Here is a 144,179-nt window from a genome sequence, read left to right on the forward strand (position 1 = left end):
GGTACAAGGTATAGTTGAACCTTCAGATCCAGTCAGTTTGTGGTATCTAGTCAGCAGGTGATGAGTCCTTTTTGATTCAAGGGGTCAGATTAGTTATGCAGAGTTTATAGTGTTGTATCTTCTTCATTCAGTTGTATTGAGTTAGGGTAGTCGGGAGTCATGACCCGCCTACCTACAGTCAGTACTAGTAGAGGCTTCATAGACAGTCAATAGAGGTTGATTTATTTTGTTTCAGTTTTGGTTGTAAAGGTAGAATTATAATCTTGTAACTTCTGTTTTGTATTGATCAAATTCACAAAAGAGTTATTTTTTTCGTTGATTCGTATAGATTTATACATTTTGTTCAGTTGCTTATGAGTTATGTCAGTAGAAGGGTTAGCTTGGGGTCACTTGTGATCCTAAGCACCGTATGACGTCTCGAGACCCGATTTCGGGGCGTTACATGAACAATCCTAAGACAGAGATATTGTAATACCATGAATTTTCATTTTATATATCTCTCATCATTTTCTCATGAGATCAAATCCAGCATAGAGCAATGGTTACTCATAAGTAGACACTTTTGTTTCGATTTTAGCCACATAGTCATTTTCATGAGAACTTATGCACTTGCAGATCAGTTCAGTGGCCCACTATGTTTGAGATTCAGTGAATCAGTTTATATCAGTTTTACATAATAGCCTAAAGACTAATATTCCTCCGTGATTCAACTCAATTATCCACATTTAAGAACGAATGTTCCTAAGGGGGAGATAATGTAATACCTCATATTTTTGTGCTGGAATTCTAACCGTCGTTTCTATACGTCTAAGCTCTAATCCAAGTGATTCTCACGTGAATACAAGTTGCATGATCATTATCCTAGTCTATGGAGTAGTTTAGAGGTGAAAAATGTTTATAGCAATGGCTTAGAACAAAGTTGAGCTAAGACCAATTGATTCGTCCAAAGTTTGACGTTTGATTCTACAAGGGTCTACTTCAAACGTGTATATCTCTTAATATACATGGAATTTTTCACTCCAAGACATATCAAATTGAAGATAATTGAATTAGCTTTCGAATGACACCAATTTCGTAAAAATTCGATACCGAAGCAAAAAGTTACAGCCATTCTCATGACCTGTAGCAAAAGGCTATGAGCAGGGCGCCCTGGCTTGAGCGGGGGTCTAAGCAGGGCGACGACCAGTCTAGAGAGGGGGTCTAAGCAAGGCGCCACCCTGGGTAAATTTTCAGCTTTCTTCCTCGACTATTTAAGGGTAAATTGGGTAGTTTTCAACTCTTTATCCTCTTTAACACTGGATTAAACTCCCATAACACCAAAATAAGCTCTCATTCACCAAAATTCACCAAGAACAACCTTTAGGGTTTCAATCTAAAAACTCAAATATCTCAAGATTAAACCGTAAGTTTTTAATAATTTTTACATATTTGGAATCCCCGTTACGAAGGCTACGAGGGACACCCAAAAGTTCGTGAATAGCATTACATCATTAGGAAAGTCATTCAACATCTCCAATCTTAAGGTATGTGGGGTTTTTCAACAAGAACACCCTTTCGTTCTTGTGCCCAAAAGTATTTTCTTTTGCGAAGTTATGGATTTATATATATTTTATTATGAATTTGAAGCATGAATTTATATTCTATATTGATCCTCATGTGATTATAATATTATTGATATTTTAGAAGTTGAATTATATGAGAATGATGATATTTTATGCCTTATAGCTGAATTTTACAGATTTTGAAGGAAATTATATATGTTTATGATGTAAAGCTTGAACCTTGATAAATTTTCATGTGATGTTGAGACGTAGGTTTTGAACTCTAATTGAGATTGTTGTTTTTGAGAAATCATATGCAATAAACACCTTGATTTTGAATAATTTGAGATGATAAAGAAACTTTGACCTTTTGGTCGTAAAAAGGGGTTTTTTTTAACTCGAGATGAGAAAAGAAATTCACTTTTATTTATTTATTATGAAAGGGGTAGCATGATGGCTCCCGCTGTGAATTGTTGAATTATTTTATAGTGGATTTTTTTTTTTTGAAAAGATCTTAGCTAAGTTCGCGAGTAGTCTTTAGCACCGAGCGGGAGGTATAGCAGGATTGGTACTTCCCTAGAATTACGTGCCCTCGTAGGATGTGAGCCTGAGGCTGATATAGTGATCACTAGTTTTAGATTGATGATTAAGGCCTACTCCGATGGCAAGGATAGGACAGCTCTCCCCAATGTGGGTAAGACGTTGGACTCCATATAGCTCACATGGTTTATGTCAGTTATGATAGACTCCCAATGTGTACGTGTGTACTCTTCTATCTAAGATGAAAATATATTCGCTTGAAAGATTGATTTTGAGAAAGTTGTTGTTTTTGAAAGATTGAAAGGATATATTCTAAAGAGAATTGTTATGAGATTTGATTGCTTTGATGATTTGAAATTGAGATGAAAGTGAATTGAGAACTTATTATGATGACTTACATGTTTTACCTGATATATCTTACTCCCTTATGATTATGATGATTTAATTCGAGCTAAGTGAGTTATTTATATCTGTATGCATAAATTTTATAAACTGTGATGATATTAAGATATTATTTTATATATGCATTACACCCCCATATGCTCGGTACGTTTCCATGGTACTGACCCACTTATTCGTATGTGGGCTACATTTTCTCAGAATGTAGGTACAAGGTATAGTATGCACCTTCAGATCCAGTAAGTTCGTGGTATCCAGTTAGCAGGTGAAGAGTCCTTCTGATTCAAGGGCCTGGGTCAGTTATGCAGAGCTAGTTGTGTTGTATTTTCTTTATTTAGTCGTATTGAGTTGGGATGGTCAAGAGTCATGACCCGGCTACCTACAGTCAGTACTAGTAGAGGATTCATAGACAGTCAGTAGAAGTTCATGTATTTTATTTCAGTTTTGGTTGTAAAAGCAGAATTGTAATCTTGTAATTCAATTTTGTATCGAACAGATTCAGAAAAGAGTTATTTTCCACAGATTTGTATAGATTTGTACTTCTTACTCAGTTGCTTATGAGTTATGCCAATATAAAGGTTAGCTTGGGGTCACTTGTGACCCTAAGCACCGTGTGATGTCTCGGGACCTGAATTCGGGGCGTTACAGACTCCTTAAACCTTAGGCTCTAATACCAAGTTTGTAACGTCCCGAAAATGGGTCTTGAGGCGTCCACGGTGCTTAAGGCTACAAGTAGCCCCAAGCTAACCCTTTGAGCCATTTTCTACCATTCAATACTTATTTCAAGATCATTATGAAAACCAACAGCGTAATATCAACCAAGTCTTATAGTAATATGAATAAATATGAAAATAAGAAAATACGAAAAGTCTAACAACTCCAACCCACTAGTCTAACAAATCCGGTCTGACAAGCCTCTACTAATCAATAACTAGAGATCTATTGGGACAGGCCCCAACACTCGAACTCAAGAATAAAATAACAAATCAAGGTGAACTGAATGTCTGAAATAACACGTCCTCGGATCATGAGGACTCACCACAGTGAAGGATGTAGATCAACGTGCTCGGGAATCACCGTTAAGTCTGGAACTGAGCACCTGAACCTACATTATAGGGAAAAATGTAGCACACAGTGATTTGAGACTACATTTTTCAGTGGGCTACATTTTTCCCTATAATGTAGGTTCAGGTTCTCAGTTCCAGACTTGACTGTGATTCCCGAGCACGTTGATCTACATCCTTAACTGTGGTGAGTCCTCATGATCCGAGGATGTGTTATTTCAGACATTCAGTTCACCTTGATTTGTTATTTTATTCTTGTGTTCAAGTCAGTTGGGGCCTGTCCCAATGGCTCTCTGGTTATTGATTAGTAGAGGCTTGTCAGGCCGAATTTGTCAGACTAGTGGGTTAGAGTTGTTAGAATTTTTGTATTTTGTTATTTTCATATTTATTCATATTACTGCGATACTTGGTTGATATTACGTTGTTGGTTGTCATAATGATCTTGAAATAAGTGTGGAATGGTAGAAAATGGCTCAAAGGGTTAGGTTGGGGCTACTTGTAGCCTTAAGCACCGTGTGACGCCTCGGGACCCGATTTTGAGGTGTTACAGTAATAATTTGGAAATCCTTTAAATATAAATTTGTGGTAGATAGGCGTATTATTGCTAACTTGGAAAACCGGCTTTACTAATTTTGGATACGACAAATCAAAGTTTATTTTTTAATTGCAAATAAAAATGACATTTCGCAAGCCCCTTTTAAGTACTTCTAATAACAAGAAAAAATATTTTATCGTAATAAATAATAAATTCTCAAGCTATTATATATTTTATCTATTCACTTAGTATAGGATAATTAAATAAAAAAAATGCAAAAGAGTCATTTTTCTTAGAATAAAAAATGAGGAGTTTCTTAATAAAATTAACTTTTTAATTATTAATGAAAAGATTTTGTAAAGAATTAATTTCAAATAACTTTCTCTTAACCACAATAAGTTTGAATTATTTTTAGGAGTCATCTTTGATAATATTCGATAAGTAGGTAAGTTTTTCTAAAGTTTTTCTAATCTTTCTTTATAAATAATTAGCAATGCCTTAATAGGATATATATACTTCTTAATACCTTATTTATTCTTCTTAAGCTAGTATTTGATTCCTTTATCTAATCTAAGTTTGGCTGGTTAACCGTAGTTAGCGGATCCTTTAGGGTGCCTAATCCCTTCCCTTTAGGATAATTACATCCTTACCTAGAATTCTAGGTTGCTTAGACCTTGAAATGAAATCTTTAATTGCTTTAATCACATAGTTTATAATAGGTGTCCTAATTCACTGTAGAACTAATTAGGTGGCGACTTCCTTATTTTTATTAGAAGTTTTTCCAATATGTCGTACACTATTTTGACCTCGCGTTAAAATGGGGTAAGACAGGAGCCATTCTATAGGGGGGATAGAAATAGGACAAGTGTCCGAAAGAAGATCAATCCTAAAATCAATTTCCCTATCGGGAGGAACACTAGGAAGATCATCAGGGAACACCTTAAGAAACTCACAGACCACAGGGACAAAATGTAAAGAAAGACCTTTGAATCTAGAATTCTTAACATGCACTAAGTGATATAGACACCCTTTAGAAATTAACTTCCAGGCACTAATATACGAAACGAATGTTTTCTTTAGCACTAGGGAACTACCTTCTCATTCAATCACCGGCTGCTTGGTTAGTGGAAACTGACCCTTCGGGTCCGAAAATCAAGCGACGCATAACACGAATGCAACCAACCCATCCCCAATATCATATCAAAGTCTAATATGTCCAACTCTATCAAATCCACCAAAGTCCCCCTACTACTGACAGACATTACATAACCCCTATAGACCCTTCTAGCAACAATGGAGCCGCCCATCAGGGTGGACACATAAAAGGGATGTGGAATACAGTCAAGATCAAAACCAAAATGAATAGCCCCAAAAGGAGTCACATAAGAGGAGGTAGACCCGAGATCAAGTAGACAATGTACAATACAAGAGAAAAGTTTAAGCATACCAGTAACAACATCGGGGGATGCCTTAGACTCCTAATGAGCGGCAAGAACATATAGAAGGTTTAGACCAGTGCCGGAGGATGTACATATGCACCATGGGGGATTCGAACCTCCCGGTATACCAAGGTAACTAAAGCACCCAATCATAAAATGTAATATGGGGAACTTCAACCTCCCAATCATGTGATAATAACAAAGGGGGACTCAAACTACCCAGTTATGTAGACCCCGCGTCGGCAGTATTGGTCCCTTAGGACCTCCACTTTTATGACTCATCTATACAACCCTCATTAAAGCCCAACTAATTCATTTATCACACATCTTATTCATTGAACCATGATACACATTTAGGCATACTTTGTTGGTATCGTCATACCAACTATACTTGCAAGGTAACATCAATATCCCAAAATAATTCTATTATTTTGGGAAATTCATAGCCCTTTTGGTTCAATTATGCATTAGCTTTGGGAATTACACAGCCCTATAAGGTTCGATGAAAATCATTGTGCTTCATTGACTTTTCACATTATGCAATAGTTCAAGAGTAGTTCAATATACATACTTTTTATATTCAAAACCAATTTCGTGATATGAGGTTGAGGTCATTACCATTTCAAAAGTCACAAGTTGGGGGAAATAATAATTCCCTTCATTTTTTCACCATACCCATGCATCCCACAAGTTCTAAACCATAATTAAAGTATGAATAGTCAAAGGTAAACTATGGAAAACATTGTTAAACAACAAACATTCAAAATACTCAACCCGTGTTTCAAAACCATCATTAATATCATATGAACAACAATTTAAAACATATAGTTTAAATAAATTAGCAATTAGGGAAAAGTAATATGCTCGAAATATCTAAGATTATGGAGAGAATCCAACCCTTGAGCCCTTGGATGACCTACTTCTTGGAAACCTTATTTATTAGTTTATGGACTGTTGGTCATGTACTCAAGAATATTAAGCCATATCAGTTTCTTTTCGTCGAGTCCTGGGGGTACTTGTACCCAAAAGATATAGCTGTGTGCCTAGAGCCATGTCATGTTTTCACAATATCCTAAATCAAGCCATGATCAGTAAATTTCAATCGATCTCAGGACTCAAGAAAACTCTCAATAATCTCACTGATTTAGCAATCTCATGAACTTATTTAGTGATCAGATATTAGTAGTATTTCATCAGTCAACGAAATACAGTAACCTCAGTTTATTTTCGTTAATCATTTTCAGTGTCTATATAGATGGGTGTAGGAAATAGCACCAAGAGAACCCAAGGATGGGAACTCACCCGTCACATAAAGGTGTGATCCTTAGAAGAAATCCTTGCATTCCAGAACTACGTAGCCAGCGTAGGTTGTGACATGGTAGCCTGTTATAAAAGGGTAGATGAGGTGGCTTAACTTATTATATTAGGGTTCCCACCATTCTCATTTTAAGTACCTATTATATGATGGATTACTCACAGTTATCCTTACTAGTGGCGCGGTATTGACACCCTTCTAATCAGGGTACAGACTGGACCCCAGCTTAACTAATGTATCTTACATAGGGCATGTCAATTAGATAACTACTTCCCACAGTTACAGAATCATTCTTCATCTAAGTAAAAGAACTCAGATAGTTCTTCAGAATATCAGGACTGTCAGATACAGCCAACTCAAATACAGTACGATACTCAGATAGTTCCATCAGATTTAGGACTGTTAGATACATTCATTCATATTATTATGTATATCAGTTATATCATTTATAGCAGTTATATCAGTATTCAGACTCAGTAGTCTGTATTACTATGTTATTCAGTTACAGTTTCGTATGCATGTATGCATTCTTATGCTCATGTTAGTCAGTCAGTTATCATTGTTCATGCATATGAACCCCATGCATTTAGCCTACCTCACATGTATACTCAATATATTTAGTAGTACTGACGCATTTGCACTATGGTGTTTTATTTTACGTCATAGGTTTAGAGGCAAGAGTTCCAGCTCCAGAGCAGCAGTAGCATTACTGTTCCAGTTCCCAGATTCAGTGGTGATTCCTCATCATGCGAGGACATTATTATCTCTTTTATTTAGTTCAGTATCATTAGATGGGGTTATTTGGGGACATGTCCAATTCAACTCCTATTCCAGAATATTCAGACAATAGAGGCTTTCAAACTGTAGTATGATTAGACAGTATTTTAGATTTATTTTGGTATTAAGATACCACTTTATTTAGACTTTTTCTTATGAGACTTTATGATTAGTTTTGAACCTTATGGCCTTACAGCCTTTATTTCCGCATCTACATGTTATATTATGCAGTGTTCCGGTACAGATATCAGTCATGAGTTGGCTTGTGGTCCTTCAAGGTCATGAGCACCGTGTAGCATTTCGGTTCAGCAAATCGAGGCGTTATAATTCACTTGGGTAAATCTTTGTACCCCATAAGGTTTTCAAGAAAATCATTCACTTGGGGGAATCCTTATACCTCACAAGGTTTTGAAGATCATTCTTATTTGTTAGCCATTTATGCAATGCATTAGTTTTAAGAAAAATAGCCCAGGACAAATGATTATTCATATTCCAAAACTAATTATGCTAGTGGTTTGAGGATCTCATCAATTTCAATACAAAAATCCAATTATTTTGGGGAATTCCCTTATTATGAACTTTTGGGGTTAGTAACGGGCAACGCCGACTCTAAATAAGGTCAAATATCCTAATTAGCTCCTTGTAGACCTAGTTAGCCTTCTTTCGTCACCTTATAATATATATATATATGTTCTCGAGTCTTCGTATGATTTAGACATCATTCCAATAATTGACTAAACTTGTACCTTATACTTACTTTAAAGATCGGTTTGAGTACGAACTTACTATACTTATGATACTAAATTTTTTTATTCGAGTCCAGAATATATGATATTAGAGTCCTGTTCAAGTCAGACATTTAATATTTATTTAGGATTTTATGAATCTCGTTCGAGTCTGATGATTATGGTTCGAAAGGGATTCATAGATATGGTTTTAGTTGTTGGTTACTTTATAGTTATTATTGTTGTCAATATTCTCTCTTGATTGTATCCATTGGACTTATGGGGGCTCAAATGGGTTTTTTTCTCTTATTTGTGCCTTTTGGGCTTATGGGGACCCAGTTAAACTATAGTTATCTTGTACTTCTTCGTCTTTATTTACCTCATTATTTATTATCTTTCAGATGGAGCATTATTTCAAGTTTGTCCTTTTATCCAAACTTAGTTTACTTTCTGGTATCTTATTATGATTTAGGTCAGTCGGTTGATGATGCCTACTGAGTATCCATTGTTTTGTTACTCATACTATATTTCTACATCTTTTTTTATGCAAATTTGAGTACTAATTGTCATTGATGACATTCTATCCAGCTTATTTTCAAGGTTTGGAGATAGGGTGAGCTTTTAGAGCCGAAACTGATTCTCTCTCCTTTTATTATTTTTGGTCAGTCTTTAATTATTGAGACTACCTGCATATTATATATTATTAGTACTCTTATTCTTTTGAATTTAGTGGATCTTGTACGAATCTTACTAGGTCGTGGGATATTTATTTGCTCTCTTTCTCTCCCTTCTTTATATTTATATATATCATGTGCTTATATTTTATCGCTTACAATTTTATTGTATGCTTAATCTTGGTATTCATTATACCTTTCACCAATTATCCCATTACTTACCATTTTGAATTATGATTTGGCTTACCTATTGATGTGTTAAAATAGGTGTCATCATGACTCGCGAAATAAAATCGTGACATCATTTTATGATGTAGATTCATGTACTCAAGCATGTGATCATGTACTTCACTAGGATTAATCTCCTCAGCATTGGGTGAGCCATTTTAACTTCCACAGGGCTAAGTCTGTAGATTAGTTTCAACAATATATGTTGTTTAAATAAAGGTAGATCGAAAATCTTGTCACAATAGTCATTGTTCATACTTAGTTTAAAGGCTTCATAGATAAATAGACATTTATTTGATCAATCAGTTCAGATACATGTTAAGATTTCAGTTTGACTATAAGTCATATTTATAAAAGTACTTTACTTTGTTCTATATATTAAATCTTCTCATATGCTTTCATTGCTCTTGTTTATCTCTTGGTATATGTTCAAGTAGTATGCTATATCAAGGTTACAGTTGGGCTAGTAATGACATCGAGTGTCGACTACGCTCAGGATTTAGGTTCAAAGAGTGACATAAAGAAGTTTAAAAAATAATCAACCTGCAAAGGAAAAAATTGGGTGTTAATAATTCGTGTGTCTCATCACCCCGACAAGGTCATGAGATGACTTAAGCCAAAATAATAAAAAGCGATAATACTCTAATTCCACCTTGAACTATACGCAAAAAGGTTGAGACACACCCGATATTAGGAGGGTCCTATTACCCCCTGGACTAATTAAAACCGTATTTTGACAACCTTAATGTCTATGTGGAACACATGTGTGACCCTTCAGTGTGTTGTTCCACGCAGGCACTAAGGTTGTTAAAAGTACGGTTTTAATTAGTCCAGGGGGTAATAGGACCCTCTTGAAGTTCAGGTGTGTCTCAGCCTTTTCGTGTACAGCTCAAGGAGGAAATAAAGCATTATCTCTAATAAAAATATGCCAAAAATTATGATTTAAAATTGCTAACTTGTGAGTTTTTGAATTATAAGCAATAATTTATAAGCCTATCCAAACAAAGTCTAAGTTGTGTTGAATTTAATGGAGTTGAAGTAGTATTTCGATTATCTATATCTATACTGCCTTAAAAGCATGAACTCAAAAAACTTTAAGTGAAATTAAAAAATGACCTTCTAATTAATTTAAATATCTATTTACTAAAATAAATAAATAAAACCACCAAATTTATTTGAAGAGGTGTAATTGTTGGGATTAATTCTTTCTTCCAATTGTTTCTACTATTGACATGAATATATCCATGGCTATGTCGAACAACACACCAACGAATTTTCCTCAAAACACCTTTTATCTACACACCTCCTTGCTCTCTACTTCTCTTATCATCATAGTGAGTATCAGTAAAGACCATACAAATAAATATTTCCAAAAGAAAAAAGAAACTAACAAAAAATAATGTAAAAGTGCCCCTTTAAGAAAAGCCACAATCATTAAAAGAGGGATCACAACCATTCAACACATGACCCCTTTTAAATCCAATTTATATTTATAAGTATCATCACACATTTCTATTCATGTTTGTAAATGGTGTGATATGGGTCAAAGAGAAATCTTAGCACTCGAGGACATCAAGATGCGAGTGAAGAACTAAGCTTGCGGGGCTGCCCATCCAAGGAACAAGCTTTGAAGGGTAGAGAACAAGTCCCAACACTCCAAAGCCATCCAAGAAGCCAAGTCCAAGGCCGCCCCTTTGTAAAGGCTCATTAAAGGTCTTTTGGTCATTTTGTAATGTGTTACCCTGGCTTATAAATAGAACGTTTAGGTTATTTTGTCCATTAGACTTAGATGATATATTTTATAAACTTTTTTAGAGTGTCTTGCAAGGAGGAATCCTTGTGGCAAGCGTGGACATTACTTGTGTTGATTACAACCTTAGAAACGATGGTTGCTTGGGAATCCAATTCCCTTGAGGTCCCATAAGAGTGTAGGTGTTTAATATTACTTCTTGTTTGTGTTTTGGTGCTTAATATACACCTTAGTGCTTAAACTTAGAGTATTTCATGTCTCACTATCTATCCTTTTAGTTATTGTAATCTTATGTCCGTTTTGTTCTTATATTATTGAAGTCGTGTGTTGTTGTTCTCTTCTTGTTGTTGTAATCTTTTTAATCTTATTATTAGTTTGGTTTCTGGCTGTTTGGTGTCAATAACACCTAGATATCATCTCTTTCTTGTTCTTGTAATTCGAATCCGAGTGTGGTCATCAAAGGGTCCTCAATTCTCTTGAACTAGTGGACTGTTTTGGTGTGAGAATTGTTATGCTCTTGGGGTGTTTGGTATCATTTGGTATCAAAGCTAAGGCTGGTTTTGTTCTTACAATACCAATCTTGGGCTCCTTTGATCGAAAAATCAAAAAAAAAGTTGTTCTTGGCCGAAAGCATGTAATCGTGTTGTTGTTGATGTTTGGCCTAGTCGGTGTCTAGATTTAGGAGTGTTTTTACTTGTTTTTGTTGTTTCTTGTGTTGGTTCTCCTCATCTCTAACACTCTTGAGTCTTGATCCAAGTTCTTGAGCTAGGTTTCAAGTTGTTGTTGAAGATTGTGGGATGGTTTTTTTGTTGTTATTGTTGGTGTTCATCTTGTGTTCTTGAAGTGTGTTGAAAAAGTTGTTGTTGATCTTCAAAACCATATAAAGAAGAGAAGACTTTTGTTTGTCTTGAAACAATTTTCAAGGCCACACCAAAGTAGTAAGGAGACCAAAAGACTTCCAAAAGTATAGTTACCAAAAGGGAGAAAGACCACTTTTCAAAAATAGTCGAAAGAGGAAAAGAGACAAGACTACCAAAAAGGTTGTCTTGCCAAATTGGTGCAAGTAGTTAAAGGACCTTTGAATATTGAAAGTGGAGTCTAAGACCTTGTTTGTCTCTACTTCGACTGAAATCTTGTCTTCCAAATACAAAATTGAACAACTAATTTCTTGAAAAAAAAAATTTCAAACTTCAACGACATTTCAACAACCAATAACGTACCACTTCATCAAAAGCTCAAGAACATTGGAATTCCTAGTTTCACTTTCTTGTTTCTAGTGGTTTCAATTTTGTTCATATTAATTATAAAACTAGTAAATATCTACTAGATTGTGGATTAGTTTTGGAGTACATTTTCTTTCATGTTAGCGTTATATTGTATGCTTTTCTCATTTTTACGTCGTAGTTTTTTCCTTGGTTTAAGTCCGTACATTACTTTATGAGTCATTTCAAACAAAAATCTAATCTGTCCTCTAGCCACTATTGGGACCAAGTAACCTCATTGGAGTATAAGTGAGTTATCAACACTTGTGAGTCCAATAGAGTGAAAACTTCAAAGTGTGAGCATAAGGGAGTTTGTGGACTGTTTTGAGACATCTTGTGGACTAATTTTTGCTAACCTTTAATGTTTTCTGTTTTTGTGATGTTTATTTGGTAGTTCTTGATAGGTATAATGGTGGATGAAGGGGAAATGCCTACTTGGGCTAGTTCTTTCATGGAAAATCTTGTCATTTCCATGGATAGCCGATTGGGCTCTTTTGAGAAGAGGTTGGAGAAAATGGAAGGGAGAATGGAAAGAATAGAAGGAACAATGGAAAGAATGGAAAGCTATCTTTGCAAGAAGTTGGATAACTTGTAAAGCATCCATGCTTTCCTAATTAAATTCTCGTGAGTATCCGTGCTCCAAATGTGCTACAAGGTAATCAAACTAACCCTTGCACTCTAGTGAAGGAGGCTAATAGCCAACTAAGTGTGAGTGATAGTTTGTCTTTAGGTGAGCCGAATCTGCCTTCATTTTGTGGAGATAATGTACAACTTAAAATTGTGGATACACTAGTTGATCCACCTAGTTTTAAAGCCATTGTGTCAAGTGAAAGTAAATTGCCTTATGGAAGTCATGAAGACCAACTTGTATGTGAAAATGGTGATGTTGAACATGTTGTTCGATTGACTAAGGATGAACCTCTAGTTGTTTTTGTTGTAGATCATGCTAGTATAGAGGAGACATTTGATCGTAATTGTAGTATTATTAGGGTAAGGAAGTTTGTTCTCAACCCGTTCCTATGGACACTCAACCCATTTGACCCTGGTGATCATTTGAAATAGATGATGATGTCTTTTGGAATAACTTGAATGTGCATGGAACGTATGGCCTTCCAATCTTGTCTTTCAAGTCTATTTGTTATTCCAAGAAGAGTCTATGTTTTCCACTTGATAAGCAACTCTTGTTCCTTGTTTCTTGTTATACTTGCGTGGATAAACTAGTTGATTCTTTCTTGGAAGGGTATTCGGGTAAGAGGGACATTTGGTTGTATGTGAAGTTTGAACCACCTTGGCAAGATGCTAAGATTGATTACACTAATCCTAACCCTCATACCTTGAGGAACTTGTTTGATTGTTCTTCCTATTGTTTTGCAAGGTTCGTATTCGAGGATGAATCCTTTCTAAGGAGGGGAGGATGATACGGGTTAGCACTCGAGGACATGAAGACGCGAGTGAAGACCCGATATTCTGGGGCTATCCATCCAAGGAACCAGCTTTGAAGTGTAGAGAACAAGTCCCAACACTCCAAAGTCATACAAGAAGCCAAGTCCATGGTCATTCCTTGGTAAGGGCTCATTAAGGGCCTTTTGGTCATTTTATAATAAGTGTTGCCCTAACTTATAAATAGAACCTTTAGGTAATTTTGTCCATTAGACTTAGATGATATATTTTGTAAACTCTTTGAGAGTGTCTTGCAAGGTAGAATCCTTATGGCAAGTGTGGACATCACTTGTGTTGATAACAACCTTAAAAACGGTGGTTACTTGGGAATCCAATTCTCTTGAGGTCCCGTAAGAGTGTAGGCGTTTAATATTACTTGTTGCTTATGTTTTGGTGCTTAATATACACCTTAGTGCTTAAACTTGTAGTATTTTATGTCTCACTATCTATCCTTTTAGTTATTGTAATCCTGTGTCTGTTTTGTTCATATATTGTTGAAGCCGTGTGTTGTTGTTCTCTTCTTGTTGTTTTCATCTTGTTAACCTTATTGTTAGTTTGGTTGTTGGCTATTTGGTATCAATAACACCTTGATATCATCTTTTTCTTGTTCTTGTAATTCTAATCCTAGTGTGGTCAGGAAAGGGTCCTCGGTTCTCTTGAACCAGTGGACTGTTTTGGTGTGTGAATTGTTGTGTTCTTGGGGTGTTTGGCATCATGGTGTACTCTACATTTGTGTATATAAAGATGAGAAAGTGAGGCAAACCTACAAATAACTTGAAGAGTAGCCACTGTTTTGATTTGTTGCGAGGAAATGTGCACTTGATAGATATATCCAGAAAGCTAGCTTTAAGTTTTCGCTGAAATGGTCTTCTTCAAAAGGCTAGGACCTGAAAACTCTTTTTTATGTGGGGAGGACGAGGGACAGGAACTTATAAATCATTTTGAAGAAAAGTTATTACTGGGTGTTTACTGTTTAATGATGAAGAAGAAGCGAACGGGCAAAGTAAGAATAAGTCACGGTAGTTTAAACAATCGTTTTTCTTTCAGCAAGACTGAAGATGCAATGTTTAAACTATAGGCCACACTTAACACACTCATGTGCATTATTATGTCTATGGACATTGCATAGGTTTCACTTATTTTATTTGGTCTATGAATAATGATTTTGATATATGATATTGTGTCATTGTTCACTATTAGTTTATTTGAATGTTTGCTATTGTTTCCCAACGTAAGGAATTGCATTGCATTATTTTGCTGACTACAACATTTGGATAGATTTTAACTTTTTTTGTCGTTATATAGTGCCGCACATCACCAATTGAAGAATGATAACCTACTATATTATAAAAACAATTACAATATGGGTAGAGTTATTTTTAAAAGATGGGATAAAGGATAAAATAGGATTATTGGGTAATAGAAATTAAAAATCAAAATGTGAAAAAGATAACTCAACAATCCAACTACACCAAATTGATCGTTACATAAAATAGGACTGAGTTTTCCTTGTTACAAAATGATAGATTTAATGATATGATTCAATGTAATCTAAGTAACAACCAAAACAAATATTGTTTATAAGTTATAATTCTGTTTAGTTAATCTATAGCTTGAAGCATGACATAATTAGGGCTGACTCTTCAAAAAACAAAATGAGGGTGGAGGATTTGAACATGTTATTACCACTGCAGCACCAATCTAGATCCTAATGACAAAACTTATGTATTTAGGCGTGTGATAAAGAGAGAATTTCGTGTGTGCTGGTTTGATTTATCCCTTTTCACGTCAATTTTTAGCATAAAGGAGGATGAAATTAAGAAAATTGATATTTCTTTGTCTTTAATCCCTAAAAAATTTGCTAATATTATCATACAAGACAAATGGATTTTGCTTCGTCTAAGTCTTCTACTTTGTCAAGTATGTGAGATAAGGAATTTTGGATTTATATTTTACATCATTTTGTCCAAAAAGCCTAGCATATTTTTTCTTTTCTTTATATACTATACTTTAAGGTGCTTATTTGTAATGAGACAAACTGAAGAAGAAATAGGAACAAAGAGAGAACAATGAATGAAGTAAGTAAAAAATATCAAAAATACACAAAGTAAAGATACGGAAGAGGAAGTAAAGAAGAAAACAAGTTTTGGTATATAAAAACAAGAAGAAGAAAATGGGATTCGGCTCCTCTCCAATTTCCTCAAGTTCTTGTTTCGATTGAAGACACGTGTCATAATTTAAAATTAATGATTGAGATTTAATTAGTTAGATCAAAATTTTAACCAGAGTTATATACTTCATATATTTAATTATATTTGTTCCTTAAATACCCATTATATCTCTTACTCAATATTTAAAAAAAAAAAAAAAAATTACTGCTACAGATATATATTAAAAGCTTTTTCTAAATATTTTTGTTTTTTATTTAAATTTATAATATATTTAAAATTTTATTTTTTCTAGTTTGAGAATTCAAAAGAGCTACGTAAAGAAAATATAATGGATTTATTTGGCACAGTCTTTTTATTTAATTTGGCACACATGTAATGAATTTATTTGACACAGAAAGAAAATAAAATTAGAAAAACTTCAAGCCACAAGTTTTATCTTTTTTATTTGAAAAATATTACTTAAGAAAAATGGCTAACATTAGCAAAAAATGAAAAATAAAAATCTTATAAAAAATAATTCAAGGATAGAAACAAAATAGTTTAATATATTTAAACAACAAATATATGAAAGTAGATAACTATGGTTAAAACTTTGATTTAATTAATTAAATCTCAACCATCAATTTTAAATTATGACATGTATCTTCAATCTAAGCAACAACTTGGAGAAATTGAAGAGAAGGGAAATAGAGAAGAGCTCGATCCAACAAAATGTATTTAAAGATTGTGTTCCGTTTGGTTCTATTGGTGATTTTTGTCAATTGAGGAAATCTTGTTGAAGGTGAGATGCCCCATTCATTGTTCAATGTGATCAAGAATCTTTCATAAAATAATGCGTACAAACTTATTATGGGCTCAAGTTGAAGAAGGCTTATTGTAAGAAAATCATGTTTGAAAATATTTTGTAATTGTAAACACGATCCATAAAAGATTAAAAAAGAGCTCGCTTCTGTTATATATGAAAAAATAGGTGAATTTTATGTGAAAAAAAAAAGAAAAGAAAAGACATAATAGAGCATAGATTAGAAGAAATTACTTGAAAAATCAAAAGTTTTACTAGCTACTGAATTTGTAAAAAATTAGATACATATACACGTACATAGCTTGTCACTAAATTAATTTAATCATGTAATAAAATAACATATAATTAAACATGAAAATCATGTAATTAAGCTAAGATCTTCAATTTGCACAGAGAAATTCAATAGCCAAGCGATCTTTCATGCTATCATGTTTATGATTTGGGATCATTAAACAATGAAAAAGATTGTATTAAAACATGTTAAAGAAAATAATAGATATATAAATACATATCTGAATGTTCAATTTGTCTCTTACATCATACTCCTCCACAATCGAGGTGTTCAAATGAATCCGACCTCAAAAGTCTTAAATACTAAATCTAGGGGCACGCTGTCAAGTGACCCAATAGCGAATCTTATGATTATAGATTCACATATTATGGTAGCGACTTATTACTGTGGCACTACTATGAGGTATAAACGGAACATACACGAAGAAATTTTGTCTAAAAGAAAGTACTAAGAGGATATAGACACTCAATTATATGTTTGAATCTAATAAAACGAGGAAAATAAATCACATACACCTAATAAATAAGGAAAATAAACCACACACACCTAATTAGACTTTTGATTTCTTATCTTCGTAGGCTCATAGGATGATCACATTGATCATTCACTGAAAATTCTATGTTTTATTTCATGTATATTTTTTTACTAAAAGATATACGTTAATAACATTGATCTTACACAAACGTGTACTATATAACTTGACGTACACGTGCAACGACACGCGTCGAGGATCTTGTTACTTTAAAAACATTAAGGTCCTTAGAAATATCGATTGACCTTTTTGCCTTTTATTAAAAGACAATAATAAACAAATTTTTATTTACTATCTCCTCAAATAATTGCTATTATTATCCTAATATTTAGGATTTTAAAATTAATTAAATATATAGCCATTAAATCTTTACTTATTTGTAATACATAAGAATTCCTAATATTTATGGTTTATACTGTAAAACTAACTAAAATTTGCTTTTTAAATTTTTCCTTATTTAGACTATAGTAAAAGTACTAACATTAAAACTTTAAAATCAATATTTTTACCTTGTATAAGCCTTACTTAAATTATGGTAAATAAAATAAATAAATAACTATTAGATTAAAAATACTAAAGAGAAAGGTTCATATTTTTCTTTTAAAATAACTTTTTAACCTTTATATATGAAAATTCTTATCATTTAGATTGATATAACATTTATTTCAATGTTAATTGTTATTTTAAAAATAATTTTGTTCTCCTTACATAATTTTACTGATTGATATGAGTCACATGTACACTAAACTAGTTACTAAGAAAAAAAGAGAAGTACATCTTTCCTTAATCCCAACATTAAAAATTAAAGGAAAAATGGTTAAAAGTAGCCTTCTACATATATTTATTGGTTAACTTTATCCTTTGTTATACTATGACGCTAATTTTACCCCTAGATGGCAGTGAAGTTAACAAATATGTCCCTCAATTTGATAGATTCCTCCAAATAGATTAAAACTATTCAATTTCTCTAAGATAATCCGAACCATTCTTTAACCCGACCCAACCCACTAAAATAAAATCTAAATCAGGCTATGATGGACTTTTTGCTTCAATCAATGACTGAAATTTTACTCCAAACTCAATTAATCCTTTACTAAATTATCCCAAATTTAATACATGATTTCGCAAGATCACTACTAGAAAAATGGGCTATGGTAACGATAGTTTAGGAGACGGTTATAGAACCGTCGCTATAGATACTCTACGGCGATGGTTATAACCATCGCATAATATGATCATGTCTAATGGGACAATTAATTAACATAACCGTCGATTATTTGATTTAACCGTCCTAATAAATCAATCAGTTGTAAAGGTTATTAGAATCGTCACTATAGAAAGCTATAGCGACAGTTACAACCGTCTCAATAAATATTAGGACAACAATTTAAGTGGACCATCACATAAGCCTTTAATTCAAATACAAAAATCACCATTGATTGCTTGTTTTCTTTCCTTGGCTGGACTTTTGTGGGATTTATCTTTCTTTATTTTTTTGGGATACATGAGGAACTATTAGTGTTCCCAAAAGGTGTGTCCTGGGACCAATTTGGCTACCCCTTAGATTTGGCATTCTATAAGATGTCTTTTCTCCAAAGGGTAAAGGTACAAATATATCCTCGAACCTTGATAAATGGTATAAATATATCCTCCGTCATATTTTGGGTATAAATATATCCTTATCGTTAATGAAAAGGTACAAATATACCCTTATCACTAACGGTGGGACACGTGTCACGATCGTGTTCCTCCATTAGTGATAAGGGTATATCTGTACCATTTATCAAAGTTCGAGGATATATTTGTACCTTTTCCTTTTTTATAATTTACTTTCTGCGTTCCATATTAATTGATCATTTTATTAAAAATAATTATTTTATATTAATTGGCCATTATACTAAATCAAAACGGCATTGATGAAATTTAATTATATTATCCTTGTAGTTAATTCATTCTGAAAGTCTTCACATTTATTTATAAAGTTTTCAAGAAATTTTGTATGGTGTGAATTCGTAAAAGAAAAACTTACCAAAATATACTATATTTAAAAACTTTTACCATTTATAGCTGTATAATTTTAATATATGCATAATCTTACTATCTAATAAGAGGGAAAGGCCACGGAAGCAGGTAACTCTCCGTCAGCAAGTCTGCTACTCCTGCCTGCTTCATCAACTACTTGCTCCATGATTTTACTATATCATCTCTAATTAATTATTATAAGTGATTTACGTATTAAAAATTAATAATATTTAATTAAAAATAAATTATATATTTTTATTTTTTAATAAATAAATAAATAAATATATATATATATATATATATATATATATATATATATACATGTAACACCCCAACTTAGGAAGGAGTTCCACATCGGCAAAACACAGGAAGGATGCTGGGTATATAAATGAGAAAGTCTTACTCCCTAGTGATGCGTTTTAAAGCCGTGCGGGCCTGGGCCCAGAGTGGACAATATCACTAGTGGGTTGGGGACTTCAGGGATATCTCAGGCCTGTGTGGTTCGGGATGCCCGTTGCGGCCAGGGCCTCGGGTCGGGTCGTGACAATATATATATAATTTTGCAAAGATTAATTAATTCGATAAATTAATAATAGTAATAACTAACTATTATTTGATGACAATATTTTCACTTCAAACATGAGTCTGTTTTTGTAAAATGGGACGAATAGAGTACTCTTTTGTAAAATTATATATATATATATTAAAAATAAAAATATATAATTTATTTTTAATTAAATATTATTATTTTTTAATACATAAATGACTTATAATAATTAATTAGAGATGATATAGTAAAATCATGGAGCAAGTAGCTAATGAAGCAGGCAGGAGTAGCAGGCTTGCCGACGGAGAGTTGCTTGCTTCCGTGGCCTTTCCTTTTAGATAGTAAGATTATGCAGATATTAAAATTATATAGCTGTAAATGGTAAAAGTTTTTAAATATAGGATATTTTGGTAAATTTTTCTTATACGAATTCACACCATGAAAAATTTATTGAAAACTTTATAAACAAATGTGAAGACTTTTAGAATGAATTAACTACAAGGATAATATAATTTAAATTTAATCAATGCTTTTTTGATTTAGTATAATGGATAATTAATATAAAATAATTATTTTTAACAAAATGATCAACTAATATGGAACGGAGAAATTAAATTATAAAAATGGAAAAGGTACAAATATACCCTCGAATTTTGATAAATGGTACAAATATATCTTTGTCACTAATGGAGGAACACGATCGTGACACGTGTCCCGCCGTTAATGATAAGGGTATATTTGTACCTTTTCATTAATGGTAAAGATATATTTATATCCAAAATATGACGGAAGGTATATTTACACCATTTATCAAAGTTCGAGAGTATATTTGTACTTTTGCCCTTGAATTAATTAAGATACCTAAGCAAACCCATGTGAGAGACAATCATCACCCTATTAAAAATAAGCAACTTGATTAAAGTAACTTTTTGTACAGTTGACTGGTGACAAATTGATCATTCTAGTTGGAGTATTTTATTAACAATGTGCTGACCATAACAAAACAGTACACAACTTTATGGCTTCATTTTATTAATAGTAATGCAATTACATCTTGATAGAAAGTGTAAACTTACCACTAGAGGACAAAGTTCCAAATGATAGAATGATAACCAGCATTTGGTCCTGTAATCTTTTGAAAGGTGATTAATTCATTCTTTATATCCTATCAGCAAAAAGAATACCTTTAGGTAGGATTTGCTTACTTTTTCTGGATCTCCATGAGCTCTTTCAGGCGGCCAGAGGTAGGTGGAGCCTATATTTAATGAGTCCAACTGAATCCAATATTTTCCTAAATAATAATATACCCAGTGTATTCTTTGGGGTCTGGGAGGGTAGAGTGTACGTGGACCTTACCTCTACCTCGGAACAAATACAAATAAATGTACCTATACATTTTAAGAAAACCACTAAAATCTCAACAAATATAAACCCTGAAGCCATAATTTCAAAAGTACAATGAGTCCGGTGCTAAGAACCTTTCAACTTTGAATCCTGGATAACCATGAGAATATGGTTTGACCATCTCTCTTCAGGGACAATTATTTAGATTTCAGAAAAAAACAAGGAAATTAACTGACCATTTATTCTGCTTCTAGAACATGCCCTTTTCAAATGTAGATGATTAAGAAACCAAACATGTCTAGTGGGCAAACATAGAATTTAGCCAGAAGTATGAGTTGGAAGTTGGACTTCCAACTTCCAACTATACGTGCTTTCAGTTATTAGCTATGTCAAGTCAAAGCCTTTCTGGATACATGTTATCATTCACTGAATGCACTTACAAGTAACTTGCATACAATATCATCCAATAACAAGACATAACATTATATATAAACAAAAACAAACACAAACAGAACTCCTAGATACCTACCTATGTTGCAATGATGGAACATGAGGAGATGTACAAGCTTATCAACTAACTACTCAAAGAATGATAGCCATGCTTCTACTTTAACTTGGATCCAATCCCAACAAAGTCTTTAACTGTAAAACCAACTTTCTCAAATTTACCTTTCTCATTATTCATTCTAAACTTTAAATAGTCAGAGCAAACAAATGGCTTGTAGATTCTTGAATTTTCTTCACCAACTACTTCATCAGGTGCCAAGATCACCTTCTCATCCTCAAAGCACCAAAAGAAAACTAAAGAAAAGCGATTCACCGGTTTCTTCAGAACAACACGGTGCTCAGAGGATCTTAGCTTATCATTGCTCCAAGCTTGCAGCATGTCACCAATATTTACCACAAGAGTTCCTTCACATGGCAAAATATCCACCCACTGTCCATCCTTTGATCTTACTTGGAGGCCACCTAATTCATCTTGATAGACAATTGTTATGCAGCTCATGTCCGTGTGCATACCAAGACCTTCAACTTCCTGCTCTAAACTATCCGGGGGCGAGTAGTTATTTATCCTCAAGTATCCATGGCAATTACCAAATTCTGAGACATAATACTTCACCCCAAGTTCTTCTCCCAAGCTCATCAAGACAGTTTTCTGGATGACTTTTGCTAACTCTGTCATTCTGCCTCCATATTCTTGCAGTATCTCACTAAGAAAGAATACCACTTATCAGAGAAATATGTCAACCATAGAGATATTAGAGAAAGGAGAATCCAAATGTTATTACCTGAATTCTATATTCCCTTCGCCAGCAAGGGCGTCTGCAGAACCCTTAGCAGAGTCAGAGAAGTCTGGTCCAGATACTTTAAGGCTTTCAAAGAATGGAGATGCAATGAACTGAGGAGTATAAGTTTTCAAAGATGAGTAAGGACCTGCTTTTAGTTTGGTCTCAGAAGGGAGGTTGAAGAGGTGTTTGGAGAGGCGATTAATTTTCCTGTAAAGATCATTGGAGATTCCGTGATTGGTAACATGAAAGAAGCCCCATTCTTTGCAGGCAGCAGCAAGAGAGGATAGAGCAGATGAGTTTGATGGTTGAGAAATGTCCAAAACAGGAAGTTGCAATGGTGATTGGGATTCAGGAATCATTTTTTTAGAAGATGACAAATATGTTGCTTGGTTAATCAAACCTTTAAATGGACATGATTTCAGAAAAGTGTTTTTTTTTTTTTTTTCTAGTAGTTAAATTATTTATCTCATACATATATACATGCATGCAGCACACATATTTCAACTTTTTTTAACTTCCATTTGGTGGAATATATTATGCGAGGGGACGTGACAACTGTGGCAGTCTTTTTCAGCCTCAATTAAAAAGTATGTTCACAACTGATTGGCAATGATACTTGGGCAATATAATAGATGTTCCTGTGCTTGATGGATGACTTTGCATATTTTTGAAAGTCAATTCAAGTGTTGATAGCTTTTAAAGTTTAATTTAAGGTTCTGGTGCTTGTTGCCGCAACAAGCAAGTCGTGTTTGAATTCATGGTAAATCCACAGTTCAACTTATCAACAAAAAAAAATTAAAAATGATTAGTTGTTGGTTCAATAGTTCAAGGATACAGAGTCTCAGACACCTAGTTTTCTTACATTAGCGAATAGCGATTGACGCAGATGCATAGGAACAAACCTCACCTATACACTAAGCTTCACCATTAAATATGTTTCCTCTTATTTAATTCCCTTTGTTAGGTAGCTCTAGTTACAAAAGTTAGATGAGCAATAGTACTTTCTGATTATTTTAGAGATGGTAGTTCTAAAGAAGCAAGTTCTTGGTTTTTTTAATCCCCTTTTCTCCTTTCCTTTCATGCTCTTAGTAGTCAAACTTGAATACAAAGTGAAATCTTCTATATGCTTAAGCAACTATTCCATATAAACAAACAATCATCACATTCATGGTATCTGGTTCAATTACAGAAGAACCTCTGTAATCCACTTAATTGACTCATAGAAAATGTAGAATTTAAGCAGAAGAAAACCAAATTGGTTCTTGAAAGTATACATCCTTTCTTGTAGGGACCAAATAAATATTCAATTCTTGGCCAACTCTTTTTCTTTCTCAGATAAGCAATGTTAGGTATTGTGGCAGACATATTTGGTCCCTCAAAAGGCACCCAATAAAGTTTCCAGTATCTTGACTAAAATCCATGAAACTCATAATTAGAGAGAGTCCCAGGTTAATCAGAAATCAAAGGATATACTTCAAGGTTGATATAGGATTTAAACATAAAATATTCTAATACAGCCAATATCCGCCTTAAATAAGGTGGATATCATATGATTAGGTTTAATATTAAATTTATTTGGTGACAATATGTTTGATTGGTTGTATAAATTTATTCGGCACTAATATATTATATCAATTAAATATAATATAAATTTAATATCAAACTTAATTTTGAAATATTCTACGTTATTTCATCCAAAATAGAATTATTTTTATATCACCTGCCATATGAAATAAATTAATCCAAATGGTCAGAATTATAATTTAGTCTGTGTATCAAATAATCCCTCAGTACTAATTAAGGGATAAATTGCCACTCAGGGTTTGTTGGTAGAAAATAATTTCAAAATAAAATTTGAGATTAATTTTATTCATATTTGGGCATGAGGTATTAATTAGAATGGAATTATTTTTTCCCACTATTTATACTAATCCGTTACGTATGTGAATGGTAAATGAATTCAATTGCTGAAAATGCATATAAAGTGTTTGGTAAAATGTCAAAGAGACGTTACTCGTCAAGAATCTCATCAACTTTACGGGAAAGCTGTTTTTTCGTGGACCCAACTAAGTTTGCTGAGAAGCAAAATGTGAGATCATGGATATCCAGTTTGGTGAGGGAAAACCAATCCATAGAAGCCATCAACTTGTTCAAAACAATGCTAAAAAATGAGCAAAAGCCGAATTACGTTACAGTTTTAAGCGTTATAAGAGCTGCCGAAAAATGGCAGTCTATGGTGAGAGGAATTCACGGGTTTACTATCAAAATGGGATTTGAACTTGAACTGCCCGTTGTAACGGCTCTTGTTGGTGTTTACTCTGTTTGGGATATGGATAGTGCATGGCAATTGTTTAATGACACAAAGGACAAAGATGTAATTTTGTGGAGCGCGATGGCGTCCACTTGTGTCAAGAGTGGAGAGTACGTCGAGGCTATTGAGCTTTTCAGGAGAATGCTATTTTGTGGTGTGGAACCAAATTATGTTAGCTTTGTGGGGATTGTCCCTGCTTGTGCTAATCTTGGTGCTCTAAGAGTTGGAAAAGAAATTCATGCGTATACGATAAAAATTTTGTTTATATCTCATGTTAATATTCAAAATTCTCTTGTGGATATGTATGCTAAATGTGGGAGTTTGAAAACTTCCGTTACTGTTTTTCGTGGAATAGAGAAGAAGGATCTTGTTTCATGGAGGACTATGATTCATGGATGTGTAGAAAATGATCATTTTAGTGAAGCTCTGAGGTTGTTCTCTGAGATGAGGTATTGTTGCTTTGAACCGGATGAGGGTGTTATTCGTGAAGTGATTGGGGCATTGTCGCAACTGAATGAGATTAAAATTGGAGAGTTTTTTCTCAGCTTTGTGCTCAAGCAGGGATATCTGGGCTCTGTTTCGGTAGTGACTGCTCTTGTTCACATGTTTGGTGGTTTTGGTGATATTGAGTCGGCTAGGAGTCTGTTTGATTGCCTGAAACCAAAAGATCTTATTGCCTGGAGTACCATGATTGCAGCATATGCCCAAAATGAGTGTCCTAGTAATGCGCTTGATATATATCGACTGATGCAATCAGCAAATGAGAAGCCTAATGAGATCATCTATGTTAGTTTAATACAGGCTTGTTCTTCGATGGCTGCTGAAGATATTGGAGAAGGGATACACGGGCAAGTGATAAAATCAGGAAACACATCCAATGCGTTTTTGATATCCTCACTTATTGACATGTATTGCAGATTTGGACGCATAAGCCAAGGAGAGGCAATTTTCAGTGAATGTCCTAATAGAGATCTTATCTGTTGGAGCTCAATGATCAATGGTTATGGCATTAATGGGCATGGAAATGAGGCTCTTCAGTGTTTCTTAAACATGTTAAACTCCGGTATTAAACCAAATGATGTTGTGTTCGTTTCTGTTTTATCTACATGCAGTCATTGCGGTCTTGAATATGAGGGGTGGAACTGGTTTCATGCTATGAAAGAGAGATATGGCGTTACTCCAAAACTTGCACATTATGCATGCATGGTTGATATGCTTAGTCGTCAAGGCAATATAGAAGAAGCTTTTGAATTCGTCAATAACATGCCTATTGAGGCTGATAAGAGAATATGGGGAACTCTGCTTGCTGGTTGCAGAAAGACTCGTGTATCAGTTGAAATCTCTGACATTGTTTCCAAACAGCTTATTGCTTTAGAACTAGAAAAAAACAGCTAGTTTGAGATTCTATCTAACTTCTATGCAGAGCATGGCAGATAGAAAGACGTCGAGCAGTTGAGGCAACTTATGGATGAGAAGAATTTGAAGAAAGAGATTGGTTATAGCTTAATTGAAACCAATGTATTGGTTATAGCTTAATTGAAACCAATGTTTAGAAAGGTACTAGAAATAGACGGATGCTGTCATAAATATGTGGAGCTGGATTTGTTCTTCAAAGCATCCTCTTGTTTGCCAATTTGTTTCTTGACCCTTGTTTCAACCAAAAAATTTGAGGAGCTGTACAACAACAATCTAAACAATTCATCCTTTTGTGCTGAAGTGAGTTAATACTTTTAGAGACTTGAAATTCCTTGCTCTTCACTGAGTATGTGACGAGATAATAATGTCCAAATAGAAAGAAAGACGTGTGAAATTGATAGTATCCTACTTAAGTGTTACTATATAATATAAGCCAATATGTTACGTGGCTGAATGCGTCATTAACTCTGAACGGCAGCTATAGCCTACAGCGTAGGAGGAATTTAATTGATGGGAAAGTGGATGATGTTTGAACCTTTTACTCTTTGTTATTTTCCACAATATATTCGGGTATGCAGAATCTTTATAGCAGAACAACAACTTCATGTAGTTCAAGTTTATAAACAAGAACACAATGAAGTATATCAATACCTTCAACACAAGATCAAAATGATCTTTCCAAGAGGTGTATTTTTCAGAAATAATAGATGAAGTAGAAATGAATAAGGTCAAGTCGTCCGAATTCACGGACTTTCCTTAAGGAATAATTCCCCTCACTGTACCCGAGGTTATGGAATCTTCCCCCTCACTGTACCCGAGGTTATGGAATCTTCCTCCCAGGATAAAATGGCCAACAATCCGACGGTACCTCAAATAGGCAGATTCTTCGAACACACTCACGGTTTGAATTATCACACTTAGAGTATTTTTAAGACAAGAAGAATGATTTTGTAATCTGAAAATTTCATGTTAAACCTGTGGAAGAAAGCAGGTTATTTATAGCCATAGCATGCCTCTTCTAAAAAGAGGCAATGGTTCACTTCAAAGGTTGTGACCTTTCTGAAGATTCATGATCAACTTTCTGAAGCGACAATCCAAAACAATGCAACCTACTGTAGCATCCGTTCGAAACTGATACATCAGTTCAGGAAGCGTTCAGCTGAAACAGTGCAATAGTTCGTGAAGCAGTGCAGCAGCAGTTCACTTGAACCAGTGCAACTGTTCCTGCGTTTCTGCACATAAGATGGCGTATTAAAACTCAAAAAGATAGATCTCATCAATCAATCATTTTCCAAATCCAAATCAAAACTGACCGAGCGACGACGACGACGGCGCAAGGATCTCTTATTCCTTGCCTCACTTATTCATGTGAAAGTGTGTTTCACAATATAAACACTTTAAAGCTCTCTTCTTCCACCACTGTGGGAGAAAGAGTAAACTTATCAATTTTGAGTACACTTTCCATTTTTGGTGTAAACTCAATTTTCCTCTTCCACTTGATTTCTCTATTTTCCATTCAACACACATATAGAACCCAACACTCTTGATATTAACAAGGCAGATTACCAGTCTTGGGCAGCAGAAAATATGGGTGTTTTCCAGTCAAGAAGAGCTATACTTATTTACAAAAGAAAGCACGTCCATTGGGACTTAACTTGGCCTTGGAAGATGTTATGGAAGACCAAAGCTCCAACAAAGGTGGCTTGCTTTGGATGGATGGCAGCTATGAATGCTTGTTTACGCGCAAGAAACCACTGACCACCTGTTTCTACATTGCAGATCTACAAAACAAGTCTGCGATCTTTTTATTGAATATTTGTGGGGTGCATTGGCTGATGCCAGAATGTGAGTTGCTGTTACGTTCAACATGTGGAAACATAACGTAAACAGATGTGGAGAACTTTTATCAGTTTGTATTATTACAGACTATCTGGTTACAGAGAAACCGGAATTGCTTTGAAAAATATGTCAATTGATCCGGTTCTGCAATTCAAGCAGCTGAACGACCTTATGTTGAACAAAGGGTGAGTATGTTATCATGCATGCTTTCAGCGTAGTCTGTGACACATCTGCAACACGAAACAGTTAGGATGAAAAGAGAAGACGTTTTTCCTCTTCTGCTTTGAAGTCTATCCATGACAAACTTTGTTTGATAGAAAAGCCCATGCTCGTTCCAGAAACTACAATTTATATACACTTTAATGTCTCATGTTATCATTGATAGGAATAATTTTAGCAAAAACACACCTAAACACTAGTCAATAACTTTTAACTATTAAGTGGAGCTTCTAATCAATTGTGCAAATTCATTTTTCTAAAATGTCCTTGTCTTATTTGCAAAGACTAAAATGACTATCTTGTCCCATAATTTCCCGCTTCTAGCTCCAACTTCCAAATAATAATATTTGTTCACCCCTAGTAGAATCAAATAATAATATTTGTTCAGATCAGATATTACAAAATTTTATTAAATTTATATAAATCTATTTGTTATATCATTTTTTGGAATTAAATTGGTTCATATGAAAAATTACGATACACTTCTTATTCGGAAAAATTTGGATGAAAATATTCTAATATTTATGAATTTCAGGTAAAACTTAACTTCTCCATAGATTTTTTTGAACCTTTTCTTCATGATACATGATTAGCTATTAATTTTTGATATGTAGTTGTAACATATTTACAAATCATATATCCTTACGTTCTTAACAGTACTATCATAAGTATTTGTTTAAGACCTGGGAAAATTCTTCATGTGATAAATGACTCGAAAATGCAGGATCTTTAAATTCAAAATCACAACAAACTGAATTTTTTTTGTTATGGAGGTGAATTAATTGAGTTACGACAAACTCTTTTGAAAATATTACTCTCAAGTTTTAATTGATTGCGATATTTTGACATGAATGTATTTTTTTTAAATATTTTTATATAGACTATGAATGTAATCGTACCAACAAAAATGAATACGCATACTAAAGTAGATATCACTTTAAAAGCACATTAGCACAAAATACCTATTTGCCAAAAAGGCGAAAGACCAGTGAAGTACTGATTGCACCAACGTTCAACCAAAACTCACACGTCGCGTACAACTATTGTTCCATTTCTATATTTAAGTTTTACTTCTAGGAAAATAAAAGTAATCATGAATACTTTTACTAATATAAAACTTTTTTATATTTGGCAAACCTCTTTTTTTGGAGGAAAGGTTTTGGAGACCCCTCTTCTCGTATCATAACACAATAGCATCTACAATGTAGTCTTTAAAAAGTCTTTGTTTAGGGGGATTTCTCCCAATAGGTTTAATATTTTTTATATTAGATTTTATAATATGTAGGCCGATTGGCCAAAATATATAATAACGTAATGTTTTTAGTATTGTTTTCCTTGTCATCTTATTTATCGTTTCATAATTTGCAACTAATAGCTTTCGCATGACGCCCTCTCGATTTCGAAGCCGGAAGTGATACTACTGCTGAGCTTTGTACACCCATCTTCATTGACGGTGTTAACATTTTCCTTTATACTTAATATTTTGCTGGTCACTGCCCACTGAAAATGTTAAATGTTAGCATCCAATTCCAGAACTAAAATACGAAATTTTTTCAAAGATTCCACAGTTCTTCCATTTCACTATTTTGATCATTAGCTTCCCCAACAACCATATTCAAATTTTGTCCATTTTTTGATTCCATTGAATCCATATTCTTTTCATTCTCAGATTTCATTAATTATTCCAGTAGATTTCTTATTTCTTGAAATTCACACATTAACTTCTTCAGTCGATTCTTGGACTAATTAACAATTGTCAATGTCAAGCACATTGAAAATGAACACTAATTAACAATTCTTGAAATTCTGATTTTTTTCCAACTCACACGAAGTTTTTTTAGAAGCAAGAGAAATGTTTTTCAAGTGGAGAAATTTTGTACCAAACTTGCGGGAAAATGAAGGTTTATAAGCCATGAAGTGCCTCTTTGGAAAGGAGTCAATGGTTCATTCGGAAAGGTATATCTTTTGGAACAATCATGTCTGTCCATTTAAAAGATTGTGTCTTTTTTTGAACAGTCATAACCATCCGAACAGTTATTCTTTTTTTCGAAACAATGTGTGTTTTACTCGAAGAGTTGTCTCTCTTCGGAGCAACTTTCAGCATGCAGAAGCATGCACGCGTTAATGGAGAAACAAAAGCTATTGCGTTTTTTATTATGCACAAAATCTGTATTTTGACAACAACAACTTCAACACAAGTTCAAGTATGAAACAAGAACAATTATGAAGTTATGCAACACCTTTAACACAAGATCAAAATGACCAATTTCAAAAATTTCGATAAAACAGAAAAGACCAAGTCCTCCGGATTCACAGAGTGTCCTTAAGGAAATAATTTCCCTCAAGTACTCGAGGTTGTGGAATTTTTCTCCCAGGATACAATGGCCTAACAATCTGACTGTAGTGGTACCTCAAACAATCGGATTCTCTTCAAACTCACTCAACGATTAGACGATCACACGGAGTATTTTGAAGATAAGAAGTATATGTAAACGCAGAAAATTTTCGGGTCTAAATCTGTGGGAAAATAAATGAAGGTTTATATAGTCATTAGGTGCCCCTTCCGAAAGATGGCAATGGTTCACCAGAAAGGTGTATCCTTCTGCATGCAAAAGCATGTACGTTAATTAATGGAGGATCAAAAACTCCAACATTGCGTTTTTCTTTGTTTTTTCGGATGGATTTTCTCCATATGTTTCAAATAAATTTTGTCTAAAAAATTAATCTCATCAATCGATCATTTTCAAAATCCAAATTCGAAGCCGAGCAAGCGACAACGACAGCACAGGGTATCTTTTGATTCTTGCCTCACTTACTATGTGGAGTCACAATACCTTTCTTTTAGGCGTGTTTTCAATTTCCCTCCACTAACACCCTCCATTTACCATTCACACTTTTAACTTTAACCCAACAAATTCTAACTCCGTAACTATACTAGATACGCCCTATACGCCACATGAAATCAAGAAAATATTAAGAGTTGCAAGCACGTCTTCCACTAACTTATAACTTCTTTATTATAGAATGATTCATCCCCCTGCTACTGCTAATAATTTTATACTCTCTTCTTCAATTCCTCCATAATTTTATACTATATGGTTTTATTAAATTATATTCACATGCCTCATTGCTTAACTCCCCGACAATATTAACTACCCTATTATATGAAACTGACAATTTGTCTTGGGGGATTCATACTTGTTTAATCTTCTTTTTTCTATTGTCATTATTATTATTTTTTTTGTTTTTTTTTCCTGTCCTTTTGAATTAAATTTGTACATAATCCGACCTTTCATTGAATAAAATCACAACTTCAATATAAAATTAGTGGAAAAAGATCTAGTTACCCTAAATGCGTCATAATAATTCTTTTAACTCATATCGTGAAGAGTTTAGAAATACAAATTTCATATGAAATTAATGGTAAAAAATGAAGAAAAAAAATTATATTGGAAAAAAAATCGAGGTTATGTTGTGTTATCTTTGATTATTCTAATTGGCTAAAACACTATTATATCTAATCAATCTACTTATTGATCAACTAATGCCAGAATATCTCTTATTTTAAAGCTAATTCAAACTTTGTAAAATTTATTTAAAAACTAATAACAATATTGCATTTAATTAAATAAATAATAATCAACTAAATGCCAGTATATCACTAATTTCAAAGCTAATCCAAACTTAATAAAATTAATTTAAAACTACTACTAAGAATATTACATCTAATAAACTAAATAATAATCAACTAAATGCCAGTATATCTCTTATATTAAAGCTAATCTAACCTTTATAAAATTAATTTGACAAACTAATAACAATATTACATCTAATTAACTAAATAATAATCAACTAAATGACAGCATATCTCTAATTTTTAAGCTAATCCAAACTTTTGGAAAATTTATTAAAAACCGCCCCACTTATTCAAATTTCTTCAATTCAATAAAAATACCATTTTTCTTTTTTCTGATTAAGAATTTGATTATCAAATTGTAATACAACTTGAAGTAAAGACAAATCTTTAGTTTCTTTTTTATTTATTCTATTTTAATTCCCACCAAATCTAATTTTAATTTCTTATTGACCTTATAGCAAATACAGCCTTTGAGTTCCAGGAAGCATCCAATTGACCAGCTCATTCGTGTGTACAGCATTAATATATTTATCATGCAATTATAAATTAATATAGCCATATAAACTCTTAATTAAATGGTATAAATTAACTATACATTGGTGATATTTATTATTTCGGGAAGATCGATTATAATATTATTTTGTGGTAAGTCTTCTTTCTGTTAGTATATATTATTTTTTTATTATCTATTATTTCTTATTCTTATGTTATGTCTTTTCATAAACCCAATTATGATACTTTGTGAAAATATACGGGGAATATTGCTATTGTCGTTGGTATAAACTATGTATTAATATAATCTCACTACCATGTAATGCATGCCTCATTGTACATTTTCAAGAAAACCCCACAACTTTATTAGCCAGTTTAAGCAAAAGGGTGTTCTTTGTTTGATTTACATTTTGATCAAACGGTCAAGATTTGGTTTTTGTTGTTGAAATAAATCAAGATTTCTTTTTGGAAGAAAAGGGGTTGGAGAAAAAAGAAAAAAAAATTAAGGAGGGAACAGTTTCAAACTTTCTTTAAGTATTACTATTAGCTTTGCATTTCTACTGTTCAAATTCAAAAAATCTGTGAGGTAACATAAAAAAAAAATGAATAGTTTACCTTTGGTTTTAAATGTTCAAAATTTCAGTTTATTTGTTTACTAATAATCTTCATGTTCAAGATTGCTTTTTTGTGTATAAACTTTGCCTGCATATTCAGAGAATTGTATAAAGTTGCTGTTAACAATGACACATGCTGTTTTTCTTTTGCTTTTGTCTCAAAAGAGTATAAAATATTTTACTTTTACTTTTAGCTGTAGTTTTTATTTCAGTTTAGTTCCCGGGTAGTTAAAAAGTTCTTGTATTTGAAAGAGAAGAAGACATCAGTTTTCTTGAACTTTTGCTTACAAATCTTGAAACACCTTTGTGACTATTTTCTTGAACTTTGTGGCAGTTTTGTTGATTGTTATGCAGATTTGATCGCGGAATTTACTGATTGGGAGGGTGAAGATGGAAAATGTTTCAAGTCCTGATGAAAGTTATGATGTGGGCTATGGATATCAGGCATCACCTTCTTCTGTTGATGATCAATCGCCTACGTTGAGTGGCAATTCATTCGCCTATTGCAGAACGAGCTCAGAGACCTCAGCCTTTTCTGAGCATACAGATGAAACCAGTTGGTCTGAGACAGGTTCTCCTATGAGTTCGCGGGGAATGAAGTCTCCGACTCGTGCAGTGCTTTCGAGACTAGGAATGAGGCAGCACAAGACAATTGCAGATGATCCTGAGACTGTAGATTTAGGTTAGTTTAAAACCATTTGGCAGTAAAATGGATTACAAGTTTCATTTTTTTTTGGTAAGTTTCTTATGAATTTGCTGACTTTGGTGTGGGAAAAATGGTAGAGCTTGAATTGATGAAGGAGAGATTTTCAAAGCTGTTATTGGGAGAGGACATGTCAGGAGGGGGCAAAGGGGTGGCAACAGCAGTGACAATCTCAAACTCTATAACAAATCTTTATGGTAAGTTTTTCAAATGCATCAAGTGAATTTTTTGTTTTACGGATTGGTGTTTTTTCTTCAGCATCTGTGTTTGGTCAACACCAAAGATTGGAGCCTTTACATCCTGACAAGAAATTAATGTGGAAGAGAGAGATGAATTGTCTGTTATCTGTATGTGATTACATTGTAGAATTTGTTAGTACATCACAGACACTACAAGATGGAACCACTGTTGAGGTGAAAAATCTTTTTAGCAGAAGAATTCTCTCTATTCGGTTTTGCTTATCGAAGAGTGCTAACACATGTCAATACTTTCAGGCGTTGACAAGCAGGCCGCGGTCAGATATTCATATCAACCTTCCTGCGCTGAGAAAACTCGATGCCATGCTCCTAGTAAGACCACAACTATTATATCCCACAACCAAAATTTTCCATTCAAATGCAGATACTGCTTTAGCCAGGGTGAAGCTAAAATTGAGATTTTTACAGGAAATCTTGGATAGTTTTGAGACCACTGAGTTCTGGTATGCTGAGCAAGGAAGCATGTCAAACAACTCAACACGTGCTGGATCGTTCAGGAAGATTGTTCCGGTTCAGCCTCAGCCTCAGCGCAAGGAAGAGAAGTGGTGGTTACCAGTTGTTTGTGTTCCTTCTGGTGGCATCTCGGAGAAGGAAAGGAAGCACTTGAGACATAAGCGCGATTGTGCCAACCAAATTCACAAAGCAGCAATGGCCATCAATAGCAGCATCCTTGCTGAAATGGAAATCCCAGAATCATACATGGCATCACTCCCTAAGGTACCTTCCATGCTTTGTGTCGTATACTTTTTGATTAGATGAAAACAACAAGCTAAACATACTCAAATTATAATACACAAACATGGAAATTGCAGTACTAATGAGGAGGTAATTTTGATACAGAGTGGAAAGGCGAGTGTTGGAGACTCTATCTATCGTCACATGTATTCAGCTGAGAAATTTTCCCCTGAACATCTCCTAGACAGTCTAAACATAAGCTCTGAACATGAAGCACTAGAGCTCGCTGACAAAGTTGAAGCTTCAATGTATACATGGAGACGTAAATCATGCATGCCTCAAGCGAAATCATCATGGGTCATGGTAAAAGATCTTGTCTCTGATGATCGGACTGATAAGAATAATGTTTTAGCAGAACGAGCAGAGAGTTTGTTGTTTTGTCTGAAGCAAAGGTACCCCGAACTCTCACAAACAACATTGGACACAAGCAAGATTCATTGCAATAGGGTAAAGTTTCACATGAATCTTCTTTAATTCCATGACTTACATACTACCTGATCCAACAACAGATAACTGAACAATGAAATAATGATTCTTGCAGGATGTTGGTAAGGCAATTCTGGAGAGCTATTCAAGAGTACTGGAAAGTTTGGCATTCAACGTTGTTGCTTGGATCGAAGATGTTCTTTTTGTAGATAAGACCATGAAAAAACAAGAAGAATAAGAACTGCAGTAAGCAAAGACTTTTTTGATTTCTGCAAATGAGATTCTAATTTTAGCTTCTCTAGATTACAGTTAAACTTCCAGTAACAAAGGATCATTACTGAATAGGATAGAACCAAGTTGAGAACTCGAACTATCGATTGTGTAATTTGAGAAAAGTACTCAAACTTGGAAAATTTGTTCTTTTTCATGGTTTTGTATATTTTATAACTTATATCCAAGAACCAAATACTGTAGTTTTCTATTCTTTGTTCTGTTAGATCCTTCACAATGAGGACATGTTGGGTCCATTCCATCTGCATTTGCCAGAATATTATGCCCCTAGCCTATGTTGTTCGGACTCTTCAAAATGTCAGTAAGTGTGTCGGATTCTACAAAAGTAGTGTATTTTTGGAGAATCCGATATCGGGAACCACTTAGCCCCTCGTACAAATGCTGACAGGATACCTACTGGATAGATACAATGGAAAAAAAAAAAAAAAAAAAAGGAGCCATCCCCTTTTCAGAGAAATTGGAACACTGTTTGGTAAATGAGAAAAAAGTGAAAAAACATACATATTAATTGATGATTTAGCCTAGTGAGAACTTTCATTCACTAAACTACTGTCATAAGAAGAGATTCTGGACAAATTTCAATTTAAAGAAAGAACAGATTCTTGATTCCCCACTCAGGATTTAACAAAAGAGGACACCCAATCAAGAATTCAAGATCAAATTTCCAGTGACAAACCCAAAAGGCTAGTTTTCATCATCATGATCATCCCAACTAAGCAACTAATAAAAGGCAGAATTTAAGTAAGCATAAAAATCTATCCAAAACATATCAAAGAAAAGAACCCCACCCCATTTTGTTCAAAGATTGAATTTTGTATATACTCCATCATCAACATTAATATGACTTATTCAGACATCAGTCCAAGAACCAGGTCTGATCCTCAATGGTCCCCTATTCCTAAATCTTTGTTCAGACTTGAAAGCTTCAAGAAGTGACTTGCATTTAGCATTGTCCCCTTTGTTTTTCTCCAAACATTTCTTCAAAGCTTCAACATCAGAAACCTTCTTCTCTTCAACACCACTCTCCTTTTTCTCCTCATCATGATCCATATCTCCACAATTCAACCAAGAACTGATGATATGGGGCCTCAAAAAGAGAGGATTTTTAATCACTTGCACCAAGATTTTCAAGAATTTGGAACTCTATAAATGGAAGTGAAAATTGGACAGGATTACTTGTGTTAGTAAACTATGCAAGAGCAGCAGCATATATAGGAGAATCTTTGTGGGAGCTTCTGTTTTGGTGTGTGTGTGTATATAGATGGGGGTAGGCGGTAGGGGGGAGGGGGTTAGTTTTGGATTCTTGTAATAAGTGGGACCTTCAAACAAGTGATTGACATGGATCTCATCACAATTCCATACCAAGTGAAATTTTTTTCTACTTTCTCAAACTTATATACTATAAATTTCACACTCTATATTTTAAGTTAAAACAATTATGTAATCCTACATTTAATAAAGTATGGAAAAAGATTATTTATGTTATAGATAAATTCCATAGAGACCGCCCCTTAGATTTCGTTAACATAACGCTAACCTTTTTTAATTGGTATATATGACATTACATCTACTTCTTTTTCTTTTTGGTAACAATTCAGTTATTTATTTATTTATTTATTGTCAATACTGACATATTACAGTATGACAACCTTACCTTTATTAATATAAAACTATTTAGTTGATAAAGAATATGAAATTCTGTTAATTAGATATGATAATATTATTGTAGTGTCGATGGAGGGAAAGATATTTTCAATCTAATAAATGAAAAAAAAACACAAATTTAACCATTTTCTATATTTTTATTTATAATTTACATGTAACATATTCTCTCAGTTCTATATAAGAAAAATAGAAATTTATAATTAATTTTATTTAATTATTTGATATTGGAATTTCACTAAAACACAAATAAGAAAAGGGAGAAAGTGTGGCGTCATGCTTTAGTTCAACAGGATGTGAGGTGGCACAAGAATCCATATACATCCATTTTTGGCCTTGGTTTCAGTTTCACTATTCAAGTTACAGTTTTTCATCATTGCCATTTTTTTTTCTCCTTTTGTGACATTTGCACATCCAGCTTTTTATTTTTCTCAGAATTCTTTTAATCCATCCGTTTCATTTTATTTATTTAATTCTAACACAATTTTTTAAAAAAATAATCTATACTTTGAGAATTTAAATTGACAACTAATATTTTAAATAGTTATTTAATAATAAGGATAATATTAGAAGAAATGTTTAGCAATATATTTGTGAAGTACTACTTTGTTCCATTTTACTTGGCTCCTATGTTAAAAGAAATATTTTATCTTACCTGTTCATTTTTAGCAGATTAATTGAATTTTATTAGATTTTTTTTTTCTGTACTACCATTAGTATTAAATAACTACATAAATAGTCATTCATTCATTAATATGTTGATTTGCTAGTAAAATACGCCTTTAATTAAAATTTCTTGATGAATATGTCAGGTCATCAAATAGACGCAAGTAATATGAAATGGAAGGAGTATAATAAACTTGATCATCCAGCTCGGAACTAAAAAAGCCAAGACAGACGGCAAAATCTAAAAGAAGGACAATAACAAAAATGTTAAAGAAACAATAGGAAGAATAAATAAATTTTCTTGAAGACTTGATAGATTAATTTTCTTGAACTCCCATTTGTGAAATACAGTAGTAATATGCCAGTCATTTTCTGGTTCTTATACCATGTTGGATACCTACTCTCAAACAATTGTGCAAATCAATTTTATCTGACTTAGAACAGATAGAAGTGTGCTGACAAAGATCAGTATAACTAGGAAACCATCCCATCTAGTATATGAAAAATATTTTTCAAAAAATGTTTTCAACAAAGTTTTAAGCAGTAAAGAAGGACACGTATCATGCATTTACTAGAAAAGAATCATGGGAACCCCAAACAACAATTCTTAGAAAAATCAAAAGAAAGAAAAACATTAGGAACTTAACAATATAAAGTAACTTCATTCAACGTCCTGCATAATCTGAGAGTGTCATTATTATATTATTATTATTAGTCGAACACTAAACTAGTAGTAAAGAGCAAAAGCAGAAAACTCAAAACCCAAAGCAATATCGACGCTTCAGATAACCCTGGCATACAAAACACCACCACAATGAACCATACACAAGCACTTGGATTAAATATGTTCAACAGAACCTAGAATTGTTAAATGCAAATTGCTAATCATTAATCAACAGCATCAAACCATCTTTCATTTCATGTGTGCGCTCACTTTTACTATTTCCATTCTTTTTGGAGGGGGGTCGGGGTGGATGTGTTGTTCTGGCAGGAACAACAAGATCAGCTAATGCAAGCATATACTCTGATTTTGAGGATACAAATGACTTTGCATATCATGAAACGGCTACATATCGTTCCTTTGAATATTCTAATCAGCTCAACATAACAGGAAACAATAGTTTCAATATGTACAACAACCACCAAACAGCACCAAGATTTGGGCAATCTAGCAAGGGGCTTAACGAACAAGTTAGTAGTCGAGCTGGGTTCTAGAGCAGTTGGATGGGCAGGCTAGAGAAAAGCTGCTCCTGGCTTGTCTACGACCAATGCCCCAGAAAAGAATGGGCCTCCTAGCAGCTTCATATGCCGCCAAAGGCAAACAGAGCAACGCTCAGACATGGTGATTCCAGACCCCAAACAAGTGCATAGGGTTAGTTAATGAAAGACCTGTCTCGGCTCTGCTCCTCACCCAATTCAAAAAGAAAATATGCAACTCATATCAGCTGTCGTCATCTACTGCACCTATATATGTGAGATCTGTCCTCCTAACCCTTACAGTGCCTTTTAGCCAGTTGGGTGCCTTCAGATTGGCATGATCACCTCCACCAACCAAGGGAGAGTTACTTGATGAGTGGCTTGACCCTGCCCCGTCCTCTAAAAGAATCCATGGATCCACCTCAAGATCATTCTCTTGTTGTGATGATACCTGCTTGGCCTTCCCAGCCACACTTGTGGCAGTTCGTAATAATGAAACTGGATTCCTCTGAGTTTGGTTTGAACCATTAGAAGAGTGCAATATAGATATTGGGTTGCTGGGTAGAAGAGAACTGAGAGCAAAAGGTGTTACGGACGGGGGCTGACAAGATATCGAACACCGAGCAGTAGGGGAAAGAATTGGCATGGCACACTGGATGCGCCATCTGACTGTTTCAGGCAGCTGCATCCGATCCAACTCATTCTGCACCAATCAAGAATATAATGGAGCACCGTCATGTAACTTGTTGACAAATATACATCAGAGCCAGACAAAGAATGGATAGCTGATAGAATAAATACATTCTAAAACAGGAGTTATTTTCCACTCAAAAATATCCAGGAAAAGGTTGGTAAGTGAATTCATCCACTTAAAAGAATCATTTATCAAGTCAATATAAGCAAATAAACATTGAAACCCAGCCAAGAATCTACAGAAAGGAACATGGGATAGTGGGATACAAGCTATTCGAGACGAGGTGGATTGCATAAGAAAAGTTACTAGATGTACTAGCATCATGACGACATTGTCAAATATTCTACTGCTTGCAATTGATAAAACTGTCAAACAAGAACTTCAAGAAGATAGGTTAGTGACAAGAGGTTCATAAATAAAATTTTCCAGACAATGATCTCTCAGAGACACATCTCTGTTATTTGTGTCTTCAGTTACTCTTGAAACAAATGCAACTAATTCAACTCAAAGAAATACACTGAGACTCTAATACAAACAACCTTCACACGGAGATGGCTTTATGCCGCTTAAAAGCCATTCTTGTCATGCATTTAATATCATCTGGCTACTAAAGTCACAAATAAACCAGGAAAACACTTCATTCTAGGAAAACAAACTCCAAGTCTGGACTAAAATCTGCTCCAAGATACCAACATACCAAGGGTAGGGACAAAAATATGGTGAATACAAAAAGACCACAAACACATTATTACGAGAAAAACCCCATTTAACTCGGGAAATAATAAGCTTCTCAATTTTCTCCAACCCAACTCTCATTCTTCCAATTAACATGGTACCAGAGCAAGTATAGTCATGAGCTCAAGCCTCACCGCCACTGGTCAACAAAAAAGTTTCAGGTGCTTGGCCCAAGGAAAAGAATCAAGATCTAAAGAGGGGTGCCGAAAACCTAAAATAGATTTCAATAAAAAAAAAAAAGAAGCACCCCTCTACCAATTTAAACTTTTAGATAAGGCAGCCTCACATTTCAGCAATGAGAAAAAAGGCAGCCATACATTCAACAATGAGAAATCCATAAAAATGAAATTTGTTCCCATGACATTGGAAACTTCTAAATTACAAGCACATTATACAGCACTAAAAGACACTTCCATGAAGAGGGGATTGTATTGCAATGACACACCTAAACCAAAGAAGCAAAATTGTATCCTGCTCAACTCACAGGATTCTATGATACATAACTTTCTGCCAAAAACAACAGATTTCATACCCAGTCTTTTCTTTTATTCTTTTGACACCTTTATCCAAATTATTTCACCTACACAGATTTTAGAATCTCATTCCCTTGCTATAGCAACCTTAAAGTCATTTGAGTGATTAAAGTTTCTTTCCATCTCTCTTGCTCTCATTATCTCCTGTCCACTCACCCTCCCATCCATCTTCCAAACACTAACCGGTTTCATCATTTCCATTTTTTTTTTCTGTTGGTAGTTATCTCATTTCTAATTCCACCCTGTACCATAGGTTGTCATTTCTAATTCAATCCCCCCCTAAAGCAGAAAGAGACAAGTACCTTACTTTCTAATTTATATAAGGTTTAGCTTATAACCACTAACATTGTAAATGAATTTTTACACCAGCAGTGCAATTTGACCTGCTACAGAAAGCTACTTGCCTTGTCCTTTTATGCTTCTAATTTCACTTATTATGGGTAGATATCGTTTAATACCTTCTACATCAGTTGACAGTACATATGTATATCAGTTAAAACCCGTTATATAATAGTCTACTTTTTGAGTAGTTCCTACTCTTAAGTATACGCTGGTGGTGGCTGCATCCAAGGTTCTTTACTAAGTGTGCCAATGAGTAAACCCCATAGATAAAAGGAGCCATCATTTACACATGAAGTACCATTTTACTGTTATTTATACTAATAAAATAAATGATGTATTTAGCAAATATGTAATGGCTGCTTAATGTAGAGAGGAAAGACTATTATTTTGCATGCTTTAACACCACAAAGTGAAGTTGGACCCGGAAATTTACTGTTTTCCTTCCAGTAAAGTGTTCCATTTAAAAAATTACCTTCATCATAAGGTTACTGACTCGAGATACATATGTACTATTCAATTCTACCAGACTCTGCATATTAAAGGTCAAATGAAAATCATACCTGGAGACTCTCAGCTCCCTCACGATCAAATGCGGAGTAGTCCTTGCTAGATTCACTGGTTGACTTAGTACTGGATTTCCACTTGAGCCAGCGTGGTTGGTGGCAACTAAGCAAACCGTGCAATAACAGCAATAAATGATCAAAGAGACTTTCTAAGGATATAACCACAGAAGCAGTAGCAGAAGCCTCCATAAGTGAATCTACTTCTCTCTTCGAACTAGAAGCTTGATTAAAGGAATAGCTTGCATCTTCATGCACAACCCTACTTCCAAGGATACGTAATATAACTGAGGCAAGCACATGTCTCATATTACGCCCTGATGGCTCCCTGACACAGTCAAATATGACAATTAGCATTATATAGACAAACCTCCTGTTACATTGGAAGATATAATTTGCATATCAAAATGGATATATTTTCTTTAGAGGTAGAGGTATGGACTGCGTACATCTTACCCTCCCCAGACCTCACTATGTGGGATTACACTGGGTTTGTTGTTGTTGTTGTTGTAAAATGGATATATTCCCTAAATCAGCAATTAATGGAAAGAAAAAATGTGTGTTGCATAAAATTAACTCATCACCATAACTCTCTTTATCAATACAGTAGATTTGCTGCAGCCTTAACATAGAACTTAACTTAAAGCTACGACTGCATATCAGCTAATCACTATATTGATTTCTCAGGATGTGGCATAAACAGGCATTATATGGTAGGGGCTTCCAGGAAAAAAACCAGAGGGCAGTCTGACACAACTTTATTTAGATAGTAGTGGTATGTTTGAGCAATGATAAAAGCGCAGCCAACGGCATATCCTTACCGATCTGCATAAATTATAGGGAATAGCCTCAGGATGAACTGCAAGCGCACCGACAATGATGCTCGCAATGCCACAGGTGAAGGTGGCACTGTTTCTGCTGGACCGGTGACTCGTCGGGCTAACCCAGGACTGCTACCTCTCGTGCCCTTGCGCCCGCTTTTAGTTGTTGGACTTTCAATTCCAGAAGCAACTGTTCCAGCAGGCTTGCTTGCTTCACGAGTAACTGTATTGATCTGTTGCTCAATGTGGTTCATCTGTTTGATCATGTCACTAGCAAATGTGCTACGTGAATCATCTGAAGCTTGATCTAGACAAGGGAGAATTAGATCAATGAGGGCTCTCTCAGTGACATGCTGCTGACTTACATGGAGCCTTTCAAAATCAAAAGTACGACCAGACCCCTTCACAGGCCGCTTCAAGGTAGTCCCTTCACCCACCACTTCTCCTTCTTCTATGGAAGAAACTTCAGATTTGAACTTTTCTCTCTTGCTTGTGATGGGATCAGAATTGGAAGTACACCATCCCCACGGCTTCCAGTATTGAGCTCTAGTTGAAATATTTCTATTTACAGCAATATTACTGAGCCGTTGACGAACGGATTTCCTTCCAAAAAGAACATCGTGGCCTCCTAGAAACCACTTAGCCTGTAATAGCATAGAATCCTCAAGTGACCTCCCTAAAAGATGCACAACTTCAGCAAAAAGCGGGGCAGCATCAGGTCTAACAAGCAACCTTGTAAGGATCATTTCAATAATGTTGCTCTCTATCTCTGAGGCTGATGCTTTATCAGTGTTGGGCGAGAGGGATCTTAAAGCTTCAACTAAAGAGAGATCCTGGGCATCCAGCTTCTCAATTACAGCTTGCTCGTTCAAGAGGAGCCTAAGCTCAACCCATTGCCAATGAAACTTCGCAGGCTGCAAGGTATCCAAAATGCATACAAGCTTATCAAGAAGCTTTGTCTCATTTTCAGCACAATGGAACTTTGACTCTCCTTGTACTGCCACCTGATTTCCATCATTCTGTTTAACAATTGGCTGTGTTATTCTACAATCAATAAGGGCATTCAGGAAAAGCCGTGCACGGAGTGGCACAAAGGCAGAAGCCTTCGAGCGCAAGTCAATGCCACTTGCCTCTAACAAGGATGCAAAATCAGAATCAACAGTATCAGCAGCTATGAGGTCATAAAGGCTATGTGTGTCTCTCAAACACACTTCACGAAAGGGCAAGTGCTTTATAACATCACCAAAAGCCAACATTAAAGAGTGATGCAAGTGCTGAACCTCATCACGTGTCCCGGAACTTACATTGAGAATCAATGACCTCCACAGCACAAATGCGAACATTGAATATGCAGGGGGGAATACCAAGTTTAAAGATAGCATCCGCTGCATTCTACATAGGGAAAGAATTGACGCTTCACCCAAAAGGTCTACAACAAATCCATCTGAAACTGTTCTACAGTTCCCTACAAGTACCCTAAACCAGTGGACAGAAACTTCAGCCAGACTATCTGCTTTTAGTGTCCCAACTGAACGTGCATTCCCATTTGAATTTGACCTCATACTCCTCACAAAATGGACAACGTCTAACCCATCCTTTAACCTGAAGAGGGAAACCATCCTCTCCAGGCTAGAAACTCCCTGAAGAATTGCCCCGATAACAAGTGCAGACACCGCTGCAGATATTTTTGCAGTCCGCCCAATGGCTACCCTACTTGAATTGTTTAGCATATCACTGGACAGATTAACATCATTAGATTCCGGAGACAACTGAAACTGAGACCGAGGAGCTTTTCCAGGAGCAGAAAGTTGTGCGAGTGCAGAGGATGTTTCTGTAGCAAGAGCAACTTCAAAGACGCGGCTTTGACGCTCTCCAAGAGCTTCCTTAAGTATACTAAGACATAATACATGAATGCGTAACATGCATCGTGCAAACTGCAATGAAGCAGAAATGGATGAACTCAGGTGATTATTACTGGCAGTCAGATCAGGAATCTTTGCTATGACTTGCCCAACGTTACAAACAATTGCAGATATAGCAGAGGAAACCAATGTCGGGTCTCCTTCCTGAGCAGCACCACCTGTCTGCCTCATGCAATCCATTAATCCCGTTACAATCTGCTGACCGATCTGATATACATCTTCCCATTTTTGGAATCCAGGAAATTTTCCAGAGTTCAGCCCAAAAAACTTTCGATCTTTGCCATAAAAATAATTGACAGCCTCATCAACCTTTTTCTGCACAATGTCTCTCATGCTCAAACCAACCCTAGATACCCGAACACCAGTTATCTTCTGTCGGAAGTAATCATCTGCATCCTGCACTCCCACTGGAACACCAAGTGGAAATCCAAACTCTCCATCCACCAGTCTTCCAGATTCAACTTCAGAAACAAGTCTCTTGTCAAAGGTTGACTTGACATTTTTTTCCCATTCAGTAACACTCCCAACACTGCCAAACTTCTTCAAGAGGTACCGTGCATAAATTACGGGTGGTGAACCTGGAACTCTTCCATTTGACGTCAGAATAGCTTGAGCACGATGCATTACCACTGACAATGTTTCAGGAATAAGGTCTGCAGCAACAATGATGCCTTCATACCTGAACAAAGACAGAATGGAAGTAAGAATAAAGATCGTCCAATAGTTCAACCCTATATCCCAGGAGTAAGACAGAATAGGAAGTAAGAATAAAGATGGTCCAATAGTTCAACCCTATATCCCAGGAGTGTACTTCATCAACTAACTAAACAGAGGACATCACAGAATAATTCAACCAGATAACAGAAAAGAATAAAAAAAAACTTGTGCAGTTACAAGAGAGAGTCCAATACTTTCAAGCCACTCAAGGATGCAGTCCAGCCATTAACTAAACGGGAAGAACCGCAGAGTAATTCAACCAGAGAACAGAAGAGACGCAAATATCTTGTGACATTCACCCTAAATCTGACTCCATTCATAATGTAGCTACGAAAGCTGACTAAAATAGTTGGTTTAAACAAGTACAGTAACAGCCGGCTTAATTATAACAAGTAGAAAACAAGTTTTATCTGCACAAACTGGACTCCACCATTCAAACTGACATACCAATACTCGAGGAACTTCATAAATGATAATGTCAAAAGAATTTGAAAGCATTATACACATGAAAATAAGAGAATTAATTTATTGCGGCCATATTTTCCCAAAATTGACCCTTCACATCGAGAAAATGTAATTTCTACCTTCTAACGGAAGATGCAGCCAGAGCTAAAATACACATGTTAATAACTAATCAACGAGAATTGACAATGGCAACATGTTAAAAACCTGATGAGAAAGCAATTGCAGAAAAAGAGCTACTCATTATCCTAAATGACAAAAATAGAGAGCTCACCTCCGCATAGATGATAGAAGATATGCTTCGCCTACTTCACAGACACTGTTTTCTGAGTTCTTAGGAATTGTTAGAATGTTCCTACTACCATGAACTGTAGCACTGCAGCTTCCAAGAACCTTGGGTAACAACCACAGTAGAAACCTGACTGCCAAAACTAATTCATCACATGCATCAATCAGATATAACACTGCTGATAATTCATCTTCACCAAGCTTCCATCGCACACAACCCCTTTCATCAGCAGCAGAGAATGGTCGACCATGTTGGCCAACCTTAGTCGCAGTCTTCTCGGGCTCTTCCACTAGCTGCTTTACAGTACCTATCAACCACACAGTCATGGTCCTTTTATCTACAAAACGTACCTGCTTCAAAACTTTTCCAATAGAAACAACATCTCCATAAGGCATTCTGGTACCATCTGCTGACTTGGGAACATTGCCCTCAACGCCAGGTCTGTGATGCGGGCAGCTAACCTTACTATCACAAACATGGCTTGTCGATGCTCCCTGACTACCTTCAATCCTGGCTGCAGCCAACTGTGCGAGACTCTGAGTTTTACGGACAATTTTTTGCCGACCCCTTGAACCTGTTTTGGCTGGTTTAGGAGGTGGTTCTGCTCTAAAAGACTCAATGGACTTCTGGCCTTTTCGCATCCACCAAGTTTCTTCATCATCTGATGGATTTTGTGGATAGATCTGACTGTAAGAGCTTTTCTCTTCGCTTAATTTTTGTTTCTTGGCCCTTCTGCATTCTTCACACCCAGGTGTTCCTTCGCTGTTATCCATCCCGTTGCTACCGTAAACAACACCCTTTTTCAAACTTACTTGAGACTCATCAACTCCAGTGTCCGTAGAAGAAGAGCTTGGAAATTGCAGTAATGCTGTAATTGACCCTTTCAACTCTTCAAGCTCAACACCTTTGCCGACATCTTTGGACAACGGAAAGGATCCAGACTCAGAAGATCTCAACTGATCAATGGAGGGAGCAGCTAGACGCTCACCAGAGTTAGGACGCGGCTTATGCTTATGGTAAGAACTGCCAAACACAGAGTTGTAGCTATCAATCATCCCTCGGAGGACTAGCTTACGTTCATTGCAGTAGACATTCACTACCTCTGAAAGTACAGGGGATTCAGCAATTCGAGCTTCTTCTAAAGCATCATGAACGTAAGGACCAGGTAGGTGCTTCAAGATTTTACAGTGTCTTTTTTGTTTCACGGGATCTGAAAGAGGTCCATCCCCATCCATTATTCCACTAACAATCAGCTGCCTCACATATGCTTGAGGGTAAAAAATCCCAGCTCGGATAAGTTCGACAATCAGTAGTTGAAGACGCTTGAAACCTTCTGTATTGTGCACTGCATGCTGATCTATCCAGCACACCAGAATATCATGCAAAGGGCATGGGCTATCAAACATACCTAATGAATCACCACATCTTTCACGGGCATGCCTTGAATTACAGAGAGATTCAGCAGCACCACTGGCAGGACTCCTACCAGCATAGTTAGTCAGCTGGCCAGGATCTTTACGAAGATAGTCATTCTTTACAATTTTGGGGGCCCTGCGCCTTGATGAAATTCCTGCCTCTCTCATCTTCAGTTTCAAAAGCCTTACAGCAACGTATATAGCAGAAAAATCTTTCCTCCCAGTGAACTTCATTCCACGTGGTGGTGCAGAGCGGAAATCCCTGAAATCACAAGTTGCCCACTCACAGATGAAGAAAACGGAACAAACAGATGACAAAGTAACACCCCGGATAAACTTAAGTGAGGAACGCAAACAGGAGCTGACTTCTGCAAACCAACAATCATCACTAGAACTCTCATGAACATTCTCAAAAAGAAACTTATATGCATCTCTCAAATCCCCAAGTGCAAGGGACTTATCCAAGGCATGTAAAGCTTTGACAACACTTTGCCCAGGATGGCCAGGTCTTGCAGCCACTGCAAGATGCTGTGCTCGCTTCTGAATTGAAGATACAACACGACCGATGGAATAAGAATCAGACCGAACCTCTGGGCCTTTATCTCTAAGAAAATAAGCAACTTCAAAAGGGCCATTTTTAACCTTTCTAGTATCCTCAGTTACCTTCGAGTAAAGACTCCCATCTGTCACCACATTGGTCATCACACATGATGGCATAGGAAAACAATCCAAAGCAACAAAAGTATCAGGTACAGCTAGCATCAGATATCGAAGCATCTCAACAAGAGCAGCCATAGTATAAGCCCTACGAGAGTTGTCAACAAGGTCAGATCCACCAGGAGAAGGTTCTTGGATGAAACGAATAGCTATTCCCACCAGAGTGCGCACACAGGACTGAGATAATACAACAGTATCTATGAAACCATAAATTACAGGTAATAACAACTGCAAAACCCCAAGTAATTCCTTTTCCTGAAAAGACAAGATGGGAGACATCACAAGATCAGCACCCAAAAAAAAAGACAGAAAATAACAGGCCAACCATTTAACATTTTTATTGAGATTGAAACATTTGTTTAAGCAGGCAAACCTGTAGTTGGTTGAGCACCCAATCAATAACAAGTGATGGGATAAGCAACCCTTCTCTGTGATGCCACTGTAAAATGCGCACGACATACCACCATTTAAAATGCAGAGACGGCTCTTCACAATCAATGGTCCCCAAGGTTGGATCACTCTTGAGCTGAATTGATCCTGCATAAACCATTTGTGGCGACCGATCTCTGATATGTAACGCAGAATGGACACTGTTTTTTGAAATAAATTCATCCAACAAATATTGCAAGTAATCAATAACATCTTTTGTCCATTGCTCAGAGCGGGAAATATGTGTTTTGTCCGACACCCCAGATGATATACTGGAAGAGCCAGGGCGAACCTGCACGAATAAAGTCCAATCAGATCCTTCTAATGGTACAACTATTCAAATTAGTTTAAATCAAGTATCAGCTATCACCCAAGATTGTTACCTGATTGAGATAATTTACTTTGACAAACCATGTTGATCTTAGTAATGGCACGTTATTTCTGATAAGGACTTCAAAAAGTGGCTTTCTTCTATAGCCGTGGGGAACATGATCAGCCAAAGACTTTAGCCTTTTATGCTGTTGGGATAAACCCTGGGAATAAGTGCAAAAGTTTGTAATCAAGTCCAGTTAAATTTATCAAAAATTTGTTTGTGCAAACAGTACAGCAAATATTATATCATAAAAGCTATCAAGTAACTTAAAACAAAACAACTGAAAGAAGAGTAACGACTGAGCTTCCACATAAACAATATGCATACACACTTTCCTCCAAGCTTAAAGAAGGGTTGAACAAGCAATTGCAGATTAGTGAATATTTTTTAATAAGATGAAGAAGTGAATACTGAGCGTAATAACAGAAATAGAATGCCTAAACTAAGAGCCAAATCCATGTCAATAACTTCGGTTATATTTTCGAGTAACTTCTGGTTGGTGCATTCACCTAGGAATGCACGAAGGAGTCAAGCAAATTAAGAGCAAGTAAACATAAGTGATACAGTATCAACTTGACTGGTAATGAATGAACATGTACTCGATATCTCACATACTATTTTCTTTCTAGGCCGAAGATGTAAGGAAGTGCTGCTGCATTCACATTGCCTAAACACTCAGGACGATAAGAAAGTTGTGCAGTCATCACATCAAAAATATTGCATCCAATACACAAAGAAAATGATGAAAAATGACAAGATGGAAAGACTCAGATTTAAGTATTTTTCTCTGGCTGCTGAAAGCTAAAAGGCATGTCCTTTTCCAGTCTTCAGAAAAGATAATCGAGTAGAGAAGAAGGAAAGCTGACTGCATGAGATTAGATGTCAAGTACATAGGCTGGGATGATATACTCTAGCAAGAAAAGGCATAGAAATCGTACAGAATTCCAAATCCAGAAACTTCACTAGAAACTCTAGTCATACAGAAAAGGAAATAGAAGGGAAGAAAAATAAGGAAATAAGATGGGCCAAAGAATCAAATTCATTGATATGCATACTCCACCCAACTAAGAACTAGCTTAAATCAGAACAAGACCAACCATGATTCCAGTCCTTACTTCTCTACACTCTGAGGAATAAAAAGGGTTAGACCACAACTCCCAAGAGATAATCTCAAGAATCAGAAGAAATTTTCAGTCATTTTTTTCTCTTATGAATAGAAATTTCCATCCAGTTCATGAAAAAATCCATTCAGTTTTAAGCTTTAAATTGATCCCGTCCAAACTCTTAATATTTTCACATCAGAGAATCTCAACTCTTAGAGAACCCCTAGTTTGTCTTATAAAGACAAATTGCTTGGTGTGGGAATAAAATGGACTCAAATAAAGCTGAATGGTCACATATATTCATACATCTGATTTCAACTGGTCTGGGACTGAGGTGTAGTAGAATAAATTATTCCAAGTGAAAATGCTATAATCCAGAAGGAAGAATGCATTAGTCTCCAATCAAATCAACACAGCCAGGTGATCATATGCAACATGTATGATAAAATAGATAGAGGTGGTAAATAGGCGGGTTGGGCTGAATTTGGGCAGGTCAAAATGGATGAGTTGATGCCGCCCAAAAATTACTTGGGCTGAAATGGGTTGGGTTGAAAGGGCAGAAATGGGTTGGGTTAAAATGAGCTAAAATGCGGGGCAGAACCAAACCCACCAAATTCTTCTTTAAGTTTAATTTGCTTTATTTCTTCTTTTATAATTTTTTTAGTACCTAATAAAATTATTATATATCTTCATTATGACTATATATAACATATCAAATAAAAAAATGTCTTTTTGAAAATACTTTAACAAAACCCCTCATGGATCAATTTGGGCTAGATATCAACCCAAACTTTGATGGACTATAAGCTAATAAATGATTAGGTCCATGACCAGCCCAAACTTAGGCAGGTTATGATTTCATGGGATGATTTTGCAAGCTCTAAAAACAGTTACTTGCCCCCCCTCCCTCCCTCTTCTAATTACAAAATCTGAACTAAACGCATTTTTGGCTTGATAATACCTGAATTTTAAAAAAAAAAAAAATAGCTTCAGTAAATCAGCTTTACAATCATAACAGAGCATGGATAGCATAGGAAAAAGGCACCTTTAACTAAAAGTCATCTGTTATTTTAGTGAAACTCATTCATGTTCTATCCCCAGAACAACTTGGACAGTGAAATTCATTCGACCAACCCGAACTTACTTGGGATTGAGGCATATTTGATTTTATCCTTGTTCAACAAATCATCCCGCAGGATTAGATAAATAATCCAAATCCTTCATTTTTATAAAGTCCAAATGAACTTCGTAATCCAAACCAAATGGGCCCTAGCTCTATGCCAACTATCAACCTCTACACATAATAATTAGCCAACATTTATGTCAATAGCTTGAACTTATCTCCTATTGCTCATATATGACAGGAACACCATAAACACACAAATGGAGAGGACATGTTAACAGCTTCGCTAGTCGTAATAAAAAAACCTCGACACACACACTACATCTATGTTGCTTGGACTCTCCAAAAGTGTCAATGGGTGCGTGTCGGATTCTCCAAAAGTAGTGTCTTTTTGGAGAATCCGACACGGGTGCGGCATTAAAAGTGAAGAGTAGTGAAGAGTCCGCGCAACTTAGCACTACATACATTTCTGTACCATGCTGAGCAACTACAAACCTTTTTTCCTTTTCCGATCCAATGTTTTAACGATAAATAAGGACATTCAGATGTAATATTTCATCAAAAAGCCATTTCACAGGTTCCTAAAGAGATTAAAGGCTAACCTCAATCCACTTCTTCCTGAACTCTTCTCCGCATGATCTTTGTTCAGGAAAGATACCAGGTTTCGTCAATTGTAAGCCCTCAAGAGGAACTCCATAAACCTGACCTGCCTGTAATGTGAAAAAGTCCATGTGATGGCCAGGTTAGTGCCATGCTTTTTGAAAAATACATGTTAAATTACATGGATAGGACAATTATTAAATCATGAAGTCCTGAAATGATCAAGAGAAGTCAAGCAAAAGCCCCGATCCGTAGTAAAAGATTGCCATATAAATTCACCGATGGCTGATGGCATAAGCTCCATGGAAAAATATATACCATCAAGACAAACATATTACCTTTCGCTTCTGGGCCCGAGACTCATTGATAGCCCTGTGGCATTTTCTAATTGCCTGCAGAGAGACAGAGAAACAGCTAGTCAGTATTTTAAAATGGCAGACCTACCAACAACAACAACAACAACAACATACCCGGCGTAAGCTCACAAGTGGGGCTTGTGGAGGGTAGAGTATGTGCCAACCTTACCCCTACCATGTGGAGGTAGAGAGGTCGTTTCCAAAAGACCCTCGGCTCAAGTAACGTATATCAAAGAAGAATAGAAGTAATGAAGACATCGCAAAATAATAGGGGAAGCATTCTAAAACTTACAACAACAACAACAACATACCCAGTGTTTACACAAGTGGGGCTTGTGGAGGGTAGAGTATGTGCAAACCTTATCCCCACCTTGTGGAGGTAGAGAGGTTGTTTCTGAGATACCCTCGGCTCAAGTAATGCATATCAAAGAAAATTTAAAAGGAGAAATAGAAGTCTTTGTCAAAAAACAGAGAAATAGAAGTAATGAAGAAATCACAAAATAACAGGGGAAGCATTCTAAAACCTACAGCTAAAAGGAATAGTAACAACAACAAAATAAGATGACAACTGAAGCTCAATAAACAACATGTAGTGGCAGAAATCAAGGGACTGGAAACTATGAGAATGTGCTATTACTATTGGTATGCAAGGGGAAACCTATCTCGGTGGACAATGAGACGGCACTCATTTACCTCCTAACCTACCACCCTAATCCATGCCCTCTATAACTTCCTATCTAAGGTAATGTCCTCAATAAGTTGGAGATGGGTCATGTCTTGTCTAATCACCACTCCTCAATGCTTCTTCAGCCTATCTCTACCTCTCTTGAAGCTCACCACAGCCAACCTATCACATCTCCTCATTACAAGAAACCAGAACGGCATATATACACTGCAACAGTCACTAAACTGAAAACAGAAGGCAAAGCACACTCCAAATATATATTCTCAAAAGTTTACCTCCTTGCACTTAAAGATAACAGGCTTCGTAAAAGTCGGAACCTGAGTTAATGAAATCTCTTTGACTTCCTGGCAATGTGGCAATCAAAAAACCAATTAGATAATCAGTCTACCAACCAACTGATCCACAAGGGTAAAAAAAGCAGAAGAGCTGTAACGCCACAAAAAAGAAAGGGGAAAAATGAGGAAACAGAAAAAAGCAGGAGAAGGAAACAACAAAGAGAATTCAATAAATAAGAAAACCGAAGAGGCTACTGGTGAGGGGAAAAGTGCAGGTTCTCTGGTTGATAGAAAAATAGAGGAAAGAAAAAATTACTGCATTTATAATCACCTACTCTGCAAAATAGATGCTTCTAGTTCTCCTATTCCATAAGAATAAGCAGATCATGTTTCTAGCATATATAAAAGAGCATTCTTAACTATGACATATGCCAAATGCTTTCTATACAGGTTTGGGGAGGGACTAATGCACCATACTCGCCTCCACAGAACATGTAGGTCTGCTGATAGTAGTACCCAAATGGGAACTACATCTCACATTAATCAGTCAACATAAAGTCTTAACGCTAGGTTGAGAATAGGCAAGGAGCTCTTTTCGATCATGGTTATCTGGTTTAAGAGTGGATCAGTTGAAGGACATATTTCTTGTTCCCTTCTATGCATAAGGGCTATCCCCTCGTTGTAGTCCCACTATTACGAAATACAAATGCACCAGATAGTACAAGTCTTCATGAATTCTTTTAATAGAGGACCATGCAAAACCTAAATGTTAACCTTTTAAATTCTTGAGAGACACCATAATGCAGACATGCATTTATTTGGGGAGCAAGAAGAAGAAAAAGAGGATTTCTTGTAAAATTGAAGGACATATTTCTTGTTCCCTTCTATGCATAAGGGCTATCCCCTCGTTGTAGTCCCACTATTACAAAATACAAATGCACCAGACAATACAAGTCTTCACGAATTCTTTTAATAGAGGACCATGCAAAACCTAAATGTTAACCTTTTAAATTCTTGAGAGACACCATAATGCAGACATGCATTTATTTGGGGAGCAGGAAGAAGAAAAAGAGGATTTCTTGTAAAATTGTCACAGTGAAGCACCTTAATGTTGATTTAATAATAGAGCAGTTAGCTTAAACAAAGATGAGTCTTCAGAAATAAGCAGAAATATTTATAGTCATGCAAGTACAAGAAATATGAGCGGCACAGAAGGACTACCTCAAGACCTTCAACAGTCTCCCGGTAACCGAATTGGACATATTCTTTGGTCAACGTCTCCTCAGGGCAGTTAGGAGTCTGAGGAAGAAAATCAGGTGGTCCAAGTCTGAAAAGGAACTACAGAATTAGCAAAATGGTACCATCAACCATTACTTAATTTTCATGATCTATATTCGCCAAGTTACCTGGAGTTAAGATGTTCCTTGTCACACTTCAATTTGTATGGGGTCAGTTGTAATGGCCGTCTGCAAGAACAGATCATGTCAGCGTAGTCTTCCTTTTTTTTAAATATAGTACTCCCTCCGTCCCATTTTATGTGTCGCCATTTGACCGGGCACGGAGTTTAAGAAATAAGGGAAGACTTGGTAAAGTTTACCAAATTATCCTTTATCAAAAAATGTGCCAATATCTTTTTTTTTAATTAAATGGGACCAATAAGGGTAAAAGGGTAATTGTGCCTTTAAAAAGTTGTCAAATAAGGAAAGGCGACACTTATTTTGGGACGGATTAAAAAGGAAATGATGACACATAATTTGGGACGGAGGGAGTAATAATTTTATTAAAAGTGGGGGCATACAAAAAAGATATGCACCTAATCATCTATACATAAAGGAGCCTCACGGGTGTACCAAAAAGAAATAAAGGAAAGAGGTTATTCTTCAATTGTACAAAGTTCCACCTCAACATCTACAGTTTAGTCTACCACTTGAGGAAAATTAAGCAAGAGAAAGGGGAAAGTTCACATAGCATGCTTTCCTGGAAAGTTCAACACATCTTTTGAGCTTAAAACATTAAGTATTGCAAATAAACTATTCGAAGAACTATTAGACAAAGATGAACTACAGATTTGAAAGAAGAACTCAGGCCTTTCATTAGATTAGGCCTATATATCTTCCTTCTTTCCTTTCTCAAAAAAAGATATATTTTTTCATATTTGCAATATGTTGTGCAATTGTGCTTGTGCCAGTACATGGAGAAGAGGAACAATAGATATATTACCTGGAGAAATTAGGCGGAAGGGAGGCTGAATCCACCCGAGATGAATCCCTGGCTGACGGCCCCCCAGTAGTGTTGTTATTAACTGCACTAGTGCAGCTGCCACCATGATACCTTTGCATCTCTGCAAACTAGCACCTGCATGCTGCCTCCAGCATCGGACAACAGTAGGATGTATTCTAGTCAAACTGCAGGAACTGTTAACAACAGAAATTACAAAACTCTGTAATAAATTACAATAATAGTAACAAGAACAACAACAACTGGAGCTAGATTTCAAATAAGGATTATTCACGGTAGAAATGCACAATTGTGTAAAACCAACATATAAATAAATATGTGTGCAAAATATATATTGATAACGACGTGCATGTGTATACACATACACAAGAATGCATATGCATACATATATTGGAGTCTTTTTTTTTTTTTTTTTTTTGTGTTTGTTGGTTTTTTTGGGTGTGGGTGGGGGGGGGGGGGGGGTACCAGCATTACATTATTAGCAGTCTCCTTTCAAGTTTCAACACTTTGAACGGCCTGCTCCCAATTCTTCAATACAGAATAATCTGATCTTCAAAAGAATTGCCTTTAATAGGAGGTGTTTGTCCTATGCTGCAGATCAAGTATAAAAATAACAAATCAAAAGCAAAAGAGCACTCAGCTTCTATACTTCAGCAAACAAAAAAACAAAGAAAAGAGTATTCAACTCCTATTCCACTGTAAATTTTTGGAATGCAGGTGGTCTCTGCAGTTGCTATCTGTAAGGGTATATTAGCGGAAGATAATGGGCATTTACTTCTATTTTTATAATCTTACAGCTTATAAAGGTACTTGGGCAGAAGATGGTTGATTTCTAATTCCTAGATTTATTACAACTATGCACATACATAGATTTTGCTATTGACAAAGAACTGCAAGTTTCTCTATATGCTTTCGTAAGCTTAAGTTTTGCCGTATTTACTTTGACTTGGAAATCTAATAGACACGATGGTCCACCAGGAGTTTCCAAAAGCATGTACACCTTAAAGTGAACATCAATTTCCTTTTATAGGTCTCCAAGAGGTACTTGCTCTACTAAGGATCTCACATGATACCAACTAACTTCATGACGATAAACAAACCCCATCCTATGTCCAGATTATTCAACTAACAGACAACTAGACAACAAGCAATTACAAACAATACCTATTAACTAACTATAAAATGTCACTTCAAAGCTAGACCTTGAAAGTAAAAAAGTAAGTCATCTGGATTGAAATAGCTCTTAAAAATTCTGCTTAGACAATGTCCACAAACATCTACCTAACTGAGCTCAGACATTTTCTTCAACAAAAAAGCAAGATGTACACACAAGTTCACATATAGGCTATATACAGAAGTAACATAACCACAATCTTGCTACTAATTTTTGTAATGCTAATGATACATTATTTGTAACACCATATACTTGCATGATTATAAGTAAAAACATACCACCCTAACCAGCTGGACCCAAGGGGATATGAAACTACGAAATGGAACATAATAGATTTCCAAGTCTCCTATAGCATCACCAAAAAGTTTGGAACGCTACATTATATACAAGTATCATATGAAGGTAGCACAGAACAATGAAGCTGATTACTATTTACCGAAAAGAAAAAAGAAAAAACAATGAAGCTGATTGCTCCAGCTTAGCTAACTAGCAATGTGGCACACTCAGATAAAGATGATAATGTTGATCTTAAATCAAGATGGCAACCATTTACAAGCAATCACGAATTATAGAACATTCAGAAACAGGCTTAACAAGGCTTCAGAGGGAAACTAGGGTTTGAAAAATCCACTAGTATTTATTTTTTAAAAAAACAATAAGTGTAGTACCTTACAGATACCAGAATCTAGAGCAAGCATAGTACCCTAGTAAATTTGACTTCTTAACCATGCACCAAAAGTTATCATGGAAAATACCGAAACAACTTAAAAGAATGTTAGTGATCTCTTAAAATGGAAAGTCTAAAGTATAGAGCTTCCCCTTTCCTAAGATCCCGGATGTGGTACAAATGCATGAACTTGGTTACTATAATTTTAAAAATTCTTCAACAGAAGTCCAAGAAACTTACTTAGAAATCCCAAATACAAACTGAGTGAATCTTATGTTTTGGCAATTTCTCAACAATCAAAAGATAGTAACAAAACAGCCACACTACATTGCACGTCTCGCAGTCAAAAGATACAGAGTGAAGCCATCATTAATAGTCTGGAAAGTTTTTGAGTAAATTAAAAAACTGTACAGATTCTAAATCACTAATGAGATCCTCTTTCAAACTGACCAAACATCTCTCGCAATGCCAAATGATAGTGAATAAATAACAGCACGTCCAAAATAACCACCCACTATTACAGTATAATCAATCTACTGGGTGTTCGGCGAGCTTTTATTTTAGACATGAGCTCAGAAAATTTATCCTAATTAAATATAAAATTGCCAAACAAGCAAAACTAATACCAAAAAAACACAAAATTCAACTTGTTATTAAATTCTAATAAGTTAAAAAACTTTACAATCTAAACATTTTTAATAATTAGCCCAAATTTTGTCCCTTCTCTTCGTCTTTCACAGTGTAAAGTGAAAATGATCAATGTGAAACTACAAGCCAAAAATGCATCAATCTTTATAACTTGTTCTAGTTCGATGCTTCCGACTGTAGGTTCTTTCTTCGCATTTCTTTTTTTTCAATTTAATTTATAAATTTCTACTCAATTTTTAAAGAAACTCAAATTACATTTTTGAGATAAGCGGGTATGATTATTGTGTTAGTCAATTACTGATTTTGATTATTGTATTAAGATAAAGCAGTTCTATGTACATTTTCACTTACCTTATATTTTCTTGAAATTTCCATGTAATTTTATACTACTTATAATTTATTTTTATTATAATAATGTATAGAACATTAAAAAGAAATATATGTCCATCAAGGCTAGGACATATAGGAAGAAATCGCCTAGTGTTTTTGTTACTGCTGGGATTTGAACTTGAGACATCATGGTTCTCAACCAATTCATCGACCACTAGGTCACACCCTTGGGAGCTCTTGTTTATTAATTTAATTATAATCATTTATAAATTATAAATATTAAAATTAAAGATCCAAGGATTTTACACCCCAATGCCTCGAGGCTTGTTCTCGCCACATATCAAGGAAAATGCCTCGCCTCGGGTCCTCACCTTTTAACCACTGATTCTAAATCACTACTTAGATCCCCTTCCCAAACTGGACAAAAATTTCTCACAGTGCCAAATGATAGTGAATAAATAACAGACGTCCAAAATAACTACCCACTATTACAGTAATCTCAATTAATCAATCAACTAGGCCTCAATCCCAAACCAGCGCAATTGACTAAATTGTTCTTTACATCGATGTCAAGGGTTTCGAGAAAAGTAAAAAAAAAAAAGAGAGAGAGATCCTAATCCCCTTCCCAAACTGGTCAAAACATTTACCGCTATGCCAAGCGTCAGTGAATAGATGACAGAACGTCCAAAATAATTACCCACTATTAAAGTAATCTCAATTAATCAATCAACTAGGCTTTAATCCCAAATTAGTCGTGATTGACTATATGAATCTTTTATATCAACGTCAAGGGTTTTGTGTAAAGTAAAAACCCTACAGATTCTAAATCACAAAAGATTCTCTTACCAAACTGGTCAAATATTTCTCGCAAAACCAAACAATGGTAAATAAATAACAAAATGTCCAAAATAATTACTCATTATTACATTAATATCAATTACTCATTCAACTAGGTCTCAATCCCGAACTAGTCGCCTTTATATCTATGTCAAGGGTTTGACTAAAGTTAAAAAAAAAAAAAAAACTACAGATTCTAAATCACCAATGAGATCCTCTTCCCAAACTGGTCAAACATTTCTAACAGTGTCAAGTGATAGTCAATAAATAACACAACATCCAAGATAATTACCCACTATTACAGTAATCTCATGTAGCCAAATAAACAAGGTCTTAATCCTAAACTAATCGCAATTGACTATGAATCCTACATATCGACGTCAATGGTATTGAGAACCCCTACAGATTCTAAATCACTAACGAGATCCTCTTCCAAAACTGTCAAACATTTCTTGCAATCCCGAACACTAGTGAATAAATAACACAGCTTCCAAAAATAATTACCCACTATTTCAGTAATCTCAATTACTCAATCATCGTGATTGACTATATGAATCCTTTATCTCAACATCAAGGGTTTCAACTATCCATTACAGTGATCTCAACTACTCAATCAACTAGGCCTCAATCCAAACCAATCGTGATACCTATATCTATGCCACTCCATTTCGTCCCAACTCTAAATAACACTCCACATCATTTAAACACAAATTAACAAGAACTTCTCTCAGCGCACATACATACACTTGCATACAAGTCATACAAACAACCACAGATATATCACAGCAATCCAACGCCCAACAAACTCATTACTCATAACCTGAACATACAAACTTATCTACAATAAATGCACAACCCTCCAAGCAGCTTCAGTAGCATTAGCTAAACATACAAACTTATCTACAATAAATGCACAAACTTCATTAATTAAACTCAAATTAACCCTAACCCTTAATTTTAAAACCCAAACCCATCAAATAAATCGCTCCGAAAATATCATTAAATCAAACAGCTATCCAATTAAACAACATAGATCACCTGAATTAAAATCAAGAAACGTCGCAAACAGCGTAAACGGTGGAATCTACCACAGCCAATCACTCCTGATTCTCAACAAAAAAAATAAATAAAAAAGGGGTTTTCAAAGTGAAAGTGAAAGCTAGGGTTTTGGTCCCCCAGCTCCAAAAATTCAAAGATTTCAAAGCAAAAAAGATTCGGATTTAGGGATTGAAAAATAGGGAATTTATATCGAACGAATCGGTGTAAGCAACTATATATGTATAGGTTTTTTTATGTTGGGTGTATAGATATAGAGAGAGAGAGAGAAAGAGCAAGAGAGAGATGTATGTATAGATATAGAGAGAGAAAGTACCGCAGAAGACAGATAGGAACAGATTGAGTTTTTAGAGAGAGAGAGAGAGAGAAGGTGAGTTTTGGATTTGAGGAAAGCGTGGGGGTGAGGGGGGTTTTGACTCTTCTGATGACGATGGTGTGTGTACACTTGTCTTGTGTGTGTCTGTGTGTGTAACTTCTATTATTGGAAATTTTAAGAATTACTATATTTTTACTTACTTGGGTGAATAATAAAAATATTACCACTACTATTATAACAATTTTCAAATGTTAGATTTACCGAAATGAGATTTTTGCGGATAATGTTTGATAATAAAGGGATCGTTTGGCGTGAGGTATAAGTTATATAATAGTTTCGAAATAAAAGGTAGGCTCATGTTTAATTGGAGGTGTTAGTTAGTCGGGAAATTATTTATCCCACTATTTATGTTTTAGTGATGGGATAAGTTATCTCATATATATGGTGGGATAACTAATTTCGAAATAGCTAATCTCGAGGTTAATTATCTCGAGATAACTTGTTCCCGACCAAACGACTCCATAAGATAATGATATGGACTATGTAAACTTATCCTCATAAGATTTCATTTTGTGGGAATATACAGCTTGTTCAATGTATGATAATATAGGTTTTATATACTAATAAGATAGAAGAATTATAATTTTTATACTATGGGTTTACATTAGGTATGTTTGCTTATTAACTTGTGTAAAAATATTAAAGATATTACTTGCAACTATAATTTTTTCAAAACTATTGAAATTTTAAAGACAAAATAGGATTTTTGTTGAATAAAATAGGATATGATATGATTTTGTTGTATTAATAAGGAAAAAGAATTATGATGTTTATAATGTGGAATTATACTAGGTATATACCGATTAGATTAAAAATGTTAAAAACATTACTTAGTAAAAAAAAATTCAAAATAATAGGATATGTTTGGACAAAAATAAGATTATCTTTTTGTTTGGATAAGTATGATGTGATATAGATTTGATGTTCTTAAAAAGAATTATAATTTGAGAGTTTTAATCATATAATTACATTATGAGATTATGTCGTCTATGTTTATTTATTAAATTATGTGAAAATATCAAAAGTATTAATTTTTATAGCATTTTTAAAAAATGTGGGGGTTTTCTTAGACCAAATAGGATCTGCTTTAGAGAAGGTACGATATTTTTATATGCTCTAATAACATAGAAGAATTGTGACATGAGAGTTTCGATTATATGATTATATTGAGTATGTTGTTATTTATTTTTGCATGTTTAGATAAAAAAAAAATGTAGGCGTAAATATAACTACAAATGCATGCATAATGAAAAAATATAACACGAGACGGTTGAGTTAATTAAAGACTTAAGATATGAAAAATGTTACCAAAACAACTTTTAACAATTGTATTTTTTGAGGTAATATAGAATTGCTCTTTTAATAAAGTACGACATAATCTAATTTTGATATGTTTGTGTTGAGAGTCTATCGGCAATAATCTCTCTACACCTGAGGTAGTGGTACGGCCTACGTACATTCTACTTTTTTTCAGATCCACTGTGTGTAATTACACCAAATATGTTGTTGCCGTTGTTGCATATTCCAATAACGTAGAAGGAACGTAATCTAAAAGTTCATAATTACGATGTTTGAGCATGTTTTACTAACAAAGTAGTCGTAACGAAAAGATATAGGACATGATAGGACAAATAATAAAAAAAACTAAAGGCACAAAAACATTACCTTGTTAGATTTTAATATTTGAACATTTTGAGGTGAGATAAAATTGTTCTTTGAAAAAAGCACGTTATAGATTAATTTTGATATTCTAATATTGTAGTAGGATCATAATCTGGAGTTTCTAATATATGACGTACATTCGTGTTTTACATGGTTAAATACAATTAAACTGAATGAACAAAAAAAGATATAGGACAAGACATTTAAGTTAGCTAAAAATTAAGATACGAAAAATATTATTGTCTAAGATTTTATCAACTGATTTCTTGTTAGGTGAAATTGAATTGTTTTGGGGATAAAGTACGATATAATTTAATTTTGATATTCTAATAAAATAGAAATATCATACTATGAAAGTTTCCAATATATGATGTTCGCAGTGTCTTTTTAACAAAGTAGGCATAACTATAACTAGAAAACACATGAATAACGAAAAGATATAGCATTAGACAACTAAGACAATTTTAAAAAAATTAAGATATGAAAAATATTACCTAATCTAATTTAAAAAACTAATTATTTTGAGGCGAGATAGAACTGTTCTCTAGATAAAGTATTATATAACCTAATTTTGATATTCGAAAAACGTTGAATGATCACAATATGAAAGTTTCTAATATATGATATCTATGAGTGTTCTGTTAACAAAGTAGGTGTAAATATAACTAGAAACACACAAATAATGATAAAATTACAGCACAAGCTAAGAAAACTAAGTTAATTAAAAATAGAATATATGAATGTATGATAACAATTTTCAAATAATAAAAACATTACTTACTAATACATTTTTCAAATACAATTTTTTTTTTTTACCAAAATTGAATTATTCTTTTAGATAATGTACGATAATATACCTATATGTGGAGTATATGTGTTTATCCTCTTCAGGTTTCATTTGGTGGGAATATAGAACTTTTTGCTGAATGTATGATAATATAGGTTTTATATACTAATAAGGTAGAAGAATTATAACTTTTCTATATCAAATTACACTAGGTATGCTTGCTTATTAACTTGTGTAAAAATATTAAAGATATTACTCGCTCCTATAAATTTTTCAAAAATATTGAACTTTTAAAGACAAAATAGAGTTATGTTGAATAAAAGAGGATATGATATGATTTGATGTACTAATAAGGAAAAAGAATTATGATGTTTATACTGTGAAATTATACTAAGTATACTTATTAGAGTGAAAATGTTAAAAACATTACTTAGTAAAATAAATGTTCAAAATAATAGGATATTTTAGACAAAAATAAGATTATTTTTTTGCTTGGATAAATATGCTATAATATAGATTTGATTTCCTGAAAAAGTAAGAGAGTTATAATTTGAGAGTTTTGACCATATGATTACATTGTGGGATTACATTGTCTATATGTATTTACTAAATTATGTGAAAATATCAAAAATATTAATTACTATACTAGCACTTTTTAAAATTTTGGGGGATTTGTTAGACCAAATAGGATTTGCTTTGGAGAAGGTACGTACAATATTTTTATATTCTAATAACATAGAAGAATCATGATACGAGAGTTTCTATTATATGATTATATTGAGTATGTTGTTATTATTTATGCATGTTTAAATAAAAAATGTAGGCGTAAAATGTAACTAGAAATAAGAAATGCATGAATATGAAAGAAATATAACACGAGACACTATATCAACTTTCAACAATTGGATTTTTTAGGTGATATAGAATTGTTCTTTCAATAAAGCACGACATAGTCTAATTTTGATATTCTTGAGCTCAGAGTCTATTGGTAACAATCTCTCTACACCTGAGGTAATGTCATGGTTTATGTACATTCTACTCTCTTCAAACCAACTTTGTATAATTACACTGGAGATGTTGTTGTCGTTGTATATTCTAATGACGTTGAAGGAACATAATATGAGAGTTTATAATACACTATGTTTGAGCATGTTTTACTAACAAAGTAATCGTGAATATAACTAGAAATAAATAAATAACGAAAAGATATTTGGCATGACTGCTGAAGTAATTTAAAAACTAAAGACACAAAAGAATATTACCTTGCTAGATTTTAATATTTGAACCTTTTGAGGTGAGATGAGATTGTTCTTTGGATAAAGTACAATATAGTTTAAGTTTGACATTCTAACAATAAATAGGATCATAATATGAAGTTTATGATATATGGATGTTTGTTCGTGTTTTTCAAATAAAGTAGGTTTAAGTACAATTATAATCACATGAATAACGAAAAGATATAGGACATGACACCTAACTTAGCTCAAAATTAATATACGAAAAATACTATTGTATGAGATTTCATCAATTAAATTTTTTTAAGGTGAAGTTAAATTGTTCTTTGGATAAAATACGATATAATTTAATTTTGATTATTTAATAAAATAGAATTATCATAATATGAGAGTTTTCAATATACGATGTTTGCACGTGTCTTACTAACAAAGTAGGCGTAACTATAACTAAAAACACACATAAATAACGAGCAAAAGACAAGTAAGATGGTTTTAAAAAATCAAGATATGAAAAATATTATCTAATCTGATTTTTTTTTAAGTGAGATAGAATTGTTTTCTGGATGAAGTACTATATAACCTAATTTTGATATTCTAATAACGTCGAATGATCATAATATGAGAATTTCTACTTTATGATATTAGCGCTTGTTCAACTGATAAAAGTAGGCATAAATATAACTAGAGACACATAAGTAACGATAAAAATATAGTACAAGCTACGATAACTAAGTTAATTAAGAATAGAAGATATGAAAAATATTATGATACCACAGATTTTAACTTCGAGGTGACTTAAATTTGCTCTTTGAATAAAGTATGAGCTAATCTAATTGTGATGTTCTAATAACATGGAAGTATAATAATATGAGAGTTTTTAATATATGATGTTCACGCTTCTACTAATAAAGCCTGACCCTTTTTTTACTTTTTTTTTATTTAGAAGAAGCATTTAACATAAATTAAATAGGAGTGCCCAGATTAATCTGGTTCAAGTACATTTAGAATAGGGTCTCCTCGAGACAAATTAGCAGAGTTCCTAATTTGTCTAACAAAATAAGTTCCTAGAATGTCCACCCATAGAGCTTCTTGTGCGCACATAGGGGGAACTACAAAAACAGCCACATTTTCAAACTTTTGTGATCTTGCTCCTTCCTAGCAAAAGCATCCGCCACTCTATTTTGCTCCCTATAGTTGTGCTCTACCACTGGATGGCCCTGCTCCGTTAGTAATGACCTCTATTCCTCAATCAAAGCATCATATAGCAGATTTCCATTAGTGATCATGTTAATAACTTGCATGGAGTTTACCTTAATATGAATGGGGGTGAGGTTGTTGGTCTTGACCAACCTCAGTCCCTCTAGTAGTGCAATAAGCTCCATATAGTTATTAGTGACATGGGAGAAGCTTCTGTAGAAGCCTAAGATCCAGTCATCTCTATGGTTTCTGATTGTTCCCCCAATCCCTCCTTCCCCTGGGTTGCCTGTGCAAGTTCCATAAGTATTGAGTTTGTAAGAGTTTATTAAGGAGGGAGTCCACTTAACATATATGTCAGTAGTATGAGGTTTGGCAGTGCCAGGGTTTAAATAGTAGAACTCAATAGCTTGAGCATAAGAGTTCTTAAAAGAAGGACTATTGGTGTGGCTATTGAAGAAATTATCATTTTTAGTAGTGTATATAGTCCATAGAGAGAAGGAGAGGATAGTAGACCAAGGAAGGAGATTGTCAAAGTGCTTATTCTTGATTTTTTTTCCCCATGTTGTAGCCCAGTTTTCATTCTTGAGATCGGCAATAGACACACGCGTAGAGCATTCCAGAAGTGGGAGGTAGAGATACATGATGTAAACATGTGGTCTACATTCTCAACAGAGTGTTGGCAAATTTTGCAGACATTGTCAACAGGTATGCCCATTCTGTTGAGAGTATCATAGCAGGGGATCCTGTCACGGTGGAGGAGCCAAATGAAGTGCTTTATTTTATTGGGCACACGCATCTTCTAGATCCAGGTGAATCAATTCTTTGGCCTACTTTGATTTTAGAGACTGTTGGATAGGCTAAGGTTGTAGGCACTTTTGGTGGTGAAAATGTCATCACCAATTACTCTCCAAATAAGCTTATCTTCTTTAAGATTAGGATTAAAGTAGAAGGAGCTTGTAATGGTATGGATGATACTGGGGGAAAGGTTAAAGTTGATAGATTTGAAGTTTCAGGACCCATTTTGCCAAACTTCATAGAGTTTGGTGTGCAGTTGTCCCTCCATATGGGGTCCAGCAATGAAGTTCCTGAGAGAAGGGTAGGTTGGGATCCACTTTTCAGACCAGAATTTGATGAGGTCTCCATTATGAATAATCAATTGAGAAGTTTGCTTACAAATATTCCTACCTTTTATACTTCCTTTCCAGGTTCTAGAGCTTGTACAACTGCAGACCATTCCTTTAGAGCCATGGTTGGAATGTAGGACAGATGATCATAGTGTGTGGGGATTAAACTTGAGTCTCCATGTAATATTAGAGAGCATTGAGAGATTCTTTAGTTCAACCTTTTGAACACCTAACCCACCCAGACTCTTTGGTAAGGTGATGGTATTTCAGTTTAGCAGGTGAAGTTTCTTTCTCTGCTCAGTGGTTCCCCAGATGAAGTCCCTCTGAGTTTTATTGATGGTTTTGAGGATTTTAGAGGGAAGTTGGATGAATTGCATTACATGGTTTGGAATGCTATTCAAGGAGGTTTGAGCTAGAGTTGCCCTTCCTGCTAGGTTTAGGAACTTAGTTTTCCTGCCTGTCAACTTTTTCCTGAGATTATCAATGATGAAATGAAAGTCAAAGTTGGTGGGATGCTTCTGCAGTATAGGGAATCTAAGGTATTTTCCAAAGGAATTTCTTGCCTTGATGGAAAGGATGTTGGACAGATCTGAGATAGTATCCTTGTTGCAGTTTGCAGAAAAAATGGCTTCGAATTTTGAGGGGTTTATCTTAATTCCAAAATAGGAGCTAAATAGAGAAAGAGTTCCATTAATGGTTGTGCAATTTTTTTTGTTGGCCTTAGCTAGGAGTGTTAGATCATCTGTAAAGAAAATGTGAGAAATCTTGAGCCCTAAATGATTAATGGCAATGGGGACCCAATTAAGGATGTCCATTTCACGGTTGATCCTCCTGGATAACATTTCCATGCAAAGATAAAGATGTAAGGGCTAATGGGATCCCCCTGCCTAATTCCTCTAGTTGGTTTGAAAGAATTAGTTTTTCCCCATTTACCAGGATAGTAATGGTGGTTGAAGTAATGCAGGACATGATGAGTGTGATGAAATTTTTGCGAAAATTGAATAATAGAAAGGTAAGTCTGATGAAGGACCATTCCAGCCTGTCAAAGGCTTTTTCCTGGTCAATTTTGAGGATCATGTTGGCCTGTTTGCCCTTCATTTTGTTGAAGTAGGTTATGAATTCCTGAACTATTATGGAGTTATCAGAAGCTCTTCTTTTTTATAAGAAGCTTGCTTGATTTTTGCCAATAATTGCAGGAAGAAGGGGTTTGATTATGTTCACAATGATCTTTGTTATGATCTTGTACTGAGTGTTACAGAGCCCAATAGGTATGTAATTTTTTAGGGTGGTGGCATTAGGGCATTTGAGAATAAGGCAGAGGTAGGTGGAGTTAAAATGGTCCTCAATTTTAAGAGTGAAGAAGGTATGAAGGCAGAAGTTAATGAGGAGGGCCCCATAATGTGCTAGTACTTTTGGTATATGAGAGGGTGGAGGCCATCAGTGGTGAATAAGGCCTGGTAAAAGTCAATTATTTTCGCCTTAATATTAGCTGGATCATAGAGCCAGTTACCACTATTCTCTTGCAAGGCATTGATGGAGTTCTTCCTTCATCTATTAAGGGTAGATGTATGAAAGAATCTGGTGTTGGCATCACCTTCAATAAGCCAGCTGATCATGGATTTCAGTTTCCAGAACTCATGCTCATGTCTAAGAATCTCACTAAATCTGTGAGTGAGGGACTCCTCAAGGCCGTGGAGAAAGTTACTAGTAGGGTAGCTGGGGGACTTTTGAATGCCAACAAGTCTGGAAAGGATCCTTCTTTTCTCTCTAAAGATGTTCCCAAAGATTTCTTTGTTCCAAGTTTGTGCAGAAGCCTGGAAGTTAGCAGTTGACTTAGTGAGGTTAAGGGAGTTGTCAAAATAAGTTCTAACAAAGTGTTTAAAGCCTTGATGGGAACGCTACATACTCTTCACCTTGAAAGGTTTATCAAGGGTTCCTTGGTTAGCCTTAGACAGACCAATAAGAAGAGGGCAATGGTCAGAGTGTATTTTGGAGAGGTGAGTAACTGTGGCCTCAGGTAATTTATGGATCCAGGTTTCATTAGCAAAGCACCTATCTAGCCTTTCTAAGATGAGGTTGCCTCTATTCCTATATCTTTTGTTAGTCCAGGTATACTTACTGCCTTTGAACCCTAGGTTCAAAAGCTTGCAGTTGTTTATACAGTTCCAGAAGTGACCAGCCCTACTATTATTAATGGCATTACCCCCATATTTATCACTAAAGGTAAGAATTTTATTAAAGGCTCCTCCTATTAGCCAACTATTTTGGGTATCTTTGTTTACTACATTTGCCATAGTTTCTAATTGGTTCCAAAGAGACTTCCTATCACTTAAAGAGGTGGCAGCATAAATAATACTAAGGAACCAGATGGAGGGAGGAGAATATACCTGGACATCAACATAAATGCTTTGGTAGGACGCGGAGATGTCAGTGATACTGAGCTTGTCCTCATTCCACATAAGGACCAGTCCTCTAGATTGGCCAGTGGCTTCAGACTGGATGTGCTTAGATAAACCAAGGTTCCCAATAAGAGTAGAGTGGTTAATCATTCTGGTTTCAAGAAGAGCTAGCATAAAAGGTTTATGGATACTTAGCATGGAGAAGCAGTGCCCCTGGAACTCCACACTGTTTGCTCCCCTAGCATTCCATATTATAAGATTCATTATCAATCTTGGGAATGTTGGGGTGGTTGTTATTACCTCCTTCCCCTTCCCTAATGGGTTAGATGGGTTCAGCATTTCCATCCTTCTATTTTTTAAGAATGATGAGGTGATATTTGCTATAAAGAACCCCTGATTTAGGAGGCTTGGAAATAGGATCCCTAGTTTGAACTTCGTAAGGTCTGTTGGGCATAGAACCACTACCATTTCGTTTACTAATTCCACAAACTCTATGGTTACTGGCATTTCCAATGTTAGTACATCTATTTTTGGGACCCTTATAGTTGCTAAAAGGGATTCTATTTCCCTGTTGCTTTCCCTCAGCTCTTTTAGAATTTTTTTTCTTTCTTCTATTTCTAGGATTAGAGGGTAGTTTATGGAGAGGGGCCCCTGTGGTGGTGTTGCCTGAGGAGAGGCCTCAGGTTATCTCACAAAAGCTAAGCTCTTGGAAAGGAGGTACTGAGCTGGTTGAGAGAAGAAGGTCATGCTCTGAGTGACCTGCTTCATGAGGTCATTGAGCATGTTTGGAGTCAGGGACTCTAAGGAGGGCTGATTCATTACTCTTATGAGGGGTGGCCATCCAGGTGTTCTGGCCAAAGTTCATGAACCCTTGGTTGAGACTAAGTGTGATTAGTTGTGCCAGATATTTGGGGTCGTTCACAGAAATTGTTATTGGGGATCCTTCCACCTCCAACTGAAATTTCAGCTGTAGATTTTGAATTCCCATCTCCAGCCAAGATTCTAGAGCATTTTGGGATGTTGGTGATGAGGTAAACATCTGTGGCGCCTTTCGGTTGTTGATTTTCGGTAGAGCCATTTGAAGATTAGTTGGTGGGTTGTGAGAGGGTTTTAGGAAGATTTGTAGGTTGAGGAGGCTTAAACTTAGCCCCATTTTGATGGTTTTGGGGGAAGGAAGCTAATTGACCGAACAAAACAGCGTTGGTCATGTCTTGAACAGTTGGAAGCACCTGAACTGATGCAGCCTTGGAAGTGGAGGCGTAACAGTCTTCAGTTGGTAGGGGGCAATGATGACCCATTAGGGTAGGTAGGGGATTATCTGAATTATTGATATTAAGTGTCAAATCCCTCGATTTTCGTGGATCCGAGTTGCAATTTCCCTCTTGGGTTGGGCCTGGACCAGTATTTTGGGTATTAATACCCTTTTCTACAATGGTTATGGGCCACTTAAGCTTGTTGTTTAAGTTTTGATTGGGCCCACTTACAGAATTTGGGCCAATGGGTCCAATGCTCCAAATAGGCCCAGTTGTGGGTGTTCTGTAGCCCTGGGAGAGGGATGTCGGCGTAGCCGGTTTAGTGAGATCAGAAGGATCGAGAAACTTACCTGTTTTGGCATTGAACTATTTAACCTTGACATCAGGTTGGGGAGTTTATTTACCTTGCTTCGTGGTTTGTTCATGGCGTCAGTTTTGTCTACGCTTTGCAAACGTTACTGTTTTCTACTCCTCATAATCGATCTCTTCCTTTTGAATGCTATTATTTTGGTGTGTGGTGGTTCTTGGGCATGTGTGTATTCAAGTGCTGAGAACATGACCCAAACGCCCACAACCTGTGCATAGAATCTGCTCCTCTTCATATCGAATTTGTTGTTTGTGACTGCCAATAGCGATAGAGGATTTGATCGGTGTCTCGAGGGGGGTTTCTACGCAGATGCGTGCCTACCTCCCACGGAGGTTCGAGGAGGTGTATGCGTCTATCCTTAATAGTTTCCTATTTTTTTTCCTATTCTCTCGATAATTTGACGGTTGTATAACTCAGTTGCAAGGTGTGGGAGCCTGATCCAAATTGCGGTGGAATAGATTTGATTCTTCGACGGAATAAAGTTAGGCTCCCAGCTTCTTACTGATACATAGTGTCCTCCCACAAACCAAGGTCCTAGTTGTAGGACCGTTTGTTGGCTTTTTGCCTTTGAGAATTTGCGATGTAGAAGTCCAGCCCCAGATCTATGAGGGGGAACTTCTCCTCTAGCTTCCATAATTCTTTTAGTTTGTTCTCAATGACTTAGTGATTGAATTTCTTCCCAACAATCTTGAGGATTACTGAGTGTTTCCATGGGGAGTAGAGACGCTGTTTATCCTCAATTGTGAGGCTTATGAAGTTCCCGTCCAGATCGGATTGATCTGATAGAGGGTCTTTTGTAGTTGGAGAAGGGGGCTGGATCTGCTGTTGAATTGCCCCCTTAGCTATATCACTGTAAGAGGGTTTGAGGGGGGGGGGGGTCTTCGTCCATTAAGGTCTCCTCTCCATCGGGTGGTTCCGGTGGTATTAGGGTGGTGGATTCTATGCGGGTGTCTCTAATTTGGGTCCTGTTCGCGAATAGATCAAGATTTTTAGAGAGAGGAGAGTCTTTCTCTCACTAGAAAGAAGACGGTATTATTTTTTTTTTACTATATTCTACCAAGCATTGAAACTTACTTGAGATAATGACTTATCAAATTCTCTATCGAGTGATTCAGCAAAAGACAGAAAGAAAATCATTATTATCTCTTTTACGTTAAGCATATGTGGAGTAAGACCTAATATAACAGTAAAAGTAAGACGTGCAAGCGATTGACTTAGCAAGATCCCATTGAAATAGGATCAACACACGAAATAATACTTTTCTTTTGTAAATATAACTAAAAATGCATTAATAACAAAAAGATATACCTTGAGACAGCTAAATCAGTTAAAAACTAAGATATGAATAATATTACAATAGCATATTTTAACAACTGATTTTCTTGAGGAGATATAATTGTTCATTGAATAAAGGATGCTATACTATTATTTTAATATTCTAATTTTATATATAGAAGGATCACAGAATGATAATTTTTAAGATAAGACGTTAACACGTATTTTGCTAACGAAATAGGATTAAATATAATTAGAAATGCAAAAATAATAAGAAGATATAGCATGGGACAACTAAGTTAAAAATTTAACTAGAAAATAATTTTAATATTCTAATTATGTAGAAGGATCAGAACTCGAGAGTTTTTAATATACAACGTCCGCATATATTTTATTAATGAAGTAGGGTTATAGAAATGCATGAATAACAAAAAGATATAGCACGAGACAACTAACATAATTAAAAACTAAAGATGTGACAAATATATTTTAACAATTGAATATTTTGAGTTAACAAAATCTTTGTGTTCATAATTTGAAATAGGTGGCACACGACTAAACTGGATCAACTCTTTTTCCCTTAATATATTGAAGGTGAATTGATGAATAATTGCTTTAACTCTATTGATAGAGGCCCTCACATTTCTATGTTGTTGTTGTTTCATTTATATATGGTTGTTCTCTGATTAAGGAAAGATATAATCTAATTTTGATATTTTACTAGGTCGAAGGATCATAATCTGAGTGCTTCTAATATATTATGTTTGTCCGTGTCTTTCTAACAAATTAGGCATAAAAAAAATAGAAATGCATGAATAAAGAAAAGATATAGCACGAAACAACTGACTTAATTTAGAAAACAAAGATATGAAAAATATCACCTTATCAAGTTTTAATTATTGAATTTTATGACGAAATGGAAATGTTATTTGAATAAAGTACACATAATCTTATTTTGATGTTCTAACAACTTAGAAGGATCATAATATGAGAGTTTCTAATTATTGCGTTCACTTAAGTTTTACCGGCGAAGTAAAGCTAAATATAAGTAGAAACACATGAATAACAAAAAGATATAACATGAGACAACTAAGTCAATTAAAAACATAATATATGAAAAAATAAAATCATGTCAGATTGTAACAACTGATTTTTGGATTTGACAAAATTTTGTATCCATAATTCAAAATAAATGGCGCCGAGTAAGTTGGATCGATCCTTTTTCTTAGCACGTTGAATATGGATTGATGAATGGTTTCTTTAGCTATATCGATAGGGGCCCTCACTTCTCTATATGATTGTTTTTTGGGATAAAGCATGATATAATTTAATTGTGATATTCTACGGCGTAGAAGATCATAATCTGAGAGTGTTACTATATTGACATTCACATATTTTTTCCCTAACAAAGTGGACATAAAGATAATTAGAAATGCATGAATAATGAAAAGATATGATACAAGACGATAAAGTTAGTTATGTAACACCTCAAATTTTGAGCTTACATATATTCGATATTCAACAGAAAAATCATCCTAGATTTAAGTCTTTTCAGGTTTCCATGGATAGGTCCATGGTCTGTGAATAGGTCTACGACCCATCAAACATAGCTGTGAAAACCATCCAAAAGTCCAGAGAATTTCATCAGTGTTCGATGAGTCAACTTGATGGGTTGTGAATCCGTTCATGGTCCCTTGAATCCGATCGTAAAATTGGTCCAACATTGTTAGAATTTTTTTTTAGAAGGCGATGGTTCAGCCGACTGACCTTTAAACGATCGACGACCCATCAACCTGAATCATGTAAATGGACCAAAGATCTGCGGAAAACCTCTCTTCAAATCGATGGACTCGACCACAATTCGTGAACCTTTCCACAACCTATGAGATGAACCGTACGATGGAATCCCTACAACTTTTCAAACATTTTTAAATGGACATTTTCATCCTTTTCATGTTTCATCACTCTACCTCATCACTTTTAAATTTTCAGAAGGGACTATTTTCAATAGAATTGATCCTTTTCTATTTTTTTCTCAGGACCTAAAAGTAAAAGCAAGTCTTCAAAAAGTAAGACCTAGTGTTCTTACTCTAATCATTCAAATTCAAGCTCTTATTTCAATTTTTTTATCTTGTTAAATATATAAGGTATCAATGAGAGTATTGTTCCACCCTTATGCCAAAGTTTTGCTTTTTAAAAAATATCTAATAAATCTTGATGATTTAGGTTAGGGCTTTTATTCAAAACTATGTAATTTTTTTATTATTTTCCTTTCTTGTTAATTTACTTGAATTTTAATGCATATTGAAATAGTTAGCATGATTGCTATAGTTCTCTTTAATCTTGATGATTTCAAGTATAAATTTAGAAAAAAATTGATCTAAGACAATTTACAGAATTAATACAACGTATGTAAAATATTATTTTGAGCTAAGTCTTATACCTTATCCTTAGACAGATAGATAATTTCACTATTTAAAAGCATATGACAATATTTATAACTTAAAAAGAATTATTTAGCACCAAGAGAGTATGGAGTTAGCTAACCCAAGTCCCATAACTATGTGTCATCATTTTAACACACCTAATGCGATTAATTATCTTTAGCCCAAGAGACTCAGTATTGAATCCACATTAGACAAACGGATTTTATACTCTGACAAGGTATAGAACAATCCTTCCAGCTGGATCAGACGTTAGACATCATGAACTCATGTGATATATGTAGATTGTAAGAAACTTCCCACTTAAAGGTTTCATATTATTTTATTTTGAAATTTATAGAATGATTTTTTAGACTTGCAATTTTAGACATGATTTCAGTTCAAGCCTTAGCAACAAAAAAACTTTTACAATCTAATAGAGTTGACTCTTTATTGATATTTATATATATTGACTTTGAGATTTTTTTTTGATCAAATTAATTAATTCATGATTATTAAATTCTACCCATCTTTATAAGCATGTTGTTGTTTTTGTGATTTGTGTAACTTTGACTTTATATAATCAGTAGATTCTGGCACACTAATCTCATTCTTTTCTCGACGCTGCATCTTATTGTTGATATATATTCAGACACTTGCTCTCAGACTCGTGATTAGATAGTTGCAGCCTCTCATTCACCAGTTGGTGATTCCTTTTTATTCGCGGACACATTATACAAATCTATTAAATTTATGCAACTCTTAAAGGAACTAATTAATACAAATGGTAACTCAAAATCATAAAGAATCCAAACGAATGAAAGTCAACCTCCACGTATTTAGTGTGAGAATGAAATCTGAGATTGATGGAAAGATATACAACTTCTAAGTTACCACACTAAGGAACACAACAGATATCTAGTTCAAACAATCAAAATTGGAGCTAAGTAAACTTAGTGACAATATCAACAATGACTTTATATTTGGTCTCCATAAAGGATCAAGCAACAGTAGATTATTTTTTTAGAAGAATCAAGAAACTAGTGCATTTTGAAAATAAATAGCGTAGTCATTTATGTACTTGTGAACATATCCTGCCCAATCAGACTGTCTTAAATAAAAGAGGCGATAGAAATTGATTGATGAGATCAACAACATTCAAATGATAATATATTAATAATGAAAAGGAGCAACACTACGAGTTAATAGATTTAACATGATTTCAACATTGTGACAATATTTTCATTCAATTTTTCTTTGTTGCTTGTGAGTGTGTGGACATAAAAGACGACAAACAATTTCAAAACTTGCAAGTATGGGTGAGAGGGAACAAAGTTCACCATCCAAACATATTGAATAAATTTAATTTGTGTATTGTATAGTTTTCTGCAAGAAACTAATTATAATGGCGAAGAATGTGAACTACGAAAGATTTTAATTTAAAAAAAAATAAAACCCTAGGTATAATTTAAATAATGATCAACAAAGCCGAGAAAGTATCTTCAATCATTACAACCAGGTCTCCAAACATCAATAAAAAAAAGCAATTATAATATATAAGTACGTTTCATTGATTCAAAATATTGAACAATTCGACTCAAGTTGACATGCACAACATTGAAACTAAAATTAGAATTAAGCAAAGACACGTATATAATGTGTTAACGAATGAGGAATTTGAAAGTCGAAGGTCCTGATCAATATATGATATTTTTGCTCAAAAAAGAAGTGTATGAAGATAGTGAATTACAGTTCCTTGAGGTCGACTTGAAGGGAAACTGGTAAAAGTAGTCGTTGCTCTGAATTGAAAAAAGAGATATGAAAATAAGAAGGATTAAATTCAAAAGAGATGTAATTATCTTGGGAAAAATTTTAATCTGAGAACATACATCTTGTAATAGAAGGGATATGAAGAATTTTTATTTTTTTTAGAAGAAGAGTTTTCAAAGAGAGAAATATAATGTAATTATCACTATGATGAAATCTGGAGCCCTTCAACATTTTCAATATTAACTTGATCCAATCATTTTTTCTATTTTATCATTAATAACACTTTATACGTGATTAACATGGGTTGTGGTGCTGTGGATGGGGCTGCTCCACCCTTAACCAGAGGTCGAGAGTTCGACCCTGGGTATGGAGAAAATTTTGTTGGGAGTGCTGCCACCTTAATGGGCCCTTCTTCAAGGGTTCGATCCTAGATATGGAGAAAACTCTGTTGGGAGCGCTGCCATATGGAGAAATCTCTGTTGGGAGCGTTGCCACTTTAATGAGTCCTGCAACATGCAATTTGGGTTAGTCAGGGCTCTGATGCGGGCACCAGATACCGGATGAGAAAAAAAACACTTTATACGTGTTTTAAGCTATTAAATTTACACAACTTTTATTGAAACCAGTCAAATACAAACATTAACTCAAAATCATATAACAAAGGTATTAGTATAGAAAAATAACATAGATGAAAAGAATATACTGTATCTATATCTATATCTATATTATATTAAAAATGTGAAGGGTCTTAAAATGTTGTTTGAACTTTTTGCCCTCCATTGAAAGTTTTGCTTTAGACACAATCTTCTTTTCATTAATTTTTCCTAATATTTAAAAGATTAAAATTAAATAAATATATTTATGGTAAAACCTACAACTAATACTTACATTTCCTTGTTTGAATTATATACCATAAATATATTAGGACTCCTAGTTATTATCAAAGTTGCAACACCATATCTATTCCACGTGAACTAGAATACTTAACACCAACTTCTTTTTGCAATATAAAGAATTTTCGTGCATCATATTTATTTTCTATAGCTTACTGATTACTAATTTACTTTTTGTTTTCTAACGGAATTTGTTTATGCTTTTCAGTGATATATGAAGAATTAATATTGATAAGTTTACTTTTTTCTTGTGCAGGTGAAAAAGGAGTTCTAAAATATATAATACTAATTTAAGAGTCCCTGAATACAAATGCATGCTATACAATTTCTTTGCCTTTGTGGTTGGATCGTAACGATGCACAACAACACAATTCATATTTATAAGGTACTATGTTGACATATGTCAGATTCGAAGAAACAAACGCTTAAACAACTATTATTAAAATTTTTATTTTGACACATGCAACCTTAAAAACGATATGTTTGAGCCAACAGATCGACTTATTGGAATCTACAAAACAAATCACTACACCATGAGCATTGCTATCAATCCAGGAAGCTTTATAGTTTCTCAAAAAGCTATTTGAGGTTGTTCCAGAAATTTTGTTCCCTTTTTTCTATCTTCTCTGTGCTAAGGATCCAGTTGATTGATACCTCAAGCTAACATTGTAACGTCGTTTTTTTTTTGGCTGCAAATTCTTTGTAACATATGTTTCATATAACGAGTTAAAGAATATTTATTCATACTTCCTTCGTTTCAAAATAGTTGGCTCTTGTTGACTTGATGTTTTCTTAAGAAAATACTTATTAGGAATTTATTTTATCAAATTAGTCTTATTAATTGTGTTTTCAAAATATTAATTTGAGTATTGATATTGAAAGAACGTAATAAAATTATCTTAATTTTATAAAGGAGATAACTATGTTGAATTTAGAAAAAACACCAACTATTTTGGAATAGATGAAGTATAATTAATGAAAGTTTATACTTGCGGTTAATGGTTAATTTCAAGGAGAATATATTCTTTAACACAATTAAGACAGTCAAATTTCGATGTTGCATTTGCTAATCAGAGTATTTTTGAGAGCCACGATGTCAATTTCACTAACATGCTTATAGGGAACTTGAAAAGTATTCCTTATATTTTTAAAAGCTAATGTATAAATTAGAATTAGCTATAGAATGGAAGAAATTTAGATAAAAAAATCATTGGTGATTTAGGGGAGAATAAAATTGACAATTTTTTTGCATTGATTGTTCACTTAATTTGAGTTGAGGTTTTATCGAAAACACTTTATTTATAGGAGTAAAGTCTACCATCTCAAATTTTATTTTGTGAGATTATATCAAACATATTATTGCTGCTATTTAGAATACCAATTTTGAATCAAAAATCATATAAAATAATATTATGTTAAAAATCCGCTCCCAATTCAGCACAAATATCAATTGTAGTTGTCACGATCTGATCAAGAATGTTAAATTTGAAGGATATACTAAATACTAAATATCAATTGTAGTTGTCACGATCTGATCAAGAATGTTAAATACTTCCTTAGTTGAACTAGGTAAGAAGCTAATATTAAAACAATAATTTATATAAGTAATATTTCTTTCCATTTTAAATATTTGTAATGGATGTAATAGATAAAATTTAACTAATAAAAATTATCAGTTTTTGTGTAAGTTTTAAGATGTTGATGGAATTTTTGGTTGATTATTACAAAAATTTATAATAGATAAAATTATTATTTATTATTTTTCTTGAATTATTTTTTAAATTATATTTGTAATAGTTCAAGTTTGTCATGATTTTTCTCATATCTATCTTACATCTATTAAATGTCTATTATTCATATATCTCTTTGATTTTGTTAGATTTTTTTTCCACGCTAAACAAATAAAATCGTATTCTAAAGGTGAGAATGCTTATCTTTACAATTGGTTTATCACATGGAAATTGACACTTTAGAAAAAGAAAAAACACAATTGTATTAAGTTTTTTTCTAAATCCAAGAGAAGATAGAAGCCTATTTGTAGTATCATTGCAGTGGAAAACTAAATTTGTGTACCTAAATACTTTGTTTGGGGTAAGATCTTCTAGCATATTTGGTCGGAAAGTAAAAATATTTTTTCTAAAAAAATAAACTTATTTAGTGAGATGAGTTATTTGATTATAACTTTAGAAAATAATGGTGATAATAACATATTAACGATGAAATTTGTAGAAAAATTAATTATCACGCGCAAAGTGCATATACTTAGACTAATATATAAAATGTAAACAAATTAAATATCTGAAGTGTAAATATACAATAAGGTAAATAATAGAGTTAGAATACCTAAAGATCTTTCTAAATTGGACATATTTTATATCTTCCTAGGTTGCTAGAAGACTTAATTGCTTCTACAATTGACTATTTGATAATGCCCCTATGCACTATTTCATCTTAAGAGAGTGAGATACACTTATTTATTACGTAATTTTTTTGTCACGTGTTATTTGTGTGAATTATTATTTTTTTTGTTGCTAGAATTTCATTTTTTGGGAAAAATTTTTTTTGCTAAAAATGAAATCCCGCCTTCCCCCGTCAAAATTTTTCTTGAAAAGAAGAAAAACTATTGAAACAAATAATAATCATTAACAAAAAACAAAAATCATGTGTTATTTCTTGCTCATGATTACGTTGATACATGAGAACAAATATACAAGTAAAGACAATTCAGTTTAAAATTCCTACATATAATATAATAATACAAATAATTAACTGATGATAGTAGAATTAGGAGTTATATCTAAACTATTGAGACTTGAACATTAACTGTTCAGTACTCCTCTTTCAAGCTATGGTGGAAGAAACAATATCCAATTTGAAATTAAGAAATTAAAATTTGGCAATACCTAGGGGCTTAGTAAGAACATCGATAAGTTCATTGTTTGTCGAGATAAATTGCACGCATATATTTTTTAATGTCACGTCATGTTAGACGAATGAAAGTCGATCTCCATGTATTTAGTGCGAGTATGAAATGCTTGATTGATAGAAAAATGTATAGCTCCTAAGTTGTCGCATCAAAGAATAGAAGGGACATGGATTGAAATGTTAATTTCAAACAACAAAGATTGGAGTCAAGTAAACACAAGGACAACATCAACAAGGGCTTTATAGTCAAACTCGATATACGATTAAACAACAGTTAACTTTTTAGAGGATATTCAAAAAAAAAAAACAATTCATTTAGAAAATAACGTAACTGCTTATAGAATTGCGAAGCGAAACAATGAGCTAAGAGATTTAACCAACTTTAATAATGCGACATCATTTCGACTTTACTTTTCCTTATTGCTTGTTAGTGTGTGGGTATGAAAGATGAGGAATAATTCTAAAGTTTATAAATAATTAAATATAGGTGAAAGGAAACGACATTCACCATTTCAGTCTCATTGAATGAATTTAATTTATATATTGAATTGTTGTTGCACAAATAGTTTATAATGATGAAAGCGCAAACTACGTCAAATTATTAGTTTCAAAGGAAATTCCCAAGTATAGTTTGAAAAATCATCAACAAAGACAAGAAAATATTTTTGATCATCACACACGAAAGTAGTTACAATTTATAAGAACTTTTATTGATCGAATTCGAAAGATACGACTTGCCAAGTTGGCACGCACGATAAATATGATTGAAATTAAAATTATAACAAAAGGTAAATGAATCTTTCAAATGAATTGAAGGATACACTAATGAAAATAATAACAATTGGACAAATAGTTATTGTATCTAAACAAGACTTTTAAAAAAGAAAAGATTTAAATATGTCATTGACTAATTAAGAATGTCTCATTTATATTATTCGTTAAAAATGACCTCGCGTATATTATTATCGTTATAACAATAGTTGATTCGTGGTACTATATTTTAACTGAGAAACATATCCAATTTGCAAAATCATTTATGCCACACAACCTTGGTATTACTTTTTATAAATTTAAGAAATAGAAATACATATATATTTAAAACAAATTTGAGAATTGATTTTTCAATTTTATTCATTCCCATTCCTGGGAAACCAAAATCTCCTTCACCACTTTCACTGACCTTGTTCGCTGTCAAGCAACACTGTAGTAAGTATCTCTAATAGTTTGGGTCACTCTTGTTTTTTAATAACTATGGTGATCTGGCCAGCTTTCGGGTACACGTAATAATGTTTCTACTTCTTTTTTCTTCTTATTCGAACTCCAAGATTGTTAAGATATTTGCTTTCTAGAATCATTGGGCTGAAAAGGGGCAAACCCCTCTTTATTATTTTGTGAATTGTTTCATATCTTCAAAACCTGCGTGAAGTTGTGCCATTTAGATTTTCTACTTAGAAATTTTAATCTTTAATCTTCACCTGATTATGGTTCTTTTTTCTTGCTTATTCAAACCCCAAATTGTGAAATCCACCATTTATTTGCTTTCTACAATCCTTGAGTTGAAAGGGGCAAACCCCTTTTATTATTTTGTGAATTGTTTCATATCTTAACTGCCTGAGTGAAGTTGCAGGGATTCATAATGGCAAGTGTTTTTTTTTTTTGGGGGGGGGGGGGGGTAAGAAGGGTGTTGGAAAAAATTGGGTGATAGGAATAACTAAAGAAGCAAATAATTATCAAAGTTGTTGTGAAAAATTCACGAGGGGGTGTTTTATTTTGTATACGGGGCGTTTCAAGATTCTAAAGGAGTAGATTATAGTTTCCTTTAGTGTGAAGATTTATCGTTGCTGCACTATCTTTGTTTTGTTATGTATCGGCTGCAATTGATGTGTTTTCTTTTGTTCCCTTACAATTTCCTGATTCTTTGTTGTTAGAGATGGAAAGAATTCCTGACTTTCGTGGACAGAAGTGCCTGGTATTGTTGCTAGTTGGAGGTTGCACGTATCCTGTGGAATTAGTTGGCCCGGAACCCACCATGGTTATCAAAAAATAATAATAATTAGGATATTGGTTCTAATTGTTCTTCTTTACTTCTTTTCCTTATAATGGTTAGTTATAAGACCACCCTTATTCGAGCATTGTTCTGTCCCTAACTCGCATAAGAGAGGGCTACAGCACGTACATAACCAGTGTGAAAATAGTTTAATTATGATGAATCCTTTGAATACTGTTCTCGTCAGAACGTGTCCACCTGAGCCTAAAACAGTGTAATGGGGTGCAGAGGATTCATATAGCCAACTAGTTTGGGATTGAGGCATAGTTGATTGATATAATTATTTATTTTATCTCTTATTCTATGGCTTCTGGAATCTTACAGATTTAATGGCTAGCATTTACTTCTTAATATTTTATGAAGCACTGGGTATACAAGTGGATTTTTGCATTAGTGTGCTAGATGGTTGTATTTTGTGAATTTTCCTCATACTGTCATACTTCAGGGCAAAGGGATTGAGTAGAGATAAAAGGTTTAGACCAAAAATGAATAATGACGTGTGTGTTGGGAGTTCACGGTGAACATCTTGTGAGCTTGAAGTAGGTTTCAACTTAAATTGATTCCTTGAAGAGACTTAAAATCGATGCTTCAGATCTGTGCCATGTATTGTGTTTCAAAAAATAAACTAGAGTCTGTGTAGGAGTAGGCATAGGATATTAGCATCAGATCATAGACTTTGTTTCTGCAGTGGACCAATTCATGAGTATATAGGCTGCGTTGATAGTTAAGTCTATGGAAATACACCTAACCACTGTGACTTCCAACCAGTGTTATGAAAAGCGACTGCTTCACCGCTTTAAGTGAAGCGCAGACCTATTGCTTCACTGGGAATATACTGGGTATGTTGTTGTTGTTGTATTAATCATATTACCATTTCAGTTTTTTTTCCCCTCTTAGTGACTAAAAAAACAACTATTTTTTCTTGTGGGTTGATCAAAAAAGACAAATCTTTGAACTTTTTTAGATACCCTTTTGAGTTGGTATTGAAGTAGTGGTGTTATTATTTTGTTGGAATCAAGATGGGTACAAAGAGTAAATATCAAATGAAAATGGTGACCGGAGATTATGGCTACGTACTTGAAGATGTTCCTCACTTGACTGATTACATTCCTGATCTTCCTATACTTCTATTTCTCCTCTTTTTTTACACTCTAAACTAATCATATGTTATGTGCATTTAATTTATTTGCATCTTTGAGTCTTGAATTCCATGATTATGTCATTTTTCTTATGTTAAACGGCTGTTTTGCATGTCTTTCTGCTGTGAGTTGTCCTGGAAACGTTGATTTGTAGAATTATTTCATTTCCTTGTTACTGTTTTTGCTATGCTTGATTCATTTATTATTGCAAACTTCCTAATAAAACCATACTGAGATGAAAAAGACTGCACTTTTGCCTACATTACACCACCTTCATCCTACGTGAACACTATCTTTCATAGACGGGGCTGCCCTTTTCTTGTGCACTTCATTTTCCTACCTCTGGGATAAATGTCATGACATTGATCTATGGTGGTTGATGGAATCAAGTGCATAAAGAAAACAAAATTTAAAGGCTGATTTTGATATCCATAATACTTTAATGTCTTTTCCTCTCAGAAGCTCGCAACCAAAATAAGTTTCATGAGGTAGATATGCACTCTTGAGAGTTTCCTGAGCTCGGTCATTCTGGGTACTGCTTTTTAAATTTTTTTGAAAGGAAAACTACGTTGAGCCTATATGTAAAATATGCAGAGAAAACTTATCTCCCGAATTAGAAGAGGTAAACTTAAATAAAATGAAGGTGAAAATCAAGATATCAGTTTCCATATGGTTTGGGGATAAGTTCTAAATCAAGGCGTTACTGGAAATCCTAAGTTTAAATAAGAAAGCCTTTAATTTTACTTTCAAATACTTTGTCGTGAAAGGCTAACATTGGATGGTTTTAGGCGGGGTAGGGTAGGCCGAAGAAGTATTGGAGAGAGGTAATTAGACGTGACATGGAGCAGTTATAGCTTGCCGAGAACATGACCCTAGATAGGAAGGTGTAGAGGACGTGAATAAGGATAGAAGGCTAGTGCATGTGGGGGGTGCCTTTGGTACGTTAGTGTAGGTTATTAATGTGTGGGTGTCTTATCTTTGTTGTACCATCTTGTTTCATGCTTTTATTATGAATTCGTTTATTATTCTTTGTCTTGAGCTGGGGGTCTATCGGAAACAGCCTTGCTACCTCTCCGGAGGTAGTGGTATGGACTGCGTACATTTTACCCTCCCCAGACCCCACTGTGTGGGAATACACTTGGTTTGTTGTTGTTGTTGTTGTTGTAATGACTCGAGGCAGAAGGACGAAGTGGTGGTGAGGTTGGACTCCCAGGATATTTGTAAGAGGGATAGTTTTAAGTATCTTGGGTCTACGATTCAAGGGAATGGTGAGATTGATAAGGATGTCTCTAAACGTATTGGAGCAGGTTGGTTGAAGTGGAAGCTCGCCTCAGGAGTGTTGTGTGATAAGAAGGTGCCCCTTAAGCTTAAAGACAAATTCTATAGAGTGGCAGTGCGTCCGGCCATGGTGTGTGGAGCGGAGTGTTGGCCAGTCAAGCAATCCCACATCCAAAAATTAAAGGTGGCGGAAATGAGAATGTTACGTTGGATGTGTGGGCTTACTAGAGGGGACAGAGTTAGGAATGAGATTATCCGGGAGAAGGTGGGAGTGGCTTCGGTGGAGGACAAGATGCGGGAAAGAAGGCTGAGATGGTTTGGGCATGTGATGAGGAGGGGCGCGGATGCCTCAGTTCGTAGGTGTGAGAGGCTAGCTCTGGATGGTTTTAGGAGGAGTAGAGGTAGGCCGAAGAAATGGTGAAGGGAGGTGATTAGACATGACATGGAGCAACTTCAGCTTACTGAGGACAGGACCCTAAATAGGAAGGTGTGGAGGTCGCGGATAAGGGTAGAAGGCTAGTGTGAATGTGTGGGTTGTAGCAGGCAATCAGTCAAGAGAGATCTTGTGTAGCCGGGTTCGTAATCCTACGACTGTGTACTTAGGTGTCTTTGGTATGTGAGGGTATGTTACCACCAGGTGGGGGTCCTATTTCTTATTTCTTAGTTCCTATTTTCTTATTTAGTGTTGCCCTTATTTCTCATATTTCGTATTTTCTCTGGTTTCTATTCTATTATTTCTTATTCCTGATTTTCTGTTGTGTCATCCATCCCCTTGTTTACTATTCTTTATCTTGAGCTGGGGGTCTATCGGAAACAACCTCTCTACCTCTTTGGAGAGCGGTATGGACTGCGTACATCTTACCCTCCCCAGACCCCACTTTGTGGGAATACACTGGGTTTGTTGATGTTGTTGTTGTTGCATCTAGTATACAGTGCATTAGGCAGCCCCAAGTATAAATTTATGATTTTTTTGGTCTTTTTCGAATTATGCTTCACTTCAATGAAGCGAGCACTTCACTTCATGCTTCGCTTAAAGCATGGAGCAGGGTCTTGTCGCTTTTTCCTGCTTCACGCTTCCAAAAGCACTGCTTCCAATCAACAAGTACACTGGATTATTTATGACAGCTACAGTACTATCAGACTCCGGGCACTCAGGCTATTGGGAATGCAAGGAAAATATTGTGCTTATGTTCGCCTATGAAGCATTAACCCCAGATTTAGGGCAGTGTAGTTGGTCAAGGTTCACGCATCTGACATATTCTGGATGTGTGTTGATATTTTTCTCTATTTTGTGGACAACAAATGACACTTGTTAGGCCAAGTTAAACTTTAGAAGAAAATTAGTTGCTCAAGCAAGAAAAGAACACTTTGATGAAAGTTGAAACAACCGTGAGATCCCAGAATCTCTATTCGAAGTAGTGTAGAATCTGGTCCATAAGAATTAGAAGTAGACAAGCTGCTTCTCTCCTTTGATCTCAGCCACTGTTCACTGCTTGTTTCTTCAGTTCTTTGTTCTTCTGCTTTTCAGTTTTTTATTTCTTCATTACTGCGCTGCTGTCTGCTAGATTAACCTTTCCTCCTTCCCTGGTTTGCCTTCGGCTGCTCTGCTGCTATTTAATTATATTGTAGACATGCATGTTACCTTTTTGCTGGGTGAATGATTTATATTATGTGATATTGCAGAAACATGTTTATTCGAAAATCCCATAAAAATTATGGGATTAATGATATTGCAGAATTTCCCTTTTTTTTGTGTTCTGCGTTTGATGTATATGACTTTCATAGGTCAATTTGCTGTGAGTATTGTTCATTTCATTGAGAATGTCTTCATATTTTCCAGGCAAAGAAAAGCTTTTCTTGGTTGTGGTCTAGAACCCATTGCGGAGTAACTTATCGGGCATTTACTTTTTAATTAACCTGGTATGATTTCCTTCTCTTCTTTTTTGGGTAGAACCCTGTTTCAAAATTGCTCTAATATGGTGCAGTTACGATTGATTTGATGATTAGGTGGTTTAAAATGACAATGAGTTTGGAAGAGGCATCAAAGAAAACTTCACGTCCTCAATTGGTTGTGTTGAACAAGGCATTCAAATTGGTGAGGTTCCTTTCTTAAACTAATGTCCCTTTGAACTTTTTGGAGTCTTTCAAGTGTAGGCACTAAAGATAGGAAGTTCCGTTCTGTACCGTGCTGATCTATTTAGTATGCTATTTAAAAAAAGAGAGGTGGCTGGGTGGGGGGAGTCCCCTCCCCCCCTCCAAAAAAAAAAACTAACTGCAAACTTGACAAATTTTCCCCCTCTATTTCTTTTACGGACATTGATGCTTTCATATGCTCAAGCTAATTAGGTACTCCACTATGCAGATCTGTTCCTCTTTAAACCATAAGTATTGAATTTTCTCATAAATTTTCTTGTTGATGAAGCAAGATGTTGTTTTAAAAGGCATCAAGAAGATCAAGAAAATTACAAAGAAAATAGGTGATGATTCCAGAATTGCGAAAAAAAAAAACGAACGAGATATGGGGATTAAAACCTATAGCAAAACTCAAATCCGTTAAGCTAATGAGAGGGAGATAATGAAGTTTACACTGGTAATCACATTACTTACAGGGGAATAATTGCTCCAGCTAAAATTCATAAGACTTTTAGAATCCGAAGAGCAGTTAGGAGTCGAAGTCCCATTGAACATCTGTTGTTTCTCTCTATCTATATACACCAAAATATACAAGCTGGTATCATTTTGCCAGATTCTCTTGATGGATCTATTCACTTTCCATAAGCTCCAACTTTCAACTGCTTCTTTCAGGGTGGATGGTGTTGACCAGCTGATGCCAAATACTGCAAGATACATGGACCAAATGCCTGCTGCCACAGGGCAGTGTAAAAACAACTGGTCCACTGTCTCTTCTTTAAGATGGCACATGAGGCATCTGTCCACTATCTGAAAGCCCTTTTTTCATCAATTTTGTTTGCTTATGACTGACTGGTATTCATATCCTTGGTACTTTTTCCTAAGATATCTTTTCTTTTCCCTATGTAAATCCTAGAGCTATATCCTTGAAGTTGTCTGCGTACTTTGACTGATTGTTAGTGTTATGCATAACTAGTGAATGTATAACATTTTTTATTGGTTGAATATGTTGATTCATTTGCAGGCTGAGCAATGGGTTAACAGTATGGGGGGCTCTTCAGATGATGTGAAACCAAAAGAGGCTGTTCTAGAGAGTCGACCACCCAGGTAAAAATCTTCTTCGACATGGCTATGATTATGTCGTAGTTCCTGAGGTTAATTTCTTAGGTCCTTGTCGACCACCCAGGTAAAAATCTTCTTCGACATGGCTATGATTATGTCGTAGTTCCTGAGGTTAATTTCTTAGGTCCTTGTAGGCTTGGAATTGGTGCTGCAGTTCCACGTCAATCACAAACTGTACTCTCAAATGACCCCGCTGAAAGAAGATTACGTGCTAAATTGGATGCTGAGAAAAGAAGAAAATTGAAGAGCTCTGATTCATCAACAATTTCCGCCCAAGATGGGAAAGTTGATGAAGAAAGCGACGAGGAGGAATCAGAAAGCAAAACAAAAGCGTTTTCCAAGAAGAGACCCACTGCGGCTTTGCCCTCGACTCTGCAGGCAAAAAAGAAGAAGTAACTTCGCATCATCTGGCAATGAATACTTCAAGATGTACTAGAGTTCTCCATTTGTATATTCTTGTGGCCATTTTGCAAGGTGCAGCTCGTTTGAGGTCTCAGTTTCCAGTTCCTAGAAATGTTTTAAACTGAAAGAAAAAAGAACTTTATTTAGTTTTTAAAGTAAGAGTAACAAACTTTGCCCGTGATGTTTATTTCTCAACAATGTTCTCCCCCAACTCTCCTCATCTTGTCCGTGTCTTTGGTGCCAAATGCTTTTTAGAACATGTCATGTCATCCTAAGAGTTTTGTGGGAACTCACTTGGTATATGTTGTTGTTGCTGCATGTCATCCTCAGTTCTGTTCGCAGTGTTGATTGAGGTTAATGGTAAAGGATATCTTTTGTCTGTGACTATACTCAAACATACAGAGGATATATCATATTTGGTATTTTGAATTTTCCTTTGAAGTTTATTCCAATGAGCATAAAAAACAGGCAGAGTGATGATTAGTCCATTTACTGCTTTAATGTTGTGTCACTTTTTCTGTGTTGCTTTAATCTCCTGCTTGTTGCAAATGCAGGACTCTATGAAATTCATTTTTCTCATTTCAAGTGCTACATTACCCATATAATCTTGAAAAATGTCAGATCGCAAATTTCATCAAATTTTTTATTTTAAAAGAAATCCAAAAGAATGTGGTGTTCACCATCTGCTGGTGTAATGGAAGTCCAACTACCACCATTTACCAGGTACTATCAAAGTAGCAGAGCTCCTCTACTCTTTTACAAAGAGAAGCTTTTTGGAAATTTTTACCAAGATATGACTTCTTCGACTAAATTGGAAAAAAATGACAAACAGATTAAGAGATACATAAGCTACCATAGAGTGATACAAACAACCATGTCAAGATATTATTTCTTTCTTTTCTACTTTGATGTAATTTTCAGTTACAACTCTCTACTTACAAGAGAAAAGCTATCCAAAAGGACCAAAAAAGGATGACCAATCAATCTGCCACGCGAAAAGAAAAAGAAAATCTAAATATGTAGGTAAAACACACATTAACAAACCACACCAAACCACATTCTACATGTCATGAGGTTTCCCCCCAGGAGGAACTAGCACCTTCTGATTTCTTAAAAAGCAATAGAATCAATGAGGGAGTTCTTGGATCCCCTGGTGTGTCACACATTATACTTTATTGGCTTAGCTTTTGCATGGAAGTCTGTTATGCTATTGTCATAAAAGTAAGTACTGTTGCTAGGAGAAGAAATGAAACACTCCAGGCAAGAAAGCTAGATGAGAGGTGAAATGATTAGTTGAGATTGAGATTTCATGCCATTTTTCATTCACAAGAGCTGCATGATCTACTTTGTTATCTAGAGTCTAGGGAAGCCTTCTCTTAGTGTCTACAAAGAGACAGATCTGGCTACTGGTTCATGGTCGACGCTACTCTCAATTTCACTCTTGTCTGGGAAGAGAACATCTTCTGCATACTCCAAAGTATCACCAGAAATGCTCAAAATTGTGTCATCCACCAACTCTTCCAGAATAATCTCCCCCATCTCAACGCCGATATGTCCAAGATCCAATCGGAGATTCATCCATGTCCCTGATCTTTCCATGTCTTTTTTGACAAGCTGGTCCAAAGAATGAGGAGCTGAATATTGGAGAATATACCATTCTACTCCCTCCCATACTTCATTTATCAGGTCCATTCCTTTTGGAACAGGTCGAATGTTATGTTTACAGAGTGACACTCTGGGATAGCAGCCAAAATAGCGCTCGCATACTGCCTCAAGAACATCATTTGCACAACCAAAAAGGAGCTTTTGATCATGACTAGAACGACTTGAAAATAACTCTACCTCGTCAAATAATGATGGGTCAAGAATTTGGTCAGAAGAAAGCCACCTCTTGAGAAACTCATCCCAACTTAATCCTGAACCTAGAAGAACTGCTTCTACATATTCAAACGCAGATTCTTCATTTTCAAAACAAACTGCCGGACAATCTTGTTCACTGATGGAAGACACTGGTTCTTCAAAATGGATTTTCCGTGGTTGAATTTCTGGATCGACTGTATGCAATTCAACAATTATATTTCAGGTTCGTGAGCATATAAACAAATGATAGATCCTGGTTTAAGAAAATCTTGGTAAAACAAGTTTAACCTGGTCGGCATATGGTGCTTGCAGGACTGACATCCTCCTCAGAGAATAATGGCTCAAGTACTGATATGGGACTAGGCCGCTCCTTTCTATCAACTGCACTGTCAGGATCTTCAACTTTCTTGGGGCTTGAAGAGTCTGCAGGTGAGGTGGGTGGAGAAGATAGAGTTTTTTGATCCTTCCCAGATTGATGCTGAAATAAAGCAGCTCAAGCTTTTAGATATTGTAGCACCAAAGAACAAGGTACATTCATTCATTATTTTTCAAGGGGGAGGGGCGAAGGGATTCTTCACGAGCCTCCTTTATATGGTGTTTTAGTTCACATCTCATATCAGTGGGACTTGATAAGTAGAAGTTGGTTTAGCATGACACAGTTCTAGTCTTCAAAATAATGAACACCGCCACAAGAAGACATAGATCTTACCTTAAGACAAATTAATTTTGACCTATATATAGAAAGGAATTACTGTAAAAAATCACAGATAAGAGCACAACAAGAGCGTTCACTCTCTTTTTAGAATCTTAGTTGTGACCATAAATTGCTATCATATAAAGAAATATGATGATACTGGCTGGAAAAAAGAGGGTAATCATGAAAAATACAATTAGATGTTATAACCTTTTCATTTCAAAAATGATGAGAATGTAATAGAAAATTAGGAGGTGAAGAAAACAAAACTTTATGATAAGAAAACTATAACAAGTCATTTTCTTCTGTGATATTCCAGTGAGTAACTTATTTAAATATTATATACCTAATACTTCATTAAAATTGAACGAAAAATTAATAATGTTACACTTTCAGTTACTACAATGGGCAATGCATATGCATGCACATTAGCAATACCAAAAAGTAGGCAACAAAAGTACTAGGAAGCACTACTTACTTCTTTTTTGCAGTCAAATGACAATTCAAACACATGAAAAGAGCTTCCATCATCCAGTGCATTGGTAACATCACCCTCAACTTGGATTTCTCTGTCAATTGGAGCACTCAAGATTTCACCTTCTTCCTCGCTTCTGGTTTTGATTGCTTCTTCAGTTAGATCTACTGCAATAATTTAGATACTGGTTACACGATAATGGATTTTATTTGGCGAACAGTGAATTGCAAATGAAATTTCCCTAGATTCAAGAGATGATCAAGAGATGAATACCTTCAGGACTTGTATGGCCAGTTGAAGACACATTTTCATCGAGTGTGTCCCCATTTTCACATGGAACCTCTAGATTTGTGCAGGCAGACTTAGTGCACTCATTAGGATAAGCATCAGAACAGCTAGATTCTATCTCTATGTCTTGGCTGGATGGACTTGCACCCGTAACATGGTCTTCTTGTACATGCTGGAGTCTGTCATCATTCTCTCCCAGTATAGGGTCAGTAAGAGGCTCCTTCATTTGGGAAGGTAGCATGCTATCCTTGCTGTTTTTTCTCGGGCTGCAGCCAGGCGGACTGTTGTACTCAGGAAACGAAAGTATCCTACCCAAGGATTTAGGCAACTGCCCACTACTCACCTCTGCAGTCTCATCTTCGTTGTCCAGCATCTCCACAAGGTGCTTCTTTGCCTCAACGTAGATGTTGGACATACCTGGCCTGGGAAAGTCAGGTGCCTCAGTCTGTGTGGCTGCTTCAATACCTTTTGACTTGACTATCTTATCCCCTCTCTTCATTCCAAGAGGAGATTTAGCAAATCTTTCAGTATAAAAATGGTCTCTATTAGGAGAACTCCATCCTAAATTTTCCCCAGAGATCCCTCTGTCACTGTTACTCCGCTTCAGCTGCTCAGAGGGAAGTCGGCGGATGGTTCCTTCAGAAGAGATCACATGACGATCCTTTCCCATTGCATGCTTGAGTTTTCTTTTAATTTCTGTAAATGAGAACTGGGATGTGTTTCTCTCATTCTGTATAGTTCGTTTCTCTGTGTATTGCGAGCGCATTGGAGTGTTAACATTGATTTGAGCACTGGGTGATTGCAAGCCTGCTGGTCCAGGCTTCAAAATAACAATTTTACTTGAAGGTTGGGGTGTCTCATCTCCCATTGGAGGGTAAATTTCTTGAGACCTGCTCCTCCTCCTGAAAAATTTGCGTTGTTTGTGGTTTATGACATCATCTGTTTTTGCATCCACTCGGTTTTCCTCTGATCTATTGGATTCTGAAATCAAGTTACGTCTCTGCTTTTCGTCAAACTGAGCATCCTCCAAACTTCCAATTTGCTTTACCAGCCTTGAGTTTGGATCTTGCAGGAGTTTCAAGATAAAGTCCTTATTTGAACTTAGAGTCTGCAGAGCATCCATGAACTCTTTTGATTGGAGGGTCTTATTATCTTCTCCCAACTGTTTATTGTTTTTTGATCTCTGATTGATAAACACCTCAATCGCTGCATTTACCTTTTCTTCAACAACTGGTTGAGTCTGATCTGACCGCTTGTTATGATCATTATGTAAACCTTGGTGGAGCTTCACAAACTTACGATCTTTCTGAATCTGGCGAAGTTCTTCCATTACAATGTCTAGATCATCGAGTGCCATCCCTCCTGAATCTTGATGACAAGGTGCTTCAGACCTCAAATTTCCCGCATCACCCAAATCAAGAGAGTGTGTATTACTCGGTCTGGGGGAAGCTCTGCGTGTTCGCCTGCTGTTCTTTCTTGCACGCCATGATTTTTCTGAATTAAACTCTCCTACGTCTATTTCAGAACCATTGCACTGATCTTTCAGGCTTTGCTCATGGACCATTTCTTCTTCCATGAGCTCCTTTACACTTGTTCTAGGATCAGGTACAGCAACCTCACTTTCTTCATCATCCTAAATTCATAAATGCCATAAATTTTATCATGCTAGCACATGGATACACATCAGTCGAAATGCTTAAGCATCTCGTGTTTTTTCCCTTCAAAGCTTTTTGTTCCAAAAAGAATCATATTTCAATATACAGCATTAAGTACCCTGATAACATACCTCAATATTCAGTCTATTATCACTGGGATTCGGTAATTCGTGCATAGAGCTCGAAGAAGCAGAACCTGCCGAAGACAAAATAATGTGATCTAATTGGACATGGGGAGGGGATTGGAGAATTGACACTGGGATATTAAAAAGCTGCAAGCAAAGAACAGAGACGGATCATCCGTAAAGAGCGAGGAACACTTAGATTTCTTACCAAGAACTGATTTGCTTCCTGGCTTTCTATCTGAGAGTAACTTTCTAGTGGTTCGACCATGACGGAAATCAAAGATGCTAATCAAACCCCAAATGCAACCTGCTCGATCCCTCTCATATCTCAGAGCGTGGCGCTGTGATCTCTTTGCCATATTCGTGAACTTATTAACTTCAGTGCAATGCACTCTATTCAATTGCTGATACTACAATAGCCTATCTGCTCAAGAGAGAAAAAATACTTAGATTAAGGACATATCCCCTAAGCTTCTGAATCCAAGAAATGGTTATTGAAACACCAGACAGTCTATACTTCAAGCAAATGAATGAAGCTAAAGAGACAATAAAGATCCTAGTTAGAAACATCAAATAGTTATTTGCAATGTACTGAGATCTCTTCCTTTGAAAGCAATAAACACTTTGTACCAAACAGTATGGAAGGATCATGGAATTCTACTAAATTACAAAGTGGAGTTTCATTAAGGCTAACCAAGATGCTTCCTAACAGTTTCAGTAGTGAAAAGGGCTGGTAAGGAAAACAATGGAAGACTTTTACCAAAATTTTGGAACACATAGAAGAAGACATAAAATATACAACAAAGTGTACTTACAAGAAAACCAATTTCCCTATTCAACTCCTCAAGTTTCCCAACAGAGTAAAGTAAAAGAAACTGTAGACTTACCTAGTTGGTAACGAATCAAAAATTAGCTTTTCTTTTTCCCTTTTCAAGAACAATCTTTAACACTACTTCCAATAAGAACACTGCAATTCTCCCCAAAACACACTACATAGAAAGCAAGCAATTTGGCTCCAATAAGCCTAAGGATATCTCCAAATTCTTCAAAGGCATCAACTTTTTCAACCTTGCTTTTCACAAACCAAAATCTCCAATACTGTCTCTTCTATAACATAAGAGCAACAACTTCCAACTTTTCTCTCCAATGACCCTTCAAATATTGGAAAAATTGTTCGATACAAAAATGTAGCATCAGCAAGTCATAAAGACAACAAACATAACATCATCCTTGTAACTTCTTTTGTCGGCAGAAACTTAAAATAAACCCAAAATCACCTTTTTTTATCAATAAAAAAGACATCTTTTTTTCATCAATTAAGAGACAGACACCCAACTTTCTTGTCACATGAATCATGCAAATCAATAAGCAAACTCAACTCTTCCCCTTTGGCACGTTTGAACACAATAAAAAAAAAAAAAAAAATCTTTTTTCCCCTTCTAATAACATAAAAAAAAGGTGGGGGGCATTTTATCAAAGCATCTAACAATAATTCAATACCAAGAATTCTTCTTCTTTTTTTACTTTTCTTCTTTTGGGGCTATAATAAAGACTAAAAGAGAGAACCCCAGATGAAAAAAAACACCGACCCACGTATTTTACACAAAGAAAAATTAGCTGTGGCTTTGGTGGGACAACCATTAAAGACCAAGCCACAAGGAAGGTAGAAAAATTAATAAAAATAATAAAAAAAGCAATCTTGATTCTTCAACACTGAAAAGTAAAGATGCTACTGTGTGTCTGTGTGTGAGAGAAAGAAGGGTGATGGACAATTGAGCTGATGAAGATGTAGAGGAAGAAGAGTTGTTGACACCTGGGATTCTAATGGTGGGACCAATTAACCATAACACAAATGGAGCTTTTTCCCACTAAGGAAGGAAAAAGAAAAGTTTTCTGATTCTTGAATTTCTTTTCCTAAAATTAAAAAATCAGATTTTGTAATCCACGTTCATCAACTTACACATTTCATCATCACTATCACCATGACACCACAAGCTAAAAATAAATAAAAAATAATAGTATATTAATAAAATGGAACGATAGAGAGTAATTTTTTCGAAATTTTTTGATAATGAGACAAAAACGTAAGAGCATAGGATTTCATACGCGTTGAGAAAGAGAAAGAGGAGATTTTAAGGCTTTATTTTGGGTAGAAATTGACTTGTAGTTCAGTATTTTTGTTAGTAGTAGTAGCTGTAGGTGATAGGGATAGCCACAATATAGCTCTCTTTTTAGTTTGAAAAAATACTTTGAAATTTTTTACTCGAATTTTTATTACTTATCTGATAAAATTTCATGGGGACCAAAATGGATAGCACAGTGTGAGCACCGAGCGGCAAATACTTATATATTCCCTCCGTTTACCTACTTTTTTTTTTTTTTAATCTGTTTAAAAAAAAAATAATTTTTTTTCTTTTTTTGTAATATTTTAATTTCAACCTTTCATATGGCATATTTAGGATCTCAAGATTCAAAAATCTTTTTTATTTTTTTAAATTTTGTGTCAAGTCAAAATTGATCGATTTTTTTTTAAAACAGAGGGAGTACTATTTTCCTTTTTAAGCTGACAACAAAAATCTGATCCAAGTTTTTATCAATTTAACTAAGGAAAAGTTATAAATTTGACTGTTCAATAAATTCATGGACAAATAGCTATTTAAGTAGTAATTTTTGTCTTTGACAACAGAGAGAGAGTTACTCGAATGATAAGTATCTTTGGGATTGTGAGTTCGAGTCACGAAAGAAACGAAAAGGGTGAAAAGTCTTAGAAAGCGGCGAAGAAAAATATTCGCCCTTTAATTATTTGGACTCCAATGAAGTCGAAAAAATAAAGAAAAGAGAATTAAATTGAAAAAATGAATGTGATGAAGTAACTGTGATTTTCTTTACATGGTTACGTAACAAAAAAAATGATATGAATTTTTTGTACTCTTGTTATTACGTACTGTTTTTTCGATTTTATGGTTTTACATAAACACCCTTAGCAATTGTTAGAACTGGATTTTATGAATTCCAATAAATTAGTTACAGCATATTTTTCCTAATTCTATAATTGACATTTAGTAATTTGCCTAGTATTATTACTGTCTTTATATATCATTAAATTTAGTAGGGAAATCTACCAAACTCATAAAAGACCTATATGACAAGTTGGTAAAAGTATTGATTGATATTTTTTAAAAAAGAAATTAAAGATTTCACTTTGCATTATAAGGAAGGGAAGTAGGAAACGTAATTAGGAAAAGAAATTTTCATTAAATAAAGATAATTAAGAATGATATTTAATTTTCAATAAATAATGATAGTACTTAATTTTCAACCTTTTCTTATCATTTTGTTAGGAAAAGTGGAGGAAAAAGTAGTTATATAAAGTTGATTTATGAGATTGCCATGATGATAATGATAATTACGTTGAATGAGTAACTTAGAATTCAAACTGATTTACCTCACTAAGTGGAGGTAATTAACAAATTCTTAGATAGTAAACAGTAATATATTTAGAAATTCTTTTTATTTGTTCAGATAAATATGGTAAAAAAAAAGTACTCGTACGGAGTATTGTTATGTTACCTTAATAAATTTTTTATATAGTTGGGTGAAAAAAAAAATCTTTTATGTCTAAAAATGTATGAATAGAAAAATAAAAAATTGTTTTACTTTTAAATGGTCAAAGTACAAAGCTAGAAATGTTAAAATGATTTAAGATGCTTGTTCAATGGATGGATCATTAGTTAAGAGTATATTTAGGGAATATTAGTTGGAGTATATTTAGGGATGCGAGTAAATTAAAAGAAAAAAAGTACTCCCTCCATCCCATTTTATGTGTCGCCATTTGACCGGGCATGGAATTTAAGAAATAAGGGAAGACTTGGTAAAATTTATCAAATTATCCTTTATCAAAAAATGTGTCAATATCTTTTTTTTTTTTTTTTTAGTTAAGTAAGACCAATAAGGGTAAAAGGATAATTGTGCCTTTAAAAAGTTGTCAAATAAGGAAAGACGACACTTATTTTGGGATGAATTAAAAAGAAAATGATGACATATAATTTGAGACGGAGGGAGTAATAAAAGAATTATATTGATAAGGGAGAAGGGTCAAATATGATCCTAAACTTTTCAAAAATATCCAGATATATTTTTCGTTAAAAGTTTAACTCACCAATGCTCTTGCCGTCAAAGTCTTGGGCCATATATACTCCTGTTACTAAGTTTTGGGTCATATATACTCTTGTTGTCAAGTTTAGGGTCATATATACCCCTGTTGCCGTTAATTGCTTCGATAAAAATTTTCAACCCTTTTTTTCCTTTTTTTTAGAAATCATATTTTTCACATCACTTTTTATTTGTCACATCACATATAATTAAATCCACTCCTTTTTTCTACACATTAACCAAACCTCACAATCTCTTTGAATTTTCTTTAATTTGCTAAAATTTCTTTATTGTGTTTTTCGATTCTTGCATAACCCCAAAAATCATCAAATAAAAAAAAAAAGTCAAGAATACCCCATAAAAACTCAATGCACAATTGCAATGAAAATTAAGAATTAAAATTCTTACCAACTGCAAATTATTTTAGTATTATATAAACTGATTCCATCTTTCGCACCACCATCAATTCTAACATCAAGAATAAGAAGAATAAGGAAAAGCCAAGTGAAAAATTGGGATGTAGAAGTGTAAAAGAGGCAATCTATATAGAGAGAGCAAAAGCAAGTTGTCAATTAAGAAGATATCTTATATAGGTACGTATGTTTGTATGTATGTATGTATGAGAGGAACGATTACGTAAGAATTTGAAAATACAACAAAAGGATTTCGGTAAATTAGAGAAAAATCCAAAGAAATTGTGAGATAGATGGGAGCATTTAATTGTCATTTAATGCGTAAAAAAAGGTGTGAATTTAATTATATGTGATGTGACAAATATAATTTCATAAGGAAACAAAAAGGAAAAGGGGTTGAAAAATTTCAGCAAAGCAATTAACGGCAACAGGGGTATATATGATCCAAAACTTGGACGGCAGGATCATTAGTGAGCTAAACTTTTAACAAAGGATGTATCTGAACATTTTCACAAAGTTTAAGGGCATATTTAATCCTTTTCCCTATTGATAAAATTCAGACCAATTTTTATTAAAATTACAATACTACTCCACAAAATTGTAACACTATGTATGAAAATTGTATCGATTTAATCTTGAATTATCAAAATGAGTCGAATAGAGTTTTTTTTTTTTTTAAAAAAAAAAACAAAACAAAGTAATTGTAACTAAGAAGGGACAAACAATTTGCAAACGTAGACAATTCAAAGTATATTATGACGCCTATACATGGACCACAATTTTTAAAATTATAAATTATAAAGAAAAGTGATCAATAAGAAAATCACACCACCAAATGCTGTGATGAATTGGTAAATATTTCTTCATTCTCAACAAAAGATTTCAGGTTCGAATCTTAGATATAAAATTATCTTTGGTAGAGAGAGCTTTGCTCCTAAAGCAAAAATTTTTGACGCAAATTTAAATTAATCAGACTCTAATGTGAATATCAAACATTAATCATGAAAAAAAAATACATTAATGATTAAACACAACATATATTTGAAGTCTGCATAGTCAATCTCATTAATTTGAGTAGAAATGTGTCTTCAATACATCTTTGTGATCTCCAATTCAGCAAAGTAATATAAGGTGGAAAAAATGAATAATAAAGATAGTATGAATACAGTATATTACTTTAATAATAAAGATAGTACTCATTTTGATTATCTAGGGAGTTCTCCGGAAAAATAGCTCGACGGCAGAATGATAAAAAGTTTAACACCTCTCATTCTTATTCAATACGAAAATGGACAAAAAAATATTTAACGAAATAAGGGAATGAAAGGTCGCTTTACGTTGGATGTTCTTTAACCTCCCCACAATGATGGCTCTTCCTGAATGCTCTATAGAAATTCATCTCTATTCCTTTCCTCCACCGATAAAAGTTCATTGATTTCATAAAAAATTAAATTAAATTAATATAATTATTTTTAAAAAGATGATTAATTATTTTAAAATGGTGAAGTATATATCTAAAAATAAAATAGTGGAGTAGCAATAATAAGTGTTATTCCTAAGTGACATCACTATTTTTATTCAATAAAAATAATAATGGAATATGACTTGTATTTTAATATGCATTTTTGAACTACACAAGATAACTCTATTTAGTGCACCGAGATAAGTAGAAGTATCCTATAAAATTATTTTATTATTATTGTCTCATTTTAAATATGAGATAAAGTTAATTCAAATATTTTATCCCATTTTTTTTTTTTTTAAAATCTAGTGTAGCACACAACCCCTCAATGTATAATAATTTTGTATGCATTCATATTCAAATTTTACTTAGCAGGATTAATTGAAATTCGTGTGTGATAATTTGACTAACGACAAAAGGAAAAAATTCTCAATATTTCAAAATTCAAATCCTGTCATATTAATTATGAAAGAAAATATATGATGGTCCTAACTCCTAATTAACATATGTCAAAATAGTGAAAAACCAGTTTTAGTCATATTCAAAAGTGATGTTAAGATCATCAATATGGATTGCGGTGCAGTGGATGGGTTGTTTCATCCTTAACCAAAGGTCAAGGGTTCGACCTTGGGTGCAGAGAAAACTCTGTTGAGAGCGCTGCCACCTTAATGGGCCCTGTAACGCACAATCCGAATTAGTCAGGTTCCAATTCGGACACCAAACACCAGATGGAAAAAAAAAAGGGATGTTAGGTGTAAAAGGATTGAATATTGCAAAAGTGCCCCCACAAAACATTAAATTGAACAGTTGGACCCCAAAACATTATTTTTCCTACTTCCAATTTATATGGTGATGTAAATTGTAGTATTGTCTAATCTTAAAGGCCCATATGAGACAAACACCTTATCTCTCCCCCCCCACCCCACCCCACCACTACCCCTTTTTGTAGTTCACTTTTTTTTTGATTGGATATTTCTGAATTGTACTTTGTAGTATAATATTTGGGTAAATAAATTAATTAAAAGATCATAACTTATAATGGTGGTAATAATTATGATTGTTCCCCTCATGCTGGATGTTCAAAAAAAATAGACTGTTAGAGATTTGAATCTAGATGCTTAATTAATACTTAGTTGTTATTACAACTTTGATTTAAATTTTCTTAATAAATAGAATCGTATAGCGCTATTCATAATTATTATCGTTGTAATGAGATGTTTTGAAAATGTAAAATTCATGTATTAATATATTAAAATCACTCATTTCTCCTTTCTCAATCTTTTATTTTTATCGCGATAATTTTTATTTCTTGGCAAATAGTAACGAAAAAAATACTCAAGGAACTACTAATAATGTTACAATGCTATGTATTTTATTATCTTAACCATTAATAAAAAAGAATAACATATGTTCATATTACTATATGATTTATCAATAACATCCACATCACAACTTCTAATTCCAGTTAATTTCCCTCTTAATTACCATTCCATCCGTTTGAAATTATCCGTCCCAAATTTTCTAATTTAATTTCTCATTTTACTTGTCTTTTTTCATTAATCAAGAAGAGACCAAACAAATTTTCATGTTTTACCCTTTGCATTAATTACCTTTTCTTCAAATTAATATAAATATTATTTAATAGGAATACTATAGTAAACTAATCATGTTATTAATTATGTTTCTTAATCAATGTGACACTTTAATTTGGGACGAAGGAAATACTTACATGCTAAGGATATATAAAAAATAAATAAATGTGGTTCAGTTGTCTTAATTAAGCTTAGGGATTAGTAGTTTAAAGTTTAAAAAAATTAGCTAATAAATCCATGTCGTACACCAAAGAGGGACCATAGACAAAGTCCAATGTAGACATCTTAGGTTAAATTAAATACAATCAATGAGTATTAAATAGCAAACTTGTAATTGTAGGGGACTAGATAATAGTGATGGCCTAATGTTTTCAATTATTATTATATTCCATCTCTTTCCTCTTTTTGACTTAATTGTCACATCTCTATTATAGCCAAAGATAAGAAATTTCAATTTTCAAATGGTTGCTTGTGCATTTATCTAACCTTAATAAATTTATTTATAAAATAGAAATAGAAAGTGTGAAATCAAGCCTCAGTATGAACTAGGATAAAGATAGTATTAATTAGAGATGGTAAAATTATTTTATGAAAATATAATTTGCTTAGCTTGTCTAAGTTTGGATGGATTGTTGACCCGTTTATTTATCAACTTAGCCATTAAAAATTTAGTTGATATGTAATCTAAATTGATCGTGAGAAATCATGCCAAAATATTTTTAAATAGACACGTTTTATTTGATATGCTATATATAACTATAATAAAGAAAAAGTTAGTTTTATTAGATACTAAATTTTTTTTATAAAAGAACAAATAAAACAATTAAAACTTAATAAAAGTTGGACGAATTGAGTTGTGAACCATATTTTATTCATTTTAACCTAAGTAACTTTTGGGTGAAACTAGTCCGTTTATCAACTCAGTTTATTTTGAGCGACTAGAAATTCAATCCGACACACTCATTTGACACCTCTCGTATTAATTAGCTTAAAGTCTTGCTAATTCATGGTTGTACTTAAATAGATGCAATGAATTTTGAGATTATTAATTTATGTATAGAAATGTGAAAAGGGGCATTAAGGAGTTAAAATAAGTCCAAGTTTATGTATCCTTGGGGGTTAAAGTTAATTATGATAAGTTGGAAGACAATTAATTGATGAAACTCAGATTGAACCAATCAAAATTTGAGCTAATAGATACACACAAAAGTTGTTGTCATGTGATCAGAAGATCACGAGTTCAAGCCTTAGAAATAGCCTCTTGCAGAAATGCAAGGTAATGTAAGTACAATACATCTTTGTGGTGGAGCCCTTCCTGAACACCGCGCATAGCAATAGCTTTAGTGTACCGAACTGTCTTTTTTTTTTTTTTTTAATTACTTAAACATGGTTACTGTTAAAGAAAAAGGTAATTTCCAATGAACGTCCAATAAAAGGATATATTAAAATTTAACTCATGATTTTTTTTGCAAATATATTTTTCAATAATTATTTTTAGTATGTATGTCCTATGTCTTCATTTTATTCGTTATTTGACACATCAGTTGCGACTGTAATACACACACATTATACATTTGGCTGACCTATCCAAAAAGTATCAAAATTACACAGCATGACCTTACACGAGACGTCTAAAATGAATAATGTCTAGTTAAAATGTCAAAATGAAAATTTGTGTGAAATTTAGAGGACCACCGATGCGTTTACTCAATGAGATATGTGTGTTGCTTGGCCTAGAAGAGACTCAAATCCACATAATTAAAGTGAGAAATTGATATGCAAAATGGTGGTGCACCACAACAAAACCTACTCATTACTATTCACTTACCAATTGCACAATTCAATCACTCCACACCTACTTTTTCATCTACAAGTAACATAACACACATGTTCAGCATTTTACGTGAAGGTGTTGCACTCCGAAGAATAAAACTATTTAATTTTTTTTTTTTAAAAAAAAACAAATTATTAGTAATGTTGAGTTATAGTACCTTCTCGTCCAGTTTCTAATATGTACCTCTGAATTTATAGTTAAAATGAAATATTTTGATCCTTAATATTTTAAATTCCTTCACATAAACTGAAATCGAGAAAGTATAAACATATATGTTGATCCATATATAGCTTGTTAATCCAAAAACATGTCATTATGACTATCAAGGTTGAACTAATATGAGACATTCTTTCATATCTAATCAATAATTTGTTAAGACAAATGATTAATTTGGTGCAACTTCATTAAGTTTACCTAATCGGCATCTAACAAGCCACTTTCAGTTGGTTAAATTGTTTAGTTCAAGATTGGTATTAATCTAGGTTTCAATTGGTTTCATATATTCATTCCTTATTAATGTTCCATTTTTTCAATTGAAATACAAGCCATAGGTCAACGATATTGTAGTTCTTTATCAAATTGTAAAAAAAAAAAAAACAGTAAAATAAGTTCTTCTTTTAACAACTTTTGGAGAAGCAATTTTAAGGAGTTTACATTTTAAGAATGACTTGCATATGAATTTTTCGGTCATAAAAATAACTAGAAATATTTTTACTTTAAGTCGATTTAATTCTGATAGAATTGAACTTTTGATCGATCCGGGTACTTGGGATCCTATGGACGAAGACATGGTCTCTCTGGACCCCATTGAATTTCATTCGGAAGACGAGCTTGCCTTATAAAGATCATATTGATTCTTATCAAAGAAAGACAGGATTAACCGAGGCTGTTCAAACAGGCATAGGCCAACTAAACGGCATTCCCGTAGCAATTGGGGTTATGAATTTTCAGTTTTTGGGTAGTATGGGATCCGTAGTCGGAGAAAAAATCACCTGTTCGTTCACAGAGTTTCTTATATGATTAAAACAAGTAGGGTAGATATAAAACAATAATAAATCCGGATAGTTTGGAGCTTAATTACTAAAAATTTTGACATTTTGCGTAATTACTAAAAAATTCAATTCTGGGCCTGTCGAAATACATAATTTGCTCTTGATATATCCAACAAAGATATATTTTTTTCTTTGTAAAGATACATAATTAGCTTCAGATACATTTTTTCTGTCGCAATATATAATTAGCTCCCGAAACATCCAAGAAAGATACATAATTAATTGAAAGGAATTGTATAATTATGGTAAGTTAAGGTGTATGTTTTATGTTATTTTTCCTTAATTATTTAGTGTTGTGGATATCCGTAATAGACAAATGCAAACAAATAGATAAACAGTAATTGATGGCTAAATTGTCCTGTGGCTTACTAGATTAGGTGAAATAATTAACTTAATATACAGAAATCAATTGAATAAGAGAGGTGTGCATTGTCAAGATATGCAATTCCCTTTTGGTTAGTTTCATGTTTTTGACCTTATTATGATATTATAATTTAATTATGCAACCTAATTATTTATTTGAAACTTTTATTTAATATATAATGCAGCATCAGATTCTTCGTTGGGAAGCTGTTGAAATGAAGTTATCAAGAATTGGTTGGTACTGTTATTTCTCAACCAATTTTTTTATATGGTTTTCCACGAAAAGAAATCATAATTTATGTTGTGGGAAACTATCGTAAATAACATTATGACAAAACCAAACAAAGTTAAGTATTATTTATTTGCTTTTATTAGTATTTAACTTGTCTTGACTTGTAGGTGGGTGGGTGGGTGGATGGCTAATTCTTCCAAAGATAAATATATATATGTATATATATATATATATACTTTTTTTTTGGATATTCTCATTTAGTCGATTTTCTTAAGGTATAGGCATTATCTGATGATATATTATCATTATACCATCAATTTTTGGACTTTTTCTATAAATACTTTTGAGGTGGGGTTTGTTCCATGCCAATTGCCTTGGAAAACATCAGTAATTCCAAACTATTCACAAATATTCCAGTATTTGTCATTAATTTATTCTATTTAAAGTTTTGAATAGTTATTCTTTGAGTGGGCGTTAGGTATTTTTAAAATTTAAGTTTGATAATTTGATAATTGATATTTGAGAATTTACACTTGATTTGATAATTTAATAATTGATAAATTAAATTTTTATTCAATACGATATTTGATAACTAGAGGTGCATGATCTGTGTCAGATGAGCCCAATACTATAGACATCTTTTAGCACCAATATTCGATATTGATGAGATATAAATATAAATGTATATTGATTTAAAACGATAATTTTTTAAATAATAACTATTCGACAGTATTCGCTAAGAAGTGAAGTTTTATAAGATAGTTTTTTTCCACATGATAAAAACGTGTGATGTGTCGTGTAGTCGGGTTATTTTAATTGTTTGATGATAAAATTGAGACCTGTTAAAAAATATAGAAAAGATTTAGAACTAATATTCACAGGATTATCTCATATAAAAACTGGAACAAAAGATACTTCAATTAACAATAAAATCTTGGATCATCTTCTCATGATTATGGTTGAAGCAGCTGCAACAAACATGTCATAAACGCATATTTTTTTGTTTTAATTAAATACTATTAATTTTCTAATACATAAATGACTTATAATAATTAATTAGGACTGATATAGTTAAATCACGGTGCATCTGTTGAAGCACCATGTCGAAACCAATGTTTTAATTAAATATTATGAATTTTTAATACATAAATGACTTATAGTAATTAATTAGGGGTGATACAGTAAAATCACAGTTGAAGGAGGTCAACTTAATTTAATACATCAAGAGTTAATTTATCATTTTATATCTATTTTATTTTTTTAAAATATATTAAATTTTTAACACTTAGATGACTCATAATAATTAATTATAAGCGATATTTAGCAAAATTATGGTTGAAGAAGCTACAGCAAACATGTCATCTATTTTTTAATTAAATATTATTAATTTTTAATACATAAATGACTTATAATAATTAATTAGGGATAATATAGTAAAATTACGGTTAAAGTAGCTGAAACAAACGTCATAAATATCTATTTTGTTAATTAAATAATATTAATTATAATATATAAATGACTTATAATAATTAATTAGGAATAATATAATAAAAAATATTATTAATTCTAATATATAAATGACTTATAATAATTAATTAGGGGTAATATAGTAAATCACGGAGCAATTAGGGGTAATATAGTAAGTGACGAAGCAACTGATTTTTTTAATTAAATATTATTAATTTTTTAATACATAAATGACTTATAATAATTAATCAGGGATGATATAGTAAAATCACGGTTAAAGCAGCTGAAACAAACGTCATAAATATCTATTTTTTTAAATTAAATATTATTAATTCGTATATATAAATGACTTATAATAATTAATTAGGGTAATATAGTAAAAAATATTATTAATTCTAATATATAAATAACTTATAATAATTAATTAGAGGTGATATAATAAATCACGGAACAATTAGGGGTAATATAGGCAAACATGCCATCTATTTTTTAATTAAATATTATTAATTTTTTAATATATAAATGACTTATAATAATTAATTGGGGATGATATAGTAAAATTACGGTTAAAGCAACATAAACAAACGTCATAAATATCTAATTTTTAATTAAATATTATTAATCCTAATATATAAATGACTTATAATAATTAATTAAGGGCAATATAATAAAAATATATTATTAATTCTAATATATAAATGAATTATAATCATTAATTAGGGGTAATGTAGTAAATCATGGAATAATTAGAGGTAGTATAGTAATTGATGAAGCACGGGTCAAAACCAGTGCTTCTATTATATAGAAATATCATATTAAAGTTGGAGATTTGCAAACAAAGTTCAAACTTCAAAGAGTATATGTAATAGAAATCCTATTTAGTATTATTTTTTGTACTTTTTACGAATATATTATCAAGGTCTAAGAGATTCTTTAGGAGGACTAATACTATTGTTTATTAGAATATATATATATATAAAATCTAATTTCAAATACTGAAATAATTCGATTTTCATTGTTTTATGCGCAGCGCTAGTTATTCGCATCTTTGATAGCTTAATATCCGTGAATAAGTATTGAGATTTAGAACATTAAGAGATGAATTATATATTTAATATCAAAATAAAATATCTTAATTTCGACTTTATCTATCCGGGCGAATTAGAATTTATATAATACTATGTTTTAATTACCTTAGAATTGAGAAATAATTAATTGATTATTAATTTAGAAGTCTTTTAGTTGCAAGATTGTAAAGTTCTTTGATTTAAAACAATAATATTCTTAGAAGAAAAAAAAACTCAATCCTACAGCAATTGAGACATGTGCCTACAAGAACAGTTAAATTGGATATAATGAGTATAGGAATTTAAAGTGTAATCTTGATCAAAATAGTTTATTAGATATTATGAGTTGGAAGTATAAAGATGCAATGGAATGATGATTTCTTTTAAAATAAATCAACTTTCCCTAACAACTGCCACCCATAAAAGTGTGCCCTCATGTCCATTCTATTAAAAATTACAGTGATGAAGTTAGCTAATTTTACGAGATAATTGTTATTTTCTATTATTATAGATGTTTTTATATCATTCTTGTGGCTCGACCTTTGATTTCCGTCTAAAGAAGAGAGGCAATATAAGTATAAAATGTTCTTTTATTGTTAAGATTTGTATGTATACATTTTAAAACAAATTAAATCAACTTACAAATACATATTCCTAAGCAAAGAATCCAAGGTTAAAGTAGTGATCAAATCAAAGTGACAGATGGAAAAGGACACAAGACAAAGGAACGTAATTAAACAATCAACAAAGAAACCTCATTTTTTTTCTTTATCTATATATAGGGCTCGATGATAATGATATTGACAAATCAATTTGTTATTACTATATGATATATCAAAAAAAATTAAAAAATACAAGTTCATGACCAAGTGTGTGCTTAATAGGACAGGGTGGTTGTGATTCGATGGAATTAAAGAAAATACAAATATCAAATTCTTCTAATGTAATCAGATCATTCGTTTGTATTTTTCCATTGATTAATGATTACACTATCTATTTAGATTTATAAATACTCGAACTATGGCATCTTTTTGAAAGAAAAAAGAAAAATCAAGCATCTAAAACATGGAGTAACTTTTCAGAGTGATCTTTCTCGATTTCGGAACGGAAAGGCTTGGTTGAAGGCAAAATTCGGTGTAATTCGCCATTTTTTCAGAAAAGAAAAGCACAGAGGAAGAGAACGAACTTCATATATCCCTTTTCTACACGGATAAAAAAAATAGTAGTTCAAGAATTTTCTCTCTTTACATGACCTAATACGATAACTTGGGGAGCTAAGTTACTCGAATTCTTTAAAAATATTGTGACATTCGTATTGAATCCTTTAAAAATATATTACTTTTGGGGAGTATCCAACATGTATTCGTCCACATTTTGAAAAATCCCACCAACATAGTGTGGACTGCCCTTTATCTCTCTTTCAACATTTCACTTTATTAATGCAACAAAGATAAATTTTAAAAAGAAAAAGAAAAGTAAATAATTTCTTATATTTAGAATGTCAAATATTTTATTGAGGTAAGCTTACTTAACAAAAACTATTAAATACTTGAAACGAGGAGGATCTTTTTATATAATTATGATATTCAGATCAACCTGTACACACCTCGCTTGATTTCACAAATTATCTACTACCTCTTGTCAGCATAGGTAGTGACGGAGCTAGCTTTCACTAAGAAAATTTAAGATATAAAAAAGTAAAAACACACGAAACAATTAGGAGGATCCAAGATCTAGTAACTACATAATTATATATACATAAAAAAAAAAATCGGATATATATAATGTAATTTTTGGACGATGTAGATTCCGTTAAGCCTTTCAAATAACTCTATTTATGATGCTTGCACGAAACGGGACGGAGTAGACTGAAATGAGACACTAAATAACTCATCATTATGAAGACAAAATAGGACAAACACAGGAACCCCTCCACTCACCAACCCTACATATAGTTATGGTGGCCATACATATCCCAAGGCCAAAGCCAACAAAGTTATTCTTTTACACTTTCCAAAGTGGTAAAAAAAAATCAGCGTAATTATCAAAAAGGTTAGGCTTTTATCTAAGAAAAAAATGAAGATTAAAAAGTGACTAATTTAGACAAATCATTTCACCAAGCTGAAAAATGTTACACATGGGGAGCAAAGCATGTGCAGATTTTTTTTTGTACATGCCCAAGTGCATAATGCAGTAGAACAGATAAGCATTCAATTCTTTAGAAAAAGTGAAAGGATCAATACTTCTGGACCTAAGCCTTTCTTTTGTAAAGGTGATTCTTTTCTCCTTTTTTTTTTTTTTTTTTCTTTTTCTCACAATGTTATTACTAAAACTGGATGGCATGGAGGTCCATCTTGAGTTCTAGTACTCAAAAAATATCTCATTTCTTCTACTTTTCCTCCCTCAATTATTCAAGTTTTTACTGGTCCTAAAAGAAGTTTGGAGTAACAATGTAAAAAGTATGTAAGTATACATTTTATGAAAAGGTTTTTGCAGCGAATTGTTTTAACAATGTCATAGTGCATTATGATATCAAAAATTGTCATCTCTTTTACTTTCCTTTCTGTCTACGCCACAAGGAAACCATTGTTTTTTTTTTTTTTTTAAAAGATAAAAAGTTTGGTTTTAATGCGTAACAAATGTCAAAGACTAGCAAATCCTAATCACATTATTCAAGTGGAAATGAATTGGATAGGGAAAAATGAAAAGTTGGCAAGAACCTTGACTACCTAGGTATGTATAATGGGCTGCCTAACGAGGGAAGAATTTGAGCAAGATGATTGAAAAGTCCAACTTAAATAGTTGCAAAGCCTACGCCTTTCATGAATAAGATATTCTTATTCAACAAGGAAAGTGATCTAACGTAAAGTCCGCTGTTTGTCTACGTCACATCACAAGTTTGATAAATGCAAACAGTAGAAAAAAGTAAAATAAACGAAGTAAGAAATCCTTCCATTCCGGTTTATGTGACATAGTATCCCCGAAAAAGAACACAAATTTATATTTGAATGCAATTACGCTTCTCATTTTATTCTTAATAAAAGCTTTAATAGTCATATAAATATCATGACATGTTTAAAGCTACAAGTACCAAAAGAATTACAGTTGCGCAAATGTTATGCATGATATGATATTTTTATACCACCAACATAATTTACAAATTGACTAATTGAACTTAAGGAGTTCCACAACTATGTATGGGAAGCATGGGAAGGGAAATTTCATGTGACAGCCAACTAAGGTTTGTTCGGATTATTGGATGATATTCAAAAGGAGAGGAAACCCACCAGCCCACGCATTCATCCTTTCTAGAGGGATTTGTCCTGAAGAGTGAGCATGCTTCTTAAGTTATTAGGATCATACAATATACACACCACGAGAGCAATGCGGTGTGGCTAGTAATTGCCTGCTATTCTATTAAGCCATTTTGTTTAAGGCTAAACTTCTACTAAGTCAATAAGGAACTTAACACCCCAAAAGCAACAGGCAAGAAACACGACAGATGATGTATGGATTTCTTATGAGCAAACAAGCACAAAATCCACACAATATTTATGCTCTAAAGAAAGTTATGTAAATAGATTCACCAGGGGACAATGGCTCTTGGTAAAAGAGGAGCATAAGATGAAGCTGAAAAAGATAGTGATTATCCAAATCAAAGAATTAGTAAAGACTCTTCAATGTTCCATTTTCTCCCTGTTTGATATGCTTTTATTCTCTCATCAAAGTGATACAAGTTGGTGTTTCTAAGCTATCTTCCACCCATTGAAAAGGATCCTTTTTATCATATTATATACTTCTATCATTATATCATATGGTTTTAGTATCACATGCTGAAAATTTACAACATATAACATTGTACGCAAAAGATGCAATGAACTAATAACTAGCCAAATTTATGCAATTCAAAAAATAAAACATCACTCATATTGCTTGTAATTATTTACTAATCTGGTATTTTACTTATTATTATGGGCATTGGAAAGATATACAATCACTCAAGACTGCGCATTGCAGCAACAGCATAGATTATGCTTGCTATGTAATGACCAGTGGGGGATTTTCTAATAATAATGGAGCACAGAATTACAAACAACATGTCCTGTATCGGCTAAGGAAAGACGGATGAAAAAATAATACATTTTTTACTGCTTATCAAATCACAGAACCTTGAGCGGATTATAAATTGTCGTTGAGTACCTTCAATCTATAATGATAGTGTTAAAATGCTTTCTCTTTCGCCTCCTTGCTTTCCTTAATATGCGTGCACTCTCTTCCTTTGCATCATCTAGTGGACAAATCCCTGTGTCGTTAAGGGAAAGACAGTTTAAGCACTCCAATCTATAGCAAACGACCAAAAAAAAATATGAATGTTTGTTTCAGTCTGTGGAAAAAAGACACTTGTTGCTGCAGTTTTGATACTCAAAAATTCCCATTTCAGGACACACTCGAAATGTGATTATTTCAGAGAAAAAGACCCCTGGGGACACTAAACCTGAGAACCAGTTCAAATTCCCTTCCATACGCCGACTGACAAAGGGAGGAGAGGGCTATCAGTTTGTCTTTGCTTTGAGAAAAACTTATATGGAGTGTAACAAAGATGCTTCAGGCTTTTAGACATGTTCTGACTTTTTTTCCTTTATTTATTATTTTGTTTCATATTATAAATCTAAGTCGTCATTCTTGTCAGAGGTGAGTCTTGAGATATAGGACATAATTTGATATACATCTAAATAGATCTATCTAAATCCATTAGATAAGTTCAACATACATGGTTCAATAAGCACATTCATCAATTACAGGATGTAGAAATCACTCTGCTTATCATTAAATCCTCAAATATGAATGATGCGGGCAAGTAATGCAAATTACCTTTTCCATTTTCTTCAAGCAAGCAGGAAAAGGCTGCACCAATATCCTCATCAGATTCAATGGTAATTCTACATTCCCTTCCCTGAAATGGATAGCCAGTTGTCTGCTCTGAGAATACGGGTGACGCGGTTTCAAGTTATCAAAAATGTGGTGTGCTGAACAAAGTAGTTTTTGTTACTTCAACGTGAAGGACTCAGAAATGGTGGACTAAAACATATCATATGTACAACATCTAAAACCCCATTGTTTCTTTTATGGATGTTTGCATGCCACAAAGGAAGCAATTGTTGCACATAATTCAACATTTGTTTGCATAAGGAGAACGAGGGAGTTACCTGTTGAAATGCTTCTTTCTGTTTGTGACTTCTGATGGGAATTTTCTGCTTCATACAAATTTGGTTACTTTTTAATGTAGTCCAGCTCCCATTTCATACAAAGGAAGCAACTGGTGCTTATAACTCAATAAACATTTGTTCACGTAAGGACAATGAGAGAGTTACCTGTTGAAATGTTTCATTCTGTTTGCGACTTCTGTCGGGAATTGCTTGCTTCATACAAGTTTGGTTATTTTTTACTGTAGTCCAGCCTCCCATTTCAATCTTCGGCAGCATAGTCGTTTTCTGATCTCTGAGATTCATAGTTGAACCAGAAGTGAAAAGAAATGCTTGGAGACGTGCAATTGCACAGCAATTAAGCATTAGGTTGTTCAATGTTAAAAAGATCAGCAAAACTTTGTAAACAAAATATCTTTAAGATTTCTGTTGAAGCTATAGCAAAGTTCTTAGAATTTTTCTTATTTCATTTGGTTTATCATGAAGGCTAACTTGCATTAAAGCTTTTGAGGTATAACGAGAGTTCTTTCCTGTGTTTACCATTTCTTCCTTCATACAGCTAATGTAAGAAATGGGGATACTCACTTTCTGGTTATGATGATATGGATCAAAAGACACTACGCTGTGAATCTTCACATCTGTTTGCCACCTAAGTAGTTCCTGTGGACAGAGAGTGTCTCCCAGTTGCGTGTCAATACACACATCTCTAGGGGCATTGCGAAATGATTGGTGCTTATGCATATTGCACACAAATGATGCAGCAAATAGTAAGAGAACCATCAAGTGCTTATGAACTTTGCATAGTGGAGAGCTATGGTTAATCATTGCTACTTAAACATTTCAAAAATGGGGCAGCAGCGATGGCGATGAGAAGGATGAAATGGACGGAAGTTTGAGAACTTACTTATTTAGAAACTTCACTTCACGTGGAGGGTTACAATCATTGATGCCCTACAAATGTTCAAATGCACTAAGATTTCTGATCATGTTCTTCATTATACTCAATACTCATAAAAATCTTATGGAATTCGGAGAAAAGAGTTCTTGAAAACATTACTTTTGGTGGATCGACTGGAGCAGTTTCATGTTTTTGTCCATGACAATCTGGACGGAGGGCAATTATCTGCAAGCAATAGGAATAGACAAGAAGCAGCATTAACCGAACCATAGAGGGTAGCCTACCTTTAGGGGCTGTGAAGACAGACCAGTTCCAGGCCATCTTTTAGAAAAAAAAAAATGGTAACGTACTTTTGGTGGATCGACTGGAGCACTATCATGTTTTTGTCCATGACAATCTGGGTGGGTGGCAATTATCTGCAAGCAATGGGAATATAGAAGAAGAAGCATTAACCCATAGCCTAAATGTGATCTAAAAAAGTCAGTTTCAAAATGCAACATGCCTGAATCTCTTTAGCCAAGGTCTTGCTCAAATCAGTTTGAAGTCGCAAAATGCACATCTCAAGTTTGTTGGGAATAGCTCTAACCAGTGATAAAAGATCCCTGATGTCCTCTTGATATGTATTCTCCCTCAGCTCTTCAAACATGGATTTGATGGTCCCCTCCAGGCTAGCTTTCAGATCTTCCATCCCCTTGTTCTGGATATTGTATGTCACATGGATTAGGAAATATGATAAAACAAACAGGCACTTAATTTCTGGACGTACGCAGAGCAGCTAAGCTATAGTTACCATCAATTGCAATAGTTCATCATGAGAAACTATCTTTGGCCGTAAGCTTTCCACTGAAAAGAATTTCAGAAGAAACCAAATGTGTTAGATTTTGTTGCCATTTATTGTCTGTCTAATCCACCAGAAATATTTGCAAGTAAAGATTTTACTTGGACCAGCAGGCATCTAAAGACAAAATTCTATAATCGTCAACTAATGATAGCACTCTTTGGAGTTCATAATTATTTAGCCACATCACGTAAATTAAAATGGCAATGAATACTCACTCTCCATCAGTATCTCTTTTGTTCCCCGATTAACTTGCATTATATCACTCTGAATAGAATCTAAGATCATTCCCTGCCTGCTTAATGAAGTCTCTACCATTCCAATTTTGTGGTCAAGTTCTTCAGTGATCTGGTCTGTCCAGCAAAATTAGAATTCATGAACATGTTTATTCCAATGATTCCAGCAGCAAATTAGTCTGCCGAACTGGAATACATTTTCCTTAGATATTAATCAGAAGTAGAGAGATTTCTGGTGGTGGACTGTGGCTTACATTTGTTTTCAGGAACTGACCATTTGCGTATATAATTGGCCGAAGGTTTTGATAACTGCAGTTGATTCTCTTCTCGTGTGTAGTTGATATGAGGCAAAGAGCTCAGCCTTTTTGCTGAATTTTCTCTTTCTTGAGAACCTAATCTCTGCATTAAAATTATTAACAGTTACAGCATTTGTTTGCTTTAAGATGTAAAATTCTCATAAGAGCATTTTGTTTGCTATGAGATGAGCTAAATTTCAAATGTATAAAGTGGGGAAGTTTTAGGGAACTTGAGCCCTGGGCACTGGGCAGAGTTGAAACAATAAGGCGTCTACTCAATTTAAAATTCAAGATTCCATCAGATAACCAGTTGTATATGAACTCTGAGAAGCTCTACAACCTGCTGACAACCACTTCAAAGTGCACTGTGGCAATCCCCTGTTTTGTCATATAGCAATAAGAAAAATTCTGATAGACACGGGAACAGAAATTTATGATTCACTTTCCAATACAGTGGAGATGATAACTAGTATCTACTTCTCCCTCCATCCCAATTTGTATGACACTCATTCCGTCTAAGGACCTTGCAAAATTTTGACATCACTCATCTTTTATGCAATTTTCAGACTGTTCAAATATAAAACTTTCACTTTAATATCTTTTCAACCACCACTAATATAATACTTAAACAAATATCTCATATAAAGTGAGTGTTGCGTATTGACACAGCATTTAACAAAGTAAATCATAGTTTGAAGCAAAATTCATCTATTTCAAGAATCATAAAGCAATACTAATGCAAAATTACACTCAAAAGTAACCTAACCTAGGGAACAATTATCAAAGATCTAACAGATTCAAGTTTTGCAAAGCATCAAAATACATTTTAGACAATCTAAAGCAATCTTGAGAAGTTGCTAACCAAAATGACCTTTAGAAATCAATCATTATCATTTCCGCACCAAATGAATGAGTTCCTTTGCATATTACTGTTAGTTAGCAGTTGAAATATACCAAAATGACATTTCATTAACAACTATAATTCGAATGACTGAGAAACAGGAGTGAGAAAGAGGAATTACATGTTCATGTGTGACAAATTCATCCAGAGAGCTCTGAGATGGCTGAGAGTAGGTCATTTGCTGAGATGAAAATCCCTGTGAGAAGGATTGTTGTGATTGCTGCTGTGACCGAACCTGTGACGCTTGGCCTTTCCCAAATACAGAAGACTCTGCTGCACTTGGTACCACACTAGGCCTCCTTCAAATATCATCAATAAGCTCAATATTATGGTAAATCTCTCTCACTGTCTCTCTCCATACATGCATAGATAGGTATGTGAAGTTTGTGTATATTGGACAAAAAAGAAGATCGAAATAGCTGTAATGTATAAAAAAAACGCAGAGAGCGGCTCCGTACTTGGCGTTCTTCTCACATCATCGCACAAAGAAAAGCTCAAAGTTACAGAAATTTTTCTACCTCTCTCTTATTCATTCAAACATGCATCTAGCATGCATACATATGCATGAGTTATGTGTATTGTATAGCACACAACAACATCGAAATAGCTGCAATATATGAGAAAAAAATGCACAGAGCGGCTCCGCACTTGGCGTTCTTCTCACATCATCATACAGAAAACCTCAAAATTACAGCAAATTTTCTACCTTACTCTCTTACTCACACAAACAGTACACGTAACATGCATCGAAACATCTGTAACGTATTAGAGTAAAAAAGCAAAACAGAGAAGTTGGCGCTTTATTCCTCCTTAAATCTTCACAAAAAATCTCAAAATTACAGTAACATTCTCTCTACTCTCTCAGAAAACGCAGGAACACAGATATACAGGCAATTTCAGGGTAGACAAAATGCAAAGAGATGAAATGAATAAAATTGAGATAGAACTGAACCTTGCATGAGGAGGAAGAACGGATATAGAACTGAGATCCGATGCTTTATTGATCTTCAGCTTCATTTTCCGATTACTGGAAAATTCGAAATCTTCGAGAATCTAAACCTCCAATTTGGCACAATTACGGAACCCTAGATTATGAGTATATCGATCAAAATTGTTAACACATTTGAATATTCACAGATCTTTGAGGTTACTTTACTGTGATTTTGCTCCGGCGAATCCAACGGTTGGAACTTGCAAGTGTGATTTGCATTGATATTCCGGCGGGAGAGTGTGGGGGTTTATATATGGGAGTTTCAAATCTTTCGGGTATAACGGTATAAATGGGCTGTGATGGACCTGTACTGAATAATTAAGGCCCATTCATTTCATCTGATCATTAGGCCCGCCTAGTTCACACAATTTGAAAGTGTCTCATCACTCTGTTATTCATAATTCTGAGTTCGGTCATTGTGATATATGACTTAGCATATCTAATTTTTAATTAATTAAAACTTATTTTATATTTTAATGACTTAGCACATCTAATTTTTTATTAATTAAAATTTATTTTATTTTTGGAATTATATTGCCTTCAAATGTGGAGTAACAACAGTAGAAACTTAATAATAATACAGAGATTAATTAATAATGACAACAACATACCTAATGAAGAGAAAGAATGCATGCATGAATATATTTTGTTTATTGAAGGTTCGAAAATTGTCATTCCTACTCCTATTTGCATGTACCAATTTACCCTTTTATTTTGAAAAATTAGCTAAATATATCATTCGTCGTACTTTTAGGTCAAATTTTCCTCGCTATCACACTTTAGGATCAAATCAATGTTAAATGCTTCATTTTCTAAAAAGAAAACACACGTTCATCTAATCCGTCCCACCTGACCCGACTTACAAAAAAGACACAAACAAATCTGCTCCTGTTCCAAGTGGAATATAGAGACATATTTGTTTGTGTCATTTTTGTGAGTCGGGTCGGATGGACGCGGATTAGATTTTTTTTTTTTTGTGTGTGTTTAAAGAAAAGGGGGCATTTATTGTTGATTTGAATTTTTCTGTTAAAAGAAGAATAAAATTGAAAATTTTCTTAATATCGAGAGTAAATTTGGACTAAGAGTATGACAACGAAGGTAAATTGGATTCCAAAATATGACAAAGTGTATATTCAACCAATTTCTCAAAGTAGAGAGATAAATTTAACCTTTTCCCTAAATTTAATCCTAGTAATTAAAAACTCTATCAGTTAAAATTCATGTGATACTTTTTGCTTATTGAAAGTCAACTCGATTATTTTTAAAATTAAATGAATTAAATCAACTTAATATTTTAAAGTTAAAATTTAGATATGCAAAAATTATGTTAAAAGTGCTATGAGTTTCAATCCTTTTAGTTTCAATATGATTAGAAAAAATACATTTTAAAATATTGACAAGTATCTATATAGTTTGAATTTCGAAAAAAAAAAAAAATATCATATAAAACTAAGAACATAGAGAGTAACGTGATAATAGATTACTTAGCTGTTATTGAAGTTTGAAATGTATAAAAAATATATAAATATACTATTCATTGATGTAAACATGAAGTGTAAAATGTTCATTTTAACTAGTCAATCAAACGTCACAATATCAATCAATTCACATCATTATATATACAAAGGACACGTTGATAAGGTTATTAGCGTTTAGTATTGAATTTTATGCTACCATTGATGAAACACGTTATAATAAATTCTACTACTACTACTATAAAATCTCGTGGAATATTCCTTCTATATCACCTCACTTGGTCCTACAATCTCAAGTTTTATACCCTTCGTTTCATAATAAATAAATTGTTGGACTTTGACACTATGATTAAGAAAAAAAATTAAAGACATAAATTTAACATAATTTTTCATTTTTACCCTTGTTCAAAGTACATAATCATTTTTTTTTTTTTCAGTTGATGGCCCCTTGGTTGTCAAATCCTTAAGGGTAAATTTGAAAAAAAATTTCTATGATTCACTTATTTTGAAACACCAAAAATACTCCAACAATGCATTTATTATGAAACGGAGGGAGTAGTATAATTTTCTTTTACGTCTTTTAAGGCATAGTTGAGAACGAAAATGGATTTTTTTGATCAGAGACGGAGTCAGAATTTTAACTAACAGATTCAATATTTGAAGAAAAATTATTTAAATGGGAACCAACACCTACTATATGTATATAAAAAATAACTTAGTTACATGTTATTAGTATTTTTGTTTACGTCGAAGGGAATTCGGATGAACCCTTAACAGAAGGCTGACTCCGCCTCTGTCTTCAACATATATTTAGAACGTAAAATAAAAAGCCAACGCAACGAAGTTGATTAATTTAGGCTGATATTATTAGATAGGTAAGAGTGTTTAAATATTATCATATCAAATAGTATTATTTTTCTTAAAGTTATAGCACATATAATAATACTTTCAACACATAACATAAAATTCTGAATCTGTATTACATATATGGACATTTTTTTATTTTCAAGAAAAATGAAATATCTATTATTACTTGCGAATAAAATTGGAACTTTGTAATTCTTTTTAGTTAATTTAACATGCACTTAAGTATCATTTTGAACAAAAAAACTTCACGTTTACCTTCATATTTTCAGTCTTTTTCTTATATTGTCCTTTATTATTGCAACCTCAGCTCATAAAAGTCAATAATTGCTAACTAGTTGCCTTGAAATTGCTAGGAATTTGGGGTATAATTTTGTAGAATTATTTTTCTTATTGTATATTCGACATTCTCAGCCATTTTCTCACATGAAAAGAAAAAAAAGGGAACTGTTGGTTCCTTGATTTGAGGCTATAATTTTAATTATACGTATAAATGATTGGTATTTAATTTATATGAAACTATTAATTTCCAAAATATAAAATACGGGAGAATCCCATTATTTTATGTTGTATTATTTTTAAGTATTGGAAGGGGATTATAAGATTACGTATTTAATATTATTATCATTAGATAGTAGTATAATTTTTCTTCTCCTTTTAAATGTTCTTGTCTTTTTCATAAGCATTTTCAAATTGATACAACTATGCTATCAAGAGTGACCTTTCTTTTTTTTTTTTTTTAAAAAAAAGGATTGTGATAAGATGGAAAACTGTGGTAAATATTTTAACACAAATTAATACTTGGTCAATTTCTTTTTGGTTTACTTTTAAAAAAAAAAATCCAAATTGTAAATTGTAGTAAGCCATGCCAATGAATTCTTGTTTTGTTGCTCGAAAATAAAATTATACTGTAAATTAATGAATTAGTTAGTACTCCACTAGGCTTATTTTGGTCAGGAGAAAATTAACAATATCTTCCTAATCAATAATACTGAGGATAATGTGTGTTAATTTGATTTAATCTCAAAATGGATAGGGTCATCTATTTGTTGTCTTAAAATCAAATTAACATTAACTCACAATCTACCTTGGTCCAATTTACATATCTCTTAAAAGACAATAAATAAAATTATAATTTTGTTATATCACTCTTTGAACATAATAAATCCAGTATTTTGAGCATGCATCAGAAAATGATTAAAGTTAATAATAAAGGATAAATTAAAAGCTAAATGCTAATTATCTCTAAATTTTTCAAGCTTGACAAATAAAAATAGATATTTATTTATTTTTAGTATAACGGACAAGTAAAATATAACAAAAGGGAGTATTATTTTGGGCTAAAAAGGGTTAATTTGATGGTCCATGGTATCTAGATTTTGACCTTGTAAAAACAAATACCTTCATCAAAATAGAACTCAAACCAAATATATTGAATGAAAAACAAATGCAAAAAGGTGTAATCCAAAAGCCAAGTTTGTCATTTTCATTTTACAAGTTTTGTTTAGCTATCTTAGAATTTTAAATTAGGAGATAATTCTAATAAATTAAGCACTAAAAATTGTCATGGACCATGGTAAACTTCTTGGTACTACGTTTCAAAGTTTAGCAATGCCATTTACGTGTATTTGCAAAACAAAAATGATAATAAGAACAAGTATTATTATTGCATGACAGAGTGATGGGTGTCACCATCAAAAGTAATGGGGAGAAAAAAATAATATGATAGGTGTGACTAAAGTTTGATTAAATTGTACTCACATGGCTGTAAAATATTTAATCAAACGTTGGTTAAATTTTAATCGTATGTTATTATTAAGCAATGACATATTATATATATATATATAATGCATGAATCAATTTGAGTATTTGACTCTTTGATCTTGATATTGTAATTGAACCTTCAATATTAAAATGAATTAAAATTAGATTACGGAAATTCATACTAACATCCCTTCTTGGCATTAAGTTGTAATTAGATCATGGTCTATATATGGAGATCCATACAAATATTTTATCTCATATTATAATATTAGACATTTAGTCTGGATTCCTTTCTTTTCATTTTGTGCGGTTGGAGTTGATTTTTGGGAAATTAAAAGAAAAATATTCCAGTGAAATATATTAAATAGGTATTTCATAAATTTGGACATATAATTTTTAAGATTAGAAGACATGAAAAGAGCATCAAGATATAATATTATATTCATACGAAATCCAAATATTTATACGTATATATATTAATATTCATTAAGCATATTACAACCCATAACTATATATCTTATGGCATTTTGATAGCTAAGTTCAACTCGTTCAATACAAATATCATCTAATATAAGTTTTTCAAATTTTTTCCTTTATCCACCAATAATTTAGGAGTGTTGGGTCTCACTATAAATAGTAGAGAAAGATACAAAGAGGCCAGTAGAAAAAAAAACTCTGGTTAAATTGTAGGTATATATTTGTGTAAAACATACTCATTAGGTTGATGAATTTTTAATAATTACTAAAAATTACACAAATACATAATTTATGTTTCCAATATTACAAAAAATCTCAACTCCCTAAACATATTACAAAAATCCCAACATATACACAGAATGTTATGTATATGTCGGTTATATTATGTATATTAATAGGGAGAGAAAGTAAAGTAATTAAAAAAATGGGAGAGAGTGTAATTACTTCTAAAAGGATTGGTATTTATGTTATTTATACTTTAATTTATATCATAAGTGTGTGTATATTGTCGTGATAAGTATACGAAGAGAGAACTATTGCGAAAGGTGAGAATGAGTTATTTTATAAAATTATGAGCAGACTAATTGTCTTATTGAATTCATGAATAGATACTTAAATCCCGATATTTTTATTGAATTCATTAGAATTGGATTGTAACTAGATTATAGGAATCAACACTAATTTTCATTCCTAAAACATCAAATTAATTTGTAACTAGATTATGGAGATCCATACGAATATTTTGTTTCGTCATTATATAGGAGTATTAGACTCCTTCCATCGTGTTTTTTTTTTTTTTTTTTTGTATGATTCAAGTTGATTTTTGAGAAATTAAGGAATTTTTGTTTGAGTGAATTATATTAAATGGTATCTTACAAACTTGGACACATAATTTGTTGAATTGGAAGACATGAAAAGAAGGTAAAAATTGGTGTATACACCAAACTAATGTTCTTTATTTGATTAAGTAATTAAATTAAGTAAATTACTTGCTAATTAATTATGGCTAAGTAACATGAACTTTAAATTTAAATACATGTCATGCATGTATTGACTTAGTGTATACATCGAATGCGTGTAAGTTTAAACCCGAAAAGAGTATCATTTTTTTCTTCATGTAATTGGAATATAAAAGAAGACTTCAAAAGTCTTATTTTAATGCCAATAAAAAAGTTAAAAAAAAATAAAAAATAAACTTCTTATTTTTCTATTGGGTAGGGAAAGGAAAAAAAAAAAAAAGGAACTAGAATGTGTTGAAAAAATGTTGAGTTTTATTTCAGAAGAAGTGATTAATCACATAAAATAGAATATCAATCCTAATCTAATTGAATGTTCAGATAGATCCGTTAGCCTTCGTAAACCTTCGATCGCCGCCAAACAAATATAAGAAACCTAGAGTTCAACAGCTTAGAGAGAGAAATATTATTGATGAGAATGAATGAAAAAGATCTAATCCCGATGTTTCTAGAATAGTGTGGAGTATATATTCAATACAAATAAATGTGGAAAGAAAATATAAAATACAAATATCAGCATGGGCTCAGGTCATGTGGTGGACTGGGCCTCTTGGTTTGGCCTATGTCAACACCCCCTTTTAAGCTGGAGGGTGTCAAAACGCCCAGCTTGCATAGACAAGAGAGATGAGATGGGCCAGGCAAAGGCTTGGTCATAATATCAGCAATTTGATCAGCAGAGGAAACATGATGTAAGGAAACAGTCGATCTCGATATGTTTCGTCCACTCATGAAAAACTAGATTCCGGGCAATATGTAGGACAGCCTAGCTATCACAAAACACAGGAACAGGAGAAGAAACAACTAAACCCATGTCAGCAAATAAACGGGTAAGCCAAACAACCTTTACAACTACCTTTCTCAAGGTGCGGTACTCAACTTCAGATGAAGAAAGAGCAATAGTGGCCTATTTTTTACTCTTTCAAGAAATAGGGCAACCCCCAAAGAAAATATAGTATCCAGTAACAGACCGACGGGACAAAGGGCAAACAACCAAGTCAGTTTCAGCATAAGCACAAAGCTCAACAGAAGGAGAAGAAGGCAAAAAATGCCCTGAGCAGGAGCATTCAAAAGATTCCGCAAAACATGCAAACCAGCAAGCATGTGTGGAGCACAAGGGTGATGCAAAAATTGACTCAGATGCTAAACAACAAATGAGATATCAGGTCTGGTATGTTGAAAAAAATTCAACTTCCCAACCAGACTCCTGAAAGAGGATGGATCAGGTAAAGGATCACCCATGTCGGAGGTCAATTTGACAGAAGGATCTGAATGAGAAGAGATCGGGGTACAATGTGAACAATTGAACTCAGCCAATAGGTCAGTAGTATACTTACACTGATTAATCAAATACCCAGAAGTATGAGCAGTAACCTCTAATCCCAAAAAATAGTGAACTGAACCCAAGTCTTTAATCTTAAAAGAGTGATCAAGAATAGACTTAAGGGCAGTCATTTCAGAGACATCAGAACCAGCAAGCAAGATATCATCCACATAAACCACAAGAACCACCAAGGAACTACCAAAAGACTTGGTAAACAGAGAGTAATCATTCTTACTGACAATGTAGCCTCGAGATAACAAAGCATCAGACACTTTGGAAAACCACTGTCTGGAAGCTTGTTTGAAGCCATAAAGAGACTTCTTGAGCTTGCAAACCAGAGAGGTGGAAGAAGAAGAGGGAGAAGTGACCTGAAAGCCAAGTGAGATCTTTATAAACACATCCTCATGAAGGTCCCTAGGGAGAAAAGCATTGTTCATATCCAATTGGAACACGGTCCAATGATTTTTTGCAGTAAGAGACAATAAACACTTCATATTGGTCAATTTGACCACATGAGAGAATGTCTCATGATAATCCACACCCTCCTTCCTAGTGTCACCTCTAATAACTAATATGGCCTTGTATCTTTCAATTGTACTATTAGACCTTTGTTTGATCTTGTACACCCACAAGGAATAACCTTCTTATGAGGAGGAAGAGGCACAATATCTCAAGTATGGTTTGACTCAAGAGCTCTAAATTCCTGTAGCATAGCCTCTTGCTAAGCAGGATTAAAAGCAGCCTGCTGGTAAAATTGAGGCTCATGCAAATGCAAATCAACACTGGACACCTTGGAATTAACTTAAAGAGGAGCTTGAGCAGTGAAGTAGATGTAATCATGTAAGCGAGAAGGAGGATGGACAATTCTGAAGCTCCTTTTGGGAAGGACAAAAGGACCAGAAGTAGAGAGAGGAGTGGTCTCAGGTAGAATATTAGAAACATCATTGACCATATGAGGGGAAAAAACTGAAGAAGAATAAGAAATAGAAGGATCATCATACACAGGAGGAGAGGAAGGAAAAGTGTAGGAAGTGGGGGAGAAAGGATATGGAAAAATATGTTCATGAAATTGAACATCCTTAGAATAAAAGATGGAAAGAGAAGAAAGAGTAAGCAATTTGTAACCCTTAATACCATAGGGATACCCTAACAAGATGCCAGGAATGGATGTTGGTTGAAACTTATCCTTACCTGGCTTAAGGGAAACAACATAGGATAAGCAAGCAAAACTCCTCAAATGAACATAAGATGGTGGAGAGCCATGTAATTTCTCAGAAGGAGAAATATTGTGAAGAACAACAGAGGGGAACCTATTGATAAGGTAAGTAGCTGTTAAGACACAATCACCCCAAAATTTAAGAGGGAGATGAGACTGAAAAAGTAAAGCCTTGGAGACTTCAAGCAGGTGTTTGTGTTTCCTTTTCACAACCCTATTTTGTTGAGGGCTGTGAGGAATAGTGGTCTGATGAAGAATATCATTGGCAGAAAAAAGTTATTGGAGGTCAGCACAATTACCTAGTTTAAAAGCATTGTCAGATCTGAAATGTTGAACAGGTAACTGGAAATGAACTCTAACCATGGACATAAAAGATTTAATAATAAAGCCTGCACTACCCTTCGAAGCTAAAGATGAGTCCAAGTAACTCTAGTAAAATCATCAACTAATGTTAAGAAATATTTAAAATCATTATTTGTGGAAGTATGGTAGGGACCCCAGATATCAATGTATACAAGTTGAAAAGAAGAAGAAGAATGAGTATAACTAAGGGGAAAAGGTAGTCTATGATGCCTAGCCTTGGGGCATATATCACAGTGAAAACTCTGAGAATTAGAGATTTTATCAAACAAATATGGAATAGATTTCATTTTGTAAAAAGAAAGATGACCCAACCTTTGATGCCAAAACAAATCAGTTTTATTTATAGTACAAGATTGATTACATTGAGAAACAACAGTAGGAAAAGAAATGTTACAAGTAACAGAAAGATAAGAAGGAACAACAAGAGTAGAAGCATCCACATTAAAATAGTACAACCCATTCTCAGCTCTACTAATTTTCAACTATCTCTTATGAGAAAGGCCTTGCAATACATATTTTATTTTAGTGAAAAATGCATCACAGTTAAGTTGAGTAATAAGTTTGTGGATGGATATGAGGTTAAAATAGAAAGATGGAACCAGAAGGACATCATGTAAGATTATGTCTGACCTGAGCTGTAATGACCCAGTAGACATTACCTTAACCTTGTATCCATTTAGTTGTGAAATGAAAAGAGAAGTAGTGAGAAGAGTGAGGTTATGAAGAAGGTGTTTGTGGGGTGTCATATGGTTAGTAGCCCTAGAGTCAAGTATTGAAGGATTTGTACCTACTGAAGACACTGTACATTCCTGAAAAGCAGTAAAAGTAACAATAGGGTATTGATACACACCTACAAAATGAGCATAACCAAAATCTGTAGAAGCAGAAGCTACAGAACTATCAGGCACAGGGGTACCATGATGTAACTTCTGAAGAGGAAGATAATGTTGAAACTGATCTTTGGACAACTTGTAGTCACCCTTATTAAGTGAAAGGGAAGATGCAGTGGATCAGCTAGATGAATATCATTTTACACACAGGCAACGGATTTCTTCCCTTTGGTAAACTTGAAATCTGAGGGTTTCCATGAAGTTTATAGTATTTATCAATGGTGTGCCCTGACTTTTTGCACTACTGGCAAGATAAGTAAGTTAAAGGGCTGGATATAGATGTAGGGAACCTCTTAGCATCAGACTGATAAGAACTTGAGAGAGGAGGTGGGTATCCTCTTTTAGGATCAGAGAATTGGGAGAGATTGAAACCTTTCCTGACATCATTGTGGACTTTTTGAGAATAACCCATCCATGGGATGAGTTATATGTTGAAGCGTTAAAAGAGACTGAATCACCAAAGAAACTAGGAGGAGTAGTAGAAGATTGATTTTGGTTCTTAACATGCTGGAGCATGGAGTATGAATTACTAAGGAGGGGGGGAGGGAAGATATCATAAGGATATTACTTTTGGATATGGAATACTCTTCATTAAGTCCACTCAGAAATTGAAACAGTTTTTGCTGTTCTATAAACTTTCCTAAGGCACCAAAAGTACATACTGGACCCACATATGAGGTATATAATTCATCCCATAAGCTACGCATACGTGTGAAATAAGAAGCAATGCTTGAAGATCCCTGAACAATGGAGTTTATCTCCTTTTGGATTTATATGTATGGTCCCATTAGATTGACCGAATCGTTCATTGATGTCATTCCAGATGTCCTTTGCAATGTCAAAACACATGACACTGGTGGTCAATTCATGAGAGAGGGAGTTGGTAATCCATGCAATAACTATGTCATTGCACCTCTCGTAAAAAGAAAAATAGGGGGAATTTTTCATTAATACAGGGACAGTTCAGGTGACTATCCCCAACTTGTTCTTAGCAGACAAGGAAGTAAGCATGTTCTTACGCCAAACTATAAAACCAGAATCATCAACAGGAGGCGACACTAAACGTGAACCCCGATTATCCGAAGGATGAAAATAAAAAAGGTGAGTCAGGAAAATCATAAACTCATCAAACCCTTGACTAGTGGTACTATTTTCAGTGGACATATTTATAGTACGCTATAATATCAAAAAAGATAACGAGATAATAACCAATAGCAACAAAATGGAGTCTTCCAGGACCAATTAAACAATTAAAATATAAAGAAATTCGTAATTCAACAAGAAATACCGTCCTTCTTTATAGCCTGAAAAAAATGAATCCTTGAACATAAGTAGGAGACAAATGACCACCGAAAATAGTCGGAAAACTCCACAAAACCACCGAGAACATGAACAGTAGCAGGAAAATTATCCGGTGAAACCCTTCACGGATAATATCGAAAAATAGATCAGGACGTGAGGATCTTAGATCCCTGCTCTGATACCATGTTATCCTTCGTAAACCTTAGATCGCCGCCAAACAAAGATAAGAAACCCTAGAGTTCAATAGCTTAGAGAGAGAAATATTATTGATGAGAATGAATGAAAAATATCTAACTCCGATGTTTTTAGAATAGTGTGGAGTATATATTCAATATAAATAAATGTGGAAAGAAAATATAAAATACAAATATCAGCATGGGCCCGGGTCATGTGGTGGACTGGGCCTCTTGGTTGGGCCTATGTCAACAAGATCATAGTGGATGGGCATAATAAGTAGCAAGTTTACTGTGAAATATGTCTGGAAAATACTCAGAAGCAGAAAAGAGGAACAAGAAAATTATTTTTAACAGAGCAACTTGTACTTGTTTTCAAAATGAAATTTTATTTCTACTTTGTTACTTTTAACATCAAGAAAAGAGGAAATGAAATTTCATGTTTTAGCTTTAGCACTAATTGTTTATTTTTTAAATTATTTTAGGATAGAAGGTTAGTCTGAGTTTATAATATTGTATCTTTTGGTGTGTTACTTGGAGTATTTGTTTATGGTATTATAGGATATGTTAATTTCTATTGTATCTTGTTCTTTTACTAGTCCTTATTTATATTGTTTATTTTGAGCCGAGGATCTATCGGAAACAACCTTTCTATCTCACATTTGAGGTAAAGATATGAACTGCGTATTGTGTACGTTGTTGTTGTACCTCTTCCCTCTCATATACCTGGCATTTTTGTCAAAAAAAAAGTCTCAAAATAATTGACATATTTAAAGAATCAAGAGATAATTAGATATCTTTTTTTCAATTTTACCCTTAATAATTTAATGAAGTAATGAATTCCAATAGATAATGATAATATTTAGTGTCAATTTAATGGGGACATGTAGTCAATTTGAAGTACTATAGTAAAATAATCAAATTAATAATTATTTTAGGTCAAATATATCGACAAACCCCTCAACTTGACATGATTTTTGACTTTGACTCCTAAAGTGAAAGTTATATCATTTTGACACCTTTGTTGACATGACAAAGTGACATCCTATTTTCTTCCACCATTTTTTTAAGCTCAAACTCTTTTAATAGTACTTCCAAACTCCCTCTATCTCTTAGACAATAATTTATTTGAATGTTTTTTTCATATCACTTCTAACAATATTTGTCTAAAAATATGTGCATGAGAAAATAAAAAAACTAATAAAATTGAGTTTCTAATTCACAAAAGAAGAGTAAAATATTATATTAATATGATAATTAACTCTTAAAGAATTTTATTAAAATATAATTTGATCTGCAGAGATTTACTTTCAAGAGCTCGTCCTGTAAAGTATTTATGTTTTCTTCCGAGCAACTTTCAATGACATTTATGTTTTCTTTCTTTAATTAATTTTCTAATTGAACATTGACCTCCTCTTTCTTCATATTTTTTTAATCGTATGTATCTGAATTATGAAGCTATTCTAATCTATCATCCTTAGAGAATGAGGATGACGTTGTAGGAAAACACTGGCGAATTTATCATTCTTGAAAAATTTAACCTCTATTAATGGAGATTAAGCTCAAAGAAGGTTGGATGAGGAAGATGTTGTGGAGGCTTTTTTGTAGGTATATGATTAAAAAATTTACGTGTTATTAATTTATCGTGTTAAATTGTGAGACTACAATAAACAAACATAATGGAACAGAGTTGCAAAATGCAAAGAATGTATTCCTCTCTAAAGGTAGAAGAGGAAAATTGGTTACTGAAAAAAAACTTCTACATCTTAATCCTCTATTTATAGTCGAGGACTTAACTCATTTACTAACTACTAACTTCCTCACTAATTTAACTAATTAAGTAAAACTAACTGATAACTGTACATTCCTGAGCTAATTAGTGGACAACTGTACTGCTCAACATTTTCCCTCAAGCTAGACGTATGAAAAACATTTTTCATTCTTAGCTTGGAAAGCAAGTAGACATGCTGGATACGAGTGATACCTTTAGTAAGCAAGTCTGCAGGTTGTTCTGTTGTATTTAAGTACTCTGGATGAACCAATCCTTATTGAACCTTTTCTCGGATAAAGTGACAATCAATATCTATGTGTTTGATGGGTTCATGAAATACTGGATTCGCAGCAATCTGAATAGCCGATTTGTTGTCACTATATATAGGCACAGGTAGACTTATATCCATTCCTAGCTCCTTAAAAAGACTAACCAGCCATACAATTTCGGCAACAGTGGAGGCTAGGTTCCTGTACTCAGCCTCTGCTGAGCTCCTTGAAATGGTGCTTTACTTTTTAGACTTTCATGAAATCAAAGCATTCCCATAAGTTACTAGGTATCCAGTGATAGACTTCTTGCTATTTGGACATGAAGCCCAGTTAGCATTACAGTATGCAGTTAACTGATTTGTAGTTGTAGATGTCATGAACAAACCTAGTCCTGGTGCTTTCCTGACATACTTAACCACTCTCATTGCAGCATCCATATGAGATGTCTTGGGATTATGCATGAATTGACTTAAAATTTGGACTGCAAAGGCAATGTCTGGCCTAGTTATAGTCAGATAAAGTAATCTTCCTATAAGTTTTTCATACACACCAGAATTATTCAGTTGTTTATCAACGCTGTCAGTAGGAGGAAATTGTAGATCAAATTCTGTTGTTGTGAGTTTCTGGTTTAACTCAATGGGAGCCCCAATAGGCTTTGAACCAGATAATCCCATGTCTGAAATTAATTCCAGATAGTATTTTCTTTGATGCATGATTATTCCTGAATCATTTCTCGCAAATTCCATTCCCAGAAAGTATCTTAATTCACCTAAGTCCTTAATCTTGAAATTATCTTTAAGAATCTTCTTAGTATCCAAAATCAACTTAGGATCATTTCTTGTTATCAACAAATCATCAATATAAATCAGTATCACTACCAAGTTGTCACCTTGATGTTTTGTGAATAGAGAATAGTCAAAAAGACTCTGTCGAAAACCAGAATTGATCAAGCCTGTAGTTAATTTTATGTTCCACTGCCTGCTGGCCTGCTTGAGATCATAAAGTGATTTAATGAGCTTTTATATTGTCCCCTTCCCACTTTGATGGGCAAAACCTTGAGGTAACTCCATATAAACATCCTCATTTAAATCACCTTGAAGAAATGTATTAAAAATATCCATCTAGTGAAGCTCCCAGTGGTGTGCAACAGCTAAAAAGATACATACCCTAACTGTAACTATTTTCACAACTGGGAAAAAAGTTTCTTGATAGTTCAAGCCTTCCTTTTAGTTGTATTCCTTGGCTGCCAACCTAGCTTTGAACGTATCAACCTCCTCATCAGCCTTGTACTTTATTTTATATACCCATTTGCACCCTGTTGCCCTCTTATCCTTAGGCAATTGAGTGATTTACCAGGTGTGATTGTATTCTAGGGCTTTGATCTCACTTTTTGTAGCTTTAGTCCACCTGGAAGATGTAGATTCCCTTTCATGAGAAAATTTAGTAACAAAATTTCTGTAGGCTGGCGGCAGGCTGTGATAATCTAATACATCTGTGATGGAATACAAGCAGTTTTCAACAGTTTTCCTCTTGGGAGTAACATAATCTGTATGCCATATGAGAGGCTTGACAGACCTATTAGACTTTCTTGTAGAAACAGGTGATCTGGTTGTACTATGCTGAGGAGGAATATTAGCCGGTGATGTAGTATCAGTGATAACAGGATCATGATGTTCTTGAGCATTTGTTGCATCTCCAGTAATATCAAGATCATGATGAGCTTGTTGAACATGTGTATGTGCATTGTTTAAGTAGGGTGAGGATTCATCAACCATGTTATATACAATAGAATCCATAAGCTCTGCCGTCCCAGGCTTGCTACTAACTAGTGGTTCAGATATAAAGCATGAAGCAGACACAACTTATCTCCAAGGCTATGAGACTGAAAAGGGAATGCATCTTCATGGAAGACGACATCTCTACTAACAAATATAGTTTTGAATTCAATATCTAACAATTTGTACCTCTTTTGGCTAGCTGCATATCCAAGCAACACAACTTGTCTAGCCTTTGGTGCAAACTTATCCCCTTTTAATAGATTAATGGCAAATGCAAGACAACCAACCAATCACCTTAAGGTGTGATAAATAAGCTCGTTTGTTGTAAAGTACCTCATAAGATGACTTATTTCCCAAAACAGACAAAGGAATTCTATTTATTATGTATGTTGCAGCTACTATACACTCTCCCCAATACTTGCTTGGCAAATATCCTTTAAATTTGATGGCTCTTGCTGTCTTTAATAGATATCTATGCTTTCTTTCCACTACTCAATTTTGTTATAGAGTATATGGACATTTACTCTGATGAATTACACCATACATCATAAATAAATCATGACAAGTAGAATTAAAGAATTCACCTTCATTGTCAGATCTAAACACCTTAGCTCATTTACCAAATTGATTCATGATCATTAACAAGAATTATTCAAGACTACAATTATATCAGACTTTAGAGCAATCAAGTAAGTCCATGTCCATCTAAGCTTATCATCAACTAAAGTGAGAAAATACCTCATACCATGATGTGTAGCTATTTTATATGGTCCCCAAACATCCATGTAGACTAAGTCAAAATCACCATCTAATGTAGTATAACTAATAGGAAAGGGGGCTCTAGTTTGTCTAGTTGAGGACAAATGTTACGTTGGTGAATAGTAAAGCTGTTGCAGTTATTAAACTCTTTTATTTTTCTAATAACTCCCATGGGAATATGCCCTAGCCTCTTATGCCATAGTGCATCAGTTGTACTAATTACAGTCAGTGTTCTGATCTGTTGCTTTATTTTCTGCAATAACTTCCAGTTTAACACATACAGACCACCTTCAACATCACCAATCCCCTTTACCTTCTGTAACACCCCGTATTCAAGTACGTGTATTGGTCTTATTTATATGGAATCAATTTTTTATTTTATTTATACCGGAATTTGCCCGTCGATGATTACATGCGAAGGTTATTGAATAAGCTTTCCAACGATATAAAGATTTCCAAAAACGGATAGGATTCGGATATAATCGAGCACGTTCAAAACTATAAAATGGTGACCGAGATATTTGGGAATAGTAAATTTGCAGGAAAATTTTCTGCACACAAACTACTGAGGACAGCTAAATTTTTGGGTCAACTTCGAATGATCATAACTCCCTTAATATAATGAACTGGGAGAGCTGCGACCTATGAAAAGAAAGATCTTTGAGTCTTCTTTCCAATGCAATTCGTTTAATCCAAATCCAACATCTAAGTAAGGAGTTATACTCGTTTTACTTCAGCCTATCAAAATAGATTTTTAGGGTCAACTTCAAATGACCATAACTCCTTATACAGGATGAACTGGGTAGCCTACTTTATATGAAATGAAAGCTCTTTGAATTATCCTTCCAATGATACCAATTTCACCCAAATACGATATCAGAGCAAAGAGTTATGGTAGATCTACTTTAGCTTATCAAAATAGTCTACCAAAGGACAGATTTGACATTATTTAAATTTTAAAGGCATTTTGGTCATTTCCTATTATATTATGGAAGGGAATATGTGTATATATACATGTATATGAGTTCAAAAACTCATTTTCATCATCAATCATTGAGAAAGAACAAACCCTAGCCAAATTTGACCTTTAAATTACTTTTGATTCAATCGTAGAAATTCCAAAGTAATTCGATAACTGTGTTTGTCATCTCGAGAGCTTCGAACGACACCTATTATTTGTGCAAATAGGATTGCATAATCAAGAGGTGAATTCTAAGGTATGAATATTGTTTGCCTTTGTTCTTTTCCATATGTATATGTGTGATAGAGGATTATATGTATTGGTTGTTATTGAAAGGTGATGAAAATAGGGTTATGGACTATTTTGCATGGTTTGGTTGTATTGAATTGTGGAAGGTGGATATGGTAATTGAGTTATGGAAGATGGATATGGTGATATATTATTGAATTGATGATTATTTTTGTCTATGGCTCAATTTGGTTTAATGGATTGGTTGGAAGGATAAATGAATCCAAACTTGATATTGGAGGATGTTGTATGAATATGCATGGCATGTGAATGTAATTAGAGCATAAGAGGGTTAAAGTGACACCCTTTATGGTGTAATTAAGGTTTACTACTTAACCACTAGTTTGGTGAATTCAAATAATTGAATTATGACGTTTGGTTGCTAATACTAGATTGCTATATATGTTTATTGTAGATAAGTAATCCGAAAAGGTGGGAAGTCCATTTGGGACTAGTATTGAAGGTTGACAGTCAGGTATGTAAAACATACTCTATACCATATCTTTGGCATGAAAGTGAACAATTGTTCTATTAAGAAAGCTTCCAAAGTTATTCAATAACATGTGATCCATAATGATTTTATATAATGTCCTACGTTACCAATGAACTTGTTTCCACCCTACAAGATGTCAAGACATTCCAATACTTACTTGTTTTCCAAATCTTACATGTTTATTGCACTAATGAATGTCAGAAGGTATCCGGTTACTCAAACAAGATCCATGTGCTATTAATGACTCCAAAACGTTTCATTGATATACCAATAAGTTCCTACTTCATTGTTATGGCATTGATGACTCCAAAACACTTCATTGATGTGCCAATGAGTTCTTACTTCATTGTTATTGCATTGATGGTCTATTTATATGTCTCTTATTGATGTATCATTGTTTCAAAGTATCAAAAATGCGGTGGCGACTGAAATAACAATCTCAAAGATTAATTGAACTAAGTGATGAAAGTTCTCTCTTATCGGGTGGTATCCCAGAGGCATAAGCCTATCATGGGTCGATCCCTATTTATGTGTGTATGGGTGGTATCCTAGGGGCATAAGCCTATCATGGGTCGATCCCAATTGATATGTACTGGAGGCAGCCTAATGGTCACAGTACAGTACAGTAATGATTACAAAGATGATAAGAACAAAGGTAAAGTGATTGAATAAATACAATGTACAGGTTGTCACAAGTTCTAGTAAGTGTGGTCCACTCTTATTACGATTTATTCACTTATTTTTGATTTCTATTGAGCTCCTATATCATATGTGATTATCTACAGCTTTACATACTCAGTACATATTTCGCACTGACGTCCCCCACGGAGGACTTGCATTTCATGCTGCAGGCACAGGTACCTCAGCTCATACACCGCACAAGTAGGAGCCAGGATATCCAGCTACTTTTGGTGAGCTACAGTTTGCTTTGGGGCTTTCCGTGTCATATCCAGTCACTTTTGGTATTGTATAGAAGTTAGTTATATGGCGGGGTGTGTCCCAACCTTAGTTAAACTTTGTGTATTGTCTAGAGGCTTTGTAGACCTAATGTACAGTCAAGGTGGTGTTTTGTTAATAGACGTGATGGCTCCAACGGCCAAGTATTGTATATACATATATATGTGTGCTCGAGCTTATACAGGTGATTATTTCCTTTTATATGCGACATGATGCTGTCCGAATTTCAGGTTGTCATAGAGGTATGCATGGGAAGTATAAGGTTATGAGCTGGTTCTCCCGGGCCTCCTCGGTTACGGGTGCCGGTCCGCCCCAATAGGATTTGAGGCATGACACCTTCCCAGACAAGAGGTCCTGGAAAACATAGCATGTAGGGAAAAAAAATACAATATTTTAATTCTTTTGTTAGCTTATTCACAGACAAAAGATTAAACTTAAAAGCTGGTACACATAATACATCATGGATCACTACACCTTCATTCAGCTGAAAACTCCCAACATGAGAAACTGTGGTTGAAGCACCTGTGGGAAGTTGCATTTTTTCTACATTTCCGACTACATTCTCATGTAACAAATAACAACAACAACAAACTTAGTGTATTCCCACAAAGGCTGTTTTCGATAGATATAACAGATGATTTGAGTTATTGATCATATAATCTATTTCTCTGGAATCTATAATCCATTTTAGATTTTTAATAGTAGAATTACCTACCACATTTGCACTGCTTGAGCATCTCCAATGCTCTTGTTCGTTGTGATCATATTGAGAATCTGCTATAACTATTCTGGTGAAGACTTGTTAACCAGCTGCATTAAGTGCTCTTATGAGATCTAATCATTATACATCTGTTCTTCCATAGTTGCAATTGTATTAGCCCAGGCAGGAGTCAGAGTATCTCTTGTTACTACTTAACCTTCTTCTTCCCTTTGAAATTTTCAGGGTAACCAATCAATAGGAAGCAGTCTTCCCTCACATGACTAGTAGCTTGACATTGGTTACATTTTTTCAGTTTTTTATAATCTGTACGAGCATGCCCTCTCATATGACAAAAATCACTGTAGAGTAGGTTAGAATTCTTCCTCTGAAACTGATTAGGCTTAAAGTTGGTCTGGTATTGTCTCCTAGCAATATACAAAGCTACAGACTCCATTCCTTCACGAATTGTGCCAGCAATACCTTTTTTACTCTCATCTTGAATCACCAGTGCATAAGCTTGATTGACAGCAGGTAAGGTGTGCATTATCAGAATCTGACCTCTTGCTTGCGAGTAACTGTCATCCAAGCCCATCAGGAATTGCAACAAACGTTAATGTTGCATCTGCTCAACAAAACCCCTAGCCTTATGACAATCACAACTAGGTGGGGGTAAAATGGAATCATATTCATCCCATAGATTTTTCAATTGTGTGTAGTAAGTAGAAACAATCGATAACCCCTGCGTGAGGGTAAATATACTTCGATGAAATTGATACAACCTAGAACCATTTATCTTATCAGATCGCTCCTTGAGATCCAACCATACCTGGTGTGCAGTTATAGAATACAAAATATCACTGAGTAATTCCTTAATGACACTGCATGTAAGCCAAGAGATAACAATCGCATTGCAACAATCCCAGATTTTCTTCAAATCACCATTATAATGAACAGATCCACTAACAATCCCAACTTGTTTCGTCCTAGTAATGCAATCTCCATAGCTCGACTCCACAAAGTATAGTTTTTCATTCCTGTTAATTGAATCCCAACAGATAATGCATCGGGCAAGTCCGAGGAACTCAAGTACAACGGATGATTCTGATCAATCACTACTAAACTCCCATTGACAGGCTTTCCAGATCTGGTGCTCGAGCCACCCAACGATGCATCCTCAACCGCCATTGGAGCTCAATTCTAGCAAAATCTCTCAAGTAACCGTCGAAAAGTATGCGATAAATCCCTAGATTTGCTCTCCTAGCTTTGATACAATGTTAAATTGTGAGATTACAATGAAGAAACATAATGGAACAGAGTTGCAAAATGCAGAGAATGTATTCTTCTCTAAAGGTAGAAGAGGAAAATTGGTTACTGAAAAAAAACTTCTACATCTTAATCCTCTATTTATACCTGAGGACTTCACTCATTTACTAACTACTAACTTCCTCACTAATTTAATTAATTAAGTAAAACTAACCGACAGTTGTACATTCCTGATCTGATTAGTGGACAGCTGTGCATTTAACTAACTGTGCTCAAGATATTGGATACCTTGTCATGTGTTTTGGTCTTTTTTTTAAAAAATAAAAATTGTGGGCATATAGTGATATGTCGATTTAAAATAAGTTGGCACACAACAATTGATTGTTTAATCCATGTTAGAAGCGAGTGCAATTTATGTTCATTTTAGATATCAAAGTGAAAGATCGTGTAAGTTGATGGGTCTAAATGTGTTTGGTTATTATTTTATTAATAAATGTCAAGTCAGAAAGTAATAAATAACTTTTAAAGTAAAAAAAAAATTGTTGAACAAAATGCATATTAGTTGGTAACGCCTCTCAGCTTAAGGAAGAAGAAAGTTTCGGTAGAAAAACAAGCAGAGAGCGAGAGAGAGAAAAGTTGACCAAAAATGCAGGATTGGGAAATCCATTCTTTATTAGCTTCTCAGAAATTCATTCAAATGTATATTAAATTTTTTACTAATAATCACAACTATACGACTCTAGCTAGTTGGTTGTAAAAATCATATGATTAATTAATTATTGTCTTCATTATTAACACAGCACCATCATATAGTATATATATATATACTACTGCAATTTAGTCGGGACAAGCAACCTCTTTTTTCAGTATAATCAGAAAATCCGTGGACTTTTTTTCCTTCAGCATTTGCTTACTCTCCTCGATTTCATCACTTGTTCGTCAAATGACCAATCAAACTCCAAGGGTCTTTTCATTCCATCACATAAACCCAAGCCCCTTTTTTGTTGTGCCTGTAATTGTGAGAGAATTTGGTTGTTTTACTCCAAAGAATTCGATGGTTTTTTCATTCATGAACTGAACGAAAAACCCTTTTGTTTTGTGAGTGTGGATACAAAGAGAATTTGGTTGTTGAACTCCAAAAGATTCAATGGGTTTTTCATTCATGAACTGAACTCAAAACCCTTTTGTTTTGTGACTGTAGTTGTGTCTATACAAAGAGAATTTGATTGTTTTATCCCAAAGAAATTAATGGTTTTTTCATTCATGGACTGAATTCAAAACCCTTTTGTTTTGTGTGTGTAGCTGTGTGTATAAACAGAGAATTAGGTAGGTTGTTATATACAGTTGAAAATGGCTATGGAAACTCCATCACCCAGAGTCCGACGGAGTCCGGTAAGGTACCCGGAAGTTGATTTGTCGCTTCTGAATCTGACTGAGCAAATTGTGCAAGAAGGAAGTAGTCCATTAACGCCGGTGAGAGTGGTTGATGATGTGATGTATGTTGCCGTCGGGAAAGATTTGAAGGAGACTGAACCAACTCTGACTTGGGCTTTGCACAAGTCTGGTGGAAGGAAAATTTGCATTCTTCATGTTCATACTCCTGCTCAGAAGATACCCATGAGTAATTCACTTTTAATTTTTTTTTGCACTTATTTTTATTTTTTCGAAATTTATTATGATTTTGGTGATCAAGTTTTGATTTTTTTAATGGATTGGAAAGGTGTTGTGGAAAAGGTGGTTTGTTGAGTTAGTTTGATTTGTTGATCTGTCTTGCTTTTTCCAATCATTTTATTCTAGCTAGAATTCTAGAACCTTTTTCCCACTGATTTCTGATGTTCGGTTAGACCTGTAATTCTTGAGCCGAGGGTATATTGGAAACAGCCTCTCTACCTCTGAGGTAGGGGTAAGATCCTCGTACGCTCCACCCTCGCCAGATCCCACTTCGTGGGGCTACACTGAGTATGTTGTTGTTGTTGTTGTTTAGACCTGTAAAGTCAAATGATGGTATGTTTGTTGTTTGATGCGTTAGGACTTAGAGAAATTGGTATTTAACTGATAGTTCAGGCGTAACGTAATTGGACTCGTACACTTGATTGGCCTATGGCAGAAATGCAACGTAAGGCTGCCACCTTCCCCAGACCCTGCGCATAGCAGGGGCTTTAGTGCACCGGGCTGCCCATACTTGATTAGCATCAGTTGCTAGATATGCTAGAGAATGTTGGTTCTAATTCTCTGGTTGAGTTTTATAATGGGTATGATTTCATTCTTTTGTGAACATTCCTACCTAATCAACTACTTTTGAATATTTCTTATGCCCAAAATTCTGGTAAGAAAAAGTCAGTTATTAATTTACAATTCTATCGAGCTTTGAAACTTGAGGATGCTACAATTTCATTTGCAATTGTTGCTGGAATTAAGCTTATCATCCCTTCAATTTCCCTGATATGAGGCTCAAGACTGATGTCTGGTGTTGAATAATCTCATTGGCAGATTTTTTTATTTTTATTTTTGTGCTTGCTAATCTAAAGAGGAATAAAGGGAAAAGGGGATATTTGGCCACAACTGATCAAATTTTTTATTCCTCTCGGAAGTCGATGCACTTTCACTTATAGCTACGTCAAACCCAATGCCCATGCGACCTCTCAAAGAAAATAGGATAGAACAAAACAAATTTTTCGTGAACTTTTCTCACTCATTCATTATGAAATTTTGAAAGTGTTGTCAGTGTTGTGTTTTAAGACAGATTGTTCTTGGGTGATAATTAATCTTAACTACAAGATGTTTTTTCGTCATCTGCAACGATTTCCAGAATCTAAGTACCGGCACCCCATTTTCCGGACAAAAGAATTAGAAGGAAAAATGGTCTTCACTGTGCTGCTTGAGATTTTCTCTGTAACTTATCTAACTTCTTTGTAAATAGTAGAATGATGGTTACTTGGTCAATTCTCAAAAAAAAAAAAAAAAGATTAGTGTCATTGTAATTGTTGTTTACAAGTTTTGTGTATTTTCTCATGATTTGCAGTGGGTACAAAGTTTAACATAGATCAATTGGATGTGCACCAAGTCAGGACGTACCATGAGAAGGAAAGGCAAGAAATGCACAAGATCCTGGAAAAATATGTTCTGATCTGTGGACGAGCCGGGGTATGGTCTTTTGTCTTTGGCATCAATAATTCACTTCATTTTCAATTAGACCTTATTCAGAAAATTGATGTTGGTGAATATTGCAAGCTGAATACTTTTTATTTGCCTGTAACTGGAGAACGTTATTGAAAGAGTAGTGAATATTAGTTTCTTTGCTGACAACTGTTATTTTGGTTCTCCCTTAACCCATGTTCTCCAATTTGTGCTTGAAGTATTAAGTAAAAGTTATAAACCAGATTTCCTTTTTTCAGATATTTGATAAAAGCAACAGCTATACAGTTCACAGCTTCATTTTGCACACCGTTAATTATCATAAGAAAGTTTACACGTCCATATTCCTTTATTACACTCTTGATTGAACTGATGCTTTGTATTTCCTCTAATCTGTCTGATTCTTATTTCAGGTTCGAGCTGATAAACTTGTCCTTGAAATGGATTCAATTGAGAATGGCATAGTCGAGCTTATATCACAACATGGTATAGGGAAGCTTGTTATGGGAGCTGCGGCAAACAAGTGCTACTCAAAGTAAAATAAGATATTCTTTTTCTGTTACTTGAATGTCATTAATGATAAATATAGAGCGAATATCTTGGTACTCTTGTCTAGGTTAAGAACTCAATCAACAGAACAATCAAGAAATGATTTGAAAGTTCCCATCTCCCATCTCCTCCCCTCATCCATCATGTGTAGACATGTCATAAATTTCACTTCAAATACAGAAATACTGGTATAATAAAGTTGAAGTCATTAGTGGCAGATGTGGCCTTTTGGCTACAGTTCATCTGAACCCATAACCTTCAACGCGGAGTATAGATACAACAACAACAACCACCCAGTGTAATCCAACAAGTGAGGTCTGGGAGAGTAGTGTGTACGCAGACCTTACCCTACCTTGGGAAGGTAGAGAGGTCGACGCAGAGTATACTGTATAGATATATATGTAAAACCCTACTAAAATCTCAACGACTATTGGACGTAAACCCATAATTTTAATAGTACAATGAGTTCAGTGCTAAGAACCTTAAAGGTTGAACCATTAAATTTAAATTTGGATCCGCCTGTGGAAATACGTAGAATATTTGGACAAAAAACCACTTAAGTTGCTCACGTTAAAAATGCTGATCTCTTTCTTTTGATAAACTTCATTTGATGGATGTAATATCTAAGAAAGATCTGTGAGCCGTGAAGCTAGCGTACTTGGAGGTCAACCTAAGGTTTCGTTAGCTCTGTGTGTTTAAGTGTCTTAGTGCGTGGGAGTTAATGGACCGTTAGAATGATTAATGCAAGTTGCTAGTCAACGTGCTATAATGCAGCCCCCTTCTGCAAGAGTGTGATGGTCTATGGTGCCTTAGTTCATTTAATTTGTTTGCCCCCTTATCTTTTGGTTTTTCCCTTCACATTTTTTCAATCCTATCCTATTCTTGATTAACGACAGATTAAATTGACTATCATTCATTTCTTGGCCCATCCCTATTTAAGTCAGTCTTCCTTTGTGCATCTAAATATTTATTAGCACTGCTGTTTTCAGGAGAAATAAGATAATGTCAATCAGCCCCGTTCCCTTCCACCCTTATCATCCAATGACAAAAATCCCAAAGGAAAACGGAAATTTAAAACCTTGGAGTCAAGGAAAATAAATTTCTAGCAGCACAACTACCTGTTTTTACCTTAAGAAAGTCTGAGAATTTATTGCCTCTTTCCTTTTTTGGAGTGGGAGGTGGGGGGACGGATAAATCTATGACAATTTGTTGCGTAACACACCAAGTTGGGAATTGAGCTTTTATAATTAAATTTCAGGAAAATGACTGACCTAAGATCGAAGAAAGCCATCTATGTGCGGTTACAAGCACCCGCATTCTGTTGTATCTGGTTTGTATGCAAAGGAAACCTCATTTATACAAGGTACGCGATCTTTCATTCCCGACTCTATCTCGAAACTTTGTTTTGCATGATATTTGGGTGGACAACTGGGATAACTTCGTTACAAATTCTGTATTGTTTTATAAATATCCTCTTGCTACAGATTTCTGTTTCTGTCGTTTCTCCCCTGAGATTGACTTCCCTTGGGACTGGGATGCATGAGCCGTGGGCGTAGGGTGGGGTTCACTTAGAAAACATGGGGAGCTCTAAATGGTAACTACATTATGTGATGCAGAGAAAGCAAGTCAGAGAGGCTTTTTGCAGAGAGTGTTTCATCGTCAATTCCAGCAAGTCCAGTTAATGATATTGTTCTGAGATCAAGTTCTGTTACAGAAGGTTACAACGAACAAGTACAGCTCAGGGGCCCTTGTACAGACTATCACAGAGTTGCTTCTGATAATCAGAGGATAATCTTCTCTGGATTTTCCTCTGGTGGGACTTTACAGGCTAATTTTCCAAGCATGAGTTCAGATAGAAGTGCTGATAGCTGGGATGGCATACCACCAATAAGTCCCTCAGTGGCTTCACGTTTGTCATTGAGTTCATCTGTAGAAATGGCTAATGATTCCCTTGCAAGGACTGAAGGGAATGAGACTGCATTTGATTCATCGGCACTGCACTATTTCAATTTTGGTCCTCGTCAGTCATCTCCTCCAAGTATAGTAAGTAAATCATGTTATTTCTTTTCTCTCTTAAATTACTAAATCACAAGCAGTACCTTCATTTCTTGCTTCCTAATGAAATGCGCTGTTTCGGTTTGAAGAATTAGTTTTAGTATGTTTTCTAATTTTGGATGATTCCGGGGATACAGGCTGAGAGGGTGAATGATGAGCTAGCTGGAAGCATGAACGATGAACTCTATGATAAATTTGAGCAGTATGTTGCAGAGGCAGAAACCGCAAGGCGGGAAGCTTTTGAAGAATCAATCAAGCGTAGGAAAGCGGAAAAGGATGCAATTGAGGCTAGACGAAGGGTAATTTATTCATTAATATTTTATGTCAAATCTTTTAACTGAATGTTATGGTCCTACAATTTGGTTTTATCTTGGTTGTTTGCAACTATTACCCATTCGCACCAAGTTTCTATCCGTTGCTAGATTTATGAAAAGCTTAAATTTGATTGGGATATAAGACGGTATGACCTAGGTTACCATTTTTTGAAGGAGATTATTCTTTCAAGTATGTGCTCTCCTACGAAGCTGGAATGGCGGAGGATCTGAGATTCTTATTCTGTTAGTTTTGTTTCAGGCAAAAGCATCAGAAACAGTCTATGCTGATGAGTTGAGACGGAGGAGAGAACTAGAGGAAGCACTTGCAAAAGATAAGGAAAAAGCTGATCAGATGAAATCACAGCTAAACAAACTTAGGGAAGATCTGCAGGCAGCTCAAGCACAGACATCTTCGCTGGAGGGTCAACTTTTAAATTCTGACACTCAAGTGCAAGAGTTGGAACAGAAAATATTCTCTGCTGTCGACCTTTTGCAGAAATACAGGAAGGAGAGAGATGAATTGCAGGTGGAGCGTGATGATGCACTCAAATTAGCAGAGGCACTGAGGGAAAAGAACTCAGACGGGTCTTCATTTAAATCTACATCTGTACTATTTGCTGAATTTTATTTTCATGAAATTGAAGAGGCAACTCGGAATTTCGACCCAGCCTTGAAGATTGGAGAAGGTGGTTATGGAAGCATTTATAGAGGCCTCCTCCGCCACACTCAAGTGGCAATAAAGATGCTGCACCCTCATAGCTTGCAAGGGCCCTCGGAGTTCCAACAGGAGGTCAGATTCGTTATGTTTTGCTAATTTCTGTATATGTGCATAGAAGATAAAATGTCTCATCTCCTGAGTAGCTGTGTGTACGCTTGGCTGGAAAAACCAGCCAATGTATTTCTATTTCTTTTGGGTCTTGGTGTTTGCCCTCTCAATTGTATACCTTGTTTTGTCCATATTCTATTTCATATCTCTGTTTTGGGAGGTAAAATAACTACAGACAGGAATACTCAATTTGGTGCGATATCTATTGATGGTGGTACGGCAAAGGGGTGTAGTTGAAAGCAAGCGCACTTTCGTGTGTATTTGTATTCAGCATATTTTAGCTACTCTTAGATCATCGCCATTTCCCACGCACCAGATGAGAACAATCCTCTGAAGAGTCTCTCCCACAATCTCCTCTAAGATGGTAGATTATCTGCTTAAAAAGGCTTTATATTGTTTGGGCCAATAAGTTTGTCTTAGAAGGGAAACTTTTAGTGATCTCATCTTGAGATAATTCTGCATATTGAAATATTTAAATACTAGTTATCTTGTCTGTTTGCTAGAATGTATTACCTTGTAAGATTTGGTTAACTCATAAACCTCGAGTAGTATCAGTACACCTGATATCATCCATGCTCACTGGTAAACACACCGATTCAATTTGATGCATACTAGTGTTTTTTTTCTGTCAGTTTTCTGATCACCTACCTTCATATATTTGCTTTGTATACTATGCTTCGTTCTTAATCATATGAAACGTAAAGTTTGCCACAGATATCTTTCTGGCAATTCACGAAATCATTTGTTGGTATGATGTAGGTCAATATTTTAAGCAAGTTGAGGCATCCAAACATTGTCACTCTTATAGGAGCGTGTCCGGAAGCATGGACTCTTGTATATGAGTATCTTCCCAACGGAAGCCTTGAAGATCGTCTTACCTGCAAAGACAACACACCTCCACTGTCGTGGCAAACTAGAATTCGTGTAGCCACAGAGCTTTGTTGTGCTCTCATCTTCCTCCATTCCTGCACTGCTCGGGGCATAATTCATGGTGATCTAAAACCAGCAAATATTTTGCTTGATGCGAACTTTGTGAGCAAGCTTAGT

The 144,179-nt window shown here is 34.3% G+C and overlaps 9 protein-coding genes across 18 annotated transcripts in view; 4 read left to right on the plus strand and 5 right to left on the minus strand.

The window, feature by feature from the left end:
• Window positions 1-21,858: 21,858 nt before the first annotated feature.
• LOC107879738 (gibberellin 20-oxidase-like protein) lies at window positions 21,859-23,190 on the minus strand. Its single transcript, XM_016726684.2, has 2 exons — window positions 22,689-23,190; window positions 21,859-22,610 (listed from the first exon to the last, which is right to left on the minus strand). Exons 1-2 carry the CDS (start codon window positions 23,045-23,047, stop codon window positions 22,004-22,006), a joined length of 966 nt encoding a protein of 321 aa, XP_016582170.2. The 5' UTR covers window positions 23,048-23,190; the 3' UTR covers window positions 21,859-22,003.
• A 1,452-nt stretch (window positions 23,191-24,642) lies between these two features.
• Window positions 24,643-26,394, plus strand: LOC107839187 (pentatricopeptide repeat-containing protein At2g33680-like). Its single transcript, XM_016682574.2, has one exon. The coding sequence runs from the start codon at window positions 24,643-24,645 to the stop codon at window positions 26,392-26,394; it is 1,752 nt and encodes a 583-aa protein (XP_016538060.2).
• A 6,551-nt stretch (window positions 26,395-32,945) lies between these two features.
• LOC107839188 (rop guanine nucleotide exchange factor 2) lies at window positions 32,946-36,537 on the plus strand. Of its 3 annotated transcripts, none has more exons than XM_047394461.1 (7): window positions 32,946-33,188; window positions 33,551-33,898; window positions 34,000-34,116; window positions 34,178-34,332; window positions 34,414-34,893; window positions 35,017-35,358; window positions 35,453-36,537. In XM_047394461.1, exons 2-7 carry the CDS (start codon window positions 33,607-33,609, stop codon window positions 35,573-35,575), a joined length of 1,509 nt encoding a protein of 502 aa, XP_047250417.1. In that variant the 5' UTR covers window positions 32,946-33,188; window positions 33,551-33,606; the 3' UTR covers window positions 35,576-36,537. The 3 variants fall into 3 exon arrangements, with proteins under 3 accessions (XP_047250417.1, XP_047250418.1, XP_047250419.1); XM_047394463.1 differs by lacking the exon at window positions 32,946-33,188 and having other exon boundaries at window positions 33,364-33,898; window positions 34,414-34,488; window positions 34,585-34,893; XM_047394462.1 differs by lacking the exon at window positions 32,946-33,188 and having other exon boundaries at window positions 33,358-33,898; window positions 34,178-34,488; window positions 34,585-34,893.
• A 2,304-nt stretch (window positions 36,538-38,841) lies between these two features.
• Window positions 38,842-60,643, minus strand: LOC107839189 (mediator of RNA polymerase II transcription subunit 12). 3 transcript variants are annotated; one of them, XM_047394459.1, is made up of 15 exons: window positions 60,571-60,643; window positions 60,237-60,301; window positions 56,017-56,133; window positions 55,525-55,718; window positions 54,711-54,770; window positions 54,526-54,631; window positions 53,305-53,373; window positions 52,327-52,380; window positions 51,991-52,098; window positions 49,173-49,322; window positions 48,734-49,081; window positions 46,214-48,615; window positions 42,839-45,439; window positions 42,018-42,345; window positions 38,842-39,856 (listed from the first exon to the last, which is right to left on the minus strand). In XM_047394459.1, exons 4-15 carry the CDS (start codon window positions 55,641-55,643, stop codon window positions 39,398-39,400), a joined length of 6,804 nt encoding a protein of 2,267 aa, XP_047250415.1. In that variant the 5' UTR covers window positions 55,644-55,718; window positions 56,017-56,133; window positions 60,237-60,301; window positions 60,571-60,643; the 3' UTR covers window positions 38,842-39,397. The 3 variants fall into 3 exon arrangements, with proteins under 3 accessions (XP_047250415.1, XP_047250414.1, XP_047250416.1); XM_047394458.1 differs by having other exon boundaries at window positions 60,237-60,643; XM_047394460.1 differs by lacking the exon at window positions 56,017-56,133 and having other exon boundaries at window positions 60,571-60,635.
• A 7,890-nt stretch (window positions 60,644-68,533) lies between these two features.
• Window positions 68,534-69,298, minus strand: LOC124886655. The gene has a single exon (XM_047395534.1). The coding sequence runs from the start codon at window positions 69,296-69,298 to the stop codon at window positions 68,534-68,536; it is 765 nt and encodes a 254-aa protein (XP_047251490.1).
• An 11,671-nt stretch (window positions 69,299-80,969) lies between these two features.
• Window positions 80,970-88,504, plus strand: LOC107839190 (uncharacterized protein PB1E7.01c). 2 transcript variants are annotated; one of them, XM_016682580.2, is made up of 5 exons: window positions 80,970-81,146; window positions 86,245-86,324; window positions 86,412-86,499; window positions 87,559-87,641; window positions 87,791-88,504. In XM_016682580.2, exons 3-5 carry the CDS (start codon window positions 86,422-86,424, stop codon window positions 88,050-88,052), a joined length of 423 nt encoding a protein of 140 aa, XP_016538066.2. In that variant the 5' UTR covers window positions 80,970-81,146; window positions 86,245-86,324; window positions 86,412-86,421; the 3' UTR covers window positions 88,053-88,504. The 2 variants fall into 2 exon arrangements, with proteins under 2 accessions (XP_016538066.2, XP_047250420.1); XM_047394464.1 differs by lacking the exon at window positions 80,970-81,146 and adding an exon at window positions 84,864-85,041.
• Window positions 88,505-88,918: 414 nt separating this feature from the next.
• Window positions 88,919-95,388, minus strand: LOC107839191. Of its 2 annotated transcripts, none has more exons than XM_016682581.2 (7): window positions 94,043-95,388; window positions 93,364-93,579; window positions 93,162-93,226; window positions 91,361-93,008; window positions 91,091-91,254; window positions 90,207-90,396; window positions 88,919-90,112 (listed from the first exon to the last, which is right to left on the minus strand). In XM_016682581.2, exons 2-7 carry the CDS (start codon window positions 93,512-93,514, stop codon window positions 89,442-89,444), a joined length of 2,889 nt encoding a protein of 962 aa, XP_016538067.2. In that variant the 5' UTR covers window positions 93,515-93,579; window positions 94,043-95,388; the 3' UTR covers window positions 88,919-89,441. The 2 variants fall into 2 exon arrangements, with proteins under 2 accessions (XP_016538067.2, XP_016538068.2); XM_016682582.2 differs by having other exon boundaries at window positions 91,091-91,251; window positions 94,043-95,366.
• A 15,314-nt stretch (window positions 95,389-110,702) lies between these two features.
• On the minus strand, window positions 110,703-116,405 carry LOC107879739 (putative recombination initiation defects 3). 4 transcript variants are annotated; one of them, XM_016726685.2, is made up of 13 exons: window positions 116,115-116,402; window positions 115,284-115,461; window positions 114,220-114,364; window positions 113,948-114,082; window positions 113,682-113,734; window positions 113,394-113,588; window positions 113,242-113,307; window positions 113,051-113,116; window positions 112,898-112,944; window positions 112,162-112,288; window positions 111,997-112,041; window positions 111,662-111,743; window positions 110,703-111,092 (listed from the first exon to the last, which is right to left on the minus strand). In XM_016726685.2, the coding sequence occupies exons 1-13, from the start codon at window positions 116,177-116,179 to the stop codon at window positions 110,992-110,994; spliced, it is 1,305 nt and encodes a 434-aa protein (XP_016582171.1). In that variant the 5' UTR covers window positions 116,180-116,402; the 3' UTR covers window positions 110,703-110,991. The 4 variants fall into 4 exon arrangements, with proteins under 4 accessions (XP_016582171.1, XP_047250421.1, XP_016582173.1 ...); XM_047394465.1 differs by lacking the exon at window positions 111,997-112,041 and having other exon boundaries at window positions 116,115-116,405; XM_016726687.2 differs by lacking the exon at window positions 113,051-113,116 and having other exon boundaries at window positions 116,115-116,404.
• A 20,430-nt stretch (window positions 116,406-136,835) lies between these two features.
• Window positions 136,836-144,179, plus strand: part of LOC107839192 (U-box domain-containing protein 33) — an 11,455-nt gene continuing 4,111 nt past the window's right edge. The window contains exons 1-8 of the mRNA XM_016682583.2: window positions 136,836-137,874; window positions 139,276-139,397; window positions 139,802-139,923; window positions 141,196-141,300; window positions 141,554-141,980; window positions 142,130-142,291; window positions 142,566-143,096; window positions 143,892-144,179. The exon at window positions 143,892-144,179 is cut by the window's right edge and continues 474 nt beyond it. Coding sequence (XP_016538069.1) covers window positions 137,604-137,874; window positions 139,276-139,397; window positions 139,802-139,923; window positions 141,196-141,300; window positions 141,554-141,980; window positions 142,130-142,291; window positions 142,566-143,096; window positions 143,892-144,179 — 2,028 coding nt within the window. The 5' untranslated portion in view covers window positions 136,836-137,603. The remainder of the gene's footprint in view (window positions 137,875-139,275; window positions 139,398-139,801; window positions 139,924-141,195; window positions 141,301-141,553; window positions 141,981-142,129; window positions 142,292-142,565; window positions 143,097-143,891) is intronic.

The sequence above is a fragment of the Capsicum annuum genome, chromosome 8, assembly GCF_002878395.1.
Source record: "Capsicum annuum cultivar UCD-10X-F1 chromosome 8, UCD10Xv1.1, whole genome shotgun sequence".
NCBI lineage: Eukaryota > Viridiplantae > Streptophyta > Magnoliopsida > Solanales > Solanaceae > Capsicum > Capsicum annuum.

Bases quoted from the DNA above. Each gene is read 5' to 3' on its own strand.
- LOC107839191 (XM_016682581.2), bottom strand. From the start codon at position 93,514: ATGGCAAAGAGATCACAGCGCCACGCTCTGAGATATGAGAGGGATCGA. The intron at 93,227-93,363 runs GTAAGAAATCTA...TGTCTTCGGCAG, and splicing joins AGGAAGCAAATCAGTTCTTG to GTTCTGCTTCTTCGAGCTCT. The intron at 91,255-91,360 runs GTATTCATCTCT...AAATTATTGCAG, and splicing joins TGGCCATACAAGTCCTGAAG to TAGATCTAACTGAAGAAGCA.
- LOC107879739 (XM_016726685.2), bottom strand. From the start codon at position 116,179: ATGAAGCTGAAGATCAATAAAGCATCGGATCTCAGTTCTATATCCGTT. The intron at 113,308-113,393 runs GCATGTTGCATT...CATTGCTTGCAG, and splicing joins CCTTGGCTAAAGAGATTCAG to ATAATTGCCACCCACCCAGA. The intron at 112,042-112,161 runs GTAACTCTCTCA...TGTATGAAGCAG, and splicing joins AGAATGAAACATTTCAACAG to AAAATTCCCATCAGAAGTCA.
- LOC107839187 (XM_016682574.2), top strand. From the start codon at position 24,643: ATGAATTCAATTGCTGAAAATGCATATAAAGTGTTTGGTAAAATGTCA.
- LOC107839188 (XM_047394461.1), top strand. From the start codon at position 33,607: ATGGAAAATGTTTCAAGTCCTGATGAAAGTTATGATGTGGGCTATGGA. The intron at 33,899-33,999 runs GTTAGTTTAAAA...GAAAAATGGTAG, and splicing joins TCCTGAGACTGTAGATTTAG to AGCTTGAATTGATGAAGGAG. The intron at 34,333-34,413 runs GTGAAAAATCTT...CAATACTTTCAG, and splicing joins AAGATGGAACCACTGTTGAG to GCGTTGACAAGCAGGCCGCG.
- LOC124886655 (XM_047395534.1), bottom strand. From the start codon at position 69,298: ATGAATCTTATAATATGGAATGCTAGGGGAGCAAACAGTGTGGAGTTC.
- LOC107839189 (XM_047394459.1), bottom strand. From the start codon at position 55,643: ATGCAAAGGTATCATGGTGGCAGCTGCACTAGTGCAGTTAATAACAAC. The intron at 53,374-54,525 runs GTAGTCCTTCTG...CCACATTGCCAG, and splicing joins AGACTGTTGAAGGTCTTGAG to GAAGTCAAAGAGATTTCATT. The intron at 39,857-42,017 runs GTATGATTTTCA...TGATTGGTGCAG, and splicing joins AGGGAGCTGAGAGTCTCCAG to AATGAGTTGGATCGGATGCA.
- LOC107839190 (XM_016682580.2), top strand. From the start codon at position 86,422: ATGACAATGAGTTTGGAAGAGGCATCAAAGAAAACTTCACGTCCTCAA. The intron at 86,500-87,558 runs GTGAGGTTCCTT...ATTCATTTGCAG, and splicing joins TGAACAAGGCATTCAAATTG to GCTGAGCAATGGGTTAACAG. The intron at 87,642-87,790 runs GTAAAAATCTTC...AGGTCCTTGTAG, and splicing joins CTAGAGAGTCGACCACCCAG to GCTTGGAATTGGTGCTGCAG.
- LOC107879738 (XM_016726684.2), bottom strand. From the start codon at position 23,047: ATGATTCCTGAATCCCAATCACCATTGCAACTTCCTGTTTTGGACATT. The intron at 22,611-22,688 runs GTAATAACATTT...ATTCTTTCTTAG, and splicing joins GAAGGGAATATAGAATTCAG to TGAGATACTGCAAGAATATG.